The 132,659-nt window shown below is 44.1% G+C and overlaps 2 protein-coding genes, 2 long non-coding RNA genes and 1 pseudogene across 9 annotated transcripts; 3 read left to right on the top strand and 2 right to left on the bottom strand.

The window, feature by feature from the left end:
- Nucleotides 1-14,461: 14,461 nt before the first annotated feature.
- On the bottom strand, nt 14,462-39,811 carry LOC123789793 (solute carrier family 22 member 10-like). 3 transcript variants are annotated; one of them, XM_045793718.2, is made up of 11 exons: nt 39,706-39,810; nt 37,923-38,737; nt 36,848-36,951; nt 26,880-27,034; nt 26,609-26,777; nt 24,994-25,117; nt 23,635-23,750; nt 21,586-21,800; nt 19,727-19,835; nt 18,837-19,040; nt 14,462-16,690 (listed from the first exon to the last, which is right to left on the bottom strand). In XM_045793718.2, exons 2-11 carry the CDS (start codon nt 38,322-38,324, stop codon nt 16,630-16,632), a joined length of 1,659 nt encoding a protein of 552 aa, XP_045649674.2. In that variant the 5' UTR covers nt 38,325-38,737; nt 39,706-39,810; the 3' UTR covers nt 14,462-16,629. The 3 variants fall into 3 exon arrangements, with proteins under 3 accessions (XP_045649674.2, XP_087711089.1, XP_087711088.1); XM_087854962.1 differs by lacking the exon at nt 14,462-16,690 and adding an exon at nt 16,697-16,909 and having other exon boundaries at nt 39,706-39,811; XM_087854963.1 differs by lacking the exon at nt 18,837-19,040.
- Nucleotides 39,812-55,609: 15,798 nt separating this feature from the next.
- LOC123789839 (steroid transmembrane transporter SLC22A24-like) lies at nt 55,610-81,121 on the top strand (annotated as a pseudogene).
- Nucleotides 81,122-82,247: 1,126 nt separating this feature from the next.
- On the bottom strand, nt 82,248-119,452 carry LOC148107887 (uncharacterized). 2 transcript variants are annotated; one of them, XR_015721449.1, is made up of 3 exons: nt 119,275-119,452; nt 84,953-85,067; nt 82,248-82,947 (listed from the first exon to the last, which is right to left on the bottom strand). It is a non-coding gene; the product is annotated as an uncharacterized LOC148107887 (long non-coding RNA). The 2 variants fall into 2 exon arrangements; XR_015721448.1 differs by lacking the exon at nt 119,275-119,452 and adding an exon at nt 86,622-87,300.
- SLC22A8 (solute carrier family 22 member 8) lies at nt 114,259-131,985 on the top strand. 3 transcript variants are annotated; one of them, XM_045793721.2, is made up of 11 exons: nt 114,259-114,339; nt 115,042-115,416; nt 125,069-125,172; nt 125,715-125,869; nt 126,526-126,694; nt 128,711-128,834; nt 129,024-129,139; nt 130,082-130,296; nt 130,990-131,098; nt 131,246-131,449; nt 131,538-131,985. In XM_045793721.2, exons 2-11 carry the CDS (start codon nt 115,081-115,083, stop codon nt 131,635-131,637), a joined length of 1,632 nt encoding a protein of 543 aa, XP_045649677.2. In that variant the 5' UTR covers nt 114,259-114,339; nt 115,042-115,080; the 3' UTR covers nt 131,638-131,985. The 3 variants fall into 3 exon arrangements, with proteins under 3 accessions (XP_045649677.2, XP_045649676.2, XP_045649678.1); XM_045793720.2 differs by having other exon boundaries at nt 128,666-128,834; XM_045793722.2 differs by lacking the exon at nt 129,024-129,139 and having other exon boundaries at nt 128,666-128,834.
- On the top strand, nt 115,860-124,704 carry LOC148107886 (uncharacterized). Its single transcript, XR_015721450.1, has 2 exons — nt 115,860-117,610; nt 119,487-124,704. It is a non-coding gene; the product is annotated as an uncharacterized LOC148107886 (long non-coding RNA).
- Nucleotides 131,986-132,659: the final 674 nt, after the last annotated feature.

Genomic DNA, 132,659 nt, shown 5'->3' with positions numbered 1-132,659 from the left:
TTTCTTTCTTTCTTTCTTTCTTTCTTTCTTTCTTTCTTTCTTTCTTTCTTTCTTTCTCCTTTTATATGAGATAGAAAGGCTAGAAGGGCTGAAGCTGATTGATGGCCTTTCTCCACATCAGATAAAGCTTTGGTAACCTAGTTTCTATTTGGAACCCTCCTTCTTTACCGAGAGTAGAGCCAAGAGCAGTCACTCTGGCTCTGGGTAGATTTCAAAATGTTTACTTTGTTTCTCTTCCTCTTGGAAAGAAAAGGCATTTTATTTTGATCTGCACAAGGAGAACTTGGTGGGGCTCCATGAATCTGTGGGAGCCTCGCAGTCCCAGAGCATTTAAATCCCAAATTGGTTTTACACTGTGGTGATTTTTCAATTAGGGTGTAAATGTTCCTACCAACTCCAGCAGGGAGCTCCTGCTCCTGATAGGTTGTGATTCTGTGTAGCTTTCTGTCTCTCCAGGTTGGGCAAATGGTGGGTGCCTTTGGACTTCAACATTCTCATGGATCCGAGAATAGTTGTTTTTGGTTTATGCAGTTGTTCTTTTCCTTTTTGTGAGGATACAAATGGCATCTTTCGTACCCTTTATAAGCCAGAGCAGAAACCTGAAGCCCTTTCTCTAATTTTGCTAGCCTGAGTTCCAAAAGCACAGTAAAAAACAAAACAAGGCAAAAAACGAAACAAAAAAACACACCAGCCTGTGTGAAATTCAGAGTTGACAACTGTAATGTATTTTGTTCAACAACACAAATAGTAGATTTGGTAATTTTGCAATTTATTTAAAGTAAATGCAATTGTTTGCTCTGTGACATTGAAATCAATCTGACGCTAATCGCCCTATTTAGACAAAATGTTTCTACTAGCTTTTTAGAGATGATTAACATCAGTGCCGTATGTATTTGAAAAGTCAAATAGTTCGTAAGTTTGTAATATTAGATGATTCATTATTACCTCTAAGAATACTTCCTACAACATAAACTCCCAAATGCCTGTAATAGCATTCATGTGAAAATAGTCCTCTATACAGAAACAATCCAGTTTCTCTACCGTGTAAGGTTATGATTAAGTCATCTTAATAGATAACTGAGAAAAAATCGTAGTGCATTAGAAATTGATATATAACTTCAGTTTGTAAGATTTAAATGCGTGCTTTTAGAAAATTAGCCAGAATACATAACATTCTGTGCAAAGAAAACTAGAAAATCTCTGGATGGTCCTAAGAGATCACCCCACAATACATAGAATGAAACTGTGTTATTCAAAGTTACTTTCTACTTCATTCATTCCTTTGACAACATTAATTTGTGAACCAAAGATTAGATTCTGTTCAGCTGCCACCAGTTATATTTAAAAAATATTTATTTTACAGCTGGAAGTATATTTTCTTTATTTATTGCTTACTTATTTTATATCTAGAAGTTTGCTCTTTTTAAGGCAAGCTCGACTTTTCACAAATGTCTATAATCGAGGCACAGAATAAGCCATTGCAACCCCACATTGCTGATTATTGGATGCAGGCAGTGCCCCTGGGGTGTAACGTTGAACAATACACCTTCCTTTGACCGAGGGCAATTCCAGGGGCTGAATCCCGCCATGAGTCATCACCTGCCCAAACTCCCCGCGGGTGGGGGTATCTAGGTGATGTACCGTAACTACCCACACAGTCTATCTCTTGTGCTGGGTCAATGCATATGATTTATGTAATAAATTCGATCACCATGGAATAACTTCAGGGAAAACTTACAAAAGGAAATTAGTCTGTGAACTACAGATCCCATCAATACAGCTAATCTCAGGTCTGTGAGTGTTATTTCTCTCTCTCTCTGCTATAACGTATTCTAGGTACTCCTTACAGTCCTGGCCTGCGAGTCATACCAGGAGCAGTGGCCTAATCTTTGAGAGGTCAGACTTTCTACACACCATGCTCTTTCCAGGCGCTGGCAAGTTCCCATGTCCCTTTACCATCAAAGTTGGGCAGAGAGGTACCACGAGACACACCACAATGGAACAACTCTGGAGGAAAAGAATATGTAGGCATTCTAGAAAGATCAGCTGTACCTCCTGCTGATGTTGAGGGTTTATTAATCAGTTGATGATTCCTTTCTTTGACTTCTGGCCTCTTAGCCCAGGAAATGGACGTGGCAGTGGGGTAGGCATAATTTAATATATGATGCTCTTCCTGTGTTTCCCGGTGGAAATGTTCCCATTCTGGATACCAGGACTTCCATGCTCATATGCATAGCCTGATTTGTGGGGACCAAGGGAACAAAATCCCCAAGTGCAGTACTAGGGGTTTGGTAAATGGGTCTTTTTCAACTTGTACCATTTTGTTCCCAGAACTATTTATTCTACCTCTGGGGAATGAAGAACCATACAGTGGTTATCGATTTAGAGGATGTAATTCAATTTGGAAATAATTTCCAGTTTTTGCATACTATCATCTCCTAGCTGGCTCCTCAGTGTCCTTTAAATTGAACAAAGCCAACCCACTGCTCGACGATCGTGGCAGCTTTTGCGTGGCAGAGTGTGAATTTCAACAAGGGGATCTGGTGGTCATGAACCCACTGCCATGCCTTTTCTTCACACCACATGTCTTCTGTGGCTCAATGAGGTGTTGTGAATAAGTTTATGCTGGTGCATCAAGTGCTCCTCTGGGCCTTTGAACATTTCCTCTAGCTGAGTTGTAAAGGCATGGAAGAGAAATACTTAGCCAGAGTCTGGGTTGACTCTAGTCAGGATGAATCACTGCCCTTTGGTCTTGACAGAGATCTAGTGTGACCAATTTGGCGTCCGGGTTCTCGTTGGTCTCCTGGAGAAATGGCATCGTGTCGTTGATGCAGCATTTTGACACTTAGCTGTGACAGTAGCTAATTCAGACTTAGTCAGTGGGGGCCTGTGTTGTTGGGTTATGTGTAACTTCTATCCCTACTGTTCTTTGTCCTGGGTACTGGTACAGGTTTGGGTACTGTTATATGGGGTCCTACCTCTCGGGAACAAATACCTAAAAACATAGAAGTAAGTGGCCTTAAAACCTAGTAATGGGTAGATGCTGGAAAGGTTTTGGAGTACATGCTAGAAAATGCCTAGATTGCCCTGAAGACCCTGTTGGTAGAAATATGTATGTTAAAGGCAGTCCTTTTGAGACATCAGGAAGAAAAAGAGAGAGAGCTTTCGAGAAAGTTTTTTTGATCTTAGAGAAGACATACACCATCATGAATAGAGTATCAGTAGACACATGACCGTTAAAGATGCTTCTGATGAGGTTTCAGATGGACAGAACGTGTTACTGGAAATTGGAGGAGAAATAACACCTGTGTTATAAAATAGTAATGAATTTGATTGTATCGTATTCAAGTGTTCTGTGAAAAGTAGGACTAGTAAGTGATGAACTTGAATATTTAACTGAGGAGATTTCTTTTTTTTTTTTTAAAGATTTTATTTATTTATTTGACAGAGTGAGACAGCCAGTGAGAGAGGGAGCACAAGCAGGGGGAGTGGGAGAGGAAGAAGCAGGCTCCCAGCGGAGAAGCCCGATGTGGGGCTCGATGTAGGGCTCGATCCCAGAACGCTGGGATCACGCCCTGAGCTGAAGCAGACGCTTACCACTGCACCACCCAGGTGCCCCTAACTGAGAAGGTTTCTAGGCAAAGTGTTGAAGGTGTGACCTGGCTCCTATTTGCTTCTTAGAGTGAGAAGAAAGGAAGAGAGAGATACATAGAAGAAGTAGTAAGCCAACAGTAACCAGAACTTGACTACTTGGAAAATTCTTAGCATACACATATGGCAAAAAATGAGAAAGAATGTTCTGGAAAGAACATCAGAAGTGTGGCTGGGCCACCATTTGCTAAAGTGATTTTAAGTGTGACCCATAAAATCAATCACCATCACTGCAGAAGTCGGGGGGGGGGGGAGATATGGCTAACAGGGAAAGATCTGGGTAGGACGGGTTGTCAAATGGCTTGGGCTCCTGCAAATTGCATGGGAGGCCAACACATTTTTATTTATTTATTTATTTATTTTTATCTTTTTTTTAAGATTATTTATTTATTTATTTATTCGACAGAGATAGAGACAGTCAGCGAGAGAGGGAACACAAGCAGGGGGAGTGGGAGAGGAAGAAGCAGGCTCACAGCGGAAGAGCCTGATGTGGGGCTCCATCCCATAACGCTGGGATCACGCCCTGAGCCGAAGGCAGACACTTAACCGCTGTGCCACCCAGGCGCCCCATCAACACATTTTTAAAGAGTGTTATGCTAGAAGAAACATTGCCAGCCTGGACTGAAGACACAAGAAAGAGGGAGAAAAGAAGGAATGCTGTTAGACTTCTGGGATTCTACAGGACGGGTCAATAAAACTCTCTGGCTATGAACATGCATTATACTTAAAGGAAAGGGGAGAATGCCCTGAACTCAGTTCAGAGCCTGGTGGTAGATACGTCTTCTGCTTGCTCATGCCCACAGAGGGCGAATTCCCCCAGCAGAGAATAGACTTTGAGTGTATTTCACAACTCTAAGCAGAGCCAACTATTAGGTAAATTAACTATGATTTTTCTCAAGGTCTTGTTGCATTAGTTCACGGGTGGGACATGTGAGTAGCAACCCGCGTCCAAGCGTGGGCTACCATATAAAGGTGCCAGGCAGTACCCTTAGAAGGAGAAGAGGAAGACCCCTCTTCCCTGACTGCTGTGTGGGTGGGCTACACGAGGACTCAGAGTCCTGACCAGTATGGTAGGGACACCCTGGTTGGGGAAGGCATGGCTCCTCACAAAGGCGAGTGCAGACTGGGTCTGAAGTCCCTCCGTTGCTGTAGACCTTGCTGCTGTCACACCTCAGTCCCTACCCCAGCCCTATGGGATAATACCAGTCCCACTTTCGGGGCATGGTGGCACAAGAGCTCATGGCCCGAGCTATGAATGGCTTGAACACCTGGTGCCGGTATCTAAAACACCCAAGGAAGTTACCATGCTCCCCACAAAATGTACACCGCCCACCCCTTTGTCGTGGTGGTCACTGCAAAGGCTCAAAGCCAATGGAAGACACTAGGGAGACCCAACGCCTACTCCATAAGATTGGTACGCTCCAGTGGGCTTCTCATTTTTTGGAACATAGCAACCCAGCTGATCTGGATTTTACATCTAATTCTAAAGAGACCCCACAAATCAACCCCAAATCCAGAGGATTCTTCTTACAGGGACCCCTCCTCCCCCTGCAATTACAAGTCTGGGCTCTTTCACTTCATAGGGCCTCCTATTCCATTCAGGAGTCTTGGAGGGAATATACATGTGGTCTGCCGTGAAGGAAACACACAAACTCCCAGAGTTTACAGTGCACACACAGGGAGCCCACAACCCCAATGCCAGCCCTTGGGTGCCAGGTCTTGCAACGCTCCTTGTAGAATACCCTTCCCACTTCCTGGTCCCAGAACCCCATGCTTACCCTATTGGGAAGCATCTTAATCACTTAAGATGATTCTAAACAGCAGAGTGCCTTATTGGTGTTTCTAATGACCTTATATCTGGATGGCCCTGGTGCAAACTCTTCCCCTTAAAACAAACAGTTACCTCACTACAGAGCCCAATTTCAATGGCCCAAGGTCTCAAGGTCCCCTCTGTCCCAATAAACGTCCCCAACTGTGGCTTAGCAGTTCCCCAGAACATTACTCCTAGGAACTCAGTGGCTCCCTGGAGCTTGCCCCACCTCCTAGGGGCAAACACCCATTTACAACTCTGGTGGTCCTATTAGCCATAGGAGCTCAAGTCATGATAATTCCAAATAACCCTTCTCAATTCCCCAAGCAAACTTCTTACCGTCTACAAGGCACGGCAGGTCAAACTATGAAGGGAGTGAATATTAATCTACATGTGTCTACTGGCACCATATTTCTAGAACAGATGCCAGCGGTGGTGGCCCCCTAGCTCTCTTTCTTCCCATGAGAGGTACAAAGGCCCTCACTCAGTGACATGTCTGGGAATAAACCCAAAGTCCTGGCCTTTCTCTTGGAAGCTGCCCAATGAGAACCCATCCAGCTGCCTCGTCTAGTGAAAATGTCAAATACACCAAAGTATTGGCTGAAGCAAAGTACAGAAGGCCTTTGGCCCTTCATTAGAGATATGCTTGACCCTGGGGTCATCAGGCCTACCATCTCACCCTTTAAGAGCCCTGGACACTGTTAAAACCGACCGCCACTGAATGGAGACTCAGAATTAACTATCCAACCTTAAACGCCAGGCTCCTGCCATTAAGGCCCCCTTCCCAGTGTTGTAGAAATAACAGCTGGTACGCAAAGGTGCACGGCCTCTCTCTGCTGTCCTAGCTGTAGCCAACATGATTTATCGGGTTCCAGTTACCGAAGACTCGCAGTCTCCATTTGCTTTCACTTTTGAGGCCACCCAGTATCCCTTTCCTCGGCTGCCCAAGGGGATCTGAATAGCCCTCCGTCGCCATAGCCTCTGCAGACAAGACCCAAATCCCCTCTCACTAATCCACTGCCACCTTCGACATCATACAGATGACCTTCTACCACGGGGGTGCTCGGAGAATGCCACTCGGGAAGACCACACTGTCGAGCCTCCTGCTTAAGCAAGCACAACACGCGTGAGGCCTCTTCACCTTTGGGGGCCACACATTCCACACATGTCCATTCTACGTAGGCCCATTGATGGCCTTGCAAGCAAATCAGCCTCTTTCCGTCGGGGAGAACCTTAGTCGGCTGCCTTACCACAGGCCCTGCCATTAGTCCCTCTGAGCTCAGACTTTGGAGTTGAATTCCTGGCAACACCTGATTATACCCACTGGGTTGCCCATGGGTTCTGGACCAACCGTCTGCCCTAGACAGCAGCCTGGTACGCACCACGCGAGCACCAAATCTTGGCAGCCTACTGGGCCCTTTCACAGAGGCGTTAACGTGCTCGCAGTTCGTACTGCTTCACGCACGGGTGCTATCCTGCTTTGGGTCAGAGACTCAACCCAGCAGAGGCGTGGCACGGCCTCTGCAGCCCACTGGGCCCTTCAGGAAAGGGCTAACCCTCATGTTAAGGGCCTTTCCAATTTACAGGAGGATGTGGCTTCCCCCATGCTGGGCCCTTTGCCCACTGGCACTGAGGTGCGGCCAGCGCCACCCTCACTGCCAGCCTCTGGGGAGCCCACGGGCACCAACTGTCTAAAGCGGAAAGGGACTTGGCGTGTTTCACTGACAGCAACAGCATCCTTGTAGGCAAGGCAGGCCGCTGGAAGACTGCAGCGTATCACCCTGCTAGTGGCCGATCCCTAGTCATGGGGGCTGTCCTGGCTCGGTCCAACGAGCAGAACCAGGAACGATGTGCCTGGCTCGACGCAGGCCACAAAAAGGAGACTCCCAAGGACACTCTTTTTTACCGACTTCGGAGCCGTAGCCAAGGGCTCATCGTCTGGCCTAGACCATGGCAGAAGGGCAATGTCATGATGGAGGGAAAGCCTATCTGGAGTGCCTCCATTTGGAGACAAAGAGCCAACTCACACGAGCTGATTATGGTCATTCGTGTCTGCGCACACACACACACACACACACACACACACGCACACGCACACACGTCGCAGACATCAGAAACATTTTATAACTACATTGCAGATCCTTATCCAAAAGATATGCGTGTTTCCAGACCCCACACGAACGACCTCCCAGAGTACCAGACGTTGCTCCAGACACGAGTCTGGCATACCCACTAGGGGAGTGGGCCCATATTACATCAGGCAACTGGGGACTGACAGCCCTCTCTGACTGGGTGTGCAGACACGCCCGTACAGAGCCAAAGTGCTGGTAGATAATTACTTCCTTTGTTCCCAAACAAAACCCTGAAGGTCTCCCAAGTGGAGACTTGGGCCCCAGGGTAACAGACACTGCTAGAAATGGCTGGGGCGCCTGGGTGGCACAGTGGTTAAGCGTCTGCCTTCGGCTCAGGGCGTGATCCCGGCGTTATGGGATCGAGCCCCACATCAGGCTCCTCCGCTATGAGCCTGCTTCTTCCTCTCCCACTCCCCCTGCTTGTGTTCCCTCTCTCGCTGGCTGTCTCTATCGCTGTCGAATAAATAAATAAAATCTTTAAAAAAAAAAAAATGGCAAAGGTATTTCATTGGGCCACTGCTGCCCCCTGCCGGACCTGGTAGGTATGCACCCACCACCACGGATACCTTACCCAGACTCCTGCGGCAGCTCTCTCCAGCATGCTGCCTCCCATCACGTGATCTCCTTCTTCACCAGATATGTGTTCATCCCCTTCGACCCACCAGACATTATAGATTCAGATCAAGTGTTCAGTCGTGGGCTCTAGAACATAGAATCTCATGAAATGTCCACCTAGTTTCTAGGCCCCCCATGGCCAGACATAGACAGACACAATGGCCTACTCAGAGACATGCTCCTCAAGCTTTTGTTTTTTATTTTTTTTTAGAGATTTTATTTATTTATTTATTTATTTGAGAGAGAGAGAGAGCGAGAGCGAGCATGAGCAGGGGGGAGAGCAGAGGGAGAGGGAGAAGCAGACTCCCCGCTGAGCGGGGAGTCGGACACAGGGCTCAATCCCAGGACCCTGAGATCAGGACCTGAGCCAGTCAGACACTTCACCGACTGAGCCATGCAGGTGTCCCTCCTCAAGCTTTTAAACAATAAGTGGTTCTCCCAATGGGCAGAAATTTTACCCCAGTCTCTAATGCTGCCTAAGTCCTACATTATCAAATCTCCTCCAAGGCTCCGTGTTCGTAACCCCCACAGCTTTGACCTCAGAGAAGACATCATTCACATCTGCTCACCACATGAATGTTTCCTTACCATTTTGATTTTTTGACCATCTTGCCACCTTCCACACGCAGGCGTCCTGATCGAGGGCAGAGTGTACGATATGACCCTCCTATAATGGAGAGCCCAAGGGGACAAAGCCCTCCCCCATTGCTTAGAGAGCATGATTACATATATGTTATTGGCCTAGAGGAGGCGAACGCTACCAGCTTTGCCTCACTATTCAGGTTACAAAGGTTAGTTAATTAAAATAAGCTCATCGAAAATTTGGCAGGAGATTAAAATCAGAGCTCCAGGGCCCACTAGTGGAATTGTGTGGCTCTCAGAGAGAGGAAAAGTGGCCCCTCCCCTAGTGGATGCCAGTCACCTTCGAAAATGAAATCCAAGACAGATTTCCAGGATCCAGCGGCCCCCATCGGCAGGGCTGGATGCCGCCCTGTCACCCACTGGGTTTGGCCGAGCTGCCTGCAGGGAGCTGACGCCAGCCCCTCATGCAAGTGCGTGCCTAGATCCCAGCCCCAGAGTCCAGGCGAACGCAAGTTCCTGCCATGGCTTCCAACCGCTCTTGTCATCCATGGTCTCCCCTGCCTCCCAGCACCAACATGCCTTATGCGCCCCTTCAATAAGACCCCCCCATGGGGCTTCTTACCAAAACCCCACTCTTTTGGTCCTCATTCACAAATGCAGCCCTAGCCCAGGGAACCCCAAAGCACGCCACCCACACACCCTAATAAAGGTGTGGGCCCAAGTCTTGTTGCTCTTTCTGTCTGCACCCTGCCTTGCCCTCCCCAGGCTGCCCTTCGAGGTATGCTCCAGATAAGACTGGTACTTTGAACCGGTGCTACAATAAGGGTGAGGACTTCGGGAATCTTGAAAGGAATGAGAATGTGGCTCGGAAACAGATGTTTGACAGAACCTTCTTTAAGGGGCTGTCTGTGACCATGTCCAGGAATAATCTCTAACACTACAATTAGGACAGAGAATTTGCCATAATTTCTAGCATCTCTCCATTGTTTTCTGATGTTACCATCCATTCCCCAAGTTGTTTTTCTTTTTATAAAAATCCTTTCAAGAATTACTACAAGGGGCACCTGGGTGGCTCAGTCGGTTAAGTGTCTGCCTTCGGCTCAGGTCATGATCTTAAGGTCCTGGGATCGAGCCCCGCATTGAGCTCCCTGTTCATCGGGGAGCCTGCCTCTCCCCTTGCTTGTGCTCTCTCTCTCTCTCTTTTACTCTCTCTCTCTCTCAAATAAATCAATAAAATCTTTTTAAAAAATAGAATTACTATAAAACACAAAGTAAATGAAGCGTGTTTACTGGTAATCCTACTGCCAAGTGACCACTGTGCGAAAACATGACCGGGTGTCCACAGGACACTTCTGCTGCTCGGGGTCAAAGTGGTAGAAAACCGGCCACACTCTCTCTCCACAGCATTTTTTACTTTGTGTTATTTCAATCCTTGACTATATCTAAAGGCTTCTTTAATGGGCTAATCTGTAATCTATTCTGGAGAACGCTTCATGTGAGAAGCATTTTGACGAGAAGAATATTATGATGTGTCAGGGAAAGTGTTCTATATTCGTTAACTCTGGTGGGTCTATGGGATTACGTCTTCCATGCTCCTGCTGGTATTCAGCCTAAGCGTTCTCTCTGTTACATAAAGTGGGTTATGGAAGCTTCCAACTGTTACTGTTGCATTTTCTGTTTCTGCCTTTGATCCTGTCGGTTTTTGCTTCATGTGTTTTAGGGTTCATGCTGATTAATAATTATCGATACGGTTGGAATCACATCAACTATTTTGCTTTTCTTTCTCTTTATGCCTCCTGACTCTTTTGTTCCTTGGTCCTCTTTCAAAATCACCTTTCGTTTCAAGTGAATGTGTCTCAGGGTATCATTAAATCCATGCAAGGATTTTTAACCATGTTTTTCTCAGTGGTTGCTCAGAGGTCCCACTAGAGCTTACCGCGCATGTCATAACCTATCTGAAACGATTTTATGTTTCTACTCACTGGGCTCCAATGTGATATAGAAACTTCACTTTGCTGTAACTCTATTTCTTCCCTTAATCATTTTTGTGCTATTATTATTGGGCACATCAATATGGTTTTTAAAAGATGTTATTTATTTATTTATTTATTTATTTATTTATTTATTTATTTATTTATTTGAGGGGGGAGGGGCAGAGGGAGAGGGAGACAGAGAATTTCAAGCAGGTTCCATGCCCAATGTGGAGCCCAACGCGGGGCTTAATCTCACAACCCTGAGATCACGACCTGAGCCGAAATCAAGAGTTCGATGCCCAACTGACTGAGCCACCCAGGCGCCCCTAGGCATACTACTATGTTAGTAGAATTTACTTTTCAGTATACTGAAAATAGTTACTCCGTGCCTTTGAACATATTTGAGCATATTTTCATATTCACTGGTGTCTTGCATTTCTCTCAGTAATTGTTCAGTGATGTTCCTTGTGCACTTTCTTTAATCCAATATTTGTTATACTTGTTGCCTTGAAAGAGCTCACGATACGGGCTCATTAGTAATAGTTTCTTATAGATGTTACAAATAGCTTTCTCATTAACTGTTGGCTTTTCATTGTTGCACTATTTTATTTCACAAAATGTGAAATGCTGATGTGCCATATTATGTGGATAGTTTTGCAAATAGTGAGCATCCTTGAGTCCTGGGGATAAATCCCACTTGACTGGGATGCATGATTGTTTTAATGTATTGTTGAATTTGATTTGCTAACATTTTGTTGAGAATTTTCACATCTATATTCATCAGATTAAATCCCTGGCAGTGATTTCTTCCTCTTCTTTCTTTTGGGGTGAATTCCTCCATCTTATCATTTTGTCTCAGCCACTGTGTGTGTTAGGAAAGCCTGTTATGTTCCCACTCCTGAGAGTAACGGCTGTATGAAGAAGAGGTCCTGGGGCGCCTGGGTGGCTCAGTTGTTAAGCGTCTGCCTTCAGCCCAGAGCCTGATCCCAGGGTCCCAGGATCAAGCCCTGCATCGGGCTCCCTGCTCCATGGAAGCCAGCTTCTTCCTCTGCCACTCCCCCAGCTTGTGTTCCCTCTCTCGTTGGTTGTCTCTCTCTCTGTCAAATAAATAAATAAAATATTTAAAGAAGAAGAAGAAGAAGAAGAAGAAGAAGAAGAAGAAGAAGAAGAAGAAGAAGAAGAAGAAGAAGAAGAAGAAGGAGAAGGAGAAGAAGAAGAAGAAGAAGAAGAAGAAGAAGAAGAAGAAGAAGAAGAAGAAGAAGAAGAAGAAGAGGAAGAAGAGGAGGTAGTCCTATACTGTCTTGGGCCTGGTGCTTCAGGAAGTGTTTCAGGGCATGCACTCTGCTCTTGTGTTTTGCCTGCTCCTTCCCTCTAGTCAGTCCTCTGCAGAGTTTCTGCTTGCCTATAGTGGCGAGTGTTTAGACCTTGTCCACTGTGTGGCAAGTTTTAACCAGGTGCGTTTTGGTCCACTTGTTAAAAGAAGCTAGATCCTACTTGCCCTAAAGCTGAAGCTTTGCAGCAGTGCTCTAAGACCCATAGACTTAGTGTCTGCAGGGGGTTCGCGCTGGTCTTCTAGGGGAGGGGCCTGCTGCACGGCTGACTTGCCCTAGTAAAGATGCACCTGCAGGGCACGGGTGTCAGCAGCTATGGCTTCCACTGGGGGCGCTGTGCTGCTCACTGAAGTCCGGTCTGTGTTGATTGGTGGGCGGTGGGATTGGCCTCACCCTGCTCTCCAGGAGCAGAGAGTTCCCATTCGTTGCTGTCCGGGAAGCCCTCCCAGAAGAGCGAACCATCTTCCCTCTTGTGTCCCCAGCTTTCTGCAGATCCTTGCCTTCACCCTGTCTGTGTCTGAGCTGTCTGCCCACCAGGCGGCACTGTTCTCCTGTGTTTTATGTCAGGTGCCCGGCTGGGTTTCAAAACTCCACATTTTGGGGCCCTGATGTGGTGCAGACTGGCACTGATCCTCGGGGAGAGGGTCTCCCCACACTGTGGCTAGTGCCAGTTTGTCCCAGAAAAGCAGTTGCACAACCATGCAGGGCTAGGAGTTTATGGGAAACTGCAGCCAAAGGCTGGCTTCCAGGTGAGCTGCCTTCAGCGGTGCCTCCGAGGCTATGCGAATTAACAGGGCCCCTCCAGGGCGCCTGCCATCTCTTTTGTCCCCTGAGGGGCAGTGCCACTCTCCCAAATGCACTCCGAGAAGGGGAACTGTTTTTCCCCGTGGGATCCAGGGGATCCTCAGAGCACGCTGTCCACTCCCGGGTCTCTGAGCTCCTTCCTCACTGGAGCACCACTAGGCCTGCCAGTCAGGACCCCGAAACTTCTAAAACTTCAAATTTTGAGCTCCGCTGCTTCTAAGGACTTGTGGTAGTCAGCCCCCCTCCTTTTCCTAGTCAATGGTTTCGGGGAAGAGTTTTTCTTGTGCAATCCCCTGCGCGTTCTCTCTCTCTCTCTCTCTCTCTCTCTCTCCTCCCGCGCCCCTCTCTCCATGATGAGGGCTCCCTCCCCCTACAGCAGCCGCAATTCTGTTCGCCCCCAAATCAACTCTCCGCAGCTCCTACCTTCTGATGTAGCCGTTTCCCCTCCTCTAGCTGGACAGTGTGTTCTCAGTCTTCACATCAATTTCTTGGGGTGTTAAGAAGAATTTGACATTTATCTGGCTGTGTTTGAGGGACGAGGCAAGCATAGGATTCCCCTACTACTCTGCCATCTGAACTTGAAACCCAAACCTATATTCATTGGAGATATTGGCTTGCATTTCTCTCAGTCTCTCTCTCTCTCTCATTGTGGTGTCTTTATGTGGTTTTGGTATCAAGGTGATACTGGCTTCATTGAATGAATTTGCAAGTTTTCTTCCTTCTTCTGTTTTTGTAAATAGTTTGATAATGGCGTTAAGTCTTCTTTAAATGTTTGGTAGAGTTCACCTGTGAAGCCATCTGGTCCCAGACTTTTGTTTGTTGAGGAGTTTTTTGATTATTGATTCAATTTCATCGCTGGTAATCAGTCAGTTCAAATTTTCTATTTCTTCCTGCTGTAGTTTTAGTAAAGCGTACGCTTCTAGGAATTTATCCATTTCTTCTAAGTTGTTGAATTTGTTGGCATATAGGTTTTCATAATATTCAATTACAACTGTTGTATTTCTGTGGTGTTGGTTATTTCTCCTCTTTCATTAGTGATTTTGTTTATTTGGGTCCTCTCTTCTTTTGATGAGTCTGGCTACAGGTTTATCAATTTTGTTGATCTTTTCAAATAACCAGCTCCTGGTTTCCTTGGTCTGTTCTACTGTTTTGTTTGGATTTTTTTTTTAGATTCTATGTTATTTATTTCTGCTCTGATCTGTATTATTTCTTTCCTTTTGCTGGGTTTGGATTTTGTTTGTTTATTTGTTTTCTAGCTCCTTTAGGTGTAAGGTTAGGTTTTCAGTTTGAGATTTTTCTTGTTTCTTGAGATAGGCTTGTATTACTATAAACCTTCCTCTTAGAACCATTTTTGCTGCATCCCAAAGATTTGGGACCACTATGTTTTCATTTTCGTTCTCATGTAATTTTTTATTTCTTCTTCAATTTCTTGGTCGACCCATTCATTTTCTAGTAGCATGTTACTTAACCTCCAGCTATTTGTGCTCTTTCCAGATTTTTTCTTGTGGTTGATTTCTAGTTTCATAGCATTGTGATCAGAAAAGATGCATGGCACGACTTCAGTTTTTTTTTTTTTTTTTAATTTATTGAAACTTGTTCCATGTGCACTTGAAAAGAATGTGTATTCTGCTGTTTTAGGATGGAATATTCTGAATATTTCTGTTAAAGCCACCTGGTCCAGTGTATCATTCAAAGCCACTATTTCCTTGTTGATTTTCCACTTAGATGATCTGTCCATCAACCTAAGTGTGTTATTAAAGTTCCCTACTGTTATTGTATTAGTATCCACTATTTCCTTTATGTTTGTCATTAGCTGTTTTATGTTTCGGATGCTCCCATATTGGGTGTGTGTTTACAATTTTTATATCCTCTTGTTGGATTGTCCCCTTTATTATTATATAGTATCTTTCTTTGTCTCTTGTTACAGTCTTTGTTCTGAATTCTATTTTGTCCAATATAAGTATTGCTACCCTGGCTTTCTTTCGATGTCCATTTGCATGATAAATATTTCTCCATCCCCTCATTTTCAATCTTCAGGTGTCTTTCCATCTGAAATGAGTCTCTTTTAGGCAACGTATAGATGGATCACTTTTTTTTAACCCAACCTGTCACCCTACGTCTTTTGACTGGAGCATTTTAGTCCATTTACATCCAAAGTAATTATTGATACGTGTGTATTTATTGCCATTTTGTTACTTGTTTTGTTGCTTGTTTGATACTTGTTTCTATAGACTTTCTCTGATCCTTTCTTCTCGTGCTCTCTTTCATAGCTTGTTGGCTTTCTATAGTGATATACTTTAATTCCTTTCTCTTTATTCTTTGCATATCTATTACTGGTTTTCAAATGGTGGTTATCAGTAGCTCTGTGTATAACATCTTCTGCCTACAGCAGTGTGTATTTTTTTTAAAGATTTGATTTTATTTATTTGACAGAGAGAGAGACAGCCAGCAAGAGAGGGAAACAAGCAGGGGGAGTGGGAGAGGAAAAAGCAGGCTCATAGCGGAGGAGCCTGATGTGGGGCTCGATCCCAGAACGCCGGGATCACGCCCTGAGCCGAAGGCAGACGCTTAACCGCTGTGCCACCCAGGCGCCCCCAGCAGTGTGTATTAAGTTGCTGATTGCTTAAATTTGAACCCATTCTTAACTCCCTCTGCCTGCCCTGACCTACATTTTAAGTATATCATGTCATATTTTGCAACCTTCTGTTTTATAAATCTTTTGATTGATTTTTGCAGAAATACTAGTTTTTACTGCTTTTGTGTTTATTTACTTTTCATAATCTCACTTATGGTCTTCCCTTTCCACTCAAAGAGTCCCCTTTAATATTTCTTGCAGGGCCGGTTTAGTGGTCATGGGCTCCTTTAGTTTTTGTTTGTCTGGGAAACTTTTTATCACTCCCTCTATTCTGATTGATAACCTCGCTGGATACAGTATTCTTGGCTGCAGATTTTTTCCTTTCAGTACTTTGAGTATATCATGCCACCCTTTTCTGACCTGCAAAGTTTCTGCTGAAAAATCTACTGATGACCTGATGGGGTTTCCCTTGTAGGTAACTATCTTCTTTTTGTTCTGCTGCTTTAATTTTTTTTTTTCTTTATCACTACTTTTGGCCTATTTAATTACTATGTGTGTTGGTGTGAACCTCCTGGATTGAGTTTGGGGTGGGGGGTGGGGTAGAAATTTCTGTGCCTCCTGGATCTCGATATCTGTTTCAGATTTGAGAAGTTTTTAGCTATTATTTTTTCAAATAAATTTTCTGCTGCCTTTTCTTTTTTTTCCCCCATGTTTTTATTTAAATTCCAATTAGTTAACGTACAGTGTGATATTAGTTTCAGGTGTCCAATACAGTGATCCAACACTTCCATACAACACCCAGTGCTCATCACAAGTGCCCTCCTGAATCCCCATCACCCATGTAATCCCTTTTCTCTCTCTCTCAGCCAGCTACATCTTCATTCCATGGTTTTCCTTTGTTTCTGAATCATCTTGTGTATTAATAATTTACCAATAAATTTGAAATTTTCAACTACTTTCCAAAAATATTAGATTGTTCATCGAATTACATGTTCTCACAAATTACTTCTTTAACTGCAAATTAATGCAATAATTGTAATTGAGATTCATTTTCCAGTACAGTTTCTTGCTAGTTTGTAGATATAAAAGGAAATTCCTGTGTTTTATCTTTCTTTCATAGTTTTCTTCTCCTCACCAGTCAGCTCATGAAAACACCTTAAATTTTTGTCACTCTTACGGAGGAATTTATTTCATTTACTTTTCTTGAGACTTCTTTGCTGGAAAAACAAAACAGAAACAACCAATCAATGAACCAGTCGTCAAAAAAAAGCAAACATTTAAAAAAAAGAAAAGATAAAAATAAGTTTGTGTGTTTTCCATGCACAAGTGCAAATTGATCCTCCAACTACTGGTTTTTTATCATCCAATAAAATTCAGGGCACATTGATATTAATGTTGGAAAAGCCCCCTGCTGCCTGTGCAGATCCAAGAAATTCCTGCAATAAAACCGAAGAAAGCAGTTTTAAAGTTGCTACTCTCGATGCACAAAGAGTGTTACAATAGTGCATATTTATGCAAGTTACCTATTCTTTCTTTATAATAATTTTCTAAAAATGCAACTCTACATCTAAAGTGATCTATATTTGACATTTTTTAATCTGTGTCCAGACTGATCTCCAGAAATGTTTATTGACTTATACTCTCAACTCAGTAATATATGATATTTTCTGGGTTTGTATATCCTTCCCAACACCCACTACTATCAAACGTTTTTATATTTGTCATCTGACTTCATTGGTACTTAAGTTAACATTGTTGGATTACTAGTGGAGTTGTACATATTTGTATGTTTACTGCTATTTGTATTTCAGTCTTTACCTGCCCTTGCACACATGGTGTTATTTCCTTTATTCATAATTAGGATATATATACAAGAAATTTTGAAAATCTTTTAAAGAATTGGTTACAAATTTTTTTAATCATTTTGTTTGGATTTTAACCTTGTTCATGCTGCTAAAAATTTTGAAGTAGGCAACTCTTATAAACATTTTTACTTAGGGTGTTTGAATTTAGGTTCATATAGTGCACATTGTTTCTGGTTCAGGATTATAAAAATATGCACCTAAATATTATTATACTATCACTTTTCTTTTTTACATTTAATTGATTTGTTCATTTGAAATTTATTTTGATGTCAAATGAGACAATGTTTTCCAACCAACTTTTCTTCTAAATGGCTAGTCAGTCCTTCCAGCACTGCTTCTGTTTTTTCCTCTGGTTGAACATCACCGAATTCTGCTAAATAAATATATTTTCCTAGTAAAAAAATAAATAAATAAAATAAAAGTTGCTACTCTCACTTGGTCTTTTCAGACCTCTGGCCAGTGACACCTTTGGAAAGTCAAGAAGTGGATTGACAGTCTTCAAGGAACTTCCCATTTGTTTGGGTTGAATTGTGTTCCTCCCTCCCCAAAAACATACATTGAAGTTTTAACTCTCGGTATCTCAGAATGTGAAATTATTACATGCAGATGTAGTTATTGAAGATATAATTAGTTAAGATGAGGTCATGCTGGAGTAGGGCAGGCCCCTAATCAATATGACGGGCATCACAAAAGGGAAAATCTCAACACAGAGGCACGTCCGGGAGAATGCCATGTGAAGATTGGAGTTATGTTGCCACAAGCCAGAGATACACCAGAAAAAAAGAGAGGCCTGGAACAAACCCTTCCCTAAGGCCTTCAGAGGGAGTGTGGCCCTGCTGACACTTGAGCTCAGACTCCCAGCTTCCAGAACGGTGAGGAAATAAATTTCTGTGTTTAAGTCACTCAGTTTGTGGAACTTGATTATGGAAGCCCTAGGAAACAAGTATACCATTTTTCTCATTTAAAATATTTTGCTAGTTTCTTATTTTCTCTTTCTTCAATCTTCCCATTACTTGTGGCAGTAAAATTGTCTGAATACCAAGGCTCCTAAACAAGATTTCTTTCTTTTATTATCTTTTCAAAAAAATTTTAACTCTATATGATCTTCCTAACATTATTCCTTTACGGGCCGTGGCATTCCTTTCCCTTTCCTGTCTGAGCTCCTATGGATCTCAGACTCATGAAATACCATCATGAACGTGTATCTCTTGTGAAGGCAGCTAGTACGTGCCATGACAGCAGAGCTAATTTTCATCTCTTCACCACTGAAACTACTGATGAGCTCTAGGCAGAGGGGATTTCTGCAATCTAGATTGGAACTCACAGGGGATAGAAGTGACCCTGCCACTAATGAAAGGCAGTGGCCTGAGAGGGAAGTATTCCAGGCAAAGCTGAACCTTCTCAGTGATCTGAAGGACTCATGTGGTGTTCTGCCTTTCTCACCCACAGACCTAAGGCACACAGTTCCTCCCAGGAGATGGCTGGAAGGTTTACTCACTTCTTTTTCATATCGTGGATGGTGTCAAGCAGAGGAAGATCCCTTGTTTCAGGTAAGAAGAGGACAACAAGACCAGCAATGATGGGAAAGACTCCATAGATGATCCAGGGCAATGTGGGAAGATATACCATTAGGGTCATCAAGAGGGGAGCTACTGTTGCCCCACACCTACCAGCCACTGTGTCTAATCCTAAAGCTCTTGCCCTGAGGGGTAAACAACAATACATAATAATCTGGTAAAAATCTGCACATGTAACTTGAGATACATTATTTTGACTTAATAAAAGATGGAAAGTGCTAGAACACAATTGTTAAATACACGGGCTTTGATGACAAACACTTGTTTTTTAGATTTGTTCTATTATTTTCTAGCTGTCTTTGTCAGGCTCAAAGTGTGTTAAGACTCATTTTCGTAATTTGACACAAACTCTTATACATTGCGCCTACCCCGATGAGTTGTTACAAAGATTAATGAGATGATGCTTTAAAGTACTGCTCAGCACAGTGCATGGCACAAAGTCAGTTTTCAATAAACTTTGGCTAAAATGTTGTTAGCATATTATTACTGTTATAATTACAAATGATTGCTTTTATAATAAACAGGTCTTTTTTTGAGAGAGAGAAAGAGAGAATGAGGGGAGACGGGCAGAGGGAGGGAGAGAGAGAATCTCAAGCAGGCTCCACACTTAGCATGGAGCCCTATGCAGGGCTCTATCTTACAACCCTGAGATCATGACCTGAGCCAAAATCAAGAGTCAGATACGCAACCAACTGAGTCACCCAGGCGCCCCTATAATAACTAGGTCTTATTGTGTTTATTCCTGCAACAAGTGCCAATTAGCTGAGAATGTTCTGTTTGATGCCCTAGCAAAACATCCATAAACTCATACCTGAGGACGGTGGGGATGAGCTCAAGGAGGTGGACAGAAAAACCAGTGAAAGAAGCAGCAGCAAAGCTGATTCCCATGCTTGCCAAAGCCACACGCAGGGTCTGCATTTCTGGAGACAGAAAGACCAGTGAGACTAAGAAATCTGGGCTGAAGGAATCAGCATCCAGCAAATTTAGCCAGAAAAAAAGACCTTGTAGGTTATTGGTTTGTTTGAGCCATACTGTAGAAAATTTTATAGTGTCAGAGAGCACGGAGTGGTCGATATGCTGAGAAAAGTAGAATTGTAGCACATAGGTTCTAAAAAGCACGTAAATTTATCTGGGTTAATTGCAGCAAATCTGTCTCTCCATATCTCAGATTTTCTAAAGAAGGAGACGAAGAGGTGAATCTGGCAGAAATTTGCTTTTACTTTTTTTTTTTTTTTTTTTTTTTTTTTTTGATGACAGACTTGAAATTAGGCTTTTAATCTTAGGATGATTTTTGTACATTTATTTTTTTATAATAATATTTTTTATTATATTATGTTAGTCACCATACAGTACATCCCTGGTTTTTGATGTAAAGTTCCATGATTCATTAGTTGTGCTTTTACTGATTCTGTCCAGTATTATATCCCTATTGTAGAAGGTGGGACAGTCATGTGGACAGTTACTGAGGTTAGGACTCAGCTCTAAGTTTGTCGACTTTACAGTTGTCTACACTTCAAAATTAAAGTGCAGAATTTAAAGTGACAAGTCATCCTGGTTTTCCTGGGAATTGGGGGTTTTAGCAACAGGGATTTTCATTGATAAAACCAGGAAAATCCCAGGTAAGGCTGGATGTGTCCGTCAAGCTTGTATAGATATCGCGTTGTCATGGGGCGGGTATGGCATGATAGAATAGTAAAAAACAGGACCACTCTATGAGTCGACAGGCAAGAGAAGCCACATTTTTAGACATAAGAAACTAAGAATGGAAACTTCTATTTAGGAAAAAAATGTCAGAATTTGGGAACCAATAAAGAAAAGTTGCAGATAATTGATTTTCTGCCCGATATAAAAAGAAATCTAATTATAGCTTTATAATATTGGAAAAGACTCTGTTGTAAGGGAGTAAGCCTGTATCATTAATGATATTCTGAGGAGTAGAGTTACACAAACCTGTAATGCTATAAGATACATGCCTGCACTGGGACATAGCTGAGTTATAGTGCCCACTAATGTTCTCCTGGTCATTACATACCATCATTCTGTTAATTTACAAAGTCATCTAACTGGAATGGACTAGGCTTTTAATCTACTTAATTCCTTGTTTCTATTGTACACTCCTTCGCTACTTGAAAAAAGGGGGAAATTTTCATTTCCTAGAAGTCAAGAAGACTCCCATACGCAAGGGCTATTGTCATGGTGACTTAACACCACACTGACAGGTGGATACAGAGCAATCAGGAAGTAGACAAGTCATCAAAGCTGGTAATGAAGAGCCCAAACAGAGCAAGTGACCACATTGTGTCCTCACATGAGATATAATTGCAAAACCTAGGCCCTTCATGCTTGTTACTAAAAATGTTAAAGGCCAAAAGGCAGGTGATCAATTGCTATCCTAAAGAAACTGTCAGGAATAAATGGCACCAGTTTCTAGATACTTTCAGGATGTGATGAAGAGAAATACATGTCTGAGCTGCTCCTTGTGGACCTTTGGCTCTTTTCCCAACAACATCTTAGCAGGATTTGCTTTAAACCCTCAGACTGGTTTTGGGGAATACTTGGCTCTTAATTGGCACTTCTCTTTACTCCCAGCTTCAGACAACTGTGACCAATACAATCCCTAAAGGATGGGGAAAAGACACCTCTTTCCCCCAAAGTCCAGCCTTCTCTCACCTTGAGGCACAAACGTGTTGACCAAAACAGAAAGTCCCACCAGGAACATGAAAAGTGTCTGGGTTGTTCGACGGCCCATATGATTCTGTACTAAAAGAGGAAGACTTCGGACTATGGCAGTGAGAGCTCCAAAGACTACCTGGAATAGGAAAATATTGCTCCCAAAATGCTGTAGATTGATTATGATGCCATAAAAGGGTACTGTGATTCCAAATCTGTAATGAACAAAGGAAGAAAGACACGTGCCGTCAGATTGAAAGCCTACATGCTGCAGTTGATGACTATATCAACCCAGACAGCTAGCGGTCAGTGTTCAAGAATAAAGGCCCAGTCTGATTTGTATAATGCATTATTTTAAGGTATAATTTTAAAGTTACTATAAATAATTTCCTGGCAATACATAAAAACAATACTCCTTCTGTCATTCTTTCATCTGAGTCCCTAAGCAAAGAGTTGGCAATGACTGGGAAACATAACCTGTCCCAATCTCCAAACTAGATGATATAGAGAACGATTAAAACCTGCGGGGAAGAATTTCTATTTTGAGGGGTGTCCGTATGCTGTGAGTCCTTCTTCTCCTTCAACCACAATACTGTGAAGCGCTCAACCAGGTCTTGCTCAACTTGCTCAACTAGTGACTGAAGCTGCAAAGAGACTACCTGAGTCCCTTTTATCTGGGGGCACCACGTCCTGAGGTCTGACACAGCTCTGGGGAATTTAAGGTTCATATATGATTTTCTAGGGCTAAGAGAAAAATGTCAGAATTCAAGCAAATGTGCACCAACTGTACCATAGGAAATATAATCAGAGGTTCCCACTGGGGATCTACAATTTACCCAGAAATTATCTAAGGGAGAAGAGTCCACTTTAATGATCTGCTATACCCAGAGAGAGCTACATTTAGACATTAAAGCCCAAGAAACCACCACAGATCACAGCAATTCTAAGCAAGTAAGTCCTTTCTTGACAATTATCTCTACTTTTTTTTTCAGCTCAGATTGTCTAGGACTCAGAAACTTGAGCCTGTGACCTAGTTGATAAGAGAAAAGTAAAAAATCACAATCCAAAGAAATGAAGACACGGTCTCCCAGGATATGCCTGGGAAGAGGTAAACAGTAAAATTCAATAGTTACTTTCTTAAGCTTGGCAGGGGGTATATGTTGTTCTATATGCTTTTTTTTGGGGTAAATCTTCAAAAATTCAGAATTTAATTTAAAATCCCCCCCAACCCTGTCAAAATAAGTACTTATATCCTTCTAGAGATAAAGTACAAGATTTTCTAAGAAAGTCCTAGTGGTAACACCCCAAATTGGAAACAAGTACAAGTTCAGCAATATGGAAGTACATCACGAAATTGTAGGGTGTTCGTCTAATGGGTGGATCTTACATAAATAAGCTTGAGGAGAGGGGGCTGTCACGAAACCATTTTATGATTTATATTATGTGAAAGTCAACTAGGCAACACTCCTCTGTGGTGATGGAGAGCAGCACAGTCGGTAAGTTTTATGTGGTGGACAGTGAGGAAGGAATGCGAGTTGAGCCAGTGTAACGGTGGTTCTCACTGTAGGGGATCCATAAGGGGACCTTCTGGGGAATTAGGATTTTCTGTCTTGATCTAGGTGCTGGTTACATTTTTACAAGTTGAAATGTTTATCAAGCTATATATATTCACTATCCCTTCATATTACTGTTAGTAAGATTTTATTGCACCGTCTGTTAACTAACTAGAATTTAAATTAAATTTTGGAAAAAAAATTGAAAGAAAAAAAACGAAGGAAACTAAATGCCAAAATCGGTATTGTGGTGGAAGTCCCAGCATCAATCCCCAAGGATGAGAGGATGGAGCAATATGACACAATTAACTCATCATATGGTGAGTCTTTTTATAACCCTTTGCGCATCTCCCAGCACAGCAGTATTCAGTCTGTTTTCCTCATCTTTTATCTCCATATCAGCACACCCACCCCCACAACACTGTTAGAACCTTTGAAATAAATAGATTCATGTCTCCCCCTTTTTAAGGTTGCCAATGCACTATGTGGAGCGCACCTCACAAATAGCAGGAGACAGGTTCTCTTACGCAGGCTGGGGACACGGAACAAGTCCAACTCAGTAGTTTTGATCTGTGCTGCCTCCAGCTCGTCCTGCATGATGGATCTCAAACCCTTAAACAGCAACAAACATGTTTCATTTGCCAACACGGTGCCAGGCATTGTGGCGAGACCTCCACCCAACAGGACAGGAGAGATATGCTCCCTTTCTTTCCAGCATAACTTATTATACATACAATCACAGGTGTGAAAGGGATATGCAAGAAGATGTAGAGAGTTAAAGGAGACTCGGGGATATTAAACCACAAAAATGATATTTTTTATTAGTTTCATGGGTAGAATTCAGTGATTGATCAGGTGTCTAGAACACCCAGTGCTCATTACATCAAGTGCCCTCCTTAATGCCCTTCATCCAGTTATCCCTTCCCCCCACCCACCTCCCCTCCAGCGACCCTCCATTTGTTTCCTAGGGCTCAGTGTCTCTTATGGTTTGCCTCCCTCTCAATTTTCATCTTATCTTAGTTTTCCTTCCCTTCCCCTATGTTCATCTGTTTTGTTTCTTAAATTCCACATATGAGTGAAATCATATGGTATTTGTCTTTCTCTGACTGACTTATTTCATTTAGCATACTACCCTCTAGTTCCTTCCACATCCTTGTAAATAACAAGATTTCAATAAAAACAGACACATAGATCAGTGGAACAGAATAGAGAGCCCAGGAATGAAACCTCAACTCTGCGGTCAACTAATCTTTGACAAAGCAGGAAAAAGAACAGTCTCTTCAATAAATGGTGCTGGGAAACTTGGACAGCCACATGCAGAAGAATGAAATTGGACCATTCTCTTACACCATACACAAAAATAAACTCAAAATGGATGGAAGACCTAAATGTGAGACAGGAATCCAACAAAATCCTAGAGGAGAACACAGGCAGCAACCTATTTGACCTCGGCAGCAAAAATGATATTAAGAAGGGCATTTGTTTTGTTGAACACTGGGTGTCATGAGTCAGTAAATTGCACTCCTAAAACCAACATTACACTATATGTTAACTAACCAGAATTTAAATAAAAATTGGAAAAAATGAAAAGAAAGAAAATGAGGCCATGGAAGGTGCAGGCCATCCACAAGAGTTATAGGTTAAAGATTCAGATCAGGAAGCAAACTAAAGGAAGAGGTGGTTGCACAGTGCTCAAAATGGGGCTTCTGTGTAAGGTGGCCATGAAAGACTAGGGACCTAAGCTCACCTTCTTGGCTGCCCTTTTTAGGAAAACAGTCTGTCTATCTCAACAAGAAGGCGGAGTCAGCTTATGTCTTCCCTCTAACCCAGTAACCATCTTCCATTTCCTGCTCACCTCCATGGTCAGGGCATCTCCAGCATTCTGCATTCCATTTATGTGTGCAACTTTTCTAAGTGCCTTCAAGCCCTCCTCTGGTTTATTGTTGACAATCAGCCACCGAGCAGATTCCACCAGCCACCTGATGGAGGAAGGGCACACAAGTGTAGTCAGTTCTCTTGCTTCTTTGTCATATGATTGTTGACTACAGATGCTTTTTGCCTTCCATCTAATATCCACCATTTATTGGGTTAGGAATAGAAACTCAAGTTTTATTTCACAACTACTAGGAAAATATAAGAAAGACCAATCCAGGGGCCCCTACGTGGCTCAGTCGTTAAGCGTCCACCTTCGGCTCAGGGCGTGATCCCAGCGATCTGGGATGGAGCCCGGCATCAGGCTCCTCTGCTGGGAGCTTGCTTCTTCCTCTCCCCCTCCCCCTGCTTGTGTTCCCTCTCTCTGGCTGTCTCTCTGTCTGTCAAATAAATAAATAAAATCGAAAGAAAGAAAGAAAGAAAGAAAGAAAGAAAGAAAGAAAGAAAGAAAGAAAGAAAGAAAGAAAGAAAGGAAAAAAGAAAGAAAGAAAGAACCAATCCATTGCAGTACATCTTCACGGTCAGGAACATAGACTCTGGAGGCCACTCGCCTCTCTGCTTACTCAGCAGATTTTCGAAGAAGCTTATGAAATTTAAGCTTGAGAGTTCCTCAAGCAAAATCCCTCCCAAACCTTGGCATGGGTTCTATCAAATTTGTGCTCATGATATATAGTCTTTAAATAAAGAAGTCCCCAAATTATGTAAGCTTAAAGCCCAACAAAGATTAGAAGTACTCCTGCCACTACCAGCTATGTTGGTAACTTACTACATAAGTCAGTCACTTATGCCTCAGTTTTCTCACCAATAAAATGGAGACACTAGTACTCTCTTCCTTGTAGGATTATTAGGAGGACATAATGACATAATGGATGAGTCTGGCATGGATTACACTCTCTTCTCTCTCTGAACTCATCTCATTGTATTAAATCTGTAAGTGTGTCTCCATGATGAACTAAACTTGACTCTCCTTTAGATGGTTTTAAGTACAGGGATGAAGTTATCCATAAAGAAATGTCTGTTAAAATTATTTACAGGAAAAGGGAGCCCTGAATACATGCTGTCCATCATCCAATCTGCATGCCAGTATTTAGTACTGAAGAAGCCATGCTGCTCCTTTCTGAATAAATTTGCTGTCTCTTCCTTTTATCCAACTTCACCTACAAAAATGAAAATCTGAAAACTACCATAACCTGATTCATTCCAAAGCCAAAAAAAGAATTTAAAGTATTTCTTTTTGAGCTATTTAAGTCTATATTTTATATTAAGGAAAATAATATGGGAATAACTCTATGACTGCTCTAACTGGGTAAGATTTAAAGCAAAACAAAACAAAAAATACCTAGGACTCCCAGACAGAAAGGTCATTACTACTTCCTGTTCTGTTTATCAAATTGCACAGACTGAACAGATGAGAGGCATGGGTTTTAGGTCCAGGCAACAAGAAAGGGTCCAGGAAATAAGAAAATCAGTATATCCCAATTCGGTCCTCATTCTCACCCCAGGTTCCCATAAGGCAAAATGTGAAAGAAGGCTCATACCTTGAGGAGAGAAAGAAGACAAGGAAAGGTACAGACACCACCAGTTGCAGAGTGCGCCACTCTCGAAAGACAAATGCCAGTCCTCCCAGGACTATCTGTCCCACACTTAAGGCACAGAATATCACTGTTATCGCCATGACTTTAGATGGGGGCCTTACCCACTCTATGACTGAAAGAAAAACCGATTGGGATATTAATGTCAGATAACGGTGAAAGTTCAAGGTCAAATTCAAGGCTTGGAAAACGGAGAAGATCAAAATCGTTGACTTACTGAGCATCATGCCATTTGTCAGGATGATGATGGAAGAACAACCTGACAAGAAGCGTAGTGAGCAGTAAATGAGGAAGGTGTGAACAAAAGCTGCACTCGTCCCAAAGATGGTAAGCAGTAGGAGACACCACCTGAGAATCAACTTTCTTCCAAACCTAAGAAACAGAGAGTCAGATGAGATTATGAGAGCAATAAGAATTTGTGGGAAAAAAACAAAAACAAACTTAAGAAGACCAAAAATATACTCTGAAATTTAGAGGATATTTTAACAAGTGATTCTTCGTACCTGAGAGTTTGACAAATCAAGAACTAAAACAACAGAAATCTCAAAAATAATATCTGTGCTTATAATGTAGACAAACAGTAACAAAACGATCATCCAATCACCAGGAGGCCTCCGGCACCACGTGATACCATATACAAAAGAATAAAATATTGGAAATTGTAAAATACTATGGGCATCGTTGTACTACCATCTGTATTTAGCATAGTAGAGAGGGTGTATAGCGTCTAGAACACAGGAGAGCTGACTGTGTACTAGGGTCTCTAAGATCATACAGGTTAGCGTTAAACTGATACACAACCGATTGTTTCATCAGTGGAACAATCAAAGTTGCTTAAGGGGTGTGTAAGAGGGCCTCTCTGTTGAATCTGGACTTACAGGCCCCAAGCCACGTGCTTTATTTACAACAGAATGTAAGAGTGCCACAGCCCAGACAGAGAAAATTATAGAAATTTCTCAGAGGAAAGAATTACATAAGGTGAAGAGTGAAGGGAAAAAGGTGAAGGCCAAATAGGGAGAAGGAAACTCCGTGGATCATTGGGCACCAGGAAAAGGGGGCTTAGTGGGGACAAGTGGGACTAAATAAAACGTGCTAATCTACACACTCAGGAAGAGAAACAAATGGAAAATGTTTAGGATTGGGAATTGCCCTGCAATATTTGAAACAGAATTCTAAAAATATTCAAATAATTCCCCAAAAGACAAAAGGTGTGAAACATAGGAACAAAAACAACAAATGATCCCACAACGTGATCATTACCATCATCCAGGAAATAAGATAGAAAAAAAATAATAAAATGGTAGACTGAAACAAAACCATAGCAACAATCACAATTAATCAAATTAATTGCTAATAGCCCAAACACTCTATCAAATAACAGAGATTACCAGAATAGGTTAAAAAAAGAAACTATATGCTGTCAATAGTCATACTTAAAATACTATAGTAAAGTGATAGAAAAAGATATGCAATTCATATAGTAAAAAGAACAACTGCAGTCTTTATATTAATATCAAATAAAATAAATTTCAAAACAGAATACATTTCCAGAAATAATGCTGAAAATGTCAAATGTATATACACTCGAAAAATTACAAAACACATGAATCAAAACTGACAAAATTAGAAACACGATTCACAAAGATAGTTGTGACAAACTGTCACAATGAAAGTTTTGAATATATTTACTGTGGTAAGATATATATATATATAATACGATGCAAAATTTGCCATTTTAATCATTTGTAGACGTACAATTCAGTGGTTAATTACATTCATCATGTTTCACAATCATCACTACTATTTCCATTTTCATCACCCCAGACAAAAACTCTATAACCGTTAAGCGATAACTCCTCATTCTCCCCTTCCCTCTTATCCTTCTAATAATCTCTAATCTACCTTCTGTCTCCATTAATTTGCCTAGTCTAGATATTTCATAGAAGGCGATGGATACATATGGATACATATGTCCTTCTGTGTCAGTCTTATTTCATTTAGCATAATTGTTCTGAGGTTTGTTTGTGTTGTACGATGTGCCATTTTTTTTCTGAATGAATAATATTCCATTCTGTATATATACCATATTTGTTTATCCATTAATCTGTTGATGGATACTTGGATTGTTTCACCTTTGGCTATTATAAATAATGCTGTCATGAACGTCAATGTACAACTACCTGTTGAAGTCCCTGTTTTCAATTTTTTTATAGTATGCACCTAAGCAGGGAATTGCTGGTTCATATGGCAACTCTGTTTAGATTTTTGAAGAACTGCCAAACTGTTTTCCACAGTGACTGCACCACTTTCTATTCTCACCATCAATGCGCAAATGTTTCAATTTCTCCACAAATCCATTCAAGTTCTTTGATGATTTTTTTTATGGCTTATCATCTTGTTGAGTTGTAGGAGCTCTTTATATATTCTGGATATTAAGCCCTTTTTAGATATATGATTTGCAAATATTTTCACCCCTTGTCTTTTGATTTTCTTGATAATGATAATGTTCATTTGTATGAAATCCAATCTACCTATTTTTCTTTTGTTGTTTGTGCTTTTGGGGTCTAAGAATCATTGCCAAATACAAGGTTGTAAACGTTTACTTTTCTTTTAAGAGTTTTACATATCATTGATTCATTTTGAGTTAATTTTTGCATAGAATATCAGGTAGGGGTACCCCTCATTCTATTTTATGTGAAAATTTAGTTGTTCAACACCATTTGCTGAAGAGCCTGTTCTTTCCCACGTTGAATGCTCTTGGCACCCTTGTTCAAAAGTCAGTTGGCTATAAATGTATGAGTTTACTTCTGGACTCTCAGTTGTATTATAGTGGCTTATATGTCTATCCGTATGCCAAAACCATAGTAATTATTTACTGTATCTTGGTAGTAATTCTGAAACCAGGAAGCATAAGTCCTCTGAATTTATTCTTTTTCAACATTGTTTAACTATTTGGAGCCCCTTGTAATTTCATCTGAATCTGAGGTTCAGCTTTTCCATTTCTGCAAAAAAACAATGTAGGGATTTCATTAAAACTATAGATTGGATTAAGTACTACCAACTTAGTGCTAATACTACATTTTCCTACCTCATTAACATGGGATATCTTTCCATTTATTTAGGTCTTCCCTAATTTCTTTTTTGTTTCTTTTTAGAGAGGGAGAGGGAGAGAATCTTAAGCAGGCTCCATGCCCAGCACGGACCCCAATGCAGGGCTCAGCCTCACAACCCTGAGATCATGACCTGAGCCAAAATCAAGAGTCAGATGCTTTACTGACTGAGCCACCCAGGTGACCCAACCTACCTTCATTGTTAAAAACTTCTTTTCGCCTTTTGCTGTTCAGCTTGGGTGCTTTCCATTACCCTGTCTTCCAGATCACTGGTATGTTCTTCTGTATCCACTGATCTACTGTTGATTCCCTCTCGTGTGTTTTTTATTTCAGTTATTGTATTCTTCAACTCTGGTTCTTTTTTTAATTTAAATTCAATTAACCAACTTATAGTACATCTTTAGTTTCAGATGTAGTGTTCAATAATTTATCAGTTTCGTGTAACACCCAGGGTTCATCACATCAGGTGCCCTCCTTAATGCCCATCACCCCATTACCCTATCCCCATACCCACCTCCCCTCCAGCAGTCTCCAGTTTGTTTCCAATAGTTAAGGGTCTCTCATGGTTTTTCTCCCTCCCTGATGACTTCCCATTCTCTTTTCCCTCCCTTTCCCTATGGTCCTTTGCCCTGTTTCTTATAGTCCACATGTAAGTGAAACCATATGATAATTGTCTTTCTCTGATTGACTTATTTTGCTCAGCATAATACTCTCCAGACTGGTCCTTTTTTATATTTTCTAGCTCTTTATTGGAAGTATCACTGAGTTCTTCCACTCTTCTCTCCAGTCTGTATCTTTACTATCATTACTTTAAATTCTTTATCAGGCATATTGTTTATTTCCATTTAATTTTGTTCTTTTCTGATTTTTTTCCCTTGTTTTTTTTCTTTTAGAGCATATTTTTCTGTCTCTCTATTTTGTTTGATTTTCTGTGTTCGTTTTTATGGATCTGGCAGAAGAGCTACTTCTCCTAAACTTGAAGGAATTGCCTTGTGAACGGTTGTCCCCAGTGTAGACTGTGTGTGCCTGGTGACTTTTTCTGGCAGACACCCTGTCAAAACAACTAAAGCTGAAGCAGATGCAAGCCAACTAAAGCCAAAGTGGTGTGGGCCTAGAGTGTTCTGGGGCACATTGTCCCCATGTCCCCTTGGCACAAAGGCTGGGGCTGTAGTGAGCACTAATCAGGAGTGTCCCAGTGTGCACTGCCCTGTGGCCACCTTGGTGGGATGCCTGGGGCTGATGTGAGCTAGGGACCCAGGTCTCACTGAGGTAGCATGGCAGTTAGGGCACCCAGGCTGTGCTCCGATCTGATCTGTGCTTCCAAGGTAGAGGGGAAGTGTGGACAATGTCCATTAGCCCCACCCACCTGAAAAGCATTCTAGCAGCTCCCCTCCACCCTGTTTGGCAAAATTCTAGGCCTGGCTCTTTGATATGCTAGTTGCTTTTTTAAACCATGACTTTTTAAAGACAAAAGGAAGGGGGGGCGGAAAGAAGAAGAAAGGGAAGAAAACCAAAAACCAAAACCTGCAGCTTATTTTCTGTGCTCCAGCTCGACCAGGGCTGGTATGGGTTTGTGGACCCAGGGCTCTCTGAGGCAGCAAGCCAGTTATGGCATTCAGACCTGCTCTGGTGTGGGCTTTTAAAGTGGACGGGGAGCATCAACCATTTCGTTCTCCAGTCCCTCCGACCTGAAGTGTTCCCACAGCTCCTCCCCCATTTGGCTGGTGGAATTCTAGTGCTGTCTCTTTTTTATGCTAGCAGCTCTTTTATTTTCTTATTATTTTTATTTTTTTTTTCAAATTTTTATTTAAATTCCAGTTAGTTACCATACAGTGTAATATTAGTTGCTTTTTTTTCTGCGCCCAGTGACAGAGGAAGCTGTTCCAGGCCTTCAGCACTATTCCTCACAGCGCGGGGCTGGAGATTGCCTTTGTTACCATGTTTCAATCTCTCCTGCTGTTCTGTTTGCTGTTGTGTCTCCTGTTGTCCAGAAGCTGTTCAGTGGCCTTCATTTCTTCCTCAGGAGGAGCTGTTCTATATATAGGTGTTCTTTGGTGTGTTCCATGCGGGGTGATTTCAGGGTCTTCCTATGTCACCATGATGGACCAGAACCCCCCCACAAACACTTTTATAAACTTTCATGTTGTTGGTTAGTGCCATTTTGTTTCAACTTGCAGAAATCCCTCCAGCACTTGTTAGGCATTCTAGTGGGGACGCGTTCCCTCAGTTTTTCTTTGTCTAGGAAAGTCTTTATTTCTCTTTCGTTCTTTTTTTTTTTCAGGTTTTATTTGTTTTTTATCTTATTCATTCATTCGTTCATTCATTTTTAACTTTTTAAATTCCGGGATGCTTAACTTGTGTTAGTTTCAGGTATACGATATAGTGATTCAATTCTGTATGTTAGTCAGTGCTCAGCACGACACGTGCACTCCTTGATCCCCACAACCTATTTCTCCCATCCCCCCAACCACCTCCATTCTGGGAACCATCAGGTCATTCTCTATAGATAAGAGTACATTTTTTTATCTCTTTTTTTTCCTTTGTTCGTTTGTTTTGTGTCCTAAATTTCACATGTGAATGAAATCATATGGTATAAAGAGAGAGTTTTGCCAGATAAAGTGTTCTTGGTTGGCAGGTTTTTCTTTCAATATTTTGAATATATCATCCCACTCTCTTCTGCACTGCAGGGTTTCTGAGAAATCTGCTGATAGCCTTCTGGGAGCTCCCTTGTCTTTGACAAATCACTTTCTCTTTGCTGCTTTACAAATTCTCTCTTTAACTTTTGATTATTTGATTATTTAGTTCGACTGGACTTGGCATTGAGTTTTGGTTCTACCTATCTGAGAACTTTGGGGCTTCATAAATCAAGATGCCCATTTCTGGCCCTAGATTTGGGGAGTTCTTAGCCATTATTTCTTTAAATAAGCTTTTTGCCCTTTTCTCTCTCTCTCTTCTCCTTCTAGGACACCCATAATGCATTCATTCTCTCACCGGATTTGGTCCCATAAGTCTCATATGCTTTCTGAACTTTTTTCAATTTTTTTTTCTTTCTGTTCCTCTAACAGGATAATTTCAAAAGACCTCTCCTGGAGTTCACTTATTTTTTCTTCTGCGTGATCAAGTCTGATGTTGAAGCTCTCTATTGAATTTTTCAGTTCAGTGACTGGATTCTTCAGTTCCAGGATTCTATTTGGTTCTTTTTTTATGTATTTTGTTTCTTTATTACACTTCTCCTTTCGTCCCTGTACTGTTTTCCTGATTTCATTTAGTTGTCCATCTGTGCTCTCCTATATTTCACTGAGCTTTTTTAAGATAATTATTTTGAATTCTTTCTCAAGAATTTGATGGATCTCCATTTCTTTAGGGGCAGTTACTGGGGCTTTATTAGTTTCTTTTGGTGGTGTCATGTTTGCCTGATTCTTGATGATTGTGTAGCCTTGCATTGGTGTCTCTGCATTTGAAGGAGCAGACACTTCTCGACTCTATAGACTGGTTTTGGCAGGTAAAGACCTTCTCCTCCTGAGTCCCCAGACTGTTAGGACTGCCTCCAGGATCATGGTTGGGTTAGGCTGGAGCTGGGTCATGTGGCTGCTGTGGTTCCATGGTCAGGCCAATTAGTGGGCCTTTTACTGGTGGTATGGGCTGGTGTGGCTCTTGCCAGGCCCCTGGCCTGGCAAGACTGCCTTGAACCTTGGTGTGCAGGGTCACAGGGTCACTTTAAGGTCTGTGGTAAGGTCTGAGATCAGTGGGTCTGTAATCAAGGTCACCAATGAGCATGGCATTTTCTGGGTCACTTGGTGGATGGGGCTTGTGGCAGAGTCACAGAAAAGTTGGATTGGCACTGGATATGCAGGGGACATGTTCCTTCCAAGTCCACAGCTAAGACCACAATCAGTGAACCTGCTACTACAATGCTTCTCAAGACCGCCCTTCTCAATCTTAACCTCTACTGAGGTTTTGAAACCTCTGACCTGAATCCCAAGGTTCCCACAAAGGCATTTTTGTCTGTGGATGATCACTAAACCATTGTTTCAATATGAGGATAAGGCTGGGGATACCTATTCTGCCCTCTTGCTGACTTCATTACCCTTCTTTTTCCTCTTTTAATGTAGGTATTTAAAGCTATACATTTCCCACTGAGCATTGTCTTCAGTACATACCATAAATTTTGGTATGTTGACTTTTTTATTAAATTGATCTCTGAGTATTTTCTTTTATTATTTTTATTATTATTATTATATTATGTTAGTCACCATACAGTACATCCCTGGTTTTTGATGTAAAGTTCAATGATTCATTAGTTGCGTATAACACCCAGTGCACCATGCAATACGTGATCTCTGAGTATTTTCTAATCCCCTTTGTGATTTCTTCTTTGACCCATTGGTTGCAAGTGTGCTGTTTGATTTCCATGCATTTGAATTTTCCAGTTTTGCTTCTGCTATTGATTTCTAGTTTCACCCTATTGTCATCAGAGAAAATATTTTATATAATTTTGATCTTTTGAACTCTATTGATTCCTGGTTTTGAGCCTTATAATGCAGTCTAGTCTAAATAACGTTCCATGTACCCTTGAAAAGTATGTATATTCTGCTATTGTTGGGTGGAGAGTTCTGCACATGTCTGTCAGCCATCCTAGTTTATGCTCAAATCCTCTATCTCCTTACTGTTCTTCTGTCTAGATGTTTACTCCGTTATTAAAACTGAGGCATTGACTATGGAAAACAGTATGGAGGCACCTCAAAAAGTTGAAAATAGAGCTACCCTATGACCCAGCAATTGCACTACTGGGTATTTACCCCAAAGATACAAATGTTGTAATCCGAAGGGGCACCTGCACCCCAATGTTTATAGCAGCAATGTCCACAATAGCCAAACTATGGAAAAAGCCCAGATGTCCATCAGCAGATTAATGGATAAAGAAGAAGTGATATATATGTGTATATATATATATACACACACACACACACACACACACACACACAATGGAATGTTACACAGCCATCGAAAAAAATGAAATCTTGCCATTTGCAACAGCGTGGATGGAACTAGAGGGTATTATGCTAAGTGAAGTAAGTCAATCAGAGAAAGGCAATTATATGATCTCACTGATATGTGGAATTTAAGAAACAAGGCAGAGGATCATAGGGGAAGAGAGGGAAAAAATGAAACAAGATGAAACCAGAGAAGGAGACAAACCATAACAGACTCTTAATCTCAGGAAACAAACTGAGGGTTGCTGCAGTGGAGGGGGGCGGGAGGGATGGGATGACTGAGTGATGGACATTGAAGAGGGTATGTGTTGTGGTGAGTGCTGTGTATTGCGTAGACTGATGAGTCACAGACCTGTACCCCTGAAACAAATAATATATTATATGTTAATAATAAAAAGAGGAAAGAAAATAAATAAATAAATAAATAAATATGTTTGCAGTAAAAAAAAAAATTTAACTTAAAATGGATTAAAGACATAAACATTAGACCCGAAACCATAAAGCTCCTAGAAACAACAACAACAACAGAGAAAAAGCTCCTTGACATTGGTCTTGGCAACAAATTTTTGGATATAATAACCATTCAAACTGTTGTAAGATTGTATTTCATTGCAGTTTTGATTTCCATTTCCTTGATGGTCAGTAATATTAAGCACCTTTTCATATACCAATTGTCTATTCCCATGTCTTCTTTGGAGAAATATCTGTTGAGTTCCTTTGCCCATTTTTTAATCAAGTTATTTGTTTTGTTTTTGTTTTTCCTTTTGATTGTAGTGGTTTCCTTTATATTCTAGATATTAACCCTTTATCAAATATGTGGATTGCAAATATTTTTCCCATTCTGTAGATTTTCTTTTTATTTTGATTTTTTCTGTTGTTGTTCAGAAGCTTTTTAGTTTGACGTAATCTCACTTGTCTATTTTTGCTTTCATTGCCTGTGCTTTTGGTGCCAAGACCATTGTTCAGAAGCTTTTTACCTACGTTTTATTCAAAATCTGTAGCTTAGCTATAAGGCTCAGTCTTCTTCACCAAATTTTCTACTCTCCTATCCTGTCATATCCACTTTCTATACACACACACACACAGACACACACACACACACACACACACACACACATCTCCTACCCTATGCTCATATAAACTCATCAATCAGCATTTTATGGTGAATTATCAAAAAGGACTCAGTCAAAAGATTGGTCAATATCAATACTTTGACTCTGTAATTTTTTATGAATTACATTTAGGGTGATATACTCAGAGTTCCCAATTTTCAGCTGAAAAATTAAATGAAGTTTTTCTAATAGATGATAAGAGATACTCTAAGTCTCCGATTTCTTCCATGGGAGACCTGAGTGTGTGCCTACCATGGGTGGCTGCCACTTCATGATGGGCATTGCCAGGCACAGGATACCCCAAACTTCTCACAACACAAATCATGACACGATTAATTACTTCATATGGTTGCAAAAATTTACCTCTAACAAGTCTCACCCCCCCTTTTTTTCTACAAAATCAAACAGCTAGATTTAGCCACAATTATTTCTTAATATAACTTCAATACCACCTCATTGTGTTTTATACAAATGTCTACTAATTACAGTGGGGCGACCATGGCATGATGATCAGTCTGAAACTCACAAGCACTTAATTCACTGGGTCCAGTAAGGACTTAACACAGAAGCCCCGGCGAAGGCTTCCAAAGCTATTCTCCATATCTGTGTCTTTAAACAAGCTGAACCCCCTCTCTTGGAGTACCTTTCTCTCCCTGCCCATAGGTACTTCTCATCTTTCTAAATGATGTATTATAGTACCTCCTTTTAAATACTGTTCTGAAATCTCCACGGGTTTTATGGAGATGTCATTTCTGTATCCTGTACAAAGATATGTGTGGCATCAAAATGGCATTTATCATGCAGATTCTAATTCTCCATTTCCATCTCTAGCTCCGTGGGAACCCAAGGCAACCCACAACAGCATAAATTGCATATTGGAACCCAATAAAGACTTCTTTTTGAAAGAGTTAATCATCAGCTGATGAAAACACCATAGAATAAGGGCAGTAATGATCTGGAGACACTCACCTGTCTGAGAGATGACCACCTATGAGGCCTCCCACCAGCATTCCAGCCATGAATAGGGATTGAACAATTGATTTCTGTGACTGATAATTACATACTAGGTCCCACTGAAAGAGAAGGAAATCAGCACAGAGGAGTTTCACAGTCGCTTACAATCCCTCAGTGTTCACTTGCTGCAACAGTTATCACTCTCTCCAGCCTCCCTTTCCTATATTTACTTGCAACTAGGCTGAGAACAAATGACCAAAAAATAACTTTTCACACATTATATCAAGTACTTACTTGTCTAATCATTAGTATTCACACTATATTTAGTGTAATTCATGTCTAGTTGGTTGATTTCACTGGCCTCAAATTCATTGTAAGTGCTTGGCAGTTAAGAAGGCAAATACCATATGATCTCACTCATAGGTGGAATGTAAGAAACAAAACAGATGAACATATGGGAAAGGGGAAAAAGAAAAAAACGAGAGAGGGAAACAAGCCATCAGTGACACTTAACTATAGAGAACAAACTGAGGGTTGATGGAGGGAGGTGGGCTAGATGGATGATGGGTATTAAGGAGGACACTTGTTGTGATGAACACTAGGTATTGTATGTAAGTGATGAACCACTGAATTCTACTCCAGAAGCTAATATTGCACTATATGTCAGCTACCTAAAATTTAAATGAAAAAAAAAAAAAAGATAAAGCAATCGCTATTTGCTGAAAGACTGAAAGAGAGCTGACTACAGTATCTACACAATAACTGAAGACTTGAACCATGTTTATCCTGTTTTTCTAAACACCCAAGGCACCTGGGTGGCTCAGTCAGTTAAGTGTCTGCCTTTGGCTCAGGTCATGATTCCGGAGTCCTGGGATCTAGCCCCACTTCGGGCTCCATGCTCAGCGGGGAGCCTGCTTCTCCCTCTCCCTCTGCTCCTCCCCCTGTTTGTGCTTTCTCTCTTTCTTTCTCTCTCTGTTAAATAAATAAATACAATCTTTAAAAAAAAGAAATTCTATGAATTAATAAACAAACAAATGAAGAAATAAACAACCAGACTGTATACTCAAAAGAGGTAAATGGGGCCTCTTACCTCAGTCACGATGGTGGAGGGGAAGGAGCTTTGGTCATAGACCCAGCCATCCAGACAGGTCTCCTTGTCTGGCTCAGTCATGTTGGTGAAGGTTCCATTCAGATGAAGAAGTTGCCACTGGGGATGGATAAAGCGATGACATTTCTCCGGCCTCAAGTATGAGTCCAGTGGGATGGACATTCTCAGGAGGGCGTCAGGGCTAAGGATGCCAGTATCATTATCAGAAACTGTGTCGTTGTCAAGGAGGTGCACCCAGCAGCGATGACCTGGAATGGCTGCAGTGAAGTTCTCCAACAATATTTGACATATTATCATCATCGCAAAGGGAAGAATTAAAACCATCTGAAGGACCTGGAATTTCCCGAGGCCACCAACTTGATCCAGGAACTCCTGAAAGGCCATTGAGTGTGAACAGGTGATCCTCAAGAGGATACTTTATGGAGAGAAGTTCAAAGGGAGAAAACGGTTTCCTTTTATTAATTCACACAAAGTCAGTGCCAGTTTCTTATCAATCATTCCTACAAGAGAGCAGCAGAAGCAGTATCCCCAGTCCTTCTGGAATCAGGAGATGTTAATTTTTTAGTAAACTCACAGAGAAAATAATTTACCAGAGACACTTCTAACTGTTGACAAAGAAATCTGTTTAAAATTTTAATCTCTGAATGCGCTTGTCCTCAGTGATCTTCTGAATGAGCGTTGGACTTTGGCATGTACACAACTGTCCAAATAAACTAAAATAAGCTTGCCATGCAATCTTCAATCATTTCCAAAGTATAGAGTTTGAGAGACAAAACGTAAATGGTTGTGTGATTTTTCTGTGGAAAGAACAAAAAGCAAGTGTTTTTCTTGCTTAGTACTGAATTTAGATTAAAATAGTTAAGATATACAATCCTTTGTTTTTAATTAGAACAAAGTGAAACGTGGTGCAATTACTATCTTTTGGTGACTGATACTGTGCTTCTGTTTAAATCACACCAGGACCTCATGATAATTTTAAGACTCCTTGCAATGTAGATACAGGAGGAAGGACGTGGTAAGTCCACGCAAGGGTTTATTTTCTCAGGTTTATTTATTCACTTACGTAGTATATTTGAGGATCTTTTCTGTGCTTGTGTTTAGAATCCTTAACTGGTGGTTTCATCATTATGAATGAGGCTCCTTTATCTCTGATAGAGTTGCTGGCCTGCAAGCATGTGTTTTCTCATGCTAATGTAGCCATTCCAAGTTTCTTGTACCTACAGTTTGTATGGTATAAACTTCTAATCCTTTAGGTAGTTTTTAATTGACATATTTATTAAGATTATTGTAGAACCATATGCAGTTGTAAGAAATAAGGAGAAGCTCTGTGCAGTCCCCCTAGATTCCCCCAATAGTAATAGTTTGCAAAACTATAGTATAATATCACAACTGGGATATTGATACTTATCAAATCCACTAATATTCAGATTTCCTCAGTTTCACCTGTACTTCTGTGTGTGTGTGTGTGTGTGTGTGTGTGTGTGTGTGTGTGTGTGTGTTTAGTACTATATGGTTTTATCACATGTTCAGCTTAGTGTTCCCACAACCTCAATTAAAATACCAAACAGTTCTATCTCCACTGGCATCCCTCATGTAATGTTATAAGTATATTCACCTCCTTCCTACTCCTGTCATTTTCTTTTCTACCTTTGGTAACTACTAAACTATCTTCCATTTTTTTAACTTCTGCTACTTAAAAATTGTTGTATACAAAGAATAATATGGGGGAGTGACATCATCTAGATGGTAACAAAGTTGTTCTTACCTTCAGTCCGTCTCAAAAGAAGACCAACTAGCAACTGTCTATAGCAAGACACCACTGTGGAAATCCCAGAACCCAGAAGTCAGGCTGAAGCAACCCTTGAACCACAGGGACTGACAGGATCACATTAGAAGAGCAAGAGGAGTGGCTACACTCTGACCATATTGCCCCTCCTCCATGCCAACACAACACTACACTGAGAAGCCTCCACCCCAAGCTTACAGTTTCTCCAGTGAGAAAAAGAGAACTCGAGGTAGACATCAGTTCCCCCAGCACTGGGAGTTGCTTCCCAGAAGGCCAAGTCAGGGCTCACCTCATGGGGATTACTGGGGAAAATTGCAGGCCTCAACCACTGAGAATCTGATCGAGATGAAGAAGGGGCAAAGCTTAAATTAACCAGTGCTTGTATCTCTTTTTTCCAATTTTTTATTTAAATTCTGATTAGTTAACATAGTGTAATAGTGGTTTCAGGAGTAGAATTTAGTGATTCATCACTTACATATAATACCCAGTACTCATTACATCAAGTGCCCTCCTTAACACCCATCACCCATTTAGCCCATCCCCTGACCACCTCCCTCCATCAACCCTCAGTTTGTTCTCTATGTAAGAGTCTCTTATAGTTTGCTTTTCTCTCTCTCTTTTTTTTCCTTTCCATATGTTCATCTTTTTTGTCTCTTAAATTTCACATATGAGTGAGATCATATGGTATTTGTCTTACTCTGGTTGGCTTATTTTGCTTAGCATAATACATTCTAGCTCCATCCACATCATTGCAAATGGCAAGATTTCATTCTTTTTTATGGCTGAGTAATAGTCTATGCATATATATACACCACATCTTCTTTTTTCTTTTTCTTTTTTTTAAGATTTTTTAAAATTTATTTACCTGAGAGACAGAGTGAGAGTGAGACAAAGAACAGAGCTGAGCAGGGAGCCTGATGCAAGGCTTGATCCCAGGACCCTGAGATCATGACCTGAGCCAAGGCAGCTGCTTAACCAACTGAGCCACCAGGTGCCCCATACCACATCTTCTTTATCCATTCACCATTCAATGGACATTTGGGTTCTTTCCATAATTTGGCTATTGTTGATAATGCTGCTATAAACACTGGGGCTCATGTGCCTCTTCTAATCTGTATTTTTTTATCCTTTGGATAAATACCTAGTAGTACTTAGATCTTGAGAGAACTTATTCCTGCTTGCAGTGGCACCAAGAAGAGAAGCCAGCCAGTGGCTCTGCCCATGTGCAGAGCTGAGCTGGTGGCCCCACCTTGACAGGGAGCTCAGTTGGCAGTCCTGCCTGATTTGGGTCCTCAGCCAACATACTATACCAGCCATGGAGCTGGTTATATGGCCTTGTCCAGGCAGGGAAGCAAATTCACAGTCCTACCTAACTGCTAGTTGTAGCCTCCATTCCCACTCAACCAGGAAGCCTAACAAGGGAACCCAGATAGCCATGGAGCCCATCCAATGGCCCCACTTGGACAGGGATCTAAGTCCAAGTCTTTCCCAACTGTTAAGAATAACCTCTGGTCCCAAGAAACTAGAGACCCTAGGCAGCCTCAGAGCATGGACTACAGTACCAAAGAGCACAGAAAACACTTCACCCCACAGTAGAGCCCAGCCTGTGGCTTTGCCTCATGTAGGCCTTATCTAGTGGCCTCACCCAATTGTGGAGCATAGCCTGTAGCCCCACATAACAAGGAGGCCCAGACAGCAAACCTGCCCAACCATGGTGCACAACCTCTAATCCCATCCAACTGTGGGATACACCTGGTGGGCTCCCCCACAACCAGAGATGCAGCCAGCAACCTTGTCCAACAGGAGACCAAAGTCAGTGGCCTATTTGATCATGAAGTCCGGCCTGTGGACCCACCCAACTTTGGGCATAGCTGACAGCCATGCTTAATCATAGAACAGAGCCAGAGGCCTCATCCAACTGTGAAGCTATGCCTAGGGCCCACTTGAACACAGAGTCCACCCAACAACACCATCCAGTTGGGGAGCACAGCCTAAGAACCCAACAACAGGGAGCAATGGCAGAACTTATTTTAGAGCCCTGCCCAAACACAGAGTCCAGTTAGCAGCACTGTACTACCAAGGAACAGTCTGTGCCTCACCCAAACAGAGATGATTACAGAACACAGCTAGTGACCTCACAGAGCAAATCCCACTCCCTCACCCGATAGGAATCCCACAAAGGATTCCCACTCGTAGGTGGATCCCAGCCAGCAAGCCAACCCAACTGTGGAACGGAACCAGAAGAAGCCCTGCCTCAAACTCAGAGAATAGTCAGTGGTCTTGCCAACTGGAGATCCCAATAACAGGTCCTAGCTGCCCATGTGTGCCATCAACTGACCCATCTAGTACCCCAAGCTAAGCTGACTGATAAAGATCTTTTCTTGTCAAAGTAAAGCTTTCCCTTAAGATCAGGAACACGACAAGGACGCCCACTCTCGCCACCATTATTCAACATAGTACTAGAAGTCCTTGCAACAGCAATCAGACAACAAAAAGGGATCAAAGGTATCCAAATCAGCAAAGAAGAAGTCAAAACGTCTCTCTTTGCAGATGACATGATACTCTATATGGAAAACCCAAAAGAATCCACTCCCAAACTATTAGACGTTATAGAGCAATTCAGTAATGTGGCGGGATACAAAATCAATGCTCAGAAATCAGTAGCATTTCTATACACGAACAATGAGACTGAAGAAAGAGAAATTAGAGAATCCATCCCATTTACAATAGCACCAAAAACCATACGTTACCTTGGAATTAACTTAACAAGAGACGTAAAGGATCTATATTCTAGAAACTACAAATCACTCTTGAAAGACATTGAGGAAGACACAAAAAGATGGAAAAATATTCCATGCTCATGGATCGGAAGAATTAACATAGTTAAAATGTCCATGCTACCCAGAGCAATCTACACTTTCAATGCTATCCCAATCAAAATACCAATGACATTTTTCAAAGAACTGGAACAAATAGTCCTTAAATTTGAATGGAACCAGAAAAGGCCCCGAATTGCCAAGGAACTGTTGAAAAGGAAAAACAAAGCTGAGGGCATCACAATGCCGGATTTCGAGCTGTACTACAAAGCTGTGATCACAAAGACAGCATGGTACTGGCACAAAAACAGACACATAGACCAATGGAACAGAATAGAGAACCCAGAAATGGACCCTCGGCTCTTCGGGCAACTAATCTTTGATAAAGCAGGAAAAAACATCTGGTGGAAAAAAGACAGTCTCTTCAATAAATGGTGCTGGGAAAATTGGACAGCTACATGCAAAAGAATGAAACTTGACCACTCTCTCACACCATACACAAAGATGAACTCCAAATGGATGAAAGACCTCGATGTGAGACAGGAATCCATCAAAATCCTAGAGGAGAACATAGGCAACAACCTCTACGATATCAGCCAAAGCAACTTTTTTCATGACACATCTCCAAAGGCAAGAGAAACAAAAGATAAAATGAACTTGTGGGACTTCATCAAGATAAAAAGCTTCTGCACAGCAAAGGAAACAGTCAAAAAAACTAAGAGGCAGCCCACAGAATGGGAGAATATATTTGCAAATGATGCTACAGATAAAAGACTGGTATCCAAGATCTACAAAGAACTTCTCAAACTCAATACGTGAGAAACAAATAAACAAATCATAAAATGGGCAGAAGATATGAACAGACACTTTTCCAATGATGACATACAAATGGCTAACAGACACATGAAAAAGTGTTCAAAATCATTAGCCATCAGGGAAATTCAAATCAAAACCACACTAAGATACCACCTTACACCAGTTGGAATGGCAAAAATTGACAAGGCAAGAAACAACAATTGCTGGAGAGGATGTGGAGAAAGGGGATCCCTCCTACATTGTTGGTGGGAATGCAAGTTGGTACAGCTACTCTGGAAAACAGTGTGGAGGTCCCTTAAAAAGTTAAAAATTGAGTTACCCTATTACCCAGCCATTGCAATACTGGGTATTTACCCCAAAGATACAGACGTAGTGAAGAGAAGGGCCATATGCACCCCAATGTTCATAGCAGCATTGTCCACAATAGCTAAATCATAGAAGGAACTGAGATGCCCTTCGACAGATGACTGGATTAAGAAGTTGTGGTCCATATATACAATGGAATATTACTCAGCTATCAGAAAGAACGAGTTGTCAACATTTGCTGCAACATGGACGGCACTGGAGGAGATAATGCTAAGTGAAATAAGTCAAGCAGAGAAAGACAATTATCATATGATTTCTCTCATCTATGGAACATAAGAACTAGGAAGATCGGTAGGGGAAGAAAGGGATAAAGAAAGGGGGGGTAATCAGAAGGGGAAATGAAGCATGAGAGACTATGGACTCTAAGAAACAAACTGAGGGCTTCAGAGGGGAGGGGGTGGGGGAATGGGATAGACTGGTGATGGGTAGTAAGGAGGGCACGTATTGCATGGTGCACTGGGTATTATACGCAACTAATGAATCATCGAACTTTACATCAGAAACCAGGGATGTACTGTATGGTAACTAACATAATATAATAAAAAAAATTTTTTTAAAGATATCAAACCCCCCCAAAAAAAGGTAAACCTATAAATCTTGAAGAGACGAAATTCAACAAAGAAATAGAAACCACCAAAGAAACCAAACAAAAATCCTAGAGCTAAAAATATAATGAGTGAACTAAAGAATTAAATAGAAAATTTCAACAGAACACTCAACCATACAGAAGAAAGAATCAAAAAACTAGAAAATGAGCCCCGTCAAAAAAAGAAAAGAGAATGAAAAAGAGTAAAGAAAGCCTATGGGACTTATGGTACATAACCAAGGAAATAATATATGCATTATGGGAATCCAAGAAGGAGAAGACAAAAGGACAAAAGTTAACTTAATGAAACAATGGCTGAAAACTTCCCAAACTTGAGGAGAGAAATGGACATCAGATTCATGAGACCCAGCAGACCCCAAATAGGTTAAACCTGAAAAGAGCTTCACTGGAATACATTATAATGAAATTGTTAAGAATCCAACACAAAGAGAGAATTTTGAAAGCAGCAAGAGAAAATGACTCATCCCGTACAAGGGAGCTGCCATAACACTATGACCAGAGACCTAAACTGACACCCTGCTGGCCAGGGAGAGTAAGATCATATAGTCAAAATAATGAAAGAAAAATATTAACCAAGATCACTGTACTCAGCAAAACTGTCCTTCACAGATGAAGGAGATAAGGACTTTCCAAAACTAACATAAACTGAGGGATTTCAACATCACTAAACCTGCCTTACAGGGAATGTTATGTGTATCAATACTGGCTTCTTTTTATTGCTAAATACATGGAATGTATAACAAAATTTGGTTTAACCATTTACCTGGTGAAGGCCATCTGGATTGTTTCTAGTTTTTGTTTGTTTTTCTTTTATTGATGTATAACTGACATATAATACCTATAAACAGGTGTAGGTCCTGTTGATTTGATACATTTATATACTGCAAAATGATTACCACCTCATTCATATCACAAAAGTATGATTACTTATTTGCGTTAAGAACATTTAAAATCCAGTCTCTCACCAAGGTTAAAATCTGTAATGCAGTGTTTGCTGTAAGCATTTCGATGTGCATTAGAGCTCCAGAACTTATCTATCTACTGCTTGGAAGTGTGTATCCTTAAACAACATCTCTCCAATTCCCCCGCCACCCAGCCCCTGATAATCCCATTCTACTCTGAGTTTCTAAGAGTTTGGCTTTTTGAATTTAACATACAAGTTATATACAATATCTACCATCCTCTGGGATGCCTAGGTGGCTCTGTTAGTTAAGCATCTGCCTTCAGCTCAGGTCATGATCCCAGGGTCCTGAAATCAAGTCCCGCATCAGGCTCCTTGCTCACCAGGGAGCCTGCTTCTTCCTCTGCCTGCTGCTCCCCCTGGTTGTGCACTCTCTCTCTCTCTCTCTTTCTGACAAATAAATAAATAAAATCTTAAAAAAAAATATCTACCATCCTCTGAAATATCACTTGGCATAATGTCCTCAAGTTTCATCCTTGTTGCCTCAAATGGCAGAATTTTCTTCTTTCTAATGACTGAATAATATTCTATTGATATATATATATATATATATATATATATATATATATATCACATCTTCTTTATCCATTCATCCATTGATGAACACTTAGGTTCCTCATCTTGGCTATTTTGAATCATGCTGTAATAAACATGGGAGTGCAGACATCTTTTCAATATCCTGATCTCATTTCTTTTGGATATATGCCCAGAAGTGGGATTGCTGGATATGGCACTTCTATTTTTAACTTTTTCCAGGAACTTCATTATTGTTTTCCATTGTAGCTGCAATTTACATGCCCACCAACAGTTCACAAGTGTTCCCTTTTCCCTCCCACCTCACAGCATTTATAGCTTGTCTTCTTCATCATAGCCATTCTAACAAGTGTGAGGTGATACCCCATAGTGGCTTCGATTTGCATTTCCTGATGATTAGTGACATAGAGCATCTTTTCAGTACTTTTTGGGCATTTGGATATTCTTTTTTAAAAGTGTCTGTTTAGGGGGCACCTGGGTGGCTCAGTCGTTAAGCATCTGCCTTCGGCTCAGGGCATGATCCCAGGGGTCTGGGATCGAGCCCCACATCAGGCTCCTCCGCTGGGAGCCTGCTTCTTCCTCTCCCACTCCCCCTGCTTGTGTTCCCTCTCTCGCTGGCTGTCTCCATCTCTGTCAAATAAATAAAATCTTCAAAAAAAATGTCTGTTTAGTTTCACTGCCCATTTTTAAATCTGCTTTTTTGTTATTGAGTTATATGAGTTCCTTACATATTTTGGATATTAATGTTTTATCCAATATAAAATTTGCAAATATTTTCTCCTGTTCCATAGGTTGCCTTTTCATTTTGTTTAATGTTTCTTTTGCTGTGAAGAAGATTGTCAGTTTGAGTAGTCCTACTTGTTTATTTCTGCTTATGTGCTTGTGCTTTTGTTGTGATATCCAAATAATCATTGCCAAGACCTATGTCAAGGAGCTTCTTCTCTGTGATCCCTTCTAAGGGTTTTAAATGATCGTGTCTTATATTTAAGTCTTTGCTCCATTTTGAGTTAATTTTTGTGAGTGGTATATGGGTCCCTTCATTTTTTTTTTTTTTTTTGCATTTGGCTATTTAGCACCATTTGTTGAAGAGATTCTCTTCCACCATTGAGTATTCTTGGTTTCCTTGTCAAATATCAGTCGACCATGTATGTAAGAGCTTATTTCTGGGCACTCTATTCTATTTCACTGTACTGCATGTCCATTTTTATGCCAGTACCATACTATTTTAATTACTCTATCTCTGTAGTATAGTTTGGAATCAGGAAATGTGATGCCTCCAGCTTTGTTCTTCTCAGAATTTCTTTGGCTATTTAGGGTCCTTTGTAGTTCCATATGAGTGTTCCAGTTTTTCTGCATCCTTAATACCATTTGATGTTGTCATTATATTTTATTTTACCTCTTCTGATAGATGTGTGGTGTTACCTGTATCCCACCTCCCCTCTGGCAACCACCAGTTTGTTTTGTATATTTAAGAGTCTTTTTTTGTTTGTCTCTTTTTTTCTTTCATTTTTGTTTGTTTTGTTTCTTTATTTTTTTTTTTAAGAAATAGAGAACAGGTGGGGGAAGGGCAGAGAGACAGAGAGAGAATCCTAAGCAGGCTCTAGACTCAGTGCAGAGCCTGATATGGGCCTCAATCTCACAGCCTTGACATGACCTGAGCCAAAACCAAGAGTCGAATGCTTAACTGACTGAGCCCCTCACTTGTTTTGTTTCTTAAATTCCATATGAGTGACATCACATGGTATTTGTCTTTTTCTGACTTATTTCACTTAACATTACACCCTCTGGATCCATGCATGTTGTTGCAAATGACCAGATATCATTATTTTTATGGCAGAGTAATATTCCATTGTATATATACGTCACATCTTCTTTATCCATTCATCTGTGAATTGACGCTTGGATTGCTTCCATATCCTAGATATTGTAAATCCTGCAGCAAATGTAGGAATGCATACATCTTTCTGAATTAGTGTTTTTGTTTTCTTTTTTTAAATTTAAATTCAATCAGCCAACATATAGTACATCATTATTTTCAGATGTAGAGTTCAATAATTCATCAGTTGCATGTAACACACAGTGCTCATCACATCACATGCCCTCCTTAATGCCCATCACCCAGTTACCCCAGCCTCCCACCCACCTCCCCTCCAGCAACCCTCAGTTTGTTTCCTATAGTTAAGAGTCTCTCATGGTTTGTCTCTCTCTCTGATTTCTTTCCATTCTGTTTTCCCTCCCTTCCCCTATGATCCTCTGTGCTGTTTCTTATATTCCACATATGAGTAAAACCATATGATAATTGTTTTTCTCTGGTTGACTTATTTTACTCAGCATAATACCCTCCAGTTCCATCCATGTCAATGTAAATGGTAAGTATTCATTCTTTCTGATGGCTGAGTAATTTGAGCAAATGCCCAGTAGTGGAATTACTGGATCATATGGTAGTTCTATTTTAATTTTTTGAGGAACTTCCATATTGTTTTCCAAGTGGCTGCACCAGTTTGCATTCCCACCAACAGTGCACGAAGGTTCCCTTTTCTCCACATCCTCCTCAACACTTGTTATTTCTTGTGTTTTTTATTTTAACCATTGAAATGATATCTCATCTTGATTTTGATTTGCATTTCCCTGATGATTAGTTATGTTGAGCAACTTTTCATATACCTGCTATCCATTTCTATGTTGTCTTGGAGAAATGTTTTATTCAGGTCCTTTGCTTATTTTTAATTTGGGTTATTTGGGGGGGTTTGCTATTGAGTTATATGAGTTCCTTATATATTTTGGATATTAGCCCCTTATCAGATACATGATTTGCAAATACTTTTCCATCCATACTATATAATACTATTCAGCAATAAAAAGAAATAAAATACTGATACAAACAAAAATATGCATGAATCTCACATATACTGTACTGAGAAAAAAAAAAAAACAAGCAAAATTAGTTCCTAATAAAATTTATAGTGGAGAAGTGAGGGCTAGGGGACACCTTGACTGAGGAGTAAGCACAAAAAAAAATTCTGGGATGATACAACTGATCTGTCTGTTGATAGGATTGTGGTTTTACACTAGTATCTGAATTTATCCAGATACATTGAATTTTAAATTTGATCTTAGGGTCATGAGTTCAGGCTCCACACCCAGTGTGGAGCCCACTGAAATAAATAAATAAATAAATAAATAAATAAATAAACAAACAAACAAACAAACAAACAAACAAACCTATCTTCTCCCATTATTGCCCTGTATATTCTTTAGCTTCTAGCTTTTGAATATCTTGTAAGTGCATAAGTATTACTTAACTTTTACTATAATTGTGTGCTTATTATTCTCTAAATGGCTAGAAACTTTTTTCCCCAAATATTCAGCCACTGCTTTATTGTCTCAAGTATCTTCCTTCAAGAGTATTTAAAAATTCACTTCTATAAAGATCATTACCCTGGCCCATGGCACCTCCCCGGACTCATTAAACATTGCCTTTTTAAGTTTTTCACAGCACATTGTGTATCTTCTTTATACTTACCTTACAGTATTGCAGTATAATTATTTGTGTGTCTGTCTCTTATTAACTGGATTATGAGACCTTGAAACATTGACCTCATGTTTCACTTATAAACATAAATAAATATATAATATACAAATACATGTAGACACATGACACTGTTCTATTCATAGCAATAGCAGGGAAAGTTAGTCCCAAATGGTATTTGGATGACTCAATAAATCTGGTAAAATAAACTACTACAGAATAATATTTCCTTTCTCCATTTTGAAATTTCCTCATTTTGAAAATCTTAAAATCACTGTTACGGTATGATCTGAACTGAAGCAGAACTTCAGTTACCAAAAGTTAGCATTTATTCACAACATTCCAGTTTGATTTAATTTAACTAAGGATTGTTTTCATTAACCTTTAACCAAAAATCAGTGTTAACGAAGAAAAATCCCTTTGCACAGAAACATCACAAAGCAATTCACCTTTGAATATTCACACACCCCTTTTCTGAAAATAAAAGCAGATCATCAAACAGGTGTATTTCCACCTAAAGTCTACTGACTTCTCAGGAGCCTGTAAAGTCAGGATCATTCACTGAGTAATCTTTTAAGCAAGTTTAGTTGTCAGCAACTAACTCTTTTGCCAAATAATTACATCTGTGACTTTATTGAAACTATCTACCTGCCTCAAAAGATTTGAGGGCAGAGTCCAAGATGGTGGAGGAGTAGGAGACCTTAATTTTGTCTGGTCCTAGGAATTTGGCTAGATAGCTATCTACTCATTCTGAACACCTGTGAACTCAACCAGAGATCTAAGAAAAGAACAGCTTCAACTCTACAAATAGAAAAGCAACCATTTTCTGCAAGGTAGGAGGTGCAGAGAAGTGAATCCAAAGCAATATATGGGAAGATAGACTGCGGGGGGAGGGAGCCTCCATCAGCTGGCTACAGGCAAGTGATACAGCAGCAGGGCATAAAAATGGAACTTTGGGAAGTCTGCTCTGGTGAGGGACGGCACTCAGGCTGCTAGGCAGGGACAGAACCCTAGCTGGGACAGTGTGCTCTCGGGATCCTCAGCGTCACAGGAAGACCTGGGATGCTGAGTGTAGCAGAGCTCCCAGGTATCAGAGCGTGGAAGCCGGCTGCAAAGAGTGAGCCCAGGAGTGGGCTCAGGGTTGCCATAAACCAGGAACTGTGGCACAGTCGGGGACTGCTCTCTGAGCAGGGGCCCAACAAGCAGCAGAACTGGGGAGACCTCCCTTTCTCCCCCGGGGAGGAGCAGGTGGGGAGCACACCGCAGGGGTCTGCTGAGTTTGGAGACACCAAACGGGGTCTTGTGCCTGAGATAGAAATACTCAGTCACAGGCCAGTGAGCATGGAGTAGGGCTGGAGACCAGGGAGACAGGAGTGACTGACCGCTTTTCTCTGATGGCGCACTGAGAAGTGGGGCCCTGAGCTTTCAGCTCCAGGTAAGAGATTGGGAGGCGGCCATTTTCATTCTCATCCTCTAAAGCTGTGTGGAAAGCCTTCAGGGCACAAAAGCTACAGAGAGCAAACCCAAGCAGATTACTTAGCCTGGCCTCTGGCAAGGGTGGTGCAATTCCATCTGAGGCAAAGATGCTTGAGAATCAATGCAACAGGCCCCTCCCCCAGAAGATAGCAAAAACATCCAGGCAAGACCAAGTTTACTGATCAATGAGAACTGCAAAACTCCAGTGCTAGGGGAATACAGTACATTGAACTCATGGCTTTTTTCCCATGATTCTTTAGTCTTTTAACTATTTTTTTAATTTTCTTTTTCTTTTTCTTTTTTCTTTGAATTTTTCTTCTTTCCTTTTTCAACCAGCTTCTCATTTTATCAACTTCTTTTTAAAATCTTTTTTAATTTTCATTTTTACATTACATTCTATCCCTTCATTGTATTTAATCTTATTTTTGTATATATATTTTTTTCTTTCTTTAATATTTTGGGATGCAGTTTCATCTAACAGACCAAAATACATCCAAAATCTAAGGTGTGGTTCTGTTACATTCACCCATCTGATCATATTCTCTTTTTTCTTTCTTCTTTTTTTTTTTTTTTGTTCTTTTTTGTTTTGTTAAAGTCTTTTATTTTAAGTTTTCATCTTTACAGTTACATTCTATCCTTTCAATGTATTTAATTTTATTTTTATATATATAAGTTTTTTCTTTCTTTACAATTTTGAGATGTAGCTTCCTCTAACAAACTGACCAAAATACACTCAAGAGAGTGTATTGCTCTGTTCTGTTCACCTGTCTGTTTATATCCCTTCCTTTTTGTTGTTGCTGTTGTTGTTTCTTTCTCTTTTGTTTTTTCTTGTCTTTTAATTTTCATTTTTACAGTTACATTCTATCCTTTCACCATACTTAATTTTATTTTTGTACATCTATAAGTTTTTCTTTCTTCACAATTTTGGGATCTAGTTTTCTAAAAAACAGACAAAAATACACATATAATCCAGTATATTGCTCAATTCTGCTCACCAGTCTGTTTATATTCTTTTTTCTTTTCTTTTTTCTTTTTTCTTTTTTTCTCTCTTTCTTATTGTTTTTATCTTTTTTCTCTCTCTTTTGATTTCTCTCTCTCTCTCTTTTTTGGCCAGTTTCAGCTCTCTTCTAATGTGTTTAGTGTATATTTCTCTGGTGTCATTGTTGCCATTTTAGTGTTTTGTTCTCTTGTTCATCTATTCTTCTCTGGACAGAAAGACAAGATGGAAAAACTCACCTCAAAAAAGAGAAAAAGAAGCAGTACTGGCTGCAAGGTACCTAATCAGTATGGACATAAGTAAGATGTTGGAACTAGAGTTCAGAATAATGATTATAAAGATACTAGTAGAAGAGATCAATGAAACTAGGAGCTGGTTCTTTGAAAGAAGGAATAAGATTGATAAACCCCTGGCCAGATTTATCAAAAAGAAAAGAAAAAGGACCCAAATAAATAAAATCATGAATGAAAGAGGAGAGATGACAACCAACACTGAAGAAATACAATCATGAGAACATATTATGAGCAACTATATGCCAACAAATTAGGCAATGTGGAAGAAATAGATGCATTCCTAGAGACGTATAAACTACCAAAACTGAACCAGGAAGAAATAGAAAACCTGAACAGACCCATAACCAGCAAGGAAATTGAAGTGGTCATCAAAAATCTCCCAACAAACCAGAGCCCAGGGCCAGATGGCTTCCCAGGGGAATTCTACCAAACATTTAAAGAAGAATTAATACCTATTCTTCTTTTTTTTTTTTTTTAAGATTTTATTTATTTATTCGACAGAGATAGAGACAGCCAGTGAGAGAGGGAACACAAGCAGGGGGAGTGGGAGAGGAAGAAGCAGGCTCCTAGCGGAGGAACCTAATGTGGGGCTCGAACCCAGAACGCTGGGATCACGCCCTGAGCCGAAGGCAGACGCTTAACCGCTGTGCCACCCAGGCGCCCCAATACCTATTCTTCTAAAGCTGCTTCAAAAAATAGAAATGGAGGGAAAACTTCCAAACTCTTTCTATGAGGCCAACATTACCTTGATCCCAAACCTGACAAAGACCCCACTAAAAGGATAATTACAGACCAATATCTCTGATGAACATGGATGCAAAAATTCTTACCAAAATACTAGCCAATAGGATCCAACTGTACATTAAAAGGATTATTCACCACGACCAAGTGGTATTTATTCCTGGGCTGCAAGGGTGGTTCAACATCTGCAAATCAATCAATGTGATACACTCCACAAATAAAAGACAAGAACCATATGATCCTCTCAATAGATTCAGAAAAAGCATTTGACAAAGTACAGCATCCTTTCTTGATTGAAGCTCTTCACAGTGAAGGGATAGAGGCTACGTACCGCAATATCATAAAAGCCATCTATGAAAAATCCACAGTGAATATCATTCTCAATGGGGAAAAACTGACAGCTTTTCCCCTAAGGTCAGGGACACAGCAGGGATGTCCACTATCACCACTGCTATTCAACATAGTACTAGAAGTCCTAGCCTCAGCAATCAGATAACAAAAAGAAATAAAAGGCATCTGATTTGGCAAAGAAGAAGTCAAACTCTCACTGTTTGCAGATGACGTGATACTCTATGTGGAAAACCCAAAAGACTCCACCACAAAACTGCCAGGACTCATACAGGAATTCAGTAAAGTGGCAGGATATAAAAATCAGTGCACAGAAATCAGTTGCATTTCTATACATTAAAAAGAGACAGAAGAAAGAAATTAAGGAGTTGATCCCATTTACAATTGCACCCAAAACCATAAGATACCTAGGAATAAACCTAACCAAAAAGGCAAAGGCCCTGTACTCAGAAAACTATAGAATACTCATGAAAGAAATTGAGGAAGATACAAAGAAATGGAAAAACATTCAATGCTCATGGATTGGAAGAACAAATATTGTTAAAATATCTATGCTATCTAAACCAATCTACACATTCGATGCAATCCTTATCAAAATACCATCAACGTTTTTCACAGAAATGGAACAAATAATCCTAAAATTTGTATGGAACCAGAAAAGACCCCAAATAACCAAAGGAATGTTGAAAAAGAAAACCAAAACTGTTGGCATCACAATTCTAGACTGCAACTCTATTACAAAGCTGTAATCATGAAGACAGTATGGTACTGGCACAAAAACAGACACACAGATCAACGGAACAGAATAAAGAACCCAGAAACAGATCTTCAACTTTATGGTCAACTAATCTTTGACAAAGCAGGAAAGAATAGCCAATGGAAAAAAGTCTCTTCAACAGAGGGTATTGGGAAAACTGGACAGCCATATGCAGAAGAATGGAAATTGACCATTTCCTTACACCATACATGAAAATAGACTCAAAATGGATGAAAGACCTAAATGTGAGACAGGAATCCATCAAAATCCTAGAGGAGAACACAGGCAGCAACCTCTTCAACCTCAGCCACAGTAATTTCTTGCTAGACACGTTTCCAAAGGCAAGGGAAACAAAGGCAAAAATGAATTATTGGAACTTCATTAAGATAGAAAGCTTTTGCACAGCAAAGGAAACAGTCAAAAAAACCAAGACAACCAACAGAATTGGAGAATATATTTGCAAATGACATATCAGATAAAGAGCTAGTATCCAAAATCTATAAAGAACTTACCAAACTCAACACCCGAGGAACAAATAATCCAATCAAGAAATGGGCAGAAGACATGAACAGACATTTCTCCAAAGAAGACATTCAAGTGGCCAACAGACACACAAAAAAGTGCTCAACATCACTCGGCATCAGGGAAATACAAATCAAAACCACAATGAGATACCACCTTATGCCAGTCAGAATGGCTAAAATTAACAAGTCAGGAAATGACAGATGTTCATGAGGATGTGGAGAAAGGGAAACTCTCCTACACTTGGTGAGAATGCAAGCTGGTGCAGCCACTCTGGAAAACAGTATGGAGGTTCCTCAAAAAGTTGAAAATAGAGCTACCCTATGACCCAGCAATTGCACTACTGGGTGTTTACCCCAAAGATACAAATGTCATAATCTGAAGGGACACCTGCACCCCAATGTTTATAGCAGCAATGTCCACAATAGCCAAACTATGGAAAGAACCTAGATGTCCATCAGCAGATGAATGGATAAAGAAGAAGTGGTGTATATATATATACAATGGAATATTACACAGCCATCAAAAAATGAAATCTTGTCATTTGCAATGACGTGGACGGAACTAGAGGGTATTACGCTAAGCGAAATAAGTCAATTAGAGAAAGGCAATTATCATATGATCTCACTGATATGTGGAATTTAAGAAACAAGGCAGAAGAGGATCATAGGGGAAGAAAGGAAAAAATGAAACAAGACAAAACCACAGGGGGAGACAAACCATAAGAGACTTAGTCATAGGAAACAAACTGAGGGTGCTAGAGTGTAGGAGTGTGGAAGGATGGGGTAACTGGGTGATAGACATTAGGAAGGGTATGTGTTGTAAAGAGCACTGGATATCATATAAGACTGGATATGTATAAGATGACTCACAGACCTGTATTCCTGAAACAAATAATACATTATATGCTAATTCAATTTAAATAAATTTTTAAAAATATATTTAAGGGCAAGTCCTCCCACTGCTCTTCTGTATTGGTCAACAAGGCCCACGAAGGAGAAAGTGGGGTCAGGATCAACATGCACTTAATGTGATTTAGTGAAAGGAAATAATTTCTTCCTTTGAACTTGTTTCATTAAAATCATTGTGCCTCCTCTTGGGGATCAGCTTTTCCGCCTTGATGGCCTTTCGACCTCTTGGATCAAGTTGGAGGCCTGGGGGGAGATTCCAGATCCTTCAGATGGTTTTCCTTTATATCTCCTGCCTCATAGTGTACACTCATATTCTATTGGAGAATGTCACTGCAGCTGTCCCGGTCACTATTGCTGGGTCCACGTCCTCGACAATGACACTGTCTCTGCTAACGGCACTGGGATCCTCCACCAAGATGCCCTCCTGAGAATCTCCAATCCCACTGGATTCGAACCTGGGCCAGAGAAATGTCGTCTCTTCCTCCATCCCCAGTGGCAGCTCCTTCACCCAAATGGGACCTTCCCCAACACAAGTGAGCCAGACACAGAACCCTGTGTGGACAGCTGGGTGTATGACCAAAGCTCCTTCCCCTCCACCATCATGATTGAGGTAAGAGGTCCCATTTAAATTTTCCACTTACATGATCAAAGTGTTTAGAGTTAACACAAAAGATAGACTTGCTTTATACATTTAATCCCCATACTGGACGTTGAAGTGAGCCTTTTCTTCATTCCTTCATAGTAATTGCTTATCTATACTATGACAGTCAAGAGTATTGGTATCAAAGTTAACAAGCACACTAAAGATTAGTTTGAATGATGACCTCATTCAAGCTAGTGAGAGAGACCTATAATTTAAAAAGTAATGCTATGCCAGGTCAGTGGTTCTGAATACTCATTGAAAACCAGTTTCCAGACTAAAATAAATCAGACCTTCTGGGCAAAGGATCCAGGCATCAGTATTTTGGAAGCTTTTCAAGTGATTAGATGTATGGCCAAAGATAAGAATTACTGTAGTAGGTGAATACAGACTGCTAAGTGAAGTCAAAGGCGGGCACGCTGTATTACCTGTAGGATGAGGGTGGGTTTCTTGAAAAAATTATGAGATAGCACCTGGAGATGTACGGGAGTTAATGCAGCAAAGAGAATTAGTGGTCTAAGAGGAAAATGAATAAAGATATACGGGCACACGGATGCAGATCATTTGGAGGATACAAGCACGAGAGAGTGAGTCAGCCTCATTTAAAGTGCTAAATTAAGCTCAGTATTTTAGCTGGGAGACACCCGGGGAGAGTGGTTGAAGAGGAAGGCAGGACCACAATTGAGGATCACATGAGTTTGGAGTCAGGGTCCCCTAAAGGGTTTAAACTCTTCTATAACTGCTGTGCTGCTTTTTTTTCTCTTCCAGTGGGACCTGGTATGTGAACCTCAGTCACTAAAATCAGTGACTCAATTCCTACTTATGGCTGGGGCACTGCTGGGAAGTCTGATATATGGCCATTTTTCAGACAGGTCAGAGTTACCTAACTTACTTTCTTATCAGCTGTTGTATTCACTCCTTTACTTTAGAAACCTTTACTGAGCTCTAACTAGGTTCTGCCTTGTGCTGTATGCTAACCTCTGTCTCTGACTCCAGGGAGCCACAACCTGATAAGAGTGGTTGATAAATTACGGTGTGGTGTGATAAATGTGTTCATTGTATTGCATGAAGGACAGAAAACAAAACATCTAAATCAGATTCAAAGAAGTTTCAGGGAGGGATTTTCAAAGCTGATGCCAGGATACAAGGTTTATGACTAGACTTAATTCAATCCAGGGAGAGGATGGGGTTTTGAGGCAGAAAGTACCTACATGTTTGGAAGTGCAAATTTGTGAAACATTATCATCATCATCATCATCATCATCATCATCACTGGCCTTGGTGTTGTTCTGAACTACCTAGCCCAGTAAGATAAATGGTTGTGGACACTTCCAGGCTGGTCATCACCACATATCTGAAATGCAGGCACCCATGTACAATGAGTACTCATCATTACACACCCTGGGGTTGTATAGCAATGTGGCACAGATGGTATGGGAAGATATTGCACTTGTCACTTCAGTGCTGATCTTTGTGAAATGGCTTTAATAGACAATACTTGTAACCATATAAAGTAAATAATATTAAGAACCTAGGATTTCATGGCTTGGGGGAAAGAGAAGTTTGAGACTTCCTGAGTCTTGGCACAGTTCCTTCTGAAGGAGGCAATCAACCATTACTGTCACCCATGAGGGCACTAAGAGGACTTTATACACCCCTGGACATGTTTCCACCCAATGCCATCTGGTAGCTAAAAAATGTGGCCTCTGAGTTGATCTGAGTTAAATATTACCTATGTAGATGTTTGGATCAGAGTCTAGCCTCCAGGCCAGTCTATATCACTTTCCCCAGGGATTTTGATTTCAATACCTATGGCTCAGATTTATAACATAATCTTACCAGATCTTAAATAGTAAAGGATATTTTAGAAGATATTAAAGGAACCTTAAAGTTATTGCGTTCATCCCCCTATCAGATGAAAGTAGCTCTGTACTTCTGATGAATAACCACCTAAGTTCTCTTACAAAACTTTTGAGAATGGATAGCCCACTCCTTTAAAAGGCACCACCCGCAAGTATCTGACTGTTGTTAATGTTACACATGTCATCCATTTACCAGGTTTATCTGAATTCTCAAGCTTGAACTTTTTTCTGCCATTCTTACCCCAGAACCCAGGTGACACTCCAATGATATTCCAATATACTTAGAATAAAATCCAAGTTTCTTACTAAGTCTTGCCAGGCATGAGATCTGGCCCCTGCATCCCTTTCTTGCCTCATCTCCTGCCACCTTCTCCAATTCCCTGCTAATCATCAGAACAAGCTGGTTTCCACCTCATAGCTTCTACACTTGCTATTCCTTCTGCCCCAAATACTCTCTTCCCTGTACATTGCTCATCCTATACCTTCTAATTTCTCAAACTCAAATATTACATCCTCAAAAATCTCTTCCATGACTCCTTATTTAGGACCATCTTGGAGACTACTGAACTAGTCCAGAAAACAAATGATAGGGGAGCACATTTAAGAGGTGTCTGTGAAGATGGTAAGATGTAGCCAGATTGGGGAAATGTTTTAGAGGAAGAAGCAATAAGACTTGTTAGTGGTTTAGATTATTTTTTACTATTGGGGGTTTTCCAGTGAGAGAAATAGATGCATCCAAGGTGATATAAGCTTCTGGCCCGAACAAATGAGTAAGTTCTCATGCCATTATACAAGATGGAAGAAGACTAGGGTAGAAGCAATTGGGAAAGATAATCAGGATGTCTGTTTTGACTTCCTGAGTTGGAGTTCCCTAACAGACATACATATGGAGATTCAGGCAGATAGGTATATTTATGGATATTAAGGTCACAGAAGAGGTCAAGGCTGGATATTAACTTGGATGTTATTAACATATAAATACTTGTATAATTATGAGGATGGGAGAGGTAACTCAGAAAAGAAATGCAGCTAGATACCAAGTAAATTCAACTGCACGCAAAGCAATAATTCACCATGTGATCACTATTTTACATCACCATAACTGGGGATGTCATTCCCTTACCTGGTGACTCAAGTTTTCCAGGCTTGACCTCTTTCTGTCAGATTTTAAATCTACCCAAAGTCATTCATGATGTTTCAGGTATCCATCTGTGCCTTCATTCTTTTTACTAGCATTCCCTTTTCCCTTGGCTGAAGGTCTCATCATTAAATCATATCAAGACCAACTCACCTTTTTCATCCTCAATGTTCTCCTTGCTTCCTCTTCTTCCTCCTCCTCCAATCAAAAATGCATCTGAAGTTTCTCTACTTCCCTTCATCCAAAAGCATGTTCATCATAGCTCTGCCATATTAGTCATGGTAGTTTGCTACCCCAAATCTCAATCGGTTACCATAATAAAAGGATGCCCGCTGATGTTTCAGTCGGATATGGTAGGGTGACCCTCTTGAGAATTCACCTTCCAGGCAGTGGCTCAGGGAACCAGCTGCAACCATTGTAGGACATCTGTGAGAGACCTTTAATGCCCAGGCCTGGAATTGGTATACCTCTTTTTGCCACATTAATTGGCCCAGTTATAGGGCTCCATAGTAACTACAATCAATCTGGGAAAATGATGTCTTCCTGTATGCCCTGGAAGAACGAAAGGGATGGCAGAACTCTAGCAGAACTCTCAGCCAACTGTATTTTTTAAATTATTATTATGATATGTTAGTCACCATACAGTACATCATTAGTTTTTGATGTAGTGTTCCATGATTCATTGTTTGCGTATAACACCCAGTGCTCCATGCAATACGTGCCCTTCACCGAGCTAGCCCATGCCCCCCACCACCACCCCTAAAACCCTCAGTTTGTTTTCCAGAGTCCATAATCAAAACCACATTGAGATACCACCTTACACCAGCTAGAATGGCAAACATTGACAAGGCAAGAAAAAAACAAATGTTTTTTTGGAGAGGATGTGGAGTAAGAGGAACCCTCTTACACTGTTGGTGGGAATACAAGTTGGTACAGCCACTTTGGAAAACAGTGTGGAAGTTCCTTTAAAAATTAAAAATAGAACTACCCTATGACCCAGCAATTGCACTACTGGGTATTTACCCCAACGATACAGATGTATCTAGTAAAAAGAAGGGCCATATGGACCCAAATGTTCATAGCAGCATTGTCCATCAACTGTATTTTTAATGAATCCAAAAAGTTCATTAAGGTGTGCCTGGGTGGCTCAGTCAGTTAAGCATCCCATTCTTGGTTTTGGCTCAGGTCTTGATCTCAGGGTCCTGGGACTGAGCCCTGTGTCAGACTCTGTGCTCAGCAAGGAGTCTGCTTGAGGATTCTCTTCCTCTCCTTCTGCCCTTCCCCACCTCAAATATATTAAAAAATCTTTTTTAAAAAGTTCAGTTAAGGTGCACCTGGGTGGCTCAGTCTTTAAGCGTCTGCCTTCGGCTCAGGGCCTAATCCCAGGGTCCTGGGATTGAGCCCCACATCGGGCTCCCTGCTCTACTGGGAGCCTGCTTCTTCCTCTCCCATTCCCCCTGCTTGTGTTCCCTCTCTCACTGGCTGTCTCTCTGTCAAATAAATAAATAAAATCTTTTTTTAAAAAAGTTCAGTTAGTAATTCTCCTCATTTATGATGTAGTACCCTCATTAGTTTGGGCAAGGCCTCTTTCTTATATGCATGTCTGTACATGTGTTTTTCCATTTGTCTCCATTCCCATCCTTCACCAGAGAGACCATTCTCATGTGCTTACTAGTTAGTTAACCTCCTTATTTGTATATGTTATTATAAATGTGTGATATCATTGGGTTTAGGTATTTTAATTTACATAAAAGGTATATGTTATTTATCCAATCTCTTTCTTACTTTTTATTATCCACCAATAAGTTTTTGAGATCTGTGTACATTCTCATTTGTATACCCAGTCTGTTGCTTCCTGCTACTCCACAGCTCTCTGTGGTGAGCCCCAATCTTTTTTCCCTATTCTCTTTCCCAGTAATAGACTCCCTGATTGCTACAACATCCCTAACAGCATCCCTATCTCTAATCTTGATATACGTCCCTTTACCATGAGAATTTTTTTACTAATAGGCTTTAATTTTTAGAGCAATTCTAGGTCACAGAAATATTAAGTAGAAAGTACAGAGTTCTCATTTCCCCCTCACTCATACTTGCCCATATTGTTAATGTCTTGCATTAACATGGTCCATTTGCTACAATTGATAGACCAATATTGATACCTTATTGAATAAGTTCATGGGCTAATAGGCACAGTCTTCATGTTGTACAGTCTTAGGAACAAATGTATAATGTTATATATCCACCATCAGTATCTCTCTAAAAATGCACACACCTAGTTATCCCTCTCTCTGATCCTCTGGCAACTAGTACCATAAGAATTTATTTAGGATCTATAGACTCTTATTATAGTTACTGTATTTCTATTTCTCAGTTTTCCAATGATTGCCTTGCCATCATGTCTTCAATCATAGCTCTTTTTAAAAAGATGGCTTTAGAGACGTCTGAGTGGCACAGTTGGTTAAGCGTCAGACTCTTGGTTTGGGCTGGGGTCCTGATCTTGGGGTCGTGGGATCTAGCCTCATGTCAGACCCCACCCTCAACGTGGAATCTGCTTGAGACTCTCCCTCCCTCTACCCCTCCCCCACCCTGTGCACACTCTCTCTCTCTCTCTCAAATAAATAAATAATTAAATAAATATTTTTTTAAAAATTAAAAAATAAAAATATAAAAATACAAAAACAGTTCTATCACAAGTTCTCTGATGCAAATGCAATAATAAAATACATATTGTAAAAATATTCAAACAGTAACACATTTACAAGACTTATAATGACTTAAATACACTACCAAAGCAACAAATGTTTCAGAGCAGATATCCAAAACTAAGAATTGTCCATAGGATAATACTGTCAGGAATTTTGTATCAGCTCATGTAATTTTGTCCAAGCTGACTCCAGAATGAACCCCTTTCTTGCCCCTCCCTGACATTCAGAATTTTCTTCTTTTTGTTTATCTTCCCTTTTTTGTTCCTTATTCTCTGTCTCCACTGTGTACTTTTTATCACATCCTGCACTGAAAGAAATGGTTTGGGGGCTATCTTCTGTTTGATCTGAAACTTATTTCTCAAGGTCTTTAAACCCAGACATAGCTGAGTGGCTCTTATGCAATCAATCTGCAACCTGGATTTATTGTAATCCCCCATTCCTTTCAAATAAGTTTAGTCTTTACCTTGATAATACAGACTCAAGTACAAATCTCTTTTTCTTAGGTCTTTTTTTTTTAATTGAAGTATAGTTGACATACAATATTATTAGATTCAAGGGTACAATATAGTGACTTGACAATTCTATACATTATGGAATGCTCAACACATTAAATGTAGTTACCGGGTGGGGGAAGGGATAATTGGGTGATGGGCATTAAGCAGGGCACTTGATATAACGAGCACTAGGTGTTATATGCAACTGATGAATCACTAAATTCTACCTCTGAAACTAATTAAAAAATTAAATAAATAAATGTAGTTACCACCTGTCACCATATAAAATTATTACAATATTATTGACTAGATTCCCTATGCTGTATTTTTCATCCTCATGGCTTGTATATCTTAAACTGGGAGTTTGTAACTCTTAATCCCCTTCACCTTTTTCACCTATCCCTCAGTTTCCCCTCCTCTGGCAACTACCAGTTTATTCTCTGTATTTCTGATTTCTATTTCTCTTTTTTATTTTTTTTAATTGTTTTGTTTTCAGACTAGTGAAATTGTATTTAGATAAGTGAAATCATATGGTATTTGTCTTTTTCTGTCTGACTTATTTAATTTAGCATTGTACCATCTAGGTCCATCCAAGTTGTCATAAATGCCAAAGTCTCACTCTTTTTTATGGCTAATATTCCATTTTTATGGCTAATATTCCATGGTATAATGGAATGGAATATTAGCCATAAAAAAAGAATGAGACCTTGCATTATATTTATATACCTCATCTTCTTTATCCATTCATCCATCATTGGGCATGTGGGCTGCTTCCATATCTTGGCTAATGTAAATAACGCTGCTATAAACATAGGAGTGTATGTATCTTTTCAAATTAGTGTCTGCATTTTCTTTGGGTAAATACCCAGAAGTGAAATTACTGAATCATATGGTAATTCCATTTTTAATTTTTTGTGTTTTTTTAAGTTTTTATTTTACTTTCAGTTAACATACAGTGTTATACTAGTTTCAGGTGTACAATATAGTTTAATTTTGTAAGTTAAAAATAACTCAATAGTGTTTTCCATAGTGGCAGCACCAATTCACATTCCCACCAACAGTGCATGAGGGTTCCCTTTTCTCCATATCTTCACCAACATTTGTTATTTCTTGTCTCTTTGGTACTAGCCATTCTGACAAGTGTGAGGAGATATCTCATTGCGGTTTGATTTCCACTTCCCTGATAATTACTGATGTTGAGCATCTTTTAATATGTCTCTTGGCCATCTGTATGTCTTCTTTGGAAAAATGCCTTTTCGGGTACTAGGCTCATTTTTAAGTGTATTGTTTATGGGGTTTTTTTGGTGTTGAGTTTTATGGGTTCTTTTTTTTTTTTTTAAGATTTTATTTATTTGACAGAGATAGAGACAGCCAGCAAGAGAGGGAACACAAGCAGGGGGAGTGGGAGAGGAAGAAGCAGGCTCATAGTGGAGGAGCCTGATGTGGGGCTCGATCCCAGAACGCTGGGATCACGCCTTGGGCCGAAGGCAGACGCTTAATGACTGTGCCACCCAGGCGCCCCTATGGGTTCTTTATATATTTTGGATATTAATTCCTTTTTTTAAGATTTTATTTATTTATTTGAGAGAGAGCATGAGCAGGGGTGAGGGACAGACAGAGAAGCAGACTCCCCACCAAGCAGGAAGCCCGGTGTGGAGCTCCATCCCAGCACCCTGGGTTCATGACCTGAACTGAAGGCAGGTGCTTAACTGACTGAGCCACTCAGGTGCCCCTGGATATTAATTCTTATTTGCAAATATCTTCTCCCATTTAGTAGGTTCTCTTTCCATTTTGTTGATGGTTTCCTTCACTGTAAAAGAGGTTTTTAGTTTGATGTAGTCTCAATAGTTTATTTTTGCCTTTGTTTCCCTTGCCTGAAGGGACAGATCCAGAAAAATATTGCTAAGACCAAAGTCCAAGAGATTTCTATGTATGTTTTCTTTTTTTTATTGTTTTATTTAAATTCAAGTTAGTTAACATATAGTGTATTATTGGTTTCAGGGGTAGAATTTAGTGATTCATCAATTGCATATAACACACATTGCTGAGAGAGAACCAGATTCAAGTGCTTTTACAACTAAAACAAAAACAAAAACAAAACAAAACAAAAACCAAGAAACAAAAAACAAAAAACCTCACACGCAGTGCCCATTACATCAAGTGCCCTCCTTAATGCCCATCACCCAATTCCCTCATCCCCCCACCCACCTCTCCTCCAGCAACCCTCAGTTTGCTCCCGATAGTTAGGAGTCTCTTATGGTTTTGCCTCCCTCTCTGTTTTTGTTTTATTTTATTTTTCCTTCCCTTCCCCTATGTTCATCAGTTTTGTTTCTTAGATGTGGTATTATATATGATGCAATATTACTCAACCATCAAAAAGAATAAAATCTTGCCATTTGCAACAACATGGATGGAACTACAGTGTATTATGCTAAGCAAAATATTCAGTCAGAGAAAGACAAACACCATATGATTTCACTCATATGTGGAATTTAAGAAACAAAACTGCCTATGTTTTCTTTGAGGAGTTTTATGGTGTCAGGTCTTACATTTAGGTCTTTAATTCATTTTGAGTTTATTTTCATGAATGGTGTTAGAAAGTGATGCAGTTTCATTCTTTGGCATGTAGCTGTCCAGTTATTCCAACATCATTTATTGAAGAGATTTTCTCATTACAATTGTATATTCTTGCCTTTTTTGTCATAGATCAGCTGACCATATAAGCTGTGTTCCTGGGCTTTCTATTCTGTTCCATTGATTTGTGTATCAATTTTTGTTCCAGTACCATACTTTTTTTATTACTAAATCTTGGTAGTACATCTTGAAATCTGGGATTGTGATACTTCCAGCTTTGTTCTTTTTCACGATTGCTTGGGCTATTTGGGGTCTTTTGTGGTTCCATACAAATTTTAGAATTATTTGTTCTAGTTCTGTGAAAAATGTTGTTGGTGTTTTGATAGGGATGGCGTTAAATCTGTAGATTGCTTTGGGTAGTACAGATATTTTAACAATGTAAATTCTTAAAAGCAAAACAAAACAACACAAAAACAATGTAAATTCTTCCATGAGCATGGTATAGCTTTCCATTTGTTTCTGTTGTCTTCAATTTCTTTCATCAGTGGCATAGTTTTCAGAGTATGAATCTTTCAATACCTTTGTTAAATTTATTCCTAGGCATTTTATTCTTTTTGATACAATTATAAATGTATGAATGGGATTGTTTTCTTAATATCTCTTTCTGTTACTCCATTATTCATGTACAAAAATTTCTTTTTAAAAAATATTTTATTGATTTATTCAAGAGAAAGAGAGAACAAGTGGGGGAGGGGCAGACAGAGAGGGAGAAACAGACTCTCCACTGAGCAGGGAGCCTGACTCAGGGCTCAATCCCAGGACCCTGGGATCATGACCTGAGCAGAAAGTAGACACTTAACCGACTGAGCCACCCAGGCACCCCTCATGTATAAAAATTTCAACAGACCACTGTGTATTAATTTTGTATCTGGCAACTTTATCAAATTCATTTATTAGTTCTAATAGTTTTTTTATGGAATCTTTAGGATTTTCTATATACAGTATCATGTCATCCGCAAATAGTGACAGTTTTACTTCTTTCTTACCAATTTGGATGCTTTTATTTCTTTTTCATGCCTGATTGTTATGGCTGGGAATTCTGGTACTATGTTGAATAGTGTGGAGAATATAGTCAATAGTATTATAATAACATTGTGTGGTGACAGATGGTAGCTACACTTGTGGTGAGCATAGCATAACATATAGAGTTGTTGAGTCTCTATGTTATACACCTGAAACTAATATAATGTTGTATGTCAACTATACTCAATTTTTTTAAAAAAGTGGTGACAGTGGACATACTTGGCTTATTCCTGACCTTGAAGGAAAAGCTTTCAGCTCTTTCCCACCATTGAGTATGACATTAGCTATTCTTTTGTCATATATGGTCTTTATTATGTTGAGGTATGTTCCCTCTCAACCCACTTTGTTGGGAGTCTTTATCATGAAAGGATATTGAATTTTGTCAAATGTTTTTGCATGTATGGAGATGATCATGTGGTTTTTATCCTTAAGTTTGTTAATGCAGTGTATTTGATTGATTTGTGAATATTAAAACATCCTTGCATCCCTGGAATAAATCCCACTTGATTGTGGTGAATAATCCTTTTAATACATTGTTGAATTAGGTTTACTAATATTTTGTTAAGAATTTTTGCATCTATGTTCATCAGGCATATTGGCTTGTAATTCCCCCCCCACCTTTGTTAATTGTTTTCTGTATATTTTTGCAGTTTTTCTCTGTTCTCTTGCTCTCTTCCCTTGTGATTGATGACTATCTTTCATGTTATGCTTGGATTCCTTTCTCCTTATTTTTTGTGTACCCATGGTTACCATGAATTTCATATATAACATCCTAAAGATACCAGGATATATTAAGTGGATGATCCCTTAAGTTCAAACATATTCTAAAAGTATTACACTTTTACTCTTCCCTTCCACATTTTATGTATATGATGGCATATTCTATATCTTTTTATATTGTGAATCCCTTAACTAATTTTTTAGATATAATTGATTTCACTACCTTTGTGTTTTAACCTTCATACTAGCTGTATACGTGATCAATCTACTACTTTACTATGTTTGCTTTTATCTATGAAATTTTTTCCTTTTATAATTTTCTTCCTTCTAGTCATGGCCTTTTCCACTTAAAGAAAGACATTTAACATTTCTTGTAAGACCAGTTTAGTAGTGATGAACTCCTTTAACTTTTATTTGATTGTTAAACTCTATCTCTCCTTCAATTCTGAATGATAACCTTGGCAGGTAGAGTATTCTTGGTTGTGGGTTGTTTTCTTTCAGGACGTTGAGTATATTATACCACTTTCCTCTGGTCTGCAAAGTTTCTGCTGAAAAATCAGTTGATAGCCTTATGGGGTTTTCCTTGTATATAACAAGATGCTTTTCTCTTGCTGCTTTTAAGATTCTTTCTTTACCTTTAATTTGTGACATTTTAATTATTATGTGTCTTGGTGTGGACCTCCTTGAGGTCATCTTGTTTGGGGCTCTCTGTGCCTCCTGCACCTGGATGTCTGTTTCCTTCCCTAGATTAGGGGAATCTTCAGCTATTATTTCTTCAAATCGGTTTTCTCACCCTTTTTTTCTCTTTTCCCCTTCTGAGATTCCCTAATATAATGCAAATGATAGTACATTTGATATTGTCCCAGAGGTTCTTTAACCTCTCATCACTTTTTAAGTTTATTTTTATTTTAGCTGTTAGCTTGAGTGCTTTCCATTACCCTGTCTTCCAGATTGCTGATCCATTCTACTGCATCCTCTAATCTGCCATTGAATCTCCCTGGTGTCTTTTTCACTTCAATTATTTCATTCTTCAACTGTGGTTAGTTATCTTTTGTATTTCCTACCTCTTTGTTGAAGTTCTCACTAAGGGTATTCACTTTTCTCTTAAGTCTGGTGAGCATCTTTACCACCACTGCCATGAATTCTTTATCAAGCAGATTGCTTATCTCCATTTCATTTAGTTATTTTTCTAAAGTTTTGTCTCGTTCTTTCCTTGCAGCATATTCTTCTGTCTCCTCATTTTGGTTGACTTTCTGTATTTGTGTCTATGAATTAGGCAACACAGTTACTTCTACCACTCTTGAAAGAGTGTCCTTGTATAGGAAAATCACCTGTAGACTACATGAGACTGGTGGCTTTGGCTGGCTAACTGGAGCTGGAGCAGGTGTGGGTCAGGTTGACCCCAGGCACTCAGCACTGGGGCTACCCTGGCAAAATGGCTGGAGCTGAAGCAGATGTGGGCCAAGGTATTCTACACAGCAGACCAAGTACAGAACTCTTTATTGCACTTATCAATGCTCTAAACACAACACACAAATCCACTCTCCTAAATGCATGCATTCTACAATAAACATTTGTGACAACTTCCCATATTTCATCTTCTTCCTAATTTTAATTTAAATTCCAGTTAGTTAACATACAGTGTAATATTAGTCTCAGGTATAGAATTTAGTGATTCATCACTTACATACAATACCTGGTGCTCATCAAAACAAGTGCCCTCTTTAGTACCCATCACCCATTTAACCCATCACCCTGCTCACCTCCCCTCCAGTAACCATCAGTCTGTTCTCTATAGTGAAGAGTCTGTTTCTTGATTTGCCTCTCTTTTTTCTTCCCTCTATGTTCATTTGTTCATCTTCTTTTATATGGTTTCACCAGCATTAAGAGACCTTCTGGTGATAGACTGATGAGAGAGTTTTGACAACAGTCTCATATTGACAAATGGAGAATGTTACATCTGTGATTTCTGCTGTTGATGAATATAATTATTCTTCCAGGTCTCAAGTGCGATGTTTCACGTATTAAACATTTATTCTAAATTTCAAAATGTGTCCATTTTTATAGTTTTCCACATATTTTGGGGGGTTCCTAAATAATCTTACCTGGTTCAGTATTTCTTAGGTATGGATGAAAGATGTTCAAATGGTGTTTGCTTCAGCTCGCCATTGCTGACACCTGTGCAGCCTTTGCTCCACCTTGCTTGTTTACTGTGTACTATGCTTCTTGGCAGGGTTCTGTACCACGACCATTATTGCAAATGCATTAGCTCTCAGTAAGTCAATATTTTAAGCCTTTTACTATCTCCATACATTTAACTGACCTTGAAATTGCCCTTTATCTGAAATTATTACCTATGCTTTCTTCCAGTGTCAGAGTAGACAACGTCCCAATCACAAGCTCTGGTAATTGTTATAGTATTAAGTTCCTGTAGTATTGGACAGATACTTTTGGAAGGATTGGCTTTTGTCATTGGAGACTGGCATACATTGCAACTGACAATGTCTGTACCCTTGTTTTTCTTCTTCTTGCTCTCCAGGTACGGATAATCTCCATATTCATTGCCTATAAGGAATGCAATGTTGAGAATAGAGAGGAGAATGTTGACATTTGGGATCTGTTTGGTCCCTGGTCTGGTCCTGAGCCATGGTCCTGATTAGTATCCACTGTGCCACTTGAGGGGGGAAAGAGAGAGAATACAATGATACACTACCTAGGAGGCTGGCATATTTCAATCATTATTGTGGTATAATAGACACAGAATTATCTCAAAATCATTTTATTAATAGAAAATAACATACTCACCTATTTATGAAGCAAATATGCTATACTATTTCTTTAACTTTGGAAAGTATTCTGTCGTGGAGATGATTTGAGGGCTTTTTGTCATTGTAAGTGAGATTGGATAAATGTAGAAGACAAATTACTTTCCATAACTATTTAAATTAAAAGCATGTTTTCTGCTGCACTGAAAATTGGCATGAGGGTGATTTCAGCAAAAATGACATAATAAGGATGAGGGAACAGAAGGCAAGCTGAGGACAAAGCAGAAACTGACACCCTGCAAACCGCCCCCCTCCATGTATGCAACATTCCTTGGCACTCCTGGCTTCCCTAAAACTAAGGAAAGGACAAAACAAATGGTTAACTGACAGAGATCACAGTCCTGCAAGACCCATAATTCTCTCTCAGTTTACACATGTCCTAGTGATTTACAAGGAAGAAGCTTTCTTATCAATAGCCTAACTTCCAGAGATCCGTAATTCAGTTTCCTGAAGCCCTAGCATTACCATCCCCTCCATAAAATTGAGGGAAGCTGAGGAAGAAGGAAATGTAAATAAAATGGAATTTCTTTTAAACCTGAAGCCCATTGACAAGGACTTGTGATCATTCCTCTGGGAGACTCCAAACTGTCTTCATGTTAGTGCCTCATTAGAGGGAGGGACAGCCTTGGCTTGACAATAGCAAGGCCTGCAATAGCCTGTGAGTCTTCTTTAACATATGAAAGTGCTTTCTCAGCCTCCCCTCTTTCCTCACCTCCCCCAACCCCATGGTATATAATCAGCCACCCCTCACAACCCTGGACAGCAGCTCTTTCTGCCCAAGGGTCCTGTCCCCGTGCTTTAATAAACCACCAATTTTGCACCAAAGACGCCTCAAGAATTCTTTCTTGGTCATCGGCTCCAGACTCCACCCCACTGAACCTCACCTATATCCCACAACCTCATCATATGGCGCCCGAACGTGAGGCTTTGAGTCTTTACATCCGGACTCTGAGCTTCGGTGCAAACTTGGTGAGTATTTTCTCTACTCTTCCTTTCCTCTTATTTCTGGGGCTCTTCAAGGAGTATGGTCTTATTGGAACACTTTCATGTCACTAGGTTAGGCTATAATCCTCTAGCCCATGGCTACTCTATGGGGAGGAAAAAGCCTGCCTTTTGGCTGGAAATTAGTACCCTGGCCAGGATGGTAATAAGACCCAGAAACTTGATGCCCTCTCTTTATTGCTGTCCTTATACAAAGTCGTCTGTCTTGGGCACGGGACAGCCACCTAAGTGACTAGCACAGCTGCCAATCTTAAGACTCCCGTGTGAGGTTTCCTCCTGATTGATCTAATGTGATACCTTTCACATCCCTGGTCTAGCCACTTCTGGCTGTGGGACCTCCACTTGGAGCCGGCCAAAACCAGAACCCGATGGAATTACAACCCAACCGGGGACTGTTTCCTAGGGAAGTTGGCTGTAAAGACCACCTGTGTTGGAATGTCGCTTAGACCATGATGGATTTCTTTCTTTACTGTTTTCTGTCAATGTCCTCTACTAATTACTTAGGCTAAAAAAATTGGTAATTCCCCCTTGTTAAATTTTTCTAGTTTTCTCCATGAGTTAAAAACAGCTGGTTCTTCAAGGCAAAGTAAAATATTTTCAAGGCAAGACAAAATAAGGTGTGACCTTCACAGCGCGACCTTCAAGGCATGGTATTTCAGTCCATTCACCAGGCACCCATCGGCAGCCTAGGATGCGATGGGGTAGGGGAGGGACGCCAGCATCCCTCCTATGGACCTTTTACGGCAGGAATGACTTCACAGTAAGGCAGGATTGTGATCAATAGCGATGTCTTGTTTGAGGGACGCCTCCGGTTGCTTTTGACACACGGGAACCTCTGACATATCCTGCGTGGGACGCCACCCGGGAGTCAGGGGGGATTTGGTAATGGACCTTCTTTACTTTTCTGAGCATGGCCTCAGTAGGCTGCTTCTTTGTTTCCCAAGGATTCTTCTCCCTTGGGATGCCTTTTAACCCATTGGAAACAATTCGGATTGCAAAATTTAGGAAAGGACTGAGCTCCTGTAACACTGCATGGCCTCAGTGGGATCTATTGGTTAGATCTCTTCTGTAAGGAACAGAGCAAATGGACCTAGGCTACCTTCATTTCTCGTACCTAGGCCTTCATTGCTCTACACCAGGACTCTGACCTAAGGGCCCCTTACAGAATGTGTTTGCCCAAAATGGGTCAGCTAGTAAACTCTCTCCTGACATACTGGATGATAATTATCTAAATAGGCCTCCTCCGAATAAACCCAGGTTGCTGGAGGAAACACAGGCCATCCCAGACAAGGGGGACTCTTGACTCTCTTCTCTCGCTGTTCCTTCTAACAGATGTGGGGGCATCTCCCTCACTCATTTCCTGGGTTAATGGCTATAACTGGAGCAATCTGTGGTTAGTCTACCTCGGGACGGGGACTTTAAGGAATATTCCCAAGCAGCTGCCGAAACTCCCTTTGTTTTGGGGAAATTCCCTGTCTTCTCTGGCCCGACATAGACTGCCTATTCCCCCTTGTTGGTGGGAAAACATGGCATCTGCTCCTGTTGGAGCTGAAGCTGATGAGCTCTAAAACCGGAAACCCTTTCTCTGCCCTCTGGCAGCACTTTGTCTCCTCTGTCTCCCCCTCCCCCTTCTTTCTGCACCACCTGGGGTGCAGCCTTCATAACTGGCTTCTGTACCATCCTCGGTGCCTCAGGCACCATGGCTGCTCCTTCCCTCACCATCAAGGAGGAAGAAGAGCACCCCCTGGACTTAACACCATGCACTCCAGGTTTCCCCACCAGTGTCTCAGGTAAAAATTGACAATGGGGAGGATCCAGGTGGAACATAATTCAATATTTAAGTTAAGCTTGTTGGTTTAATTAAGATAGACATGTCTTTCAAGCTCTCAGCACTAAACGTGAAACTTATTCTATCGAAGTTTACTAAAGGTCAAACAAACTTGTGTTATCTCTGTTGCGAGTTGTTAGTAAAAAGACTAAAATAATTGTCTGTCTCAAAGTTTTCATGGGTAGTTGTTAAAATAGCTTTTGAAGTCTTTGGTAACCTGAATCTTTAAAGTTTTGCTTGGATGAATTCATTGGACATCTAGGTCTTTTTAAAATGGGATACAGTGCTAAAGCATTGAGTACTGGATGTAGGTTTGTGCTTTTGACTTCTTATTGCAAAGAACCTAAGGATATTTAAATCTGTTGGTAAACAAGTTTTGTGTTTAATTGATTCATAAATTTGCCATCTAAACGTTTTGGTGTAACAGTTCACAGTTGGTTACTACTTAGTTTTCACTGGAGACTAAGGTTTCTAAGAAAACTCTACTAAATGTAATGAAGGCTCATGAAAATAAGGGAAGCAACTTTGTATATAGAAAAGGAGAGGGGCGCCTGGGTGGCACAGTGGTTAATCGTCTGCCTTCGGCTCAGGGCGTGATCCCGGCATTACGGGATCGAGTCCCACATCAGGCTCTTCCGCTATGAGCCTGCTTCTTCCTCTCCCACTCCCCCTGCTTGTGTTCCCTCTCTCGCTGGCTGTCTTTCTCTGTTGAAGAAATAAATAAAATCTTTAAAAAGAAAAGAAAAGAAAAGTAGGAGAATACGGAATGCATTTTTTGTTGAAGGTAATATTGTCCTAAATAAGATGGTTGTTTGGAAAGATAGCATGGGATAAAATCTGAATGCAAAGAAAGCTGTAGAAGGAAACTCTTTGGAAAGGAACTTCAGGTGTGGTCAGGACTGACTAAGCGGGAAGTGAATTTTTAAAGTACAGTGGTTTAATAAGATTTGTGTCTGCTTTCTCTCTGTTCAAAAGTTCAAAGGTTTCTTGAATTGTTCAACAGCTCTGGATAAGAAAATGTAAACAGTTTTCTTTGTCCAAAAACAAAATTTGTTTTGTCATTAACAGGTCTTGGATCACTTAGTTAACTTCTCAGTATTAAAGGAGCTAAGTTTTGCTAACAACTATAGAACCCTGCATATTTGCCTTTCAAATCTGTTATTGTCACCTTGGTTTCATAAAAATAGTTTTGTAGTGATCTGTAATCCTATTCAGGCATGTGCTATAATTCTAAGGTTTTAACAAATTTTACCAAGATTTAAATTGTAAATGAAGTCTCTTTAACTCATTAGGCCTTTTTCTTTGGTATGCTAAGTTACTCTGGAAGCACTGTTAAACAAATGATAAGCCTTAGGTTGTATTTGGGTAAATGCTGTAACTCTTCTAGAGATAATATGCAATTCCTAAAGTTTTAATGTTTTAATGTAAGGTCATCACCACTCGATATTCTGGCTATCGAAGTATTATGTGTTACAGAAATAACCTGACTTCCTTGCCAGCTATATTGTAAACTCATCAGATTCTAACCATATCCATTCTGTGTTTTTGTTATTTATAATTGTTCTTATTGTCTTGCAAAATGAGTTTCATCTTCAAGGAGATTCATATAAAGGACTTTTAGGACAGACACAGGTATTCAATATCTTTATACAATCCTAAAACTGACATGGGCAGGAATTTTCAGAAACTAACTAAAGCTGCATTCAAACTAAACAAGAATTAGTAACATGGTTGGGTAATGTCAATAAGATGGCAGAAGAGAAAACCCCAACTCTCAACACCTCGATAGACACAGGATAAGTAACTTGCTTGTGCAGGAAGTTTCCAGCATACGTGGTAGAAACAGAAGTTCAAAGTTTGTAGGGCAGAAACTTACCATAATTCGGAGGCCCTCCTTCAAGAAAGAAATGATAGAAATAATGAAAACCATTTCCTATGACTCCTCTGACGTCCTTGAAAGGGACCTATAAAAATGAGAGAACTTCAAAATCATCGTCATGTGCTTTTTGATAAATCGTATCTAGAGAAAACTGGTGGTGCTGATCCAGCTGACTCCACAGTCTGCAATCCTAGTCATGCTCCATATACCGCCTAAGGAGGTCTCCAATATTTCCCAGCTGTCAATTTGTTTTTCCTAATGAGAACATGAGTTTCTATCCAAGGGTAAAGCCTGAGCATTGGTCTGTAGCAAATGGAAGGGGAAAGGAACCTTAGGTTAAAGGTTATGTGAAAGATAAGCAATTATTTACTGCCCTCGTGTCATCTTCTTTCATCAGGAGGCTGGTGGAATCTGCAAGGTGGCTGATGAAAGCTTAAAGGAAATTAGAAGAGTTGCACACATAAATGGTATTTTGATAGGGATTGCATTAAATCTATAGATTGCTTTGGGTAGTGTGGACTTTTTTTAAGATTTTATTTATTTATTTTAGAGAAAGAGCATGAGTGGGGTGAGGGGCAAAGGGAGAAGCAGACTCCCTGCTGAGCAGGGAGTCCTAAGCGGGGCTCGAACCCAAGACTCTGGGATCATGACTTGAACAGAAGGAAGACACTTAACTGACTGAGCCATCCAGATGCCCCTTTTTTTCTTTTTTTAAGATTTTATAGTGTGGACTTTGAACAACATTTGTTCTGCCAATCCATGAGCATGGAATATCTTTCCATTTGTTGGTGTCATCTTCAATTTCTTTCATCAGTGTTTTACAGTTTTCAGAGTACAGCTCTTTCACCTCCTTGGTTAAGTTTATTCTGAGGTATTTTATTACCTTTGGTGTAATTGTAAATAAGATTATTTTCTTAATTTCTCTTTCTGCTTCTTCGTTATTAGTGTATAGAAATGCAACAGATTTCTGTACCTCAATTTTGTATCGTGTGACCTTACTGAATTCATTTATCAGTTCTAGTAGTTTTTTGGTGGAGTCTTCAGGGCTTTCTCTATGTATTATCATGCCATATGCAAATAGTGAAAGTTTTACTTCTTCTTTACCAGTTTGGATGCTTTTTATTCCTTTTCTTTGTCTAATTGCTGTGACTAGGACTTCCAGTACCATACTGAATAAAAGTGGTGAGAGTGGACATCCTTGTCTTGTTCCTGACCTTAGGGGAAAAGCCCTCAGTTTCCACCATTGAGTACAATGTCAGCTGTGGTTTTCTCCTTACATGACCTTTACTATGTTGAGGCATGTTCCCTCTAAAACTTGCATACCAGTTTTTGGTTTTATCACTCCCAAACCTTCGATTATACCTTTCCTTTCTACATTGATATTTATGCACAAGTAATATGTAGTATTCTTTCATATTTTTAAAAAATGTATGTATAAATTGTATCATAGTCTATTATTTTTCTAAAACTTATTTTTTTACTTAAATTTTGTCTGTGACTATTATCACAATAATTCATATTAATTAATCAAAATACAGATAGTCATATTTTTTAAAAAAAGCATAATCCTCACCTCATACTTCCACACCCTTCTTCTTAAACTTGCTCTGTGTTTCTTTCCCTATCTCTGGAGGAACCACATACAGTAATAAAAACCCCCATCCTTTCACTCACAAGAATATCTTCATTTTAGTAACTAATATTTCAGCCAAGAACAAAAATCAAGCCTGAGACCTTAGTTCAGAGTTATAGCTTCACTATCTTCCTAGTTCCGGCCTGTCTTGGAAGACTTACGGGCTGATAGGCAATGGGGTAAAGATACTGTTGATTATTTCTCCATTTAGTTGTGCTGTGCTTCCTCTCCTCCTCTCTAATCTATGGGTCAGGATTCTGAATTCCACATACTCAGAGTTTGGGAAAGAAGAGTTGATGGGAAGGACAGGTGTGAGTATTGGTAAGTGTCAGAAGCTAGACATGGTGGATGATCAAAGCAGACTCCTTTCCTTGGGGTACTTTCATGTAGGTTCTCTAGAGCTTTCCATTGGAACCGTTTGGTGTTTTACCCCATCTCCTACCACGTAAGAAATCCATTTTCCTCGGCTCTTGCATACATCTTCCCTCTAGGCCCTGCAAATTTGGCTATGTATTGCCCTATTATTGGTCACTTTGCCCACTCCAACTCCCTTTCCCTTCCTCTCTTCCCATACAAGAATTAATATGACTCCAGACCAGCTCTCCCTTCCAGAGCCTAAACTAATCTATTAGCAAATTCATGTATCCTTGCCTATGTTGCTGCAAATACAGTGAGATGCCAGTTCGAGCTGATTGCCGATTGTTTCTAGTTCTTAGATTACTTAGAAGTATCATGCCACTGTACTCTTAAATTCAGGAAACACACATCAAGCTCTCCCCTACAGTATCCTTGTAGCTTCACTCACTCAGATTAAGGTGAAGAAGGACTCCATACTGGGGAACAAAAGAAAAAAGATTCACACTCAGGACACCTGGGTGGCTCAGTCGGTTAAGCATCTGCCTTTGGCTCAGGTCATGATCCCAGGGTCCTGGGATCAAGTCCTGCTCGGGCTTCCTGCTCAGCAGGGAGTCTGCTTCTCCCTCTGCCTGCCGCTCCCCCTGCTTGTGAGTGTGCTCTCTCTCTGTCTCTCTCTGATAAATAAATAAAATCTTTAAAAAAAAAAAGAAAAGAAAAAGATTCACACGATGCTGAACCTCTGCAAAGAAACTATTTCCTTACTTTCTTTTTTTTTTTTTTTAAAGATTTTATTTATTTATTTGACAGAGAGAGAGAGAGAGAGAGAGCCAGCGAGAGAGGGAACACAGCAGGGGAGTGGGAGAGGAAGAAGCAGGCTCATAGCGGAGGAGCCTGATGTGGGGCTCGATCCCATAACGCCGGGATCACGCCCTGAGCCGAAGGCAGACGCTTAACCGCGGTGCCACCCAGGCGCCCCATATTTCCTTACTTTCAATATCTAGCCCTATCATTTTCACCACGCTGTACCATCCAATTGAGTGATGAGCTCAGATTTCATATTACTTTTTTCTGCCTACGTGGTTTTATAACTTCACTAGAATATGTACATATTTACGATCCCTTCTTGGGGGGCCTTGGTAGAAACTATAATCATAAAGAGTCCATTTTTACATGATGTTCCATAATAATTTTATGTTAATGTAAGATCATTGTATTAAAAATATAAGTTCTGTGAAAATTAATAAAGGGAACCCTCACTAAAGTGGATTCAGGATGCTGATTCAGAAGGGGAGGCCGGAAGGGGGAGCTATACCACTCGATGTCAATTACAGACCCCTTAACGGAAGAATATCAACAGGAAAGAATCACCAATTACAGGCCCCAACAGGGAAAGATGTACAGTGCATCTTCTATAAACTGACCACCTCTTCAACTCAGCCAATGAGAAACCATCATCACCCTGAACTCTTGCTTCTCTTCAATGGACTTTGTTCTAAACAACCTCTCTCCACTTCCTCCTTTTTCTCCATAAGATAACATTCCTCTCCTTTATTTGTTGAACTTACCGTTTTGCCATAGATTGCTTGTCCCAGATTGCAGTCCTCTGTTATCCTTGAGCAAACCCATTCTTGCTGTAAAACAACTGCCAGTTTTATCTTCAAGTTCTATGAAACAGGATGAGCCTCTTTCTTGAACACTGACCGTAAATCGCCTGGGCCAACGTTGTCATCAATTGTAAGACTTGTCTCAGAAATCTTAGGGAATGTTTGTTAGGCTCTAAATCTTATGAAACATATCTTTACTCCTTTTACTCACTGCAGATTGGCACTTGCTCAACCCTTTCACACCCTGATGCTCAATCTACAGCATCTGGGGAACAGTATTTTCCTGCTCCAGGTTCTCTTTGGAGTTTTCAACCCTCACACCCAGATATGTTGCTCTTTTGACAACAAATCATATGGGTCATTGAATAAGCCAGAGAGTGTTCATGTCTCTGATGGGAATTTCCATTCTGGTCAACATCTTTTTGCCCCAAGGTTTTTGAGAGAGGTAGGAGTTTGGGGAGAAGTGGTTTCCCTCCATTCCTCAGGGATTACATTGATCTTACTTGCCTGATGCTAAAATAATGGCATTTTCCGCTGAAAGCCAAGGGATTTGCTGAAGTCAGTAGGAGGGTGTTCAGAACTGAATCTGACAAAAAATTGTCAGCAGGACTTGGGCTCTCACAGAACAAATGTCAGCAAGGAGTGAGTCAGACACATGGTCATCTTCATCACATCCATGATGAATCTAAACGTCCATTCCAGTTACACCTAACAGTTTCTTTAGAACAGTAACTAACTACTTTCCTTTTGGCCAATCACATTTTAATAACAATATGGAGGGGCTGGGCCTTTCCATTATATTCCAAAGTGGGGACATGATGCTCTTACTTCCTGTCTAGGACTCTGTCTGATTTTTAAGGCCTCCATAACCTGTGTACTCCCTCATCCCTGTATACTCACTTTTGAGTCTGGTACTAAGTCACCACAAATGCAACGGCTTTTGGTTTTGTTTTTGCTTTTTTTTATATATACAAGAAGTTTCTTGACTTCAATGAAATAAAAAATCACTTGTCTTCAGGCAGAGAAGTGTGCAATAGAAAAAAGGAAACAGGCTAATCTTAATGTGTCTCTTAATCTGCCCCTAAACAAGGAACAAATTGGCAGGCTAATCCAGGCTCTCTTAGAATCTATCTTATGAAATTAATAGAATGACTATATGCAATGATTATGGAAACTTGAGTGGTCACCGTGCTTCGCCTATCTCCCAGAGCAGAAACAGATCTCGCAGGATCCCAGATTGGCGGGCTCCACTCCTCTTCCTCATGCAAGGTTGCTGCCTTATAGGAGAGTCCTCTCCAGTATTTTTAAGTTTTACTTATATTATTTTTATTGAATAAAAATGTGCCTTTTGAAATTTCGGTGTTAAGGGTTCCCAGGATGACATTATTTATTTCCAAACAGAATTCCTAATGCTGGTTTCTTTAATCCTGACTTATTACTCTAGAGCTTATTTCTCTTTACACTGTACCCTCCCCAAAAAAGTCCAGTCCTTTTGTCACCATATGGTGCAATACTTGTCCCTAGTCAAAAATTTTTCCTACACACTTGATTCCTACATAGGTCATAAATTCCTCACTTATTATCTCTTTATAGTGTTGTGTCCTACAGAAAGTGCACAGAAAATACTAGACAGAATACATAAATAATTCCTGATGCTCCCTTCCCACTCCTTCACTGGCATTACTCAAATGTGAAAGAGAGTAACTTAGAACTTCTCATTGATTGTTGAAGCCTAAGCCCATTTCCCAGCTTATCATCCATTCAATAATCCCTGGCATGTTGCAGTTTGTTTAATGTATGTTTCACCCTTGTAAACCCTCCCGATAGGATCTTTCCACAATTATATGTTGATTGACAGATGTCTTTGGCCAAAATGTTCTGGCTCTCACTGGTCTCCCTCTCTTCAGAAATGCAGACCCTGCGCAGCGCTTCAGCAGTGTTGGGGATGAGTGCTACCTCTGCAGCTCTCGCCAGTTCTTCCCTCCACCAGATGAACTCATTCCCACCATGCTCAGGTGCATGAACTAATAGATCATCTGTCTGGTTTCAAAACAGAATTTCCTTTTTCTCTTCCTCAAGTTTTTATTTAAATTCTCGTTAGTTAACATATAGTGTAATACTGTTTTCAGGAGTAGAATTCACTGATTCATCACTTAGGTAGAACACCCAGTGCTCATCACAAATGCCCTCCTTAATGCCCATCCCCCATCCAGCCCCTCCCCCACCAACCTCCCCTCCAGCGACCCTCAGTTTGTTCTCTGTTTTTAAGTGTCTCCTATGGTTTGTTTCCTTCTCTTTTTTTTCTTTTCCCCTATGTTCATCTGTTTTGTATCTTAAATTCCACATTTGAGTGAAATCACGTGGTACTGTCTTTCTCTGACTGACTTCTTTTGCTTAGCATAATACACTCTAGCTCCATCCAGATCACTGCAAATGGCAAAATTTCATTCTTTCTGACAGCTGAGTAATATCCCATTATATCTATATCTATCTATATCTATATATACCACATCTTTACCTATTCATCAGCCAATAAATAGGATTTTCTTGGGGCGCCTGGGTGGCTCAGTCATTAAGCATCTGCCTTCAGCTCGGGGCGTGATTCTGGCATTCTGGGATCGAGCCCCACATCAGGCTCCTCCACTGGGAGCCTGCTTCTTCCTCTCCCACTCACCCTGCTTGCGTTCCCTCTCTGGCTGCCTGTCTCTCTGTCTGTCAAAAAAATAAATAAAATCTTTAAAAAAAAAAAAAGGATTTTCTAAACTAATTGACGATTATTGTGGGGATAAAACTGAGACTGCTTAGGTGTCAGATGAATGAATTACAATAAAAATTAAAACAGCAACTGACAGCCAACAATTGTTGAAGCACGGTGCCTAGTCCTTTAATGTCACCATCACATTTAACCTTTAAAAAAAAAAAAACCACTCTACAGTACTGGTGGGATGGGTGTCCCTATTGTAGTAACGGTGAAACTGAGGTTTGGAGCAGGTACCTCCACGATACTGTTGAACAGTTTAGGAAACAATAGAGGTGAAACTTAGGGCCAAACCCATGTGTTTAACAGCTCTGCTGTATTGTCCCCCATAAGGAAATGAAAATGGCAAATAAGAACTTACATGTACAGATTTTTACAATATTTTCTTTCTATTATTATCTGCACCTTGAGGCTTACAGCTTCAGGAATCAGTATAATGTTCAATGGGCTTGAGGCAGCCCTGGCTCCCCTGTTGATGATCCCAGCCATGTATTCTCCCCACTTGCCCCAGATCATCAATGAAGTCCTCCCCATCCTCTCTGGTCTTATCATCCTCCTTCCTCCTGAAACCAGAAATCAGCCTCTTCCTAACACCATCCAAGATGTAGAAAAGAGGTGAGTAAACGCTCTAGCTGCCCCCAGAGAGGAGGTGTGCTCTAGTTTTGTGATAAGAAAGGCAAAGGACAATTTGGAGCCTTCTGTCCTTCATGCAGGCTCAGACCTGGGCTATTTCCAATTGTGTTCATGCCCCTTAGCTCAGTAGTACCTTCACCCCTGCTCACAATGGTGTCACACTCCTCTTGAGGCTCTCTAGGTCCTACAGACCACCTGGCACCAGTACTTTTAGTTGGAAAAGGCCAAAATTAGTCCTATTGTGAATGATACATACTTTCCTCCTCTCCCTCATAGGAAACATGGGCTTCTGATGTTTTCTCATAAATCTGCTAAGACTCTATGCCTCATTATCATCCCCATAGTTTTATCACCCATCAGCCCAATGGGTGTCTGATAAATTATGGGGAAGGGAATGAAATTGTCTCATAGGTACAAACCTGGTCATTCCTCAACCAAGAAAGAATGCAGGAACTAGCATAGAGCCTAGAACGAGACGCTTCTTGCAAAGATGACAACGTATTTAAAGTAAGTGGATCTTGTTGGGGTAACTGTAAGATTTAGCTAAGTTTTCTGCCATGAGTAATGGAAGTTTTGAGAAGAGAGAGAAATTAAGGAAATAGGAAACAGAATTTGAAATGAGGAAAAGTAAAAAGATGCCCTTAAAATTTTTAATTCTCCCTTGGATTTTTCTAAGAGGTCGTTGGTCAGAGATCTGAAGAGACAATGTTGATAAATAGCAGGGCTCAGAGCTGTCTCCTCGGGTATGCCCAGGTATCAGGGCCTCTTTCAGCATAATATCAACATGAGGTCTTGGGTTACAAAGCTGGTGGGTAGAGGATCAGCTTGTCTTTGGGCATATGCAGTATATGTGCACTTGTGCTAGATTTTTGTTTTTTTCTGTTTTGTTTTGTTTTTCTTTCTTGGATTTCTTTTTCACAGCAACAAAGGAATGGAGAGAAACAAAACAGAAGGATTCTTGCATGAAAGTTACCCAATTTTAAAGTGTTCCCAAAAGCTAATCAAAATCAGAGCAAATATGGGAGAAAAAAATCAAGACTGTTCCTTCAGACCTGAAACACCAGCTGAAAATATAATAGACAGATGGATACTATTTATAATTGTAGCACTAAATAAATCCATTTTCCCCAAATCAACTATGAGTTCAACCAAATAACCACCTGGTTTTGGAAGAAAGTTGCAAAAACCATTCCAGATTCATCTAGATATTAATAATAACTAAAATAAAGATGTGGAAAAGGAGCACCACCAGGTGATGGTGGAGCTTTTGGTCTATGATGAAGCATATGGAAGACTCCGTTGCAAAACTGCAGTCAACACAACAATAACAGCAGCTACAACCACAAATCAAAATAATTCCAGAAACACAACCCAGTGTGCATAAACATTTGATATATGAAATTTTAGTACCAAAATTATTTGCAAACTGAAAGATTATGTAATAAACAGTATTGCTTAGCTCCTTAAAAATAAATTCACAAAATTGCATTGTTTTTCCTTTGCATTCTCTCTTTTAAACATTTTTTTAAACATATTTTAAACAATTTTATTTTTACATATTTTAAACAATTAACATGAATTGTTTTAAAATATTATAACTATTATCAAGTATTAAAGGGCAATTAGCACAATAAATGATTTTAAAATGTAAATGGGGGGCGCCTGGGTAACGCAGTCGTTAAGCATCTGCCTTAGGCTCAGGGCGTGATCCTGGCGTTCCGGGATCGAGTCCCACATCGGGCTCCTCGGCTGGGAGCCTGCTTCTTCCTCTCCCTCTCTCCTGCTGTGTTCCCTCTCTCGCTGGCTGTGTCTCTGTCACATAAATAAATAAAATCTTTTAATAAATAAATAAATAAATAAAATAAAATGTAAATGGGTGTGTATGTGTACACCTTTAATATCATTATAAATAAAATTCTACTTCATTGTAAATAAACTATTATAAATAAAATTCATTATAGATAAATATCATTGTAAATATAATATCATTATATCATCATAAATAAAATTCTACTGCATTATAAATAATTCTATTTCAACACAAATAGTGAGCAAAGAGCAAGAACAAATAATTTTCAGGGAGGAAAATGCACATGAATAATGATCACATGAAAAAATGTTCAAATTAATAGTGATCAAAGAAATATACACTAAAATGAAATGCCAGCTTTCATTTGCCAAAGCTGCAAAGACCGAAATGTGCTATTCGTTTTCGGAATGGGTGAAGTGCAGTGAAATGGACTTTTAGATGATGCTGGGGGGAGTATAAAGTGAAGCATGTGATAGACCTGCTTTAAAAAAAAAGTGGTATGACATTATTTTTTTTAAGATTTATTTATTTGCGAGAGAGAGAGAGAGTGGGGGGGGGGGGTTGCAGAGGGAGAGAATCTTCAAGCAGATTCCCAGCTGAGCGTAGAGCCCAAGGTGGCACTCAGTCTCAGAACCCATGAGATCATGACCTGAGCTGAAACCAAGAGTCATGCGCCTAACCGACTGAGCTGCCCAGGCGCCCCATGGTATGACATTCCTATCAAAAGCTTCAATACAATCTTTATTCACTCAGCAAACCCTGAGCTTGTACAACCTACTAGGCTGTTCTGCTCATCCACCAATAGTTTCCTTTCATTCCATATGCCCTTTCTTTTCGTTGTCTTATTATCCCCCTGGGAAACTCCAGCACAATATAGAGTACAAGTGAGAGTAGAAATTCTTGCCATGGGGCGCCTGGGTGGTTCAGGCAGTTAAGCGTCTGCCTTCAGCTCAGGTCCTGATCCCGGGGTTGTGGGATCAAGCCCCATGTTGGGCTCCCTGCTCTGTGGGGAGTCTGCTTCTCCCTCTCCCTTTGCCCCGCCCCCAGCTCATGCTCACATTCTCTCTCTCAAATACATAAATAAAATCTTTTGTTTATAAAAGAAGAGGAAGAAAATAAATTCTTGCCTTATTCCTGATCTTCGGGGGGAAAGCATTCGGTATTTACTATGATATTTGTAAATTTTCTCTAGGTTCCCTCTATCAGTTTGAAGAATTCCCTTTTACCCCTACCACGCTGAAAGTTTTTATCAGGAACAGATGTAATTTGCCAGATATGTTAAGATGATCTTTTTTTTTCTTTTTTAGAGTCTTAACATGGAAAATAGTCTTAATATGGAAAATAATAGTGATTCATTTTCAAACGTTAAAGCGCCTTTGTAATTCTGGGATAACCCCCATTCGGTCATGATGCATTATTTTTGCACAATGCTGGATATTGTTTTCTTAAGTTCTATAGAGATCATTCTGCATCAACATTCATGAGGGTATTTCTCTGCAGCTTCCTTTTCTTGCAATATTTTCATCTCGTTTTTGTATCGGAGTAATTCTGGCTTCATAGAATTAGTTTCAAAGTGTTTTTCCCTCTGTGAGACTTTATATAGAATTGAAATTATTCCTTCTTTAAATTTTTTTTTTTTGTAAAATTCACCCGTGAATATATCTGGCCCCATAGAGTTGCTTTGTTATGTTTTGTTTTGTCTTTTTTTTTTTTCTTAAGTAGGCTCCATGCCCAGGGTGGAGCCCAGTGTGGGGATCAGACTCATAACCCTGAGATCAAGACCTGAGCTGAGATCTAGAGTCAGATGCTTAACTGACTGAGCCACCCTGAACCCCTGTTTTGTCTTATATTGTTAAGAGGATAAAAGGAGCTTTTTACTCCAAATTTTACATCTTTCGGAGACACATGAACTATTTCTTCTTCAGTGATTTTTCTCCTCATTAAGGGGCATCTACTCCTGCTTCTTTGTTTGCCTGGTAATTATATAAATAATTATGTAAAACCTACCATGATTTTATTCACTTAGATGCTTGATGTTGCTTCTCGTTCCTACAGACAGTCTCCAACTATTCTGGGATATGCCTCAGCTACTAAGAAGTAGTTCGATTCTCTTAGATCTTTTCTGAATGAAAGAAAAAACATCTTTTATTCTCAAACACCAAGTGGCCTTAGAAATTAACTTAGAAAGTGTTACAGACTTGATAATGATTCTTAATTAGTTCAACCTGAAATTACAAGGTGAAATGATAAATTTACAATTTACAAATTTACCTTACAGGCAGATTTTATACTGTAAAAAATGTGGAATCACTCTAATGACAGCTAACATTGGTCAAATCATATGTCAATCTACTTTAGACACTTCCTGTGTTGTCAAACAGTAAAGCAAGAAGCAAGAACCATATTTCCACATAAATTTGCAGCAAATGTATTTTCTGAGTTCAAACTATAGTTTAGTGACATTTTTCACACCTCATTGAAAGTGCTGAGGAAATTTCTGCTGATTTATTTATTTATTTTGAGAGAGAGCACATACACACACAGAGACACACACGGCGAGGAGACAGAGGGAGAGGGAGAGAAAGGATCTTAAGCAGGCTCCACGCCCAGTGTGGAACCCAACACAGAGCTCAATCTCATAACCCAGACATCATGACCTGAGCTGAAATCAAGAGTCAGACACAACCGACTGAGCCACTCAGAAGCCCCATTTATGTTTAAATATCCACTTAACTGTGTGGTTGAGGAGTTCCCATCCAACCTAATACCAAGAAAACACTTGAATAGAATTCTGCAAATGCCTTTCAAGCAATTTACGTTCAACTAAAATCATATGCTCATGGATTAATGTTAGTATTTAGCAGCATATTTTGAGATGAAATATACAAAATCTCATTACAAATCATGGTTAATAAATAACATTTGCAATGATTTTAATGATAGCTAAAACTGACTTTGAACTCTAATTAAATAAAATGTTATCTCAAAAAAAGAGAGAATCCTATTCTCATGAGTAGACTTGTTTTGCAAACACTCGTACTCAATTACTATTATCATATTTTGAACTTTGTCAATCAAAAAATTTGGAAATTTGTTTTATCCCTTGGTATATAAGTACCTATATAATATTTTCAATTTTGCCTCTTGGCCTATAAATCCTAAACCAGTTACTATGTAAAGGTATACTTGCTACACCTTACAAGAGACATTTGCCAACCCATAGTCTAGAGCAAGTGACACTTCAACTTTGAGCTTTGAAACTTCTACTTCAGAATAATTTACTGAACAAAATCTTCTTTACAACTTGTCCCACAGGTGACTATTATGAAACTAAGGAACGAGAGCTTCTGATAAGCATGATAAAGTTCAATTCTTTTATTGATTTTTTTCAAACTCTTGTGTTTATTTTAAGATTTTATTTATTTATTTGACAGAGAGAGAGAGAGAGAGCACAAGCAGGGGGAGGTGCAGAAGGAGAAGGAGAAGCAGACTCCCCACTGAGCAGGGAGCCCAATGCAGGGTTCAATCCCTGGAGTCTGGGAGCATGACCTGAGCCGAAGGCAGATGCTTAACCGACTGAGCCACCCAGGTGCCCCTCTTCCGCGCGTTTCTTAACTGCAGTATTTGTTTTGGGGGTGTTGAGTTTGATAAATTCCTTATATATTTTGGATCTCACTTTTTATCAGATACGTCATTGGCAAATATCTTCTCCCATTCCATAGGCTGCCTTTTAGTTTTGTGGACTGTTTCCTTTGCTGTGCAGAGGGGTTTTTTTATCTTGATGAAGTCCCCAGAGTGCATGTGTGCTTTTGTTTCCCTTGCTTCTGAGGAAGCGTCACCATCTCCTCCACCTCCGTTGGCAACTCCTTCATCTGAATGGGATCTTCACAAACATCAACAAGAGAGATCAGTTAAATAAGAAACTGGGCATGGACTCAAGGATTTGGATTTTTGAACTTTACCCGGGAAATTGAAATATGCCAAAGTTAAGAATCATTGTGCTACATGACAGATAGAATGTAAAATGAAAATGTAGCAGGGCTCCTAATACAATCTACAGAGACTGGGATGGCTCCCTGCAAAGACGTATGTTTAAGCTGACACTAGAAAGATATTTGTCAGTTACTGAAGTATTGAGAGTTGGTAGGGTAGTAATTAATGGAAATGTTATTCAGCTAAGAGAAGCACATTGTTTTAAGAGTCACAGGTGGGAGACAGCCGGGGCATTTGAAGAGCTGGCACAAGTCAGTATGTTTAGAGTGTGGGATGCCAAGAGAGTGACTGGAGTTGGAGCTAGGGAAAGAGAAGAGGTTGTGTCTGTTTCCTACAACTGTCGTAATAAAGTACTACAAACTTGGTGGCTTAAAAACCATAGACATTTATTCTCTCACAATTTTAGAGACTGGAAGTCCAAATCAAGGTATCAGCAGGGCCGAAGGCTCTAAGGGAGAACCGTCCATTGTCTCTGGTTGTTGCCGGCAATTCTTGGATTTCTATGGTTTGTAGACCCATCAGTCTCTACGACCGTCATCACATGGCATTTTCCCTATGTGCTTCTGTGTCCCAAATGTCTCTCTTCTCATAAGGACACCAGTCACTGGATTAGGGTCTACCCTATCTCGACTTGATTACATTAGCCAGAAGAAAACAGGAGAAAAACTCCTTGACAACAGCCTTTGGATGTGATACCAAAACACAAGTAACAAAAGAAAAAAATCAACAAGTGGGCTTCTATCAAACTATAAAGCTTCTGAACAGAAAAAGAAACAATCGACAAAATGAAAAGGCAACCTATAGGCTGGAAGAAGATATTTGAAAACCATACATCCAAGGGGTGGATGTCCAAAATACATAAGGAACTCATACAATTCACGTAGCAAACAACCACAACAATCTGTTTAAAAAATGGGCAGAGGACCCAAATAGACATTTTTCCAATGAAAAAAACGTATGTGGACAAGCATATGAAAAATAATGCTCAACGACACTCATCATCAGGGAAACTCAAACCAAAGTCACAATGAGTTGTCACTCACACCTGCTGGGATGGCTATTTTCAAAAAGACAAGACATAATAAAAGCCGGTCAGGACGTGGAGAAACGGGACCACTTATGCACTATTGGTGAGAGAGTAAATTGTGGCCACTATAGAAAACAGTATGAACGTTCCTCAAGAAACGTAAAACAGAAGAACTATATGATCCAGCAATCCCACTTGTGACCATAGTTACCGGTACTGTATTACATACTTCAAAATGGCTGTCAGAGTACAGCTTTAATGTTCTCATCAGAATAAGAGTAATTACACAACAGTAATTATGTGAAGAATGTGTTAATCAACCTTATTGTGGTAAACATTTAACAACATATACATATATCCAATCATCACATCGTACACCTTAAACTTACACAATGTCATATGTGAATTATATCTCAATAAAGCTAGTGGGGAGGGTAAGATAGCAGGACATAAGGAAGTGATCCACCCTAAGTTACATGAGGGTGAGGAATAACATATCTGACGTGTCTTCTTTTCTCACAATAGGAGAGAGCCTATTCATGCACCTGCCTGCTAGTTTATACAACACAGTCTGTGATCCAAACACCTCTGCCTTCTCAAGGGTTTCTCCCAGGTTTTATTGGAGTTCATCCATGAATCTCTCTCTCTTCTCTGGCACTTCTGGGGCTGGGCTTGAGGAACGATACCAATAGGACATGGTAGTTTCAAATCTTATTTAAAACTGGAAGCCTACTTTAATTTTCCTCTGTCTCAATTAACACAAAAGCTTTAAAGTATTTGTCTTTTTTAAATGGAACAAAAAGAATTCTGGATGATAAAGTAGAGAAGTTGGTCAAGATCCGATGGGTGAGCTCACGACTGAGTGGATTTCTCACTCAGCTGAATTGCCGGCGATGGTGATGGTTTGGACTGTTTGGAATTTTAATTTGTTTGTCCTTAATCATACATTATTTTAATTTATACACATAATTGATTGATGGTCAAGTACGGAAAGCGTTGGAGAAACTGATGTTGAAACACAAGTTAATAAGTAGCATGATAATGATAGTAATTTTGCAAATTCGTTTCAAGATTTTAACTAGATCTTCATGGGAATTATCTAAACAAAATTCTTACATAGCACATAGCCAGATGTCCCAAGTATTCTGAAAACCAATGCTAAGAAAGACAAAATCTAAAATGATTACATCCAATTTGTCTTTTCATTGGCTGAGAATTAATTCTACCCACACCTGCAACGAAGAGAAAAGAGCATCTTGAAACTTTCTTTCTTTTCATCATCTAGAGATGATTTTTTTTACTATTAATATCAGCCAAGTGATTTTTCTAGTGTTACAAAGCAAAAATGTCAGACATCATTTTTGAAATCTTTATGTCCAGCTTGGATGCCCCAAAACCTATTTAAATAAATGTATAAAATGAAATTAATTATAAATTATATTAATAATATCACAAGCCCAGACTATTTTTTAGTTTACTTATTGAAAAACTGCATTTGCTTGTGCACACACACGCACACACACACAGGTCTGGAAGAAAGAAAAAGACTCAAAGATGTCAAAGTCATTCATAGAAAGACGTCCTGATCTTTTACTTGAGAATAGCTGCCAAGGAAAGCTGCCTAACTTACAGCTCTTACTTTTTGAGTGAGCAAGAAAATTTTAGATAATATGAAATCTCTTAAACTTGAAAGTTTTTTGCTAGAACTGCTGGAGTCAACTAAACTAACACAGTTTTCTTCTTGTATCCTTCAGATGGCTCATTATTTTCCTCTAAGATCGCAGAGAAAATTGAATCCAATTTGCTACCAAATACATCATTTGTACTTTTCATTTCTAAAAGCCCTACTTTTTTCACGATTATGCTGTTTTATAGTTTTCTTATCCCTGCGAATATTTTTAATCTTGTTTTTACTTTGTTAGATATAGTAAAGATAATTGTTCTTCTCGTGCGTCTGATAAATTCCAACATCTGAATATTTTTAGATCTCATTTTGTTGAGAGAGGATAAATTTCTTAAGCCAAACTCAGTTACTAGGTTCCTATAATGTGATTTGTGAATATGTATTTGCATGTTTAGTAATTATTTTTAACTGTAGTGAAGTATGTATAACATAAAATTAACCACGTTAATCATTTAAAAGTGGACATTCAGTGGCACGAAGTACATTCACGAAGTCGTGCGACCATCATCACTGTGTGGTGAGACTATTTCAATCTAAAAAGCTTCTGTGAAGTGAAAAAAAGTCAACAAAATGAAAAGGCAACCTACAGACTAAGAGAAAATATTTGCAAGTCACGTATCTGATAAGGGGTTAATTTCCAAAATATATAAGGAACTCATAAAACTCGATAGCAAAAAGAAGAAAAATCCAATTAAAAAATTGGCAGAAGAATAGACATTTTTCCAAAGAAGATATCCAGATGGCCACGGTCACATGAAAAGACGCTCAACATCACTCATTATCATGGAAAAGTGATTCCAAACCACAATGAGGTATCACTTCACCCCTGTTAGGAACGCTCTAATCAGAAGGCAAGAAATAATTGTTGGCAAGGACATGGAGCAAAGGTAACCCTTGTGCACTCTTGGTAGAAATGTAACTTGGCACAGTCACAGAAGACAGAGTAAAGGTTTTTCAAAACATTAAAAACGAAACTGCCACATAATCCAGCAATCCCAAGGAAATGAAATCGCTATCAGATATTGAAGAGATATACGGACTCTCTTGTTCATTGCAGTGTTATTTACAATAACAAAACATGGAAACAACCTAAGTGTCCATTGAATATTTTTGAACAACTGACGGGCATATCACAAAACATAAATGCTACATGAGTTCCTAAACTTAAAAAAGGAATATCTTTTCTAGCTTTATCACTAAGAGTAGCCCTGCAACAATGGCCCTTTTGCCCACCACAAACACTCGTGCAAACTTCCTAACCCCGGATTTTAATCAAGAATGCTGGTCTCCACTGAAAGGAACCACGGCTTATTGAAAAAAGTTTACATTAAGGAAACAGGAAAAATCCAGAAAAAACACGCTGTTTCCTGAAAGCAATGATGCTGTCAAAATACTAGGGCCATGTTTTACTTTCTTTTCTCTTCTTTTCTTCTCTTTTCTTTTGCTTGGAGAGGGGAAGGAGGAAGGGGCAGAGGGAGTCAAAGAGTGAATTCCCAAGCAGGCTCTACACCCAGCACAGAGCCCAACACGGGCCAGATCTCACAACCATGAGATCATGACCTGAGCCAAAATCAAGAGTCAGACGTTCAGCTGACTGAGCCACACAGGTGCCCCTAGGGCAATGTTTAAAGAATCAAGAAACCAGTTTATAAGGGCTCCCTTTTGCAGTGCTGAAATAATTTTGGCTCAAGAAGCGTAAGAAGGAAGAGGGGAAGAAGGGATGGGATGGAAAGAATAAAGGGGAAGGATGGTTAATTGAAAAAAGTTCAACTTTTGAATGCATGAGTGTAAAATTCCAAGAATTAAAATAACGTTCATATATATAAATAACATTCAAAAGAGAAAGGTTAATACAAAGAGGGAGAGAGGTGCCGGGATAAAAATACCAAAAAAGGGGCATGATTAGTTTTTGTTGATTTTAACAAGTAGAAGAGTATTTACATATTTGAGCCTTTTGTTTCTTCCAGGGTAAGTATATGCCTGTCTGTAAGTAATTAATATGCATTTTTCTCATTTGTGTAAGTAGAGAAGGAAATAAGTAAAATAATCTGGAAAGAGTATGCAGTGTATGAAAAACAGGACAGTCTAATCGGCATCAGTGGTCAATCAGGCAGTTTGGAGCTCCACCAGTGAACCGCCGCCAGCGGTCACACAAACAGCCAACTGCAAGGGGCGGGGTCAACAGCGTTCCAAGGTGATGAATCAGCCAAATGTAAAAAGAAGAGAACTGACCGCTCAGGCTTCACACCTCATGCCCTAGGAGATGAAACTTCCATGTGTCTCCACTAACATATAATAGGATACTAAGAGGGCAAACATCCCAGGACCCTGGGATCACCACCTGAGCCGAGGGCAGACGCTTAACCAACTGAGCCACCCAGGCGCCCCTAGTGGCTTGGATCTGACTCACCTCGGGGGTCCCCACCTCTAGCTACAAATCAGCCCATTTGTAACCCAGATTGCTGCTTTAGCCTCAGCTGGTTTGAGGATTTGTGGTCAAAACTGCCAGTAAGCCTCCCACATCCACTTTCCCCTTCTTCCATATTACAGAATTTTGGCCACTCAGAAAAAAAGGCTATATTTCACAGCCTGTCTTGCAGAAGTGTGGCCATGTGAATCCTTAGCATTGGTGTTTCCTGGACAATGGGATGTGAGTAGAAATAATGTGCATAACCTCTAAACTGTCTTCAAAGAGAAGAGATACGCCCTCTCTTCTCCTTCCAGTTTTGAACCTAGGAAGCCCACCTCCAAAACAAAACAAAAAACAAAACAAAACAAAACAAAACAGAAAAACCCCTATTTCTGAACCATCATGTTATAATCCATTCCTCTGTCTGCATTCTAGAACCTCACCTGGAAGGGAAGAGATGCGAACAAGAACGGCCTTCAGATCCCAAACTCTTAACACTGTGCTCTCATGCCCTCTAGTGGAAAGATCTGGTACTTGACGTAACGGTTGAGGAACTGCTCTGGCCAGCAGGGCAGTGTGTGAAAACGTCCCGGGGCACCAGGGATCGGGGTGGAACAGGAACATTGTCCGGGTGCCTAAAAGGGTATCAGCAGAACCTAGAAGAATCCTGATCATGCCTTCTACCGCCTGGCTCGGGACTCAACATTTCTTCGGTGGAAAGTCGATGTCAGAACTGGGCACAGAATTACCGAGGTTCCTCACCTCAATTCATCTATGTCATCATTGTAAACACGTTGGCTGAGCACCCACTGGGTGCCAGGCACGGTTCTGTGTCTCGCGATCAGCACACAGATACGACGCTTGCTCTCAAAGATTTACATTCAAATGGGAGGAGGAGGGGACAGGGACAGGGGAAGGAACAGACGCTAACAAGTGACAAAGGAAACTGCCAACTATTAATGTTTGCAGCCCTGCTCCTGGGCCCCAGGGAAGCTATTTTTGTACCCAGGTCAGTATGACTTCACCAAACTTCAAAGCGTGGGCTCTCTTTCTGCCCTGAGCACACATTGTACATCTGTCTCGTTAGCAAATGACCTAAAACAAACATTTCAGACGAAAGATAAGGGTAAAAAGCTCCCCGAGTTCCATTCTGCACCTCCAAGGTCTGCAATTGTGCACATGCTAATAGCATAAGATAAAGTTTGTCACTGTCTGAAATGTCCTTCATCACGATGATTTGTAACTCTTGAAGTAACAAGAAAAACCGCGTGTAACCGTGAATTACACGTTCCTTCTCCATAGCACTCTCTTCTTTGTGAAGATTGTGTATCCCGGGAAGCTGTCCTCACTGGGGCTGGAAGAAAACTCTCTTCCTTTTTGTTTTTTCAGAAATTCTAAAAGTTTTGTTCATTGTGCGTCGACACGAGTAAGAAATGAATTCATACAAATGGTGTCAGATGAAGGTAAACAGGGACCAGACTGTGTAAGACTTTAAACACCAAGGGAAGTGAGGAGAGGTTTTAATGCAGAGGTCACATGCTTGGAATCGGGTTACTAAAACACCACTCTGGCTGCTGGTGGAAAATGGACTGTGGGGAACAAGGATGGAAGGAGGAGGACCGGTCGGAAGATTCCTGCAGAGGTCCCGAGGAGGGAGGAAGGCAGCTTGCCTTAGGCAGGAAGCAGTAAAGGACCAGAGAAGCGGAAGGACCGGACTCTACTGGGGAGATGAAACCAACAGCATTGTTGATGGATTAGATGAGGGGCAGGGGTTGAGGGAAAGGGGGAGAAATCCAGGATTTTTACCTACCTCTCATTTCAGACCACAGCCCTCCTCACTCTCAATATATCCTCTTGTTTTCTTAACAAACTCCCAATTTAAAGAACTCTCCAGGCGACTAGACGGGATCCTGCCTAACACCGAGATAATTGCTGATCCAAGAGTGTGCAAAGCCTGGTAAGAAGCCTTCTTCTGGAACTGGATTATCCCTGCTGCGCAAGCTTCTATGGTGCGTGGCCCGGAGCGGCGTAAGGCGACCCAGCTTCTACAGCGTTCCCGCGCCCTCCACCCCTATGGGGGCCCTCTGTCCCTCATCTGAAAAGGCCACTGCCCAAGAGGCTTTAGAGATGCCTTGGAATAAGCCCTCCGCAGGTGTCCTAAGGACATCTCTCCTCCCAGCCCTGGTCAACAGCTCGGGATTCTGTGACAGGAACGCTTGCTGAAGGAAATACCCTTCCAGCCTCTGGACCCTTGTCCCACACCTGAGGACAAAGAAGAGTCCAGGTGGAATGACCGTCACACGTGGAGCCTAATTCAATGTCTCCTGTGACTAAAACTGGAACCGCTTTTACCCTGTCAGGCAAACCCTGGAGTCAAAAGTTTTTAGAAACATCAAGCTGCATGAACAACTTCAAATACGTCCTTTCATTAGGTAAAATGAAAGTAATTTCCCAACTAGTCCAAATGTCCTAAATCTACTTTTTCCAGTCCTGTTCAGAGTCTGTTATGGGTTGAATTGTGTCTCCCCAAAAAAGATATGTGGAAGTCCCAGCCCCCATTACCTCAGAATGTGACTTTATTTGGAAAGAGAGTCACTGCAGATGTATTGAGTCGAGATGAGGTCATACTGGAATTGGGGGGGGGTCACCCAGCCCCAGTGACGTCCTCACAAGAAGACACAGACACAACAGGGAGAATGTCACATGAGAATGGAGGATTGGGGTGACGCATCTGAAAGCCAAGGAATGCTGGGAGCCACCACAAGCTAAGAGAGGCGCATAGCACAGACTCTCTAAGAGCCATCAGAAGCAACCAACCCCGCTAACACCTCCATTTTGGACGCGTAGCTTCCAGCGTTGTGAGACAATTTCTGTTGTTTCCACCCACACAACTTGTGGTACTTTGTTACAAGAGCCCCAGGAATCTGATACCAGTCAACTGAGTGGAAGAGAAGCTGACGACCAACAGGCCATTGAGGGCCTCTCATAAAATCCACTCTCCCCTCAAGAAGCATCATGGCCCAGTAGAAAGGGCACATCTAGGGAATGGAACTGAGCAGATCGAGTTTGAATGCTGGCTTGCCAGCTACATTTACTTGAGAAACGGTTTTAACTACTTGAAGCCCTTCCTCGTCTACAAATACAAAGGAAGGAGAGGATAAGTCAGTCTAACTGAAGATCTTGCTGCATTTGATGTCAGTGTAATTGATGATTCGGGAGCGTAAACATGAGTTTTTAAATGTTTGGGTTAAACAGAAAGCAGCAAATGTGATAAGCTGTCATTTCTGAGATTAAGTTATAAAGAGGTTATGGAGGGTGGCTGGGTGGTTCTTTTGGTTCAGGGTCTGACTTTGGCTCAGGTCCTGATCTCGGGGTCCTGGATCAAGCCCCGTGTCAGGCTTGGTGGGGAGTCTGTGTCTCCCTCTGCCCCCCACTCATACTCTCTCTCTCTCAAACAAATAAATAAAATATTTATAAATAAGTACTAAAAAGGCTATGGATTCCGTCTTGAGTCTCTCTCTCTCTCCCCCTCATCACTCTCTCTGGAGGAAGCCAGCTGCCATATTGTGAGGTAGCTATGGGGAGAGTCCTACATGGTGAGAGACGGAGGCCTGACAACAGCCACATGGGATCGGATCCCCCGCCCCCAGCAGAGCCTTCGGATAAGACCCTATCCCTAGCCAGCAGCTCGACTGCCTCTTCACAACAGACCTTGAGCCCAAGGCACCCAGCTAAGCCAGGTCCAGAATCCTGACCCACAGAAACTGTGAGCTAATAAACATGTTTTAAGCCACTAAGTGTGGGGGCAATTTGTTACACAGTAGTAAGTGACGACTAGAGTAGGTTCCATGGGAATCTGGGTTTGCGGAAGGATCTGGAACGTGTATTTTGGAGACTGAAGTTCAGACCTTTTTTCTCATGATGTAGGATGTACTGAGCATCAGGGCCACTTTCAGTAAAATGACAAAACATGCATTTTGAGTCTGTGTGCTTTCTTCCACTAAGGAAAGTTCCAGAACCACATTCATAACAGCCTTCCAGTGGCTTCTTGACAAACCTTCTCCCCCGTGAAATCTCCTAGAGCCTGCTCACTCACTCACCCATACCCTCTCTTTCCACCTTTACAAAACTGAATGAGATAAATCCAGTTTTCCAAAACCCACTTGTCGTGACCTGAATGACTCCCGGGAAGATAGGTCTACACCCTAATCCTTGAAAACTGTGACTATTGTCTCATACGGTAGGAGTGACTGTTCCCTCAAACAGCAAAAGATATGATTCAGTCAAGGGTTTTGAGAGGAAGGGCTTATCTAGACTATTCAGGTGAGCCCTAAATTCAATGACAAGTGTCCTTATACAAGTGACACGGGGGATTTCACTGACAGCAGAGGAGGACGCAATGCCACCATGAGGCCGAGAACGGAGTGACGTCGCCGTGAGTCAGGGAGCTCCAGGAGCCACCAGCAGCTGAAAGAGGCAAAGACCTCGGTCTGCCCTAGAGCCTCCAGAGGCAGTGTGGCCCTTGATTTCAGACTTCCGACCTTCAAAACTGTAAGAGAACTCATTTCTATTGTTTTAGGCCATGCAGTTTGCGGTAATTGTTACAGCAGCCTCTGGAAACTAATACACCACTCTATTTCCACGTATAGACGTCTCTTTTGGTTCCTGTACATATAAGCCAATGTTTGAATCCTCCCAAAACTCCTATGTTTGAAGCCCTAACTCCCATTATGATGGTATTTGTAGGTGAGACCTTCAGGAGATAATTAGGTTTAGTTGGGGTCATGTGGGTCCCACCCCGATTGGTGCCCTTATAGGAAGGTAGGGCTATCTGTCTCTCTCTGTGCACACACTGAAGAAAGGCCATGTAAGCCCACAGCGAGAAGGCCGCTGTCTGCAAGCCAGCAAGTGGGTCCTCACCAGACAGTGAATCTGCCAGCACCTTGACATTGGACTTCCCAGCCTCCAAAACTGTGAGAAATAAATTCCTGTTATTTAAGCCACCCTGTCTATGGTATGTTGGTACAGCGGTCCAAGCCAACTAAAACACTGTGGTAGATTGAATATGGTCACAATTCTTTACCCCCACTTTCTTTGCAACTATAGCTTTGTAATGTGATGTGATCTTCCTGTCACGAAGCAGAGTCTGACTTCCAGGTTGGGGAACCAGAACGTTTCCACATGCCGCCATACCAAACCCCTAACTCCATGAAGACAGACGCTCCTTTGTTGCACCTTGCCCTTTGTATCTCTTCATTTGGCTGTTAGTTTGTATCTTTTATTATCCTTTGAAATAAATGGGTAATCAGAGAAGAAGGAGGAGGAGAAGGAGAAGAAGAAGAAGGAGAAGAAGGAGGGGGGGAGAAGGAGGAGAAGAAGGGGAGGGAGAAGGAAGAGAAGGAGAGGGAAGGGAGGGGGAGGAGAAGGGGAAAAAGAGGAGGGGGGAAGGAAGGAGGAGAGGAGGAGGAAGGGGAAGGAGAGGAAGAAGAGGAGGAGGAGGAAAAGGAGGAAGGAAAAGAAGGAAGAGGAGGAGAGGAGAAGAGGAAGGAGGTGAAGAAGGAGGAGGAGAGGAGAACGAAAGGGGAGAAGAAGTGGGAGAAGGAGAGGAAGAAGGAGGAGGCCAAGGGGAGAAGGGGGAGGATGAAGAGAGGGGAGTCTATTGCTCCACCCCATGACCATGTGACTTGCGTTGGTCAAAGAGATATTACCAATCACGATGCAAGTAGAAGCTTGGAAAGTACTTGCTCGCAGGGCTTTCCTCTCTTGCTGCTCTTTGGCTGTCCAGGCTAGCTTGCTTCCAGTGAGAATGAGAGGCTCCTGGAGCTAAAAACGAGCCTCGCATCAGACCAAACCAACCGGCCTGCCAACCAACCCACCAGCTGACCGCATACACATGAGAAAGCCCGGGAGAGATCAGCTGAGCTGGCCCAGACCAGAAGAACCCACAAATTCATGAGCCAAATAAATGATCATTGCTTTAAAAAATGACATTTTGGGGGATTTCTTGTGAGGTTTTTTTAAAGATTTTATTTATTTATTAGAGAAAGAGGGAAAGCACAAATGAAGGGGGGAGAAGCAGCAGGCAGAGGGAGAAGAAGACTCCCCGATGAGCAGGGAGCCCCATGCAGGGCACGATCCCAGGACCCTGAGATCATGACCTGAGCCAAGGGCAGATGCTTAACCAACCGAGCCCCTAAGCAACTACATTGTGGAGTGGTTTGTTACACAGCAATAGCTAGTCGATAGAGCTCCTCCAGATCACCTCAATCCGGTAATAAAGGTTGATATCCAGAGGGTCAAGCTCTGCGTTCAGGAAGGGGATATCACGGGCCACTTCCTGATCTTTCTTATTTTCTGGGGAGAAAAATAATCTGCACAATCTTGCTTCAGATGGGCCTATGCTCTAAGAAGACTTCCAGTCTACCCTGCCATTCCTCCCTGAGTGACCTTGGCCACATCCCTCTCTCTCTGGGTCTTGGTCTTCTCACCTATGCACTTAGGACAATGGGTTTGATAAGCGGTTCTCAAACACTGATTTCTGACATAGTTTGCATCTGTGTGCAGTAAAATAAGAAAAAAATAAGACTGTATATATTCCGATTTCATCTAAAATTCTTCCATTTAAAGGACCCCTCTTTAGTTTCAGATCATATCCTCCCTGTGCTGGTAATGTTATATTGTCCTTTTAAATAATGAGAAGAAAATGGGGCAGGGGAAGATACAGGTGAAACAAAATTTGCCAAGTGTTGATAAATGTTGAAGCTGAGTGATCTTAGTATACGTTTGAATAATTCCACAAGAAAGTGTTTTAGTAAATGATGGGACAAGTCGGAGCTGGTGTTTGGGCCTGTGTTTTGTAGGTAGTTTAATTCTAAAGTGGCAAAAAATGGCAATTCTCAAAAACAAAACTAGCGAAGGAGGAAAAGGAGGAGGGGGGAGGAGAAGGAGAAGATGGGGAAGAACAGTGGCTGGGAAAAGTCCGTGAGTGCAGACAGAGGGCTTAGTTGCGGTAGGAGACACTCAGTGAGTGCCCCTCCGCCCCCACTTCACGCTTCTCCTGCAGTATCCCCCCCACTCCTTCCTTTCTCCACTGGGTGCCAGAAACTTTGCACCCTGACTTCCAAGTGAGCAAAAGTCACATCAGGGATCTCTATTTCAGGGAAGGTCAGATGAGATGGTGGCTGTGAACAGGCTGTGGGAGGGGATGGCGTCTACACCTGCCTCCCCTCCCACCTGCTGAGCAAAGCAGGTGGACTGACTCCTGGGCCTGGCCACGTGCCCCTCCTACGAGTCCTGTGAATACATCAGTGGACAGGACTTTTCTATGCTGCCACCGCACCCTCCTCCCATACCCACAGCTGACTGGCAGAGACTGTTGGCACCTGGACCACAGCCCACTGGCCTTGGCCATTTTAGTTATTGATGGCTGACTACCTATTGCCTTACCAACTGGCTTTGTCTGGCCCCTGGAGCCTGCTTTCCTCAAGCAGGGCAGCCTACAAGTGCAGCGGAATTAACTATTTGCACAACATTCCGTGACCCATGGCTCACCAGAGTTCATGTCAAATAGCCCAGCTCCCTCAGACTGGGTGCAGGAATAACTCAGAGACACACGCTCCACGTGGTCTCCAGCAGTTCCCCAGTGGGATTCAGCTCCAGGTCTCACAGGGGTATCCGGCTTGATGACACACCCTCTATTGGTCCCGCTCCCTTCCCTGTCCCGCTTCCCCACTGCCCTACTGTGTATCCTGGGACGACCTCCTAAATAAACCATTTGCTCATGTCTCAGGCTCAGTATGCTTATGAGAGAGCCCGAACTAAGAAACAGACATCAGAAATTGTGGTAGACAGAATAACATCCCCCCAGTAGTATCCACATCCTAATCCCTGAACCTGCGAATATGTTACCTTACAGGGCAAAAGGGATTTTGCCAGTCTTGAGATTGCAAGACAATTGCAAGATCAAAGTAATCCTGGATTATCTGGGTGGGACCAATGGTTGAGTCAGAGAAGATGCGATGATGGGAGCAGAAGTTGGAGCAATGTGGTTGCTGGAAGGGGCCACAAGCCAAGGAATGTGGGCAGCCTCTAGAAGCTGGAAAAGGCAAGGAAACAGTCTCCTCTAGAGCCTCTAGAAGGAATGAAGCCCTGCTGGCACCTTGATTTAAGCCCAGGGAGACTCTTTTAGACTGCTACCTCCAGAACTAGAGCAGGATAAATTTGTGTTGCTTTTGTAAGTTTATGGAAATTCACGATGTCATAGCAAACCCATACAGTTATCAATCATCCACTCCTTCCCACCCGACCCAGGCAGTCACAGAATGCTTCCCAACATATGCCCATCGACAGGAATTAGTACACTAGGAATTATCCATGTACCCCCCCTTGTGCAAGGAACGCCTGCCCCCTAGATCCAGACTCTTGGGAGACATCGGAGCCTCCCTCTCCCTTCCCTCACTAGTGAGGGTCCAGCCCTCACTGGCCTGTGTTGGTGGCACATTGTCAATGAGGGCCACCACTTCCCTGACTCTCTGTGTGAAAGATGCTCCCTGGAGCACAACACGGAAAACTCCAGGAATGACGCCCGGTGGCCCTGGGACCCCTCCCGTGCCTGACCTCCCGATGTCGCCGTTTGGGTGTGACACGCTTTGCTGAGGCTGCTTTGGTGCTGCCGTTTTGTTTCAGGGACATTCTGACACAGTCTACAACACACGTCACTGAACAGCGGTGCTTTATTATCAAGCAATGTGGGAAACAGACACCTTGATGCCAAACCCAACCCCTCTCTACCCCACCCCCCAACCCAGGTGGGGATCAGGGATGCCTGTTGCGTTATAACTCGTTGGTGGTTAGGAAATGTTAGATGAAAGCGACTATTTGTCCCCATCTGTTGATCAAGGCCCCAGCTGCCTTATTATCGTCCTTTGCCCCCAGCTGAAGCTGTCAGTAGGGCGGAGGTCAGTCCGGCTTCCCGGAGCTGGCAGGGAGAGAAGCGGCAGTCTCGCCGCCGCTCCCCTCGCGGCCACACGGCGTCGCTGTCGAGCCGTCCCGGCCGATCCGGAGCCCGCAGGGCTGTGGGGCCGCGGGGCCGCGGGCGCCTCCCACCGCTCAGCAGCCGCGATCCCGCCCCGGGCTGCTGTCCTGGGCCTCGGCTGGGGTCTCCCGCCTCGTGGGCCGCAGCCGCCGCTGCGATCCTTCAGAAGGCGCCCCCCCTTCCCTGGACGAGGAGCCCCTCTCCACCTTTTGGAAGAGGCTGCCTCCAGGAAGGCTGGCCGAAGAGGCCCCGGTGTCCAGGTGGCCCTGGAGGCTGGGAGACTTGCTGCCTCCCCTCTCTCTCCCTCTGGAAAAGACGCACAGAAAAAATCGCTGGAGGGCGCCCAGACACTGACTGGGAAAAATACAAATTAAAGACAACTTCCTGCCAACCCAGAACACCTCTCCGCAAAAGTAGAAGGGAAAGAACACAGCTTTATTATTAAATAAGCCTTCAAGCAGAATGTGCTTGAACATCACACAACCGGCAGAGAGATGGCAAAGGAAGCCTTCTCTCCTTTTCTAGGGTCAGGCAGATGGTCCAGAACATACAGGACATGTTCTCAAGATAAGCGACAGCCAGCCCTCCAGCAAGAGGACTCGACAGCAAATCACACACTGTTCATGCTAAATGTACCCACTAATTAGGGTGGTCACCTGGGTTTGCTAATTGCCTTCATGCAGAAGGAAAATACCTTCCTCCTCTCTCTGTGACAGGAGGCAGGTTTGCAACGGGGAACCTCGCACCCGCTGAAGTCAGGCCGCTACTCTCCCACAGAAAGGGGGAGACTGGCGCCTTCTTCCTCCGTGATTCCATTTCCCAGAGATGGCCTCCAGGTCCTTCAGGAAACATTCCTGGGATGTAAAGCTGGCAAGAGGCTTCGCCAATGAAAAGATTTACCTACATTTCAAAGAGGCAGAACTTAGAATTGCAAGGTTTCTAAGCTGAATGCTCTAAGAAGAGGGAGGAAATCTCTTCCCTTTTTTTTTTCAAGAGGGAGAATCAAACTCGTTTTGTCATGTTTAATTTGTATTTGCCCTTACACCGCCGTGGCAAACACTCGTTCCCCCTCAAAGCCACCACCTCTGCCTGCCCCCACCCCAGACCCTGGAACCTAGCCACCTGTCACACATAGGCGCGTGCACGCACCACCACCACCACGCGCGCGCATGCGCACACACGCACACGCGCACAACCGTGCGTGCACACGGACTCTGACCCCCTCTCTGCTCGTCCTTTGTTTTCTGGACCATTTTCTTTTCCAAGCTGAGCTGACTAAACCCATCAAGACTTTGCCTGCCCCCCGGGCAAACCACAGAGGTGGAAGCAAAAATAAATCATTGCTGTTGTAAGCCCCTGAGTTTTAGGAAATAACTGACCAATACGATAAACCTTGGTTTCTTTTTTAGCGCCTGATTTGCAGTTCAGGATCCAGCAGCATGGAAATCAGCCCCTCCCGATGTGCGCGTGCATGCGCGCACACCCACACACACATATTTGTGCACAAACGTGTACACACCCACGCACAGCACCGCCAGGAGAAATCGCTTGACCTTTCAGTCCCTACCCTGGGTAGAGCTGGTACAGCGAGTGACCCGCCAGACACCACTCCACGGTTGGCTTTGCAACCTCGGCTTCTGCCCTCAACCCTCCTGGCACCTCTCTGGCTCACTTGGTTGACCATGGGCCCAGGGACTCGTAAGCACTCAGCCAGGACAAGAAGGTGAGGAGTAGAGGAGGTGTCCAGAACAGCAATGTGACCAAACACCTCCTGTCATCCAGAAGTCAAAAGCCAGGAGCGCGCAGGTGGCTCAGGGAGTTAACCGCCTGACTGTGGATTTCGGCTCAGGTCATGATCTCAGGGTCGTGAGACGGAGCCCCGCGTCAGGCTCTGCGCTGAGTAGGGAGTCTGCTTGAGATTCTCTCCCTCACTCTCTCCCTCTGCCCCTCTTCTCTCCCTCTCTCTCTTTCTCTAAAATAAATAAATAAATCTTTAAAATGTGTGTGTGTATGTGTCAAAAGTGGCCACTAGTAGATAAATGCTAGATGCAGCCCCCGTCTTGGATTTCTCAGCATCCCCAGGAGGCTGCCAGGTAAACGGGTCCCAAGGGGTCAGGGCAAACAGTAACCGGGACATCGCCATCACACAGACTGGTGCCAAACTGAGGGGGGGTGCCTGTGAGCGTGCAAGGCGAGTGAGTGGCAGAGCGTGCCCCCAGCCAGAGGACACCCCCGAACCAGTGAAGACTACGGGGAACCACTGAAGAAAGCAGCGTAGCATCTCAGCAGTGCTGTCCTCCCAAGCAGGAGCTGAGAGGAGAGGCTGCCTGTGAAGTTTAATGTCACAGGGAGCTAAGGGACACTAGCATCTCAGTTAGGTGTGGGCTGGGAATGAACGAAGACAGATAACATGGCATTCCCTCCACCACGTATTTTTAATAATAATAATAATAATAATAATAATAATAATAATAATAAAGACCGGGTCTGGCTGGTTCAGCAGGGGTGGGAGTGAGGCTGAGACTAGGGCAGGGCCAGGGATCTGTGACCACCCGGCTTCTTCGCTGTGAACTCTTGGTTTGTGCCTCCTGCCTCCTGACCTACCACAGCCTGGCCTCTGTCTGCCTTCCCCTTCAACCAACAGACCATAGTAATAAGGCTCCCTGGTCGGTGCGGGTCTTCTGCCGAGACCGCAAGAAGTAACTAGAGGGAACAGCAGCACCTCGAATGGGTCCTCGCCTGCCCTCAGGGCTCTCTGCTGAGGCCCCGGGGCCCAGAGCGCCCTCTAGCCTGGCTCACTGAGCGGTGACCAAAGCAAGGCCTCCCCCTAGCCCCCTACCTCCCCCCCCCCCCCCCCCCCCCCGCCTATGCCAACGAGGTTGAGAAGTTCAAGCAGGACGGGTCTGAGTTAGAATTTCTTCCAAAGAAAGTGGTCGGCCCTGGAGGAGGAAGAGAGAGCTGACACACACACACCCCAAAAAAACCACCACCCCTCCACCCAGATGAGGGGGACTCAGGAGCGCCACCGTGGAGGGCGGAGGCTGCCAGAGAGGACCCTGGTACATCACCCCCACACTGTCATCCTGGGCACTGGCTGAGCCACTGAGCCCCTGGGCCTGGCAGCCACCGGGGCAAAACCAAGGGAGAGAAGTTGGGAGGAAATGGAGACCAGAAAAACCTGGAACAGTCTCCAGCCTGGCAGAACAGAGGGGAGAGGGCTGCAGTGGGAAGACCTGCCCCCCACCGTGGCCAGAGTGAACATCCAGAAGAGACCCGGACTAGAGCGCTCTCAGCAGGACCTCCCCAAGAGGGCTGCCTGTGGGCACAGAAAGAGGTTTTGTCAGGAGCACTGGGCAGGCCCCGGTGTTCTCTGCATCGGGATCGGTGCGAGCCCAGCGGCCCCCCAGGGGTAAGCCCACCAGTCCACCTTCCTTGTGTGACAACAGAGTAATGAAGGAGCACTACTCTTTTCCTGGCATCCTTCCTCCCCTCTGGACCCCTCTGCCAGAGCCAGAATTCAGCTGCCTTCCCCGGAGGAAGGAGGTGAATCAGAGAAAGCCGACCCTCAGTGACCCCACGCCCACCGCCCGCCTTCCCCACGGCTGAGAACCCTGGTCAGCTTGTGTCGGAGAAGTTGATACTGGATGCAGAATAGATACTTCTATTGAGATAGGACGAGGCTTATTTTTTAACTTGGCAAAAAGAGTTTCTTTTTTACTCAACTTTTTTTTTTTGCAAAAATTTTCAAACACACAGAAAAGTTGAAAGAATAGTGCAATAAACACCCAGATGCTCACCCAAAAATTGTTGACGTGTGTGTGTGTGCGCGTGCGCCCGCGCGTGATTTAGCGGATCCATCTGAAAGCAAGCTTCAGACATCACGGCACTTCACTTCTAAATCCTTCAACCCCCCTGAAGGAATCAGGCTTTTCGATGCCGGAAATTGAAATTGATCTAATATCCGGGGGCGCCTGGGTGGCACAGCGGTTAAGCGTCTGCCTTCAGCTCAGGGCGTGATCCCGGCGTTATGGGATCAAGCCCCACATCAGGCTCCTCCGCTATGAGCCTGATTCTTCCTCTCCCACTCCCCCTGCTGTGCTCCCTCTCTCGCTGGCTGTCTCTGTGTCAAATAAATAAATAAAATCTTTAAAAAAAAAAAGAAATTGATCTAATATCAGAAGGAAATGGATAAAGTTACACTTAGCTGAAATATTTTCTTTCTTCTTTTTAAAGATGTTATTTTTAAGTCATCTCTCCACCCACCGTAGGGACCAAACTCACGACCCCGAGATCAGGAGTCCCATGCTCTACCGACCGAGCCAGCCAGGCGCCCCTGAAATTTTTTCAAGGAGGGGGAAGAGAAAAGAGAGCTAGGTGAAAAAAATTGAACTATTTCCCCGCTTACGCTCTACAAAGTCCAGCCAGTTGAATAAACAAGTTCCATAAAAAAGATAAGACAATTTCAGATAAGGGCTGCTGTTAGGGAAAAAGGAAATAAAACAGGATACATGGGATAAGACTAGGAGTGGGTGGTACACAGCGATGCCACATGTGAGCCGAGACCCCAGCGACAAGAAGTCAGCAAAACAAGACAGTCGGGAGATCCGTGTTCACAGCAGAATAATCGGCAAGGCCAGAGGCCTGGAGGCAGGAAGGAGCTCGGGGACAAGGGGCGACAGGAAGTACTGAGAGAGGAATAGGGGTCACCTCCCAGACCTTGTCAGCCAAGGGGAGGAGTCTGGGGAGAATTTTAAGCAAGCAGGCAACTTGATGTGGTTTATAGTATTAGACACTCTGCAGCTTAGTTGAAAAAGACTTGGGTAGGAGGCCCCAGAGGGAAGCCTGGAAATCATCACAGAGGCTGTTTGCAATCCTCCAGGCGAGGGAGGTGGTGGCTTGGACGAGGGTGGTGGCCATGACGTAGGCAGTATTGCCCCCCCCCCATCCATTTTAAAGATGAGGACACTGAGGATCAGAGAAGCAAAGTGACTTAATCAAGGTCATGCAGCTTTTAAGAGGCAGGTCCAGGATTTTTCTGGGTACTTTTTTAATTGTGGCAAAATATATATAACATAAATTTACCATTCTAACCGTTTTTACGTGTACAATTCAGTGGCATTAAGTACATTCCCGATGTTGTGTGACCTTCACCACCCTCCATTTCCAGAACTTTCTCTTCATTGCACACAAAAGTTCTAGATCCATTAACAGTAGCTCCCCGTTGCCCGAACTCAGTCCCTGGTTACCTCTACTCTACTTTTTATATGTATGAATCTGCGTGTTCTAAATACCTCCTATTGATGAAATCATACAGTATTTGTTGTTTTGTGTCTGATTTCACTAAGCATATTTTCAAGGCTCACTCATGTTGCAGCATGTATCAGAATTCCATTCCTTTTTAAGGCTGAATAATATTCCGTTGTGTGTGTATGCCACATTGTATGTATCCATTCATCTGCTGATGGGGTCCAGCATTTTTACCAGGTTGTCCGAATTCCAACGTGATTCTGGTGGGCTCTGCTCCAAGTACCTCTGCGGCCACCAGAGGGCGCACAGGGCCCCCCAGGCAGGCTCGCTGCAGGCACAGCGCGGTTGGTGGGCGGAAGAGGAACGTGGAGCCCAGGGTTTCTGCACCCACAATCCTACACCCAAAACATGCAGACGAGAGGGAAGCTGGCTGCGGCTAAAGCGGCTGGACTACAGGATCAGCCTCAAATGGAGGAAAGTGGGGAGGTCAGGGTGGGAGGGGCTGCCTCTGTAATCCTCTCCAACAGCACAGGAAACAGGTGCTGGCCACCCACAGCTTGCCTGCCCACTGTCCTCTCGTGTGAACAACCCTGGTGCTGAGGAGCTCAGGGGGGCAGGCGTGGAGGACTGAGTCCAACGAGGCTCGGACCCCCATTCCTGCCCTTCCCCAGCAGCCAAGTGAGCTCCAACCTGTGGCATGCACATTTTACAGACAAGGAAACTGAGGCTTGGAGCTATGAGTGAATTGCCCAAGTGAGTGGAAGAGGCAAGCTCTGAGCGCTGTCCCGTGGCCCCGTGCCCTTCCCTTCTCCAACCTCAGGGCCCTGATTTCTTCAAGTACACCACTGGGGCAATGCAGAGTGGAATGCGGCTCTGGAGGCTGGTCTGACCCCCGTGGCCTCCCTCCTCCCGAGCCCTGGGCCTCTGCCACCCAAGTTCACCCTGCCTGGTTTTGGCAAGCCACCTCACATTGACCAAAATGTCTGTCCGCTTAAATCCTTCGACTTTTCTCGAACGTGCTGTTGCTGCTGAGCCATTTCTCCCCACCTCCCGCCCCCCACCGCATCCATGTGCAGCTGGGTCTTTGGATCCGAGTCCAGGAACTGACATTTATCCCTGTCAAATTTCATCTTGTTCGTTCATCTGACAAACATTTGTTCAGTGCCCACGCCGTACCAGGCACTGGGGACACAGCACTGAAAGCCCAGTCCCCTGCCCCTAAGGAGCTCCCACTGTCACTAGGCACAGCCGCAGCCATCTATGGCAAGCTGGCCGCCACCTGCAGGCCGTCTCACTGACCCTCAGGGCACCAGCGCAGAGGTGATGCTGCCCCCATTTTGCAGATGGGGAAGCCAAGGTTCAGCAAGTTGATGTGACTTGCCTGAAGGCGCCTACCTGGAAAGTGGCAGGCTCAGCACTCGCCCCTCCAACCCCTTTGGATTCTGAGTCCGTCCTCCTTCTTAGATACCTTCTACCTCAGCTTTGCGTTCCCTGCAAGCCCGAGAAACTTCATGGGCTGCATTTCATCCACAGCACTGACGACGCTACCCCACAGAGCCCCAGGGTAGGCCACCACTGCCCCTGTACCCCAGACAGACAGCCGTCTGTGATCCCACACCCCGTGGGTTCAGCAGATACGTGGAACCCAACTGGAAACCACAGGACCGGTCTACCCACCCACCCCCACCCCTCCGCCCAACCCCCAGCCCCAGGCTCCCTCCCCTGTCCAGGCAGCTACACAACTGCTTGTTGGCATCTCTGGCCATCAAACCCATCCCCAAGGCCACATCCTCTATGGGCAGGAGTCCTTGCCTGTGCCATGGTGAAGATTCATCTGCCAGTGTCCCTCCCCGGGGTGGGGGGGGGAGGGACTGGAAGCCCAGGGACCAAGAGCGGGCAGTGGCTTTGGGAATTCGCAGGCTCCGAACATCCCCCCCCTTGCATCTGTGGCTTCTTCTCTCCCACACCGTCTGCTCCGGGAGCCTCAGCCCATCTTTTTCACTCATTGTTTCTGCCAAGCGCAGGGAGATCCACTGCAGAGCAGGCCTGTGGCAGAAAACAAGGCAAGTGGGAAAACGCGCTGCTGGGGGAGGGGGAGTTGGGAGATGGGCTCCAAGCTCCCAGCCATCGCCCAGGGACACCACCCCCCATGACAGGGCTCAGACCTACCACCTCCCAAGACCATGCGCCCCCGCCCTCCTCCCAGCCATGGAAGGTTAGAACTGTTATCATTGTGCCCATTTTGCAAGTGAAGACCCTAGGGCTGGGCAGGTGCGGTCCATGGCTTAGTCCTGCCCCTGCGGAGAGTGCTTCCTGAAAAGAGATGGTTGGGGGCAGGGGGCTTGTGGATAGACCGCACCTGCTGCACATGAACTCAGTGAGCTCCTACCCTAAGTCCGGTCAGCGGCAAACAGGTCAAAGCCAGGCCCTGTCCTCACGGCCTCCTGGTTGGGGGCAGGAGAGGTGGATGACAAGCAAGTAATTCCGGGCAGTGACAAACGGAGCCTGTTAGAGAAGGTGTTCCCAGAGTTGGGGGCGCTACTCTAGCTAGTCCTGGAAGGCCTCCCTGAGGAGGTGACAACAGAGGAGCTGAGGAGGAGCCGTCCTCGAGAACAGCAAGTGCAACGATGGTAGAAGAACACAAGTGCAGCCTGGAGCCAAACCCACCCACCCCCGTCATGGCTGATCGCAGACCAGGAAGCACCGCTCTGATAGGAGGCCTCGGCGGGGAAGCACGTGGGCCAGTGTCCTCAGGGTGCCTGACCCGTGGCACGGGCTCCATGGATGCCTGTCCCCCCCACTCTCCCTCCAGGGCTCTGCGGCCCCCCAAAGCCACGCTCAGTGTCTTTTTCACTTCTCCCATCCTCAGCACCTTTCTGCACGAGACCCAGCGAGACGCAGTGCTGGATACATGTCTGCGGAGTGAACAAACACCCGACGGCCCTGCTCACCGAATCCTGAGGTCCAGCAGGGGGTAGGTGTGAGGACAAACCCGAGGAAACCCTACCTTGTTCTACAAGGAATCACTTGATGGAGTCTGTGTCTCCGAGAGGCGGTAGAAGCAGAAAAGACAAAGGGATTCCAGAAGGTGGGAGGAGGGGTCGCCTACACAATTGGAAAATTTCACAAAGTCCAGATTTCAAGCTATTTTTAAAATATCTGAAGCTTTGGCAACCCCAAGCCTGCATATTCCCATGGCAACCCCAGCTGGTGAGGAGCACCGCTGCCCCCTTCAGACTGGACATGCGCTCTGCACGTCTTCGTGCTCGAGGCCCGCTCACCGTTGCCAACACCTAGTCCCCCCCACTTATTCGCATCCCCGGCCCCCGTGGGCATCTGCCGTAGGCCAGCCCTGGTTTAAGACATTTCATGAGCAGAAAGCATGCCAGGGACATGGGGACTGAGACATCTGCTGCATCAGCCCGTAGCCAGGGGGTCCCCTCCCTCAGGTTCTTGGAGCAGTCGTCCAGCGTGGGGATTTCCAGATCCACAGGCGTCCATTCTCTGTGCTGGGATCCGGGGGCGGGTGGGCTCCGAAACTCCAGGCCACGCCCTGGAGGGGAAAGGTGCAGTTCCAGATGTGCACCAACAGGGAGCGCCGTTCCTGGACTGCACCGTCCCTCCGCCATCCTGGGAGCTGTGTCCCTGACCTTTCCTACTTGGGGTGACAGCTGAGACCCAGCCTGCCTGGCAACATGATGGGCTCGGCAGTGACTGGCTGGGCCAGGATATACTCCAGGTGCCCAAGGACAGCCTCAAGGGCCCTCCCTCCACCGCCTTCTGGAAGCCCTTCCAACCTGCGACCCCCAGGGCCAAAGGGCACCCATCCTGAGCTCCCTTCTCCTAGCAGCCTTTCCTCTCCCTTCTCTTCTTTCAGGACTGCTCAGGCTTCCTGAAGCCTGTTCCCTCAGGGCCCTCAAATTCAGGACTGCATGCTTGGCACTGTGTTCAGGGTTTTATATACTTTATTTAAAATCCCCAGAATCCTATAAGGTAGGTATTAATCCCCATTTTACAAGTGGGAAAACTAAAGCTTACCAAGGGGACACAACCTGCCCAGGGCCAAACAACTAGCAAGATTCTAATTAGGATGGTCTTGCTCCTGTGAAGGAAATTTTAGAATCAATGGAGGGGAAGAAGGGGTTGGTTAGGGTTTGAGAGCAGAGGACAATCCCTTGCTCAGGTCCATACAGGCCACTTATTGTTAAGAGCCACCCAAGGTCAGGGACTGAATCTGGGGCCCCTAAGCCAGTGATGAGGACTTAGGAATAGCTCTTGGCCCTTGGGAATTTACTGAACATCTCTCCATCCATGCCTAGGGCGATAATTTGAGCGGCAGGACAAGCCCCACGCAGGCTTCAGCTTCTGACTTCAACCCAGGATGGGGTAGTGAGGAGGCAGCCATGCGTAGGGGCCCCGAATGGCCCACCCAACTGGATGGGACCTTCATGAGGGGCAAGAGAGCCAGACTGCACACAGTGAATTTAGGCATCGCTGAGCATGACCCCTTTGGTGAGCCACAAGCCTCGAGATCTTCCCCACTCCCACCTGCACAGGGACAGAGAAGCCCAGGGAATCATCAGCCCCTCTGAGACTGTCACAGCCCATGTACCAAGGCCACCACCAGGGTGGGAAAAGGGTTCTGTCCACACTGTTTAGCCAGCTCACCCGCCATTTCCCCAAACATGCCTGCACTCACACCCCTGGGTCTGCGGGTCCCTCTCTGATTCTACCTCCCAATCGTCCAAACCCAGCGTGAAAACACATCACCTTCTCTGGGAAACCCACCGTAATCTGATTCATCAGAACTAGTCATTCTTTCCCTCTCTGGAAAGGACTAAAACGGCAGGGACCTCTCCTGTGGCGTTGAGGCCAATCTCCTTAGTGCTGTAATCGTTTCTGGGCTGCTGTTTTCTCTGAGAAGCAGGCAGGAGGGTAGAGCAGACACCCTAGCTCCTAGCATGGGGCCTCATACATACAAGGCATGAGGTACATTGGAAGGATGGAGGGGTGGATGGACAGACAGACAGAAGGACGGACGGATGGAAGGATGGACGGAGAGAGGAACAAACAAATGAACAGGTGAGTGGGTAGGAGAGTGGATGGCCCACAGAAAGTTCAGTATGGTCCCCGTAATTGACCAGCACGCCCAAACTTCCCCCTGCTCCTGAGAAATAAGATTTCCCTGTTTCACTTGTCATGGCTCATCCTCTGCTTCAGCGAATTGAAGATTTAGAAAGACGGCGCTGTGCGGAGATGCCAGGGAAGCTGAGGGTCAGACGTGTGTTGCTTCCTTCCCTGAACCTTGGTCTCCCTGCGTGTAAGGTGAGGATGTTGGACTTGAACTTGATGATTCCTTGGCCCCTTCCAGCTGAAGACACATGCCTGTGCTGGGGCCCAACAGGGACAGGGGGCCACTGACTGAGTCCAGTGCAGCGAAAAGGACACCGGGAAGGCTTCAGACGAAAGATGAAGGGACGGAAGAGAACAGGAAAGAAGGGAGAGGGAAGGAAGGGAGGGAAGGAAGAAGTAAGAAAACCGCATTTCCGGGGCGCCTGGGTGGCTCAGTCATTAAGCGTCTGCCTTTGGCTCAGGGCGTGATCCCGGTGTTCCGGGATCGAGCCCCGCATCAGGCTCCTCCGCTATGAGCCTGCTTCTTCCTCTCCCACTCCCCCTGCTTGTGTTCCCTCTCTTGCTGGCTGTCTCTCTGTGTCTAATAAATAAATAAATAAATCTTAAAAAAAAAAAAAAAAAGAAAAGAAAACCGCATTTCCATATCCCAAGCTAAAAATGCAATTAGCATGTAAGATTTCCCAGATGCATCATTTCTTTAAGAAAAAAAAAGTTAATTTCAACATATTCGATTTAGTATCAGCGAGGCAGAAATGACGGATCCTCTAAAATAACAGAGATGCCAAAGAAAAGGGCGAGCTGGGGCGGGCGGGGGGTGATGAAGGGGCCGCTTTCTCTCCACCTTCTTTCCCACTTTAGCCAGACCACCTCCTCTCGCATCTTCCTGTACTGAGCTTTATATATATCGATGTTATGAACCCACTATACTGTTTGAATAAAAGGTTTCTGGAGTGTGTGTGTAAGCCACGTAACTAATGAGGAGAAATGAGAGGCCCAGAGGGAGGTGATTTGCCCAAGGTCATACAGCAAGTACATAACACAATCCCCGCGGGCCTAAGAGAACTCCTCTGTTCAGATATCGTGAATCCAAGCACACGCACTGAGGGCCGGGGCCGCCCCTGGCTGGGCTTGCACATGTATACCCTGGCTCACCTCCAGTGGCCTCCACGGGAAGTCACCAGGCTCCTTTAAACAACATTCCACTAGGACAGGAACGGACGGATAACCCAGGCCCAATTAGGCACCAGAAAATCTCACAGGGGGCGAATACCCAGAACAGGGGGGCTCAAGCGGCAGCTCAGCTCTCTGCAAGCCTCACAGTCGAAAACCTTCCTAAAACAACCCCTTGGCTGCTTCGGAGCATAATTTAATCTTCCTTTGATGACTCCGGATCTCGCCCTGCCTCAGGCCACTCTGAGAACATCAATTACTGCTGGGCCCAGGTGGGGAGCAGAGCCCCAGCAGCTGACCCCGCCCTGCAGGGGGTGGCGGTGAGGGGCTGGGAGAGACTTCAGGGGGCGGAGGCCAGCCTGGGCCAGGGAGCTGGACGCTGCCTCGGTGGAGAAGGGGGCCGAGGGGGAGAATGGGAAGCCCCCTCCCCAACCAAGAAGGGGAGCCCTAGGTGGGCCCCTCCCTAGCCCCCGGAGCAGAGAGGATGGGGCCACTCCCCGGAGTCCCTGCAGGTGGAACCAGGGAGGTAAAGGCAGGCAGGAGTGAGGCTGAAAGCCCGCCGAGGTGACCTTGTTAAGGGAGAGATGGTGTAGCAGAGTGGCCCCTCGGTCTCTGCAGATGTTGGCTCCACACCGCCCAGCCCTGCCACTTCCTGGCTGGGAGACCGTGAGCAAGTTACTTAACCTCTCTGTTCCTTCGTCTGCTAATTTACAATGCTTAGAATAGTAACGGGGGCTGCCGTGAGGTTACCTGAGCCTCCTGTTGGCTGCTAAAGAATGAGGGTTGGACCAAAGTCCCTGAGGAGGAAAGGTCTGGAAGAACATACATCAGAAGGTACACGGGGTTGGCTCTCAGGTGAGGCTGAAGAGTTTGTTTTGTTTCGCCTATTTGTGTCCCCCATGTTTTATGCAAGAAAAACATCATTAGGGAATTAAAATAATTCAGAGAAAAGAACAAAACACTAGGGACAATGATTTGTCCCCAAAGGGACGCAGCTGATCAGAAGAGGGGGTCCCTGGAGAGCGGAGATGGATGGGGGCTGTTCCCCTGAGCCTGAGACTCAGACAGGGGAGCCCTGGCTTCCCAGGAGCCCTGAGGATGACAGCCCTGAGCCCTCAGGGACAGAAACCTGTGAGATTTTCTGCTGGACGTGCCCTACCATTTCCCAAGAGACAAGTCTCTAGGCCCCTTCTCGAGAGGCACCAGGCAGGGGAAGTGATGGCCGGCAGGAGTCTTCCACCCACACACACAGCACCCCTATCAGAGCTATTCTGAACTCCGGGCCCCAGACCAGCTGCATGGAGATGACCCTGGGCCCTCAGGACTCAGACCAGACCCCCTCCCAGACTTTCCCCAGGCGAGCGCGCCCTGACCACCTACCCCTCCGTCTGGCCAGCAACCCTGCTAGGCTCGGCCACACCACCGCCCCCGCTTGCTGAGGCAGCCCTTTGAGGAAAGCCAGACTTGGTGGGTCCACAGCTCCCTCCCTTGCCAGCACCATTAATTCTCAAAAGAAAGTCAAACATTAGCCTGGGGAACTTAGGCCTTATATAAGTGCCCCCGGGGAAGGCACACACAGCTTCCTGGAACTGAACCGCCCAAAAACAGCAGCTGCTGCCAGGCCCCGGGACAGACAGAGGGCTCCGGCCGCATTCCACCGTCAGCCCCAGCAGAGGCAGCCGGGCGCAGCTACCAGGTGAGGAGGAATGGGGACCCCCCCAAACCCCCGCCCCTATATGCCCCCGAGAAACCCCCAAGGTCTGGCCTCACTTCCTTACTGCGACTGGCCAAGTCTCTTTTGCCCTTTGCGACCTGCCTGGGCCCTTTCTGCTGCCCCGGTCTGGTGGACCCAGCCCCAGAGGACAGCCAAAAGCCAGGAGGCTCTGGGTTTGGGGAGACCTTCCCAGCAGGCGACCCGGGCTCCGCTAAGCCTGCGTGTCAGCTCAGGGTCACCAGGGACCTCTCCACCTCCCCCCCGCCACCATCCGGCCCCTGTTGCCAATGTCCACGACCAGGCTCCTGGGTCCCAGCTGTGCGCCCTGCACCAGCCCGTGCACGAGCACATGTGAGCAGCCTCTCGGAGCACACGCAGACTCACGCACTCACACACACGCACACGCCCAAGCTCACACAGCTGCCCCTTACACTCCAGCCTCAAGACACACATCCCAGCAGACACCCCTGTGCACACGCACCTGGACACACACCACACCTAGGGCCCCATGCCTCGCCACGCCTCTGGGTATGTCCTCATGCATCCACGTGTAAATCTGTGGACACACACGCCTGAGCCCCACATCTGTACACGTGTATACACGCGCTGTTCCACACACCTGTGCTCACATGTACCCCTGGCCCAGCACAGAACCCACATGCGTACCTACCTCTCCCTGGCCAGGTGCCTTGCCCGCAGCTCTGGCTCCTCCTGCCCGGCGCCATGGCCTTCTCTGAGCTCATGGACCGAGTGGGCAGCAAGGGCCCCTTCCAGTTCCTGAACATGGTCTTGCTCGGCCTCCCAGTCTTCGGCCTGGCCAACCACTACTTGCTACAGATCTTCACGGCTGCCACGCCGGCCCACCACTGCCGCCCACCCCCCAACGCCTCCACGGGGCCCTGGGTGCTCCCCAAGGGCCCGAATGGGAAGCCTGAGATGTGCCTCCGTTTCATATATCCGCCCAATGCCAGCCTGCCCAACGACACGCAGGGGGCCACCGAGCCGTGCCTGGACGGCTGGGCCTATGACCTCAGCACCACGGACTCCATCGTGACTGAGGTAGGCCCAGAGGCGGCCCTCCGTCCTCCGCCCTCCACACACAACCCCCACCCTGCTGTGCTCAGGGCCAGGTGAACAGGCCTGGCTCTAGGCTCCCTAGGACTAGGACCGGAGGACAGGGCGCTGGGCAGGCAGAGAGGAAGGACCTGGGTGCAGACGCAGACGAACCAGAAAGTTTGGTTTCTTCACGTGTAGAGTGGCCAACATTGGCTGAACACGCAGCCCATTCCGTGACAGGCACAGTGCTAAGCTCTGAGGACACAAAAATGCACTGTCCCCAATACCACAGGGTCCGCAGCCCTGTGGGGTAACATCAACGGATGGGAGGACCACAGAAAGAAATGCAAAATTACAACTTCAAAGTACTTAGGGCTGTGACCTTAGACCAGGGCCACTTAGGGCTGGACGTGGGGACCGGAGGTGGTGGGGGAGGGCGTTGGGGGGGGCAGGTCCCGAGGAGAGTTCCCTGAAGAAGTGACCCTCAAGCTGAAATAAGAATGTCCTTCGAGAGTTGGCCAGGCAACAAGGAAAAGGAAGGAAATTCCATCCTGTGTTAAGGTCCCAAGATGGGAGGGTGTGTAGAGGAGGGAACCCTGCACAAGGTCGAAGAGTGCCCGAGCAGTTCCCGCAAAACCCCCAGAGTAACTCATGGGTTCACCTGCCATGCGTTCGGCCCTTTACTTACTCCCTGGTTTTTCCACCTGCTGTCTGCCAGGACCGACAGAGGTAAGTCTGACCCTCGACCTCGGATGAACGGACAGACCAGTCAGGAGACCACGGTGGGCAGGGGAGGAGGAGGAGGAGGAGGAGGAATAAGGAACAGGTGTTTGGGGAGGATCTGCAAACCGCCAGGCACATTTTGGTGCTTTGCAGACATTGTGATTCTCACCGCGATATCCTGCCAAATGTGATTTTAGCTCCTCGTACAGATCGTACTGATCAAAAAGACCAAAACTCAGAGAAGGGAAGTGAGGGTCCAATATCACACAGCCGGTCAGCTTTAGAACTGGGATTTAAGTCGAACGCTCGTGAGAGGCACGGAGGGCGATAGCTGTTTATGGCGGTCGAAAGGAGGAAGGAGGGAGCAACCACAGGAGTCTAGGGAGGCTTCCCGGAGGAGGCATGGCGTCTGAGCCGTGAACAGAGAGGCCACTGTTTTCATTCTCCCCTCAGGGACCATGAGCCCCTCACTGCCTCATTAGGAGAGCTGCATTTCCAAGTGTTTACCCTGCGCCAGTCCTGCACTGAGCGTGCTGTGGCTGCGGGCTCTTGCAATCCCAGGCCATGGCATGCGGAGCCTGACCTTTCCCAGCATTACCTATGCTTAGGACCTGGCAGAGGTGGGATTTAAATCCAAGACTCTCTATGTTCCCAGTCTGTATAACTGTTTTTCATGTATTTCATGAATATTTATTTATACATAAAGCGCTTACTACGCACCAGACCCTGTTCTAGGCCCTTTAGAAATATTAACACTTTTAACCTTGCTGACAATCCTGTAAGGTAGTTACTATTATAAGCTCATTTTTCAGACGGGAGGGAAGAACGGAAGCATGGGGGTTAAGGAGATCGTTCAAGTTCACACCATGAGTAAAAGGGCAGATTCAGATCTGAGCACAGTCATCTGGCCGCAGAGCCATGCTCTGAACTATGACCTCACTGCTTCTCATAACCCTGGATTCTATGACAGTTGCCTTTTCTCCCCCGTGCCAAGCTCAGTGCCCAAAATGCAGCAAACAAACATTTACTAACAACTACATGCCTCCTACTGAGAACACAGAGTCATAGTCCACGTGCACCCGGCCTGCCCTCCAGGAACCCACCTCTCGTGAGAGACAGAGCCACCCCTGGGGGACCACTGGCAAGGGGGCAACACGCAAGCCTCCTAAGGCAGGGATTTCCAGGTGCTAGAACAGTGCCTGGCCCACAGGAGGCACTCTGTGAAATCAGTATTTGTGGAGTGAATGGATAGGTGCCCTGGGAGCCCAGGGTCGGGACATCTAACCAGCCTGGAGGCGGGCCCAGGAGGGCCAGTTGGAGTCAGCAATGCCACACTGGGTGTGACGAGGGAGAGAGAAAGCGGACAGGCTGTAGTGGGCAAGCAGGTCCCAGGCCAAAGCAACAGCGTGGGGTGCCGAATGCATGGTCACGGGAGCAGGACGAGAACAAAACAGTCAGGACTGCGGGAGACGGGGTAAGGCTGGAAGCGGGAGCCATGGAGCGAGGAGGCCGCCGGACCTGGGGCTGGAGAAGAGGAGGGCTGGCTTGGATGCTAAGGGGAGGGTGTGGCCTCTGTCCCCAGGCAATAGAGAGCCATCGAAGGGTGTTGAGCCAGAGAGCTGTGCGTTCAGATCACCCTCCAGGGAGATGCCTCTGACTACGGGGCGGAGAGTGGCTGGTGGAGAGTTTCTAGTCCAGGGGTAAGGAGACCATCAGCAGGTTGCCACAGGGATCCAGGGAAATGAGGATAAGTGGAAGGGACAATGGGAATAGATACCAGAGTTGAGGGAGTCAGAATCCATGGGACTTGGGGACAGAACGGACACGGAGATGAGGGACAGGGAGGGAGTCAAAGATGCCTCAATACCTATAAAGAAGTTTCCAAATGCATGAGTGACTTGCTGTACACCTGGCCCCTGGGAAATCAGAGAGGAGCGAAAGCCACCATCCATGTCCCCTGAAAACACAGAAGCTAGCCGGAGAGACGACAGTCGTGCAGGGAGGGGTGACGTAACTGTCATCACTACCCCTCACTGTGTGCTTGCCCCGTGCCTGACGGCTCTAAGCACCTGGCCCTTATTAACTCATTCAATCCTCACAACAGCCCTGAGGTTGGCACCTTAATTGTCCCATTTGTACAGATGAGGAAACGAAGGCACAGGTCCCCAGCCCCGTGGCGCACAGGTCCCAGGCGCCTGGCACACAGCACCACCATGTTTCATAAATGGTGGAGCCGGGAATTAAAGCCGGGCAATCAGGCTCCGTAAGACTGCATAACCCCACTCACAATCGGTCCCTCTGACCGTGCACCCTGCACCCCCCGCCCCATTGTTCACTGCTGGCGGTGCTTCCTCCAGGACAGGGAAGGTGTCTCTCCAGCCCATCTTTTCTTTTTTTTTTTTTAAGGCGTATTTTTTTATTTTGAAAGACAGAGAGTTTGATTGGGAGGGGCAAAGGGAGAAGGAGAGAGAATCTCAAGCAGACACTGCACTGAGTGCAGAGACCGGCATGGGGCTCGATCTCATGACACTGAGATCACGACCTGAGCCGAAACCAAGAGTCAGGCGCTGAACCGACGGCACCACCCAGGCGCCCCTCCAACCCATCTTTCTCATCCCTGGGCCAGGTGTACAGTAAGTGCTCAGCTGACGCTGAACAGAGGCCACGTCCCCGTCAGAGGCCGGCAGGGGGACTCAGACCCTGCTGACTGCTGGAAAGGGCTTCCCCTCCAGGGTGCACGCCAAGTTCCAGGGAGCCTGGCCGAGAACAGAGGTTGCAGGTTTTGTACTTGGTCAAGCGTCAATTCACATCTGTGCCAGCCAAGTTCCCAGACACATCCCAGCGGGGATGGGGAGGTAGGGGGTGGCATCTGCATCCCAACAAATGCAGGGGTTCACCAGTCCTCAGGGTGCTGTTCCCTTTTCTCAGGCATGGGTCGGGCCTGGCTCCCTGAACTCTCAGCTGCGAGAATCCACGCAAGGGGTTCCTGCCCAGCCAGGAAAGCGTCCGTGGCCAGAGTCAGCGAGGCGCTGGTTCCCAGCATGGCAATTTTTCCGTGTGCGGCTCCACCTGCTTGGGGTGGGGAAAGCAGGGTTCAGTTTCCCATGGGGCGGGGGTTAAACGGTGGCCAGGCCTTACCTAGAGGTGGGTCTCTGGAGCAGAGGCAGGGTCCAGATGCACCAGCTCTGGGTGCAGAGGGTGGTAATAAAGGTGCGTGGCATCTGGCCACCAGCTCGGTCCAGGTGACCCCAGTTAGTGGAGGCTAGACTCCACCCCCGCCGGTGAACACCGTGTGATCGCGAGCCAGGGTCACGCAACAGAGTTCACAACCTGACTCTGCCCTTCACTAGGAATGTCACAAGACCAGGAGTCTTGGTTTGCTCATCCGTAGAAGGGAGGAAGAGACAAGTGTGCACACGACAGGAGACCCCGCAAGGACCACGTGAGCACAGGGCCCCTGCGAATTGTCCGCTGTTGTAACTATTACGGCTAACAGACATGTCCTGAGGTTAGAGGGGTTATCCCCACCAGAAGAGTAGGGGGACCCCCAGGTAAAGGGGAATCCGCTGTCACGGCGCTTCCCAGCTCACCCGGGCCCCAAGGCTTTGCCACACTCCACGGTCTTCACCTAGCTGCCCCCTCGTGGAAACGGCAAGCCCGGGTGTGGGTCCCAGCCAGTGAGCTGGGGTGTCAGCCCCCCTCTCCTCTTCAGTCCCCACGTCTGTAGAACAGGATTACAAGGAACTTCCCTCCCGAGGAGGCAGCCCTGGAGAACCAGCCAGTGATGGGAGTGAGCACAGAACAGGGTCCGGCCGGACTGGAAGGAGCCTCCCTCCCCCTCTGATCCCCTAAGCTTTCCTGGCAGAGGCGAACACACATTCCTTTCTCGGAGTTCAGCAGTGATAAGGTCGGAATTTTTCGGAAAGAGCTTTACTAGGACATTAAGAGGAAACAAAGGCCTTTCTTTCAAGTCTGGAAAGTGTGGGGAGCATGGATTGTGGGCTCTGTGTAGCCCGCAGCTCCCACACCCCAGCACCTCAGCCCTGCAGGTGCCCAGCTCAGTCCGAGGGTCCAAGCAGGCTTGCATGCGCAGGCCCGTTCCCCCGAGGCCCCTGCAATTCCTCTCTGGGCCTTGAGCTTTCCTGTCCTGTCTCCAGGGCCCGAAGGGCTGGCCCCATGACGAGAACAAGGACGTGACGACAAGCGCAAACGCAGACAGGAACACACAGCATGATGCCGTTCCGGAATCTAGCGATAGGGTAACTTGACTAAAACTGCAGACCCCATGTGGCCCAGCCTGCGTCAAGGCAAAGCAAAGGAACGTAAACTACACTCTCAACACCTTTGAGACTAATCGAGCCTTCAGCTGTAGGTTTTCTTAACAAGGCCTTCTCAAGCGTTTCGTACAGCTAACCACACAAAAGCATGCCCAAAATGTCTCTAGGTATCTTTCCCTGCCCCCAGAATTCCAGGATGCCTTTAAAAGTCTCTCCAGGTCTATTTCCGGTTCCCACATGGCCAGGCTCTCCCATTCCCAGTCACCTTCCAACACCACCTAGCAAGCCCACAGCTACTTCAAACGTGTAGGATCACACAGTATATCTGTTTCCTAGAATTTCCATAACCAAGTACCACAAACGGGGTGGCTTAAAACAACAGACATCTATTGTCTCACAGTTCTGGAGACTAGAAGTCCAAGATCGAAGTGTAAGGATGCTCTCTCCCAAGGCTCTAGGGAGGAATCCTCTCTTGCCTCTTCCAGTTTCTGGTGGTTGTCTATGATCCTTGGTGTCCCTTGGCTTAGACAGGCATCCCTCCAGTCTCTGCCTCCATTGTCCCACAGTGCTCTCCCTATGTGTCTGTATCTTCTCTTCTTACAAGAGCACCAGTCGTACTGAGGGAAGGGCCCAGACCTACCCCAGTATGACCTCATCTTGACTAACTATATCTACCACAATGCTATGTTCAAGTAAGATCACATGCTGAGGTACTAGGGGTTAGGACTTCAATCTATCTTTTCGGGGGACACAATTCAACCCCTAGCAGCTGCACATCCCAGGTCTGAGCCCCCTGGATTTGTGTTGATCCGCGGGGCAACCCTGGCACCAGTGTTATCATCAGCTCTGGTGAGTTTTATTAACCATGAAATCTCTGGGAGCAACTAAGAGTGCCTTTGAAATCAAGATTTTTTTTAAAAGATTTTATTTATTTATTTGACAGAGATAGAGACAGCCAGCGAGAGAGGGAACACAAGCAGGGGGAGTGGGAGAGGAAGAAGCAGGCTCATAGCGGAGGAGCCTGATGTGGGGCTCGATCCCATAACACCGGGATCATGCCCTGAGCCGAAGGCAGATGTCCAACCGCTGTGCCACCCAGGCGCCCCTCAAGATTTTTTTTAATATCTAACCACAAAGCACTTCTTCCAAGCTTTAAGACCTCATTTTACCATTCCCTAGTAGACAGTTTGCCATAGAAGTTTTTCCAGTGTGACAGTGAAGTTTTTCCAGTCCTTCTTGCTAACATGTGGTTATAGCTCCTGCGTGTATCGCCTAGACACTTTCCATCCTGACAGGTGCTCATTGTGACAGAGCAACACTGTCCTCCGTGTAGTATCTGGAGTGTGGACCCTATGACCTCTCATTTAGACATCAGCGTATCCACTAAGAACTACTAAGGTTCTCCATTTCTCTGTTCTGTGTGTAGAATGTTCACTCCTTCAATCCCACGAGTATTTACCAAGTACCTATTATGTGCCAGGAACTGTTTTAAGCAATAGAAGTAGACTTGTGAACAAAACAGACTAAACACTATGCCCTCATCAAAATAATAATCTTGAGGGAGGAACAAACACACAAAAAGGAACTGTGTAGTATGTCTCGTGGTTCAAATGCTATGGAGAAAATAAAGTGGGGTGGAGGAATGTAGATTGCTGGTAGTTACAATTTTAAATAGAGTGGTCAAGGAGGTTCTTGTTGAGAAGATAATGTTCGCACAAAGATCTGAAGGAGGCGAAGGAGCAAGCCAAGTGGCTATCTGGGGGAAGAACTTTCCTGGCCAAGAAAACACCGTATGCCAAGACTCTGAGGTGCCTGACATGTTTAGGGAACAGCAAGAAGACCAACTCTAGTGGAGTCCATGGGGGAGATAATAGTAGCAAATGAGAGCAGAGAGGTAACAGGGATAAATCTGGGAGCAGATTCTGCAGGGATTTATGGGCCATTAGAAGAATCTGGCATGTTTTAAAACATGAGTCAAAGCCCATTTTAGGAATGGTATTTCCTGTACATTGCTCCATTTTCAAGTAGAAACTGGCTTAGGAACCGTTATTCTAATGTGTACCTAACAGCAAGTAGCATGGTAGAAACCAAGACCTGGCAGATCTGGTCTCAGACAGTGGAGAAGGGCAACAGCCTTAAACTAATCCAAATGGGTCTGACATTGACCCTCTCAGGATCCAAGCAGAATGATTCATTCTTGAGGCACTAAGTAACATGGAGGTTGAGGGGGGGATCAAATTTCCATTTGCAATTTCTGGTGGGATGTATCAGGATAGGCTATGCTGCTGTAACAAAAGAGTCAACAATAATTCAATGGCTTGCAGGTCACAGAAGTGGATCTCTTCCACATGCAATAGTTCTGAGGTGGGAATTTCAGGTTGATGGGTGACTCTGCCCTATAGGGTCATTCAGGGACCCAGACTGACAGCAGCTTTGCCATCTTCAACTCATGGCTTCCCGAGTTGCTCTAGTTGTCACCATTCCCACCAAAAGGAAGGGAGAAGGCATTCAAGTCCAGACCAAGGCTTCTCAATCAAATGAGGTGGAAATAACATTCATTTCTTCCTCTCGCATTGCACTGTCAAGAACAACATGGCCCCCACTCAGCTATGGGTCACCTGGGAAATATGCTGCTTACTGTGGAAGGGGGAGGGGACGTGAATGAATTTAGGTGGACAGTAGGTCTTTACTTTAGATTTTCCTAAAGGAGCTTTTCACAGCATGCCACGAGGTACCAGAAGTCTCTCTAGACATCCTCTGGCATACTCCTCCTCACATCCCCTCACTTCCTCCTTCACCCTTTACCCTCCCATCTTGCCACACACATACTGAGCAGACTCCCTTCTCAGCCAGAAGAACGCACTGGGTTTGCTGGCCATGCTGGGTCACCCAGAGACAGCTGACCTGGAGTCTTCATCTACCCTACACCTCTTGCTTCCAGCAGAGGAAAGTGGAAAGAGCTCCCTGGGATGTATGGTTCTTCCCCCACACTGTTTCACTTCCAAAACATTCTTGTGAGACATTTCTAGTGAATAAAATTCTCCACTTCGTTACACAAGTAGTTCAGGACAGATAGACAAAGGGTGCATGTTGGGGATTAGCAGGAGATTAGGCCAGACAGGTAGGCAGGGGCCAGAGCATGAGAGTTTTATAAATCTGTGTTAACAGAGCTTTCTCTTTACCCAAAGGGCAGGAGGAAGCCAGTGAGTGATTTAGGCAAGACAGGAACCTGACCTGAGTGAAGTTTTAGAAAGCCATTCAGGTTAGCAAGGGAAGCACAGATAGGAGGAACTGAAATCGAAGGCTAGGAGACCTGTCTGAAGATCACCACAGTAATCATCAGTGGGTCTCAGTCTCCTTATCTGTAGAATGGGGATAATGATGATTATAGTCATGCCCTAGAATAAGGTTGTCATGGGGACTAAAGAAGTTAAAGCTTGGGAAGCGCTTCCTTACATCAGTGCCTGGTGCATAGGAAGCCCTCCATAAAAATCAGCCTTTATTTTTAACCTTGCACCAAGATAGTAGTGGAAATAGAAGAATCCAGATTCCAGAAATATTCAAAAGTTAGAAACTGGAGGATGAAATGGTGGTGCACTGGAGAAGGATGAGGCAAGGGAAGGGCTCCTAACCACTGAGATTGAGACGCCACAAGGAGTGGGTGACAAATCACGTTGACTCTGAGGTGACCGTGAGACATCATCCAGGTAGAATTTTCAAGAAGGCAGCTGAATCGACTGGTCTCAAGGCCAGAAGAGAGGTTGGGCTGAAGATATGGATTGGAGTCTTCCTCATAAGATAGAAATTGAAGCCATAGGAGCAGGGGACATTTCCTCAGGAAAGTGGATAAAAAGAGAGAAAGATTCAGAAAGAGCCCAGGGGAATCTTTAAGGTATAGAGAGAAAGGAGCCCATGGAGGAAGAGGAGTGGTAAATCTGGTAAATTTGAATACCAGGGGGAGGGAGAGGTCAGCATCAGCAACGTCAAGGCCTGCCAACAGTCAGGGCAGGGAAGGCTACAGAAAGTTCCAGAGGGCTTAGTGAAAAAGACATCATGGGCGGCTTTGGCGAGCCAGTGGAGGGGCAGGTGCGGCCTTGAGCAATGAGCCGGAGATGGGCTAGGGTGACAGCAAGTATAGCTTCTCATTCCAGAGATTCAGCTTTGAAGGGAAGGGAGAAACAAAGTGAATGTGGACCGACGGAGTTTCCAAGAAGGAGAGACCTGAGAGACAAAGACAGAGGATATGGGATGGAGCGAGATGTCAACCATAGACCGGTGTCCCCATGGAGGAGAGGGAGAGACTGAGGCTGCAGGCCAGCCCTGACCTTGCACAGGGCGCAGGCAAGCTCGGAAGGGACGAGGGCAGGAGTTGAGAATAGACCTGGAAGTGACAGTTAAGCAGGCTCTACAAGCCACGCGCACCGGAGAGGAACTGTCATTAACGCACCACGGGTCAGGGACCCAAAGAGCCACAGGCAGACCCAAGGAGACCCGGGCCAGGCTGAATGCAGAACTGGCACTTGGGAGTGGGGTCCAGGCTCGGGAAGTCAGGTGAGGCCGCCGGGAGCGGGCGGGCACTGTGGGGCTCAGGCTGAGCCTGGCTGGGAGGACCGGTCTGGACCGAGACAGGCTAACACGACCTTTTTCCTGTACAGTGGGACTTGGTGTGTGACTCTAACAGACTGAAGGAGGTGGCCCAGTCTGTCTTCATGGCGGGTACACTGATTGGGGGGATCGTGCTGGGAGACCTGTCGGACAGGTGAGACATGGGGGCTCCGGAGGGGAGGCACAACCTATGGAGACATCCCATGTCACTCTGACAATCTATGCATCCCCCTCCCAAGAGGCAAAGAGCTGGGGGTGGGGAGGGGAGGCAGGAAGTACCATCCCTACTCTGTGGCCTTAGGCAAATCCTAATCCCTTTTGGGGCACAGCCTTCTTTCTGCCCCAAAGCCCTCCTCAGACCCTAGGGAAAGCCTCAAGGTTTTTAGACACGGTGTAGTGGCTGTGCGGCCGTGGAGGTGGGGTGCCTGGACTGTTCGGAGGTGGGGAGTCCCTTGACCTCTGCTCAGGCTGCTCAGCTGGGGGTAGAGGCTATCACTCATTAACTTGAACCTCTAACTGCAAACCTGCCAACAAAATAGCAATTACCAGTCAGGCTCTGTCTAAAGAGGGAGTTACATGCCCTGCCTAGCCCTTTGGAAGGTGGAGGGTCTGACCCTTTGCCCCAAGACCTGCAGAGTCACCGTCTCAGCTAGCGCACCATGGCTAACCCAGTCCTTCCTCTCCTCTGAGCTCCAGGTTTGGCCGCAAGCCCATCTTGACCTGCTGTTACCTGCTGCTGGCGGCCAGTGGTACTGGAGCGGCCTTCAGCCCCAGCCTCTCCGTCTACATGGTCTTCCGCTTCCTGAGTGGCTGGAGCATCTCAGGCATTGTCCTGAGCACCTCGATCTTGAGTGAGCCACAGGGGGAAGGGGCAGAGGAACAGGAGTTGGGGGACCCCGGCCTGAAGCCAAGGGCCTGGCTCAGCACAGGATCCCTGGGACCTTGGTCCCATCAGGTGCTGCCCTTCTCAGGATCTCAGAGGTCCCCTCTGAGCATAACCACAACAGTAATCAATACCGAGGACCCCTCCCCCACCCCGGGCCTGACATGATCCCATTCCGTCCACACACACAAGGAGGCGACACTGTTGTCCTCATTTTACAGAGAAGGACACTGAGGCAAAATAAGGGAAGTCATTTGCCTCTGGAGAGACAGTCAAGAGTGTGGGCTTGGGGGAGGTGCCTGGCTGGCTCAGTGGTAGAGCACGTGACTCGATCTCGGGGTTGAGTTTGAGCCCCATGTTGGGTATAGAGATTACTTAAAAATAATTTTTAAAAAAATCTTAAAAAAGAAAAAGAGTGTGGGCTTGGAAGTCAGACAGACCTAAGTTTGAGTCCTACTTTCTTGAGCCTTAGTCACAACATCTGTAAAATGGGGGCAATGAACCCTTAGGACCAGGGTCAGATTAAGTAGCTGATGGGGGGTGGGTAGGAGCTGGTGCCCCTTCATGGGAAGGTGGCCCAGGGCCCAGCACGATCTTAATCTGGTCCTCGGGCTCCTCCTGCAGATGTCGAGTGCGTGTCCATCCAGATGCGGGCCATCATGTCAACTGTACTGGGTTACTGCTATACCTGTGGCCAGTTCATTCTGCCTGGCCTGGCCTATGCCATCCCCCAGTGGCGCTGGCTACAGTTAACCGTGTCCATTCCCTTCTTGGCCTTCTTCCTGTTGTCCTGGTATGTGGTCTTCTCCTCTTCATCTTCCTCCTTACTCCCGCCGGGACCAAACAGGGGGAATCCGTGTCTGACCAGGCTGGCTGAACTCTCTCCCAGGACACCTCTGTCCCAGAGTCGGGAAGGGCATTCCAGGGAGGAGGAATTAATACACAAAGGTGTGCTGCAGGAGCAGGTGTCCGGGGGGCATTCGGTGGAGGAAGGGGCTAAGTTGAGATGCAGGGCACGGGGCCAGGCTGTGGAGAGCACAGAAAGCCAAGGAGCCTCTGCTTCTGGGGAGGGACAGAGAATGCCTCTGAACGTGTCTGCAGTGTGGAAAGACCTGACCAAGCTTCTGTTTGTGACACAAGGACGGACCCAAGTGGGTGGGGATGAGAGAGAGAAGGGACATGACTGTGTGGGCAGGAGGAGCCTCGGGGACAAGTCTGAGAGGCATTTTGAAGGACAAATCCACAGGGTTTGGGGACTTCTAGATTTGAGATACAAAGGAAAAGAAAGCCCAAACCTGGCGACCTGGGAGAATCGACGTGTCTGGGTCAGAGACCCCAAATAGGTCAAGAGCTCACAATCATCACGTCCAACCTAAGGACACATTGAAAACAGGAACTGAATCTCCAAAATGTAATTTGTTTTTTTGTTTTTTAAGTAGGCTCCATGCTGGACGTGGAGCCCAACGCAGAGCTTGAACTCAAGAACCTGGGATCAAGAGCTGAGCTGAGATCAAGAGTCAGACAGAGAGTGACCCTTTACTGAGCACTTACTATGTTCAAGGCCCTGTTCTAGGCATCGACCTAAATAATCCCGATCCTCACAGCATCTCTGTGTGAAGGAGGCATCGCTGTCTCACTTGACAGATGAGGGAACAAGGCTCAGAGAAGTGAAGCTGTCTCCCAGGGTTACACAAAAAGACAGAACTGGGATGGGCCTCCATTTGAAAATGAGAATAGAATCTTCTAGAAGGGGATGGACAATCTTGCAGAAAGAGAGGTGGTCAGAGGTTCCAGGGTAGAGCCAGTGAATGTTCACAGCCTGGGATGGAAGCCGACAAGGAGCAGTGAGTAGGGAGGAAATAAGGGCAGAGGGTCAGCAGGGAACAGTCAAGAGTTCAGGCCCCTTCCCCTGGGATTTAGGACAAGCCTCACCCAGTCTTAGCCTCAAGATTTTCCTCAGCAAATGAAGATAATAATACCCATCACCCAGGGTCCTGAGTGCCTGCTCCACAGGAAGACTCACTGATTGGGAGCCACTGTTACTAATCTCGGGGAGGGGAGGATGGAGTTCAAGCCCTGGGTCCCTGTGGAGGCACAGCCACAGCTGACCCCCCTCCACCCCCGCAGAGAGAACTTTTAAAAATATCATTCATTTCTCCCCGCACCTCCTCCTCCTCTGTTCCTCTTTGCCTAGTGACGCTCAGGGTCTGCTCAGGGCAAACCAAGCCCAAAAGTACAGCTGGAGGTGGGGAAAGGGAGGTCAGCTCCCCACTCGCCAATCCCAGGACCTCATGCTGCAACCCTACTACAGCAGAATTGGTCCTCTGCCTCAAACCCATCCCCAAGGCCATAACCCTAACCTGAGCCACCTTCTCAAGCGGCCCCAGGACTGCAGGCCTGCCCCTTCTTCATCCTGGGGTGCAGTCCAAGGAAGGCTGGGGGAATGAATGTACAGGATCGTCCAGATGTCTGGCCTTGAACATGCCGTCCCTTCCCCAGGATCCACCTGCCTTGGACTAGGCCCAAGGCTCCTAGCTAAGGAAGACACCCAACGATAACAAGTAGCTCAGGTAGGGGGCAGAGGAAAGGCTCTTCTGGAAGGGGAAGAAGAGAATGCTAGAATTTGTGCTGGCTGCAGGCAGTCCAGGTGCAAAGCTTGGCCAAGTTCAAATTTCACGAAATCTGCAGTAAAACAGCTCAGGTTTCTGGACCTCCTACCCCTGGGCCCTGTTGATATTGATGTTCTTCCGGCCCCTCCAAAAAGGTTCTGGCATGGGTGGAGTCACTGTGACTTGGTTCTGGCACCCAGGTGGATACCAGAGTCTGTACGCTGGATGGTCGTATCTGGAAAATTCTCAAAAGCCCTGAAAATACTCCGGCAGATGGCTGCCCTCAATGGCAAGAAGGAAGAAGGAGAAAAACTCAGTGTGGAGGTAGGAGCCGAGAGGGATTATAGTCTGGAGCAGGAACCCTCCTCTTGCCTCTGTTTCCCTGCTCACAAGCCAACATCACATCCAATGCCCCAAGCAAAGTCCCCTAGAGATGCCTGCACCTCCCTCCTTCCTTCCTCCTGCCCACCAGCTGATCACTAATGGCACCCCCCCCCCTTCCTCTGCCCCAAGGATCTCAAAATCAGTATGCAGAAGGAGATCTCCTTGGCCAAGGCCAAGTACAGCATAGCTGACCTGTTCCGGACACCCAACATGCGCCGTGTGACCTTCTGTCTTTCTATGGCCTGGTAACCCACCACCCCTTGCTGCCCACATCCTAGCACCTCTGCCAAACAGGGGTGATGAACAAGGCTTCTGGCAGGTTCTCCTAAAGAGAAGGCCTAGGGCACTTGCAAGAAGAGTCAAGAGATCCCCTCCCTGGGCTGCCCCAACCCAGCCCCAACCCTGGAAATAAATCTCCTGTGTCCCTGCCACACACCTAGTTCTGGCCATCAGGGTCTGCTTCCTTGTCAGGTCACACCCATCCCACCCACAGGCAAATGCTCCAAACCCCTTCGCAGCTCACAGCTCACATCCCTGCCATGGCAGTGTCCCCATTCTATGCCTCTTCATCACTTCCCCCACTGGTCCAGCTCTGCCCTCTGGGACCCCACAGAGCGAGGCTGGCCCTCAGGGCTTGAAGACAGAAAGCATGCTTCTCCAAGTCTTCTCTTCTGTCTGACATTCTACAGCTCCTGCAAAGCCCTTTCTGTGACCTGGTTCTGAGACCCTTCTTTATCCGTACATGAATAGGGTCCAATACGTCCAGGGACTTCAAAAGGGATCCCATGATTCTGAGAGGGAAAGGGGAGGCATCTGACCTAGGGGCACAACTTGACTCTCACCTCTCCCATTCTAGATGTTAAACTATTACCCAACCAAGAGGGATCATTTACTACTTCCTTTGGTCTCCCAGAGTCCCGCCAGTTCTGATATTCTCTGGAGTCAATTATGTGGCTTCTTTGCCACCCTAGACCATGCCCGTGTCAGACATAACCAATCCATCCCAGCACTGAGCCCAGACACAACCTCAGAGAGCTCAAAACAGCTCTCCAGCAGCCCCTACCGATTAGCCGCAGTTGGGATAAGAAATGAAACTATTGGGTCATCATCCCGATGACCCAATGACCAGTTTGGGGAGAGACCCCAGTCTGGCTGCAGGTGCCAATCAATCACTCCCCTCCCCTCAGGTTTTCCACTGGTTTTGGCTACTACAGCCTGGCCATGAGTGTGGAAGAATTTGGAGTGAACCTCTATATCCTCCAGCTCATCTTTGGTGGGATCGACATCCCCGCCAAGTTCATCACCATCCTCTCCATAAACCATCTGGGCCGACACATCACCCAGGCCAGTACTCTCCTCCTGGCAGGGGGGTTCATCCTGGCTCTCATCTTTGTGCCCCCAGGTGAGCAGCCAGGGCCAAGCCAGAACCCTCTGGAAGAGGCCCAGCATGTCTGTGGGCATCACAGGCTGCCACAGGCTGGGAAGTGGGGTGCCTAGGACCCCAATTCTGAGGCTCTGCTCCTAATTCTCTGTGTTACCTTGAGCTGGTCCCTGCGCTTTCTGGGGCTTATCTAGAAAATGACTCAGTTGGGCTGGATGATATCAAAGCTCTTTTCCAGATCTGACTCAGGCTGGGCAAAGTATGGTGGTGTCTGGCCAGTGTGAAGGATTGCTCAGGAACTGGGCATGGCCTGGTAACATCGCTACAGAAGACAAGCTGGCATGGGAAAACCACAGAACTCAGTGCTTGGGGAAGACCCCACAACCTACGCCCACCACGACCCTGGAAAAGCCACTTTTATGTGGATGTTTGTGTGTTGATACACCCATATCCTTCCAAAAGAACTTGAGCTATTTTAGGACAAGCATATATACAACAAAATATGGGAGTAGGGAATCAGAGCCAGGGAGAAACGCAAATGCAGCAGGACAGCCTGCAAAGCACTAGAAATAGCAGAGGGACTATTACTCAGCTTTAAATTTAGATCTGAGCTTTCCAGCAGCCAAAGCAAAAAGGGAGACAAAGTCCACTGAGAAGGGAGAACACTCAGGTGCTCCTGAGCCCAAGGCCCATCGCATTTTCTTCCCGGTGCAGACTTGCCGACCCTGAGGACAGTCCTGGCTGTGTTTGGGAAGGGCTGCCTGTCCAGCTCCTTCAGCTGCCTCTTCCTCTACGCGACCGAGCTGTACCCCACAGTCATCCGGTAGGTGCTGGGCTTGGGACTGGCCCAGCCAAAGGATACGGGGTCAGGTGGGATTGTGGCGTCCTCCTGCCCCGGCCCAGGGGGTCCCAGAGCTATCCTTTGAGAACTGCGCACAGGCTGCCAATCTCTGCTCTGGACTCTCCCAAGGCAAACAGGTATGGGCATAAGCAACATGTGGACCCGTGTAGGAAGCATGATGGCTCCGCTGGTGAAAATCACAGGGGAGTTGCAGCCCTTCATCCCCAATGCTATATTTGGGACCGTCACCCTCCTTGGAGGCAGTGCCGCCTACTTCCTGCCTGAGACCCTCAATCAGCCCTTGCCAGAGACTATCGAAGACATAGAAACGTGGTCAGTCCCTTGCCTCTGGTCCCAGGGGAACTCCTCATTGGGGAAGCAGGTCCAGACCCGGGGCTTTTCCTGAGATCTCTCTCCCTAGGTCCTGCTGGGCAAAGAAACCAAAGCAGGAACCAGAAGTGGAAAAAGCATCCCTGAGGATCCCTCTGCAGCCTTGTGGACCAGGCCTGGACCCCAGCTGAGGGCAACGAAATTTCCCTGCCCTCCAGAAAGGAATCCTAGCCAATTCTTCGCCTGCCTCTGGGCTCTGAGGGCACCTTGGGGGGCCCTGAGCTGGTCTATGCTCCAGCCCAAAGGTTTGGCCACAGGCCTTCCCATGCCCTACCCTTGTCCTCATCCTCCCTCAGCCCAGGCCTTGCCATTCTCCTGTCCGGCCCTCCCCCACTTGCCACCTTCCCCCATTATTCCAGCCCCCTTCCCCTGAGGTCCCCTCAGGCCCCCTGGCTCAACCGTAAACAAAGACGGCTTCCCTTTCTTGCTCCCCACCTCTTTCTTCGATGGGAGGGTTCAATAAATGGCAATGAACTCAAGCCACACTGCTCAGGAATGGTGGTGGCATGGAGAAGGGGCTAGGCCACCACGTGGACATGTGTGTTGCATGCAGGGATAGGCACATGGATGCGTAAAGGCTGGGCTGATGGGAACCTGTGTGCACACGTGTGAGTGCTCAGAGCTACATATACACCAAGGCTGCAACAACAACATGCCACAGACAGACCACTTAAACGACAAACGTGTCTTCCTCCCAGTTCTGGACGCTGGGAAGTTCAAGATCAAGGTGCTATCAGACTCAGTCCCTGGTGGGAGCCCTCTTCCTGTCTTGCAGACGGCCACCTTCTCATTGTGTCCTCACTTAAGACGGAGAGTGCAAGAAAAGCAAGGTTTCTGCTGTCTCTTCTTCTGAGGACACTAATCCCACCATGATGCCCCACCCTTATGACCTCATCTAGCCCAGTTACCCTCCAAAGGCCCCACCTCCAATTACCATCACACTGGAGGTTAGAGCATCAACATAGAAATTTGGGCAAGGCCGCAATACAGTCCATAGCAAGTCCTGTGCTTGGAAATACCCTGTGTGCATGTAGCGTGCGTGTGAGCAGAGGACGAGACAAGCCCACTGCAGACAGAAGCCTGCGCTCCTCCAGGCCCGATCCGATCCACCTGCTTGCCCCAGGTCTCTGATCCACGTTCCAGGCCCATGCCG

This window comes from Ursus americanus, chromosome 24, assembly GCF_024610735.1.
Source record: "Ursus americanus isolate L20-20 chromosome 24, mUrsAme1.1.p, whole genome shotgun sequence".
NCBI classification, from domain to species: domain Eukaryota; kingdom Metazoa; phylum Chordata; class Mammalia; order Carnivora; family Ursidae; genus Ursus; species Ursus americanus.
The sequence above is the reverse complement of the archived record's forward strand: the minus strand, read 5'-3'. Positions and strand labels throughout refer to the sequence as shown.

What these genes read in the sequence shown, in the direction of transcription:
- SLC22A8 (XM_045793720.2), top strand. Translation starts at nt 115,081, where the DNA reads ATGGCCTTCTCTGAGCTCATGGACCGAGTGGGCAGCAAGGGCCCCTTC. An exon ending in CGGACTCCATCGTGACTGAG is followed by an intron (nt 115,417 to 125,068) that starts GTAGGCCCAGAG and finishes TTTCCTGTACAG; the next exon opens with TGGGACTTGGTGTGTGACTC. An exon ending in TTCTGTCTTTCTATGGCCTG is followed by an intron (nt 129,140 to 130,081) that starts GTAACCCACCAC and finishes CCCTCCCCTCAG; the next exon opens with GTTTTCCACTGGTTTTGGCT.
- LOC123789793 (XM_087854962.1), bottom strand. Translation starts at nt 38,324, where the DNA reads ATGGCCTTTCAGGAGTTCCTGGATCAAGTTGGTGGCCTCGGGAAATTC. An exon ending in GGTGGTCATCTCTCAGACAG is followed by an intron (nt 27,035 to 36,847) that starts GTGAGTGTCTCC and finishes TCTGTTTCTTAG; the next exon opens with GTTTGGAAGAAAGTTGATTC. An exon ending in GTCTTCTTTCTCTCCTCAAG is followed by an intron (nt 25,118 to 26,608) that starts GTATGAGCCTTC and finishes TTCCTCCATCAG; the next exon opens with GTGGCTGGTGGAATCTGCTC.